The 144179-nt window shown below is 37.8% G+C and overlaps 7 protein-coding genes and 4 pseudogenes across 17 annotated transcripts; 6 read left to right on the forward strand and 5 right to left on the reverse strand.

Moving 5' to 3' along the window:
• The first annotated feature begins 15203 nt into the window (after positions 1-15203).
• Positions 15204-20578, forward strand: LOC137714365 (poly ADP-ribose polymerase 3). 2 transcript variants are annotated; one of them, XM_068453599.2, is made up of 18 exons: positions 15204-15379; positions 16195-16484; positions 16587-16782; positions 16879-16992; positions 17078-17135; positions 17224-17293; positions 17546-17720; positions 17820-17953; positions 18033-18270; positions 18340-18467; positions 18547-18623; positions 18700-18860; positions 18946-19155; positions 19255-19357; positions 19542-19624; positions 19721-19864; positions 19957-20139; positions 20216-20578. In XM_068453599.2, the coding sequence occupies exons 1-18, from the start codon at positions 15374-15376 to the stop codon at positions 20282-20284; spliced, it is 2439 nt and encodes an 812-aa protein (XP_068309700.2). In that variant the 5' UTR covers positions 15204-15373; the 3' UTR covers positions 20285-20578. The 2 variants fall into 2 exon arrangements, with proteins under 2 accessions (XP_068309700.2, XP_088547329.1); XM_088691203.1 differs by lacking the exon at positions 15204-15379 and having other exon boundaries at positions 16616-16782.
• Positions 20579-21232: 654 nt separating this feature from the next.
• Positions 21233-23650, reverse strand: LOC137716267 (beta-1,6-galactosyltransferase GALT29A pseudogene; annotated as a pseudogene). Its single transcript, XR_015960836.1, has 2 exons — positions 23532-23650; positions 21233-23271 (listed from the first exon to the last, which is right to left on the reverse strand). The product of XR_015960836.1 is annotated as a beta-1,6-galactosyltransferase GALT29A pseudogene (transcript).
• A 9390-nt stretch (positions 23651-33040) lies between these two features.
• LOC137715021 (zinc finger A20 and AN1 domain-containing stress-associated protein 3) lies at positions 33041-34055 on the reverse strand. The gene is made up of 2 exons (XM_068454225.2): positions 33862-34055; positions 33041-33732 (listed from the first exon to the last, which is right to left on the reverse strand). Exon 2 carries the CDS (start codon positions 33715-33717, stop codon positions 33211-33213), a length of 507 nt encoding a protein of 168 aa, XP_068310326.1. The 5' UTR covers positions 33718-33732; positions 33862-34055; the 3' UTR covers positions 33041-33210.
• A 751-nt stretch (positions 34056-34806) lies between these two features.
• Positions 34807-40302, reverse strand: LOC137715019 (PPR repeat protein). 6 transcript variants are annotated; one of them, XM_088691207.1, is made up of 5 exons: positions 40071-40249; positions 39733-39912; positions 36304-39551; positions 36013-36119; positions 34807-35479 (listed from the first exon to the last, which is right to left on the reverse strand). In XM_088691207.1, the coding sequence occupies exon 3, from the start codon at positions 39486-39488 to the stop codon at positions 36423-36425; it is 3066 nt and encodes a 1021-aa protein (XP_088547333.1). In that variant the 5' UTR covers positions 39489-39551; positions 39733-39912; positions 40071-40249; the 3' UTR covers positions 34807-35479; positions 36013-36119; positions 36304-36422. The 6 variants fall into 6 exon arrangements, with proteins under 6 accessions (XP_088547333.1, XP_068310323.1, XP_068310321.1 ...); XM_068454222.2 differs by lacking the exon at positions 39733-39912 and having other exon boundaries at positions 40071-40302; XM_068454220.2 differs by lacking the exon at positions 39733-39912 and having other exon boundaries at positions 34807-35484; positions 40071-40302.
• Positions 40303-41970: 1668 nt separating this feature from the next.
• LOC137715020 (S-adenosyl-L-methionine-dependent methyltransferases superfamily protein) lies at positions 41971-45781 on the reverse strand. 2 transcript variants are annotated; one of them, XM_088691208.1, is made up of 6 exons: positions 45334-45781; positions 44950-45056; positions 43898-44402; positions 42984-43102; positions 42675-42886; positions 41971-42093 (listed from the first exon to the last, which is right to left on the reverse strand). In XM_088691208.1, exons 1-5 carry the CDS (start codon positions 45580-45582, stop codon positions 42688-42690), a joined length of 1179 nt encoding a protein of 392 aa, XP_088547334.1. In that variant the 5' UTR covers positions 45583-45781; the 3' UTR covers positions 41971-42093; positions 42675-42687. The 2 variants fall into 2 exon arrangements, with proteins under 2 accessions (XP_088547334.1, XP_068310325.2); XM_068454224.2 differs by lacking the exon at positions 41971-42093 and adding an exon at positions 42262-42537.
• A 7320-nt stretch (positions 45782-53101) lies between these two features.
• LOC137715351 (protein SUPPRESSOR OF K(+) TRANSPORT GROWTH DEFECT 1) lies at positions 53102-57267 on the forward strand. Its single transcript, XM_068454644.2, has 8 exons — positions 53102-53966; positions 54556-54661; positions 55135-55333; positions 55500-55568; positions 55660-55734; positions 55908-56006; positions 56154-56309; positions 56883-57267. Exons 1-8 carry the CDS (start codon positions 53495-53497, stop codon positions 57006-57008), a joined length of 1302 nt encoding a protein of 433 aa, XP_068310745.1. The 5' UTR covers positions 53102-53494; the 3' UTR covers positions 57009-57267.
• A 1430-nt stretch (positions 57268-58697) lies between these two features.
• LOC137714363 (subtilisin-like serine-protease S) lies at positions 58698-63996 on the forward strand (annotated as a pseudogene).
• A 551-nt stretch (positions 63997-64547) lies between these two features.
• Positions 64548-66177, forward strand: LOC148698092 (GCN5-related N-acetyltransferase 8 pseudogene; annotated as a pseudogene).
• Positions 66178-86759: 20582 nt separating this feature from the next.
• On the forward strand, positions 86760-89695 carry LOC148698093 (uncharacterized; annotated as a pseudogene).
• A 6900-nt stretch (positions 89696-96595) lies between these two features.
• Positions 96596-110706, forward strand: LOC137716550 (fatty acyl-CoA reductase 3). Of its 2 annotated transcripts, none has more exons than XM_068456004.2 (10): positions 96596-96854; positions 96974-97077; positions 102069-102271; positions 102578-102678; positions 103558-103750; positions 108515-108676; positions 108784-108865; positions 109287-109553; positions 109926-110053; positions 110161-110706. In XM_068456004.2, the coding sequence occupies exons 1-10, from the start codon at positions 96776-96778 to the stop codon at positions 110312-110314; spliced, it is 1473 nt and encodes a 490-aa protein (XP_068312105.1). In that variant the 5' UTR covers positions 96596-96775; the 3' UTR covers positions 110315-110706. The 2 variants fall into 2 exon arrangements, with proteins under 2 accessions (XP_068312105.1, XP_088547336.1); XM_088691210.1 differs by having other exon boundaries at positions 96653-96751.
• Positions 110707-114163: 3457 nt separating this feature from the next.
• On the reverse strand, positions 114164-117704 carry LOC137714151 (alcohol-forming fatty acyl-CoA reductase). Of its 2 annotated transcripts, XM_068453431.2 has the most exons (10): positions 117508-117704; positions 117316-117419; positions 117011-117213; positions 116676-116776; positions 116229-116427; positions 115832-115993; positions 115581-115662; positions 115066-115332; positions 114503-114630; positions 114164-114415 (listed from the first exon to the last, which is right to left on the reverse strand). In XM_068453431.2, exons 1-10 carry the CDS (start codon positions 117584-117586, stop codon positions 114262-114264), a joined length of 1479 nt encoding a protein of 492 aa, XP_068309532.1. In that variant the 5' UTR covers positions 117587-117704; the 3' UTR covers positions 114164-114261. The 2 variants fall into 2 exon arrangements, with proteins under 2 accessions (XP_068309532.1, XP_088547335.1); XM_088691209.1 differs by lacking the exon at positions 115066-115332 and having other exon boundaries at positions 117508-117702.
• Between the last annotated feature and the right edge of the window lie 26475 nt (positions 117705-144179).

Consider the following 144179-nt stretch of genomic DNA (forward strand, 5'->3'; position numbering starts at 1 on the left):
GTCATTGCTCGAACGGAGAATTCTAATGAAATTCTGATGAAGATTTATTGGGAAAAGCTGTGTACTCAGTGAAAACGATGCTTATGATCTCTACATCAACTATGCTATGACAATTGGCTTTAGTGTTCATAAGGGATAAAAGAGATATAATAGAAAGAATCAACTACGAACAAGTTGGTTATCTTTATACAAAATAAGGTTTTAAGGCAGATGTTGACCCTTCAGAAACAAGCAATTTTCATAAGCTAGAGACAAGAACATGTTGCAAAGCTAGAATTCAATTTGCAGTACAAACGGATGGTACATTGAAGGTTTCTCAAATTTTTTCTCAACACAGTCATGAGCTTGCTAAACCAGAAGAGAGACAATTTTTGAGATTAAATAGAAAAGTTTCTTAAGCTCATTTAGGTGTGATTAAAACCATGGTAGCTACAAGAAAAAGGACTACAAATACATATTCTTATTTAGCATAAGCAGTGTTCTAAAAATCCCCGCCTAGGTGCCGCTAGGCCCAACCTAGGAGCTAGGCGGCTGGCCACAGCCCCGATTAATGCATAGGCGTTTGAAAATTAAGAAATGACCCATAGACATGCTGAAGCACCCGCCTAGGCACCTGCCTAAGTTGCAACTCACTTAGGCAGAAAATAGATAACTTTCATTTTGCATTTTTTTTTTCAATAAATTGTAAAAGACTTGTTGAATACTTAAATGAGCACACATTATATGTTTGTTCCCCATGTTTTCATTATATTCCAATACTTCATAATATATATGTCATTCTATTTTGTAGTTTATGATGAAATTATGTGTGTGTGTATATATATATATATATATATAAAGTATAAACATACACTTATTTACATGAAATATAATGGATAAAGTTAAATTCGCCTAGACCCCGCCTAGCCGCCTAGGGACTAGGCCCCAACTTGCCGCCCAACGAGCGCCTAGCGTCTTTTAGAACCTTCAGCAGAAGAAGCGTCTCTAAATGTAGGTTTTACACAAAGAATATTGGGAATAAGGAAAAAATGGTCGTGTTTGAAGCGAGGGATGCTCAAAGTTCGATCAACCTTTTCAAACACAAGCAACCAGAAGATCCTAGGTTCTTTTACACTGTACGAGTGGATCAAGAAAATCAAATGAAAAACTGTTTTTGGAGAGATGGAAGATCACGACTTGGCTATGAAAGCTTTGGTAATGTCGTAGCATTTGATACTACCTATCGTATCAAAAAGAAAAAAAACATATTGTTCGGTTATGCTTTTTTATTGGTTGAGAAAACAAAAACGTTTACTTGGTTATCTAATACTTTTTTAGAATCAATAAGAGGTCAGAAGCCAAAGACAATAATTACTGATTAGTGTCAAGAAATGGCAAAAGGCATTGAGATTTTTTTTTTCTGATATGGCACATATCTCAGAATTATGCAAAAAAAAAAAATGTCAAGTCTTATTTTAGATGTGTTCAATAAATGGCTTAAATATTGTGAAACAGAATTGGAATTCCAATCGACTTGGGATGAGGTAGTTGCAGAATTCAACGTTATGAGTTGCTCACGGATGAAAACATTGTGTGCCCTTCGTACCAAATGGTGTTCGGCATTTAGCCACGATAGTTTCACATATCGGATACAATCTTCACAAAGAAGTGAGAGTACAAATAACGTTTTCCAACAAATTTCTACCAAGACAATGAGACATTGAATTTGTGCATCATTATGATAAGCAAGCAGCAAAAATGCATACAAGTTAGTCAGAAAAGTCTTTTCCTTGCAATCAGGGTCTCCTTCTAGAGTTGCCCAAAGGAATAGACTTTTGAAGCATGTTGCTACGAGGAATCTGTAATAACCCGTCCCCAAATTTTAAGATTTTATAAATTACAAAGAGTGAATTTACGAAAATACCCTTCGAGGCAAAACGTTGACTTTTGTTGACCGCATTGTCGTGACATGTAAGATTCTTTTTCTTGGCCTATCCTTGAAGTACTCATCGTTCCAAACGTGTAGGCACAAACGGAATTGAATTTGGAGCTAAAACGAAGAATTTACAGGAATCGGAACAATAAGGCATTTTGGTAATTTCACAAGTTGAGATATTTTCCACCTTGGGCCACTCCTAGAGTGACACGTGGCAAATTTCCTCCCCATTTCTGGGGTGCCCATTTTCGCTTTCCTGTTACTTCTTTCTTTCTCTAGAACTCTTTCTCCCTCTCCTTTTCTCCCGTGACACACTCTCTTTCACCCCACAACTCTCATTTCTCCTCCCAACTACCTTTTCTTCTTTCTCTCCCCCATCTCTGCAACCTTTCTCTCCGAACACACTCACACACCACATTATTCTTTCGGCGAGCCACTCTATGGACCACCATCTTTACCAACATTTCCCCCAACAGATCGATGTCAGACTCTCAAAATACCAAGTCTGGATGATGTCTCTATCTCTTTACAGTGGCAGCATCACTGTTCAAAGGTTTCTCCAGCGAGTCCTTACCATCTCTAACGACGGTGAGCTTCGAAAACTCTCCCAAACTTCCTAGAATTTGTATTAGAGTATGTTTAGGATTTTTTTTTTTTTTTAAGTTGTTTAGGTGTTATTGGATTGCAACTATAACTCATGAGAAAATTTCTAAATTTTTCGGCAAGGTCCGGTGGTTTTCGAGCCTTTTTCCAACGATTTCCAACCACGGCGAGGGACCACGAAGGTATAATCTCAATCTTTATGGTTAAGTTTTAACCGTGATCAGAGCTCAAGAAGTTTTCTGGCCAAAATTCGATGTTCTCCTTCGTTGGGTCCAGCAACCCACGAGTTCAACCGGGTTAAAACCCGACCCGCGACTTAACCTGGCCTAATCCAACAATCCACTAGCCCTAGCCAGATACAACCCAAAACCCAGCCTAAAACCTTGGGCCTATGTAATCCTAGCCCGAACCCAAAACCCTAACCCATTGACTTAGAACCTAAGCCCAAACCTGGATCCGACCTGAATCCCAACCCAGCCTCTTAGGTCGGCGCGTGGCCTCTGTGTGGGTGCTCATCATGGCCGAGGCGTGGAGCACACGTTCCTCTGCCGGAGGTACTGTGCTCCGCGCTGGCGACTTTTCAGGCGAACTTTCCGATGACTCAACTCAGTGCGTAAGGGAACCCAAGGTCCTGAAGGAAAAATTTTGTCCTAGCTAAGAACATGCATGAACATTTGAATACATAGGCATACTAATAACACTTTAAAGTAGGCATGCATTAAAAAACAATTCATAAAACCCATGACTTTCAAAGCCTAGTATATGGTGAACCATAAGACTCTTTAACAATATTAAAGAGAATAAGAATTTAGAGATTCTTTACCCTTGAAGCTCATCCTTGATTGCACAAGGGATTCACCCAAGTGGAGGGCCTTCAAGTCACCTCCTTGCTCCTTGGATCTTCCTTGTGATTTGCTCCCTTTTAGTGCTCCTTTTTCTTCTTTGAGGATTTGAGGATTTGTTCTCCAAAACACCAAAAGTTTGGTGTCTCTAAGTCTCCACACCAAAGATGTTGTGTGAAGATGAAATGGATGACTTAGGGAAGAAGAAGATTGTTAGATGTTCCTCCCCTAAGTGGCCGGCCTCTATGTAGAAAATGAGAGAATATGTTTCACCCAAATTCCATTAGCAAACCCTTAATGTGAAACCAAGCTATAATGTTGATGTTACACTTCATTTCATGTGAGTGGCAAACTTGTAATTAATACAAGTTTGCTACCCCTCACCCTTATGGCCATATGTTGTTATTGGGCTTAATTGCCCATTTTGTTTTAGTTGTCATACAACTTAAACATAATGGGCCTTGTGGACCAAAACGTTTTTGTGCCCCGAAGCCCAAAACTAACTTAAACGCCCAATACGAACGTTTCGTATAATTAATTAACTATTTAATTAATCTTGACCATTCTTCAATTAAACCATTTAATTGCTTATCCATTTCATATAATTTCTTCACTTATATCCTTACTCGGTGTACGATCCATTAGGTTCCAATTAGCGAGGTAGTGGGCGATGTTACTCTTAACGATCGATTGTGAATTGAAACCACATTTCAATTCTCCCTTAAAATTAGTGTTTGCTAATCTTTAGGGCTTCCACAAACCATGGGTGACGCCTAGCAGCATGTCATGGTTACCCAAGCTAAGTAGAAGTGGTTGGAGAACCTATCCAGTTACAACTACAATGCAATACGGTCCTTCTCTAATACAATACTCTTAATTACATTGTTTAAGTGATAGTTTGTTTCATGTCTACTATCCAATGTGATATTTCTCTATATGATTCAATTGAATAAGATTTGGAACAACCTTCCTTAGTCATATTCATATGTTTTGGCCAAAGACTCTCGAATCATATCTTAGAGTATTCTCCTTCCACTATGGAAGGTTAGAGATCCCTTGTTGTGCATTCATATGCCTACATGACTAGATAGCTTGACCCCAACAATGCCGTGGACACTCCAATGGAATGCCGTTGACATAATCAAAGATCAAGGACCTAACCATTAGACATCAATGATGCCTCAGGTCAAAGGACTACTTTGCATATTGCAACTATTGAGTTCTCACATGACATGTATGTTCGAACTCTCGTTTGATCGTTGTTCAGTGTACTCGATTACTCTTTCGAGCACCTATGTGTTTGCCTTAGTGTCCAACACCAAATGACTTGAGACTAGTTCATACTCACGCTTGAGTCGACATAACACATACTAACCTTAGCGGATTGTCAATGCCCAATTTGCAATCCTATGGCTAGGAACGTTTTAGGAATGAACATAAGAGAAAGGTCTCGTTAATTTAACTAACTTAAATCACTTGTCTCTTAGATCAATTACATTCCTTGGATTCCCTTATTGCTTAAACACAAGATACTATAAATAGTGATTAACAATAAGCTTTGCCCTCTATTAAACATATAAAAGTTTAACACAATAAGTATTCCAAAAAGCTATTACATCAAATGAGTGGCTTTGTGGGCATACTTCCAACAATCTCCCACTTGCACTCAAAGCCATCTTCCCATGTATCTAATACCCATCTTTTCCATATGACGGTCAAGTTGGATTTGAGACATTGGCTTCGTTAGTGGATCTGCTACGTTATCGGCTGAAGCAACTTTGAGGATGTTAACTTTCCCCTCGGCAGCATATCTTCTAATGATATTAAAGCGCCTATCAAAATGCTTGTTCTTTTGATGTGCCCTGGGTTCCTTGGCTTGAGCTATCGCCCCACTATTATCACAGTACAAAGTTACTGGTGATGTAATGGTTGGAACCACTCCAAGTTCATTGATGAACTTCTTCATCCAGAACGCTTCTTTGCCGGCTTCAGCTGCAGCAACATATTCAGCCTCTGTCGTGGAATCAGCAATTACACTTTGTTTCTTGCTTTTCCAGCTGACAGCCCCACCATTCAGAGTGAATACATATCCGGAGTTGGAACTTCTATCATCGACGTCAGATTGGAAATCTGCGTCTGTATAGCCTTCCACTCGCAACTCTGTCGCTCCTCCATAAACGAGGAACATGTCCTTAGTTCTTCTTAAGTACTTAAGGACCGTCTTGACAGCTGCCCAGTGTTCTGATCCTGGGTTAGATTGATATCGACTAGTAATGCTCACAGCATATGCAATATCAGGCCTTGTGCATATCATGGCATACATAAGACTTCCTATGGCGGAAGCATAAGGAATCATATTCATATGTCGTATCTCTTCAGGAGTCTTAGGTCCCATGGACTTAGAAAGATGAATTCCATGTCCTACAGGAAGAATACCTTTCTTAGATTGCTCCATCTGGAACCTACTTAGCACCTTATCAATGTACATAGATTGGGATAATCCAATTAATTTTCTGGATCTATCACGATAGAGCTTTATCCCAAGTACATAAGATGCATCTCCTAAATCTTTCATGTGGAAGGTTTTGGACAACCACACTTTTACAGAAGAAAGTACTGCAGTGTCATTCCCGAATAGCAATATGTCGTCTACATATAACACTAGGAATACAACTGCTTCCCCAACGACTTTTTGATAAACACAATTGTCGTCTTCGTTTTGAGTAAAACCAAACGATTTGATTTCAGTATCAAAACGAATGTTCCAGCTCCTGGAGGCTTGCTTAAGTCCATAAATGGACCTTTGAAGCTTACATACCTTAGTCTTTTCAGACTTGGACACGAAACCTTCGGGTTGAGCCATATAAAGCTCTTCCTCTAGGTAGCCATTCAGAAAGGCTGTCTTCACGTCCATTTGCCAGATTTCATAATCATGGTACGCAGCTATAGCAAGCAAAATCCGAATGGACTTAATCATGGCTACAGGAGAGAAAGTTTCTTCATAGTCAATCCCTTCTCGTTGCCTGTAACCTTTGGCTACTAGTCTAACCTTATAAGTCTCCACGTTCCCATCAACGCCTATTTTCCTCTTGAAGATCCATTTGTTTCCAACATGTACTATACCTTCTGGAGGGTCTACAGAGTCCAGACTTGATTTTGATACATGGAATCCATCTCGGATTTCATGGCCTCTTGCCATCTCTTTGAGTCAATGTCGGACATTGCCTCAATGTAGTCTCTAGGGTCTTCCTTTGTGTCATTGTCACCTAGAAGGTACAATTCCCCAAAGTCTTTGTCTAAGCCATACCTTCTAGGTGGCTTATTAACCCGTTCAGATCTACGTGGAGCTAGGGGTTCAGGAACAGGGTTGTCAACTTGTCGAGTGCTTGTTTGTGGTTCATCATTAATCTCATTAATTTCCTTCAATTCTATCTTGCTAGTTCCTTTAAGAACTAATTCATCCTCTATGAATATAGCAGTTCTGGCGACAAAGACTTTCTGGTCGTCAGGGTGATAGAATTCGTATCCATAGGATTGTTTAGGATACCCCACAAAATAGCATTTAACGGATCTCGCTTCAAGCTTTCCAGCATCTTGTTTCTTAACGTATGCTGGACAACCCCAAATCTTAAGATGTTTAAGACTTGGCTTCTTTCCATACCATATCTCATATGGTGTTTGTGGAACAGATTTAGAAGGCACTGCATTCAACAAATAAGCTGCTGTGTGTAGTGCATATCCCCAGAATGATATTGGTAGATCAGCGGAACTCATCATAGAACGAACCATGTTCATCAAGGTTCGGTTTCTTCTCTCAGAAACTCCGTTATGTTGAGGAGTTCCTGGTGGAGTCCACTGTGATACAATTCCACACTCTTTGAGATAATCTAGGAACTCATTACTCAGATATTCACCCCCTCGATCCGATCTTAGGGTCTTTATCTGTTTCCCAGTTTGCTTCTCAACTTCATTCTTGAATTCTTTGAACCTTTCAAAGGATTCTGACTTGTACTTCATAAGATACAAATAGCCAAACCGAGAGTGATCGTCGGTGAATGTGATATAGTAGGAGAAGCCTCCTCTCGACGTAGTAGACATAGGTCCACATACGTCAGTGTGGATTAACCCTAGAATTTCAGTGGCACGCTCTCCTTTCCCAGTGAATGGAGATTTGGTCATCTTCCCCAGTAGACAAGGTTCACAAGTTCCCATGAGGTCATTACCTAATGGGCTAAGATATCCATCTTTCGACATTTTGCGAATCTTATCCTGGTTTACATGTCCAAGTTTAAGATGCCAAAGTCTAACTTGGTTAACTTCTTCTCTAGCCCTTTTGGGTTTTGAGGTATTCCCGCTTTCAATACAGTGCATCCCACTATTCGTCTCTAGGTGAAAAAGTCCCTCTATCATATTACCATGAGAGATAATACGACCGTTCAAGTATAAAGTGCAACTCATTTTGTCAAACAATACTGAGTGCCCATCTCGTAAAAGCTTAGAGATAGAAATCAAATTCTTTATACATGAAGGAAAATATAAACAATTTTTAAGTTCCAGGACTTCCCCAGAGGGTAGGTTAAGCATGTAGTGCCTATTGCTTTTGCAGAGATTTTAGCGCCGTTCCCAACTCGCACAACCATCTCCCCATTGCGTAGTGTCTTGCTCCCTACTAGTCCCTGCATCGTATTACAGATATGTTGACTAGCGCCTGAATCAAATATCCAGGAATTGGAGCTCACTGTAAAAGCACTTTCTATGACCGAAATAGTCTCTTCAAAAGTTCGTGTCATAAGGCTCGCAATGCGCACCCTGTATTTCTTCTTCCAACGTTCATCCTTTCCACAATGAAAGCATGTTCCTTTGGATTTCTTTGCCTTCTTCTTAAGTAACCTTTTCCTTGTTTTTGCATTCTCACTCCCACTGTCCTTTTTGAAACATTTTTCAAATTTACAGCACATGTCAATCATCTCGTTAAAAGTATGATCGAATCTATTCACTTTATAGTTTACAATAAACTTAGTGAAATCATCCGAGAGATATGCAAGGAAAAAGTCTTGGGCCATTTTGTCAAGTATAATGGTGGGTAGTATTTTAGGCATGTCGTTAACTAGATAACATAACAGAAATCGTATTAGATTGTTGATTAACTACTTGATTGGGTCTTGAATCAAATAGTACCACCCACTATTTTTGGCAAATTGCATATCCCTCAATAGAATCCGAGAGTTATGTTGAACTCTTAGCGGGGTATGGGAGACTCACCATTACCAAGCCCACCTCAGAATTATATCATGTTGGTTAGCAAAAATAATGATGAGAGAATAACACTTTAGTCATTTACAACTCTTGTAATTACCCATCTAGTTTGGCCTCTAGAGAATGAATGCCTCATAATTATATCATGTTGGCACCATTGCACTTAGTTAAGTTATTCCCACCATGCTTAGTTTATGTAGAGGTTCAAGCACAACCTCAGAATTATATCATGTTGGTCATACTCGTTGTCTACACTCACCTCATCATATGTTTATGGACTCCTCCTGGATGTAAGCCCATACTTTGTACTTCCCCATTATAGGGTGAAGCCGGTGCATGAGTCACAAACGATTGGAGCTCACCACGGTGGAAGGCCTACGAAGAAATGTTTAAAACATCTCTCGTTTATCAACTTAATATTCGTTTGTTGAGGGAGTAGTTTTGGGCTACATCAAAAACATTTTAATCATATTAAAAGAACATGGCCCTATCATAACTATTGGTCCAAGTTAATATGATTTAGTAGCATATAATACTCCCACTGTTTCGTTGAAACAAGCGAGACTATATGGAACTACTAACGAACGCATTGCATCCTCATATGGACTATATAGTCATATTAGGTTTTAGGATGATTATGAACCGTTTGATTTGATCCAACACGAGCCTTGTGTTGGACCTTGGGTTTAAGGTAGATAGTTGTTGATTTTAGTTACGCGTTTAATCCAATTAAACCATTATTTCCTATTGGGCGTTGGACCCAACTATTCCAATTTGCATACATATAAACAAAGAGGAATACATGAAATAATAAGAAGGGCTTATGCCCTTTTACAAAACAAATAATGGGCTTATGCCCTTTACAACAACTTGAATTAATCAAATTACATTCAAATCTACATTACTTAAAACCCAATCATTCATAATGTAAATCGGCCAATCACATAGCTCAATTATCGAGGCCTTTGGTTCATAATCACCCTTTTCTTAATTAACTAAATTAACTAAGAAAGCAACTTTAAACAATTGGTTTTTGGATCCATAGAATTGATTTAAATGGAACTAAATATAATGAAAATCCAATTCTCATTAAAGAGACAAAACAATTTTTTGTTCTCATTTTATTTGGGCCATTTTGCAAAAACACAAACTTTTGGGCCAAAATACAAATACACAAAAGTATCAAAACTTTATTTAATTGCACAAAAGCACCCCACTAGAGGGGTGGCCGGCCAAGGATAGTTGTTATAGAGATTTTTGATAAAAAGAATTTTGTAAGTGGATTTTGGTGGGTGAGATTAAAGATGGTGGGGATGGTTTGAAAAGAAAATATATCTTTGATATAATTAAAACCATTTAATCATTTCTTACCAACAATCATCATCCATCAACTAATATTCAAAAATATATCTTTGACATAATTAAAGCCATTTAACCATTTCTCACCAATAATCATCACCCATCAACTAATAATCAAAACTTTATGTAAAACATAAAACTTTTGAATCAAAACTTCAAAACTTTTTGTTCTTGACAAGAACTTCAAGAACATTGAAGAACACTCATGAAAACTCATAATAGCTCCATGAATGTTTTCACTTACCAAAACTCAATTTTTCACAACTCAAAAGAGGGTTAATATCCTAGGGTACTTAGGGGTTCCAAAAAGCACTTTAAAACCATTTTAACAAGCCTAACATGAACCCAAAAAATCACCCTTTGAATTTGGCCGAAAATCCCAAAACACTTGGCACCAACTTTTAGTTCCATTATTCATGCTTTAATGAAATACATCTACAACATTTGAGATGCTAAATTTTCAAGTAAAATTTATATTCAAAGCAAGAACAAAGCTTGTAACATTTACAACACTTAAATCACAAAATATGAAAAATCACAAAACCCAAAAGGATCCACCATAAACTAGGCCTAGGCTCTTGATACCACTTGAAGGAAAAATTTTGTCCTAGCTAAGAACATGCATGAACATTTGAATACATAGGCATACTAATAACACTTTAAAGTAGGCATGCATTCAAAAACAATTCATAAAACCCATGACTTTCAGAGCCTAGTATATGGTGAACCATAAGACTCTTTAACAATATTAAAGAGAATACGAATTTAGAGATTCTTTACCCTTGAAGCTCATCCTTGATTGCACAAGGGATTCACCCAAGTGGAGGGCCTTCAAGTCACCTCCTTGCTCCTTGGATCTTCCTTGTGATTTGCTCCCTTTTAGTGCTCCTTTTTCTTCTTTGAGGATTTGAGGATTTGTTCTCCAAAACACCAAAAGTTTGGTGTCTCTAAGTCTCCACACCAAAGATGTTGTGTGAAGATGAAATGGATGACTTAGGGAAGAAGAAGATTGTTAGATGTTCCTCCCCTAAGTGGCCGGCCTCTATGTAGAAAATGAGAGAATATGTTTCACCCAAATTCCATTAGCAAACCCTTAATGTGAAACCAAGCTATAATGTTGATTTTACACTTCATTTCATGTGAGTGGCAAACTTGTAATTAATACAAGTTTGCTACCCCTCACCCTTATGGCCATATGTTGTTATTGGGCTTAATTGCCCATTTTGTTTTAGTTGTCATACAACTTAAACATAATGGGCCTTGTGGACCAAAACGTTTTTGTGCCCCGAAGCCCAAAACTAACTTAAACGCCCAATACGAACGTTTCGTATAATTAATTAACTATTTAATTAATCTTGACCATTCTTCAATTAAACCATTTAATTGCTTATCCATTTCATATAATTTCTTCACTTATATCCTTACTCGGTGTACGATCCATTAGGTTCCAATTAGCGAGGTAGTGGGCGATGTTACTCTTAACGATCGATTGTGAATTGAAACCACATTTCAATTCTCCCTTAAAATTAGTGTTTGCTAATCTTTAGGGCTTCCACAAACCATGGGTGACGCCTAGCAGCATGTCATGGTTACCCAAGCTAAGTAGAAGTGGTTGGAGAACCTATCCAGTTACAACTACAATGCAATACGGTCTTTCTCTAATACAATACTCTTAATTACATTGTTTAAGTGATAGTTTGTTTCATGTCTACTATCCAATGTGATATTTCTCTATATGATTCAATTGAATAAGATTTGGAACAACCTTCCTTAGTCATATTCATATGCTTTGGCCAAAGACTCTCGAATCATATCTTAGAGTATTCTCCTTCCACTATGGAAGGTTAGAGATCCCTTGTTGTGCATTCATATGCCTACATGACTAGATAGCTTGACCCCAACAATGCCGTGGACACTCCAATGGAATGCCGTTGACATAATCAAAGATCAAGGACATAACCATTAGACATCAATGATGCCTCAGGTCAAAGGACTACTTTGCATATTGCAACTATTGAGTTCTCACATGACATGTATGTTCGAACTCTCGTTTGATCGTTGTTCAGTGTACTCGATTACTCTTTCGAACACCTATGTGTTTGCCTTAGTGTCCAACACCAAATGACTTGAGACTAGTTCATACTCACGCTTGAGTCGACATAACACATACTAACCTTAGCGGATTGTCAATGCCCAATTTGCAATCCTATGGCTAGGAACGTTTTAGGAATGAACATAAGAGAAAGGTCTCGTTAATTTAACTAACTTAAATCACTTGTCTCTTAGATCAATTACATTCCTTGGATTCCCTTATTGCTTAAACACAAGATACTATAAATAGTGATTAACAATAAGCTTTGCCCTCTATTAAACATATAAAAGTTTAACACAATAAGTATTCCAAAAAAGCTATTACATCAAATGAGTGGCTTTGTGGGCATACTTCCAACAGGTCCCTTCTAAGGTTTTTCGACGTGCCGAATCAAAATTCACTGTCCATTTTCTGAAATTCGATCATTTTAATAGAGTTTTACTAAATGGCCTCTATATGTGCTTAGGTGCATTGGTGGTGGTGGCAACATTCTCACTAGCTTAAACGGTTTCCGAGAAACAAAATATCTGTGAGTGAACCCCTTCTTAACTTATATGTTTTTATAAAATATTAGCCTAGCATGCATTTCATATTTCATGATTTAAGCATGTTTTATAATATGTTTTACAAGTAATTTATGATTTCTTTAAATTGCATTTACGGAATATTTATAATTTATTGAAATTACGTTTTTACAAAAGGTTACGAATTAGTGGATTTGCATATATAAATTTCTATGGATTTCGAATACGGTTTATATACGGATTTGTGAATATGATTTATTTTATGGATTCATGAACGTGATTTACCATGAATTTATGAGATGTGGCTTTGAGCTTTTGAGCTCCGGATTTGATATGAGATGTTTGAGGTATGTTTGCAGTACTTATCTAGTGGGTTATCATACAACACATCCACACAACACGGGTATGTAGATGTCTATGGTCATTGGACACAGTGTGATGTTATATATCTTATTCTCCAACATAACCTGGAGTCATACAGCTTCACCTTTGGGTGATGGACCCTGGTTTCTTCACTGACATAACCCAATGTCGTACAACTTCACCTTCGAGTGATGAACAAGTACTGCCTTTGGGCGATTATGATGATACCCCCAGCTTCCCTAGCCCGCAGCTAGTGTCGATGTGTGATGTTATATATCCTCTTCTCTAGCATAACCCAGAATCGTACAGCTTCACCTTCAGGTGATGGACCCTGGTTTTTTCACTGGCATAACCCAGTGTCGTACAGCTTCACCTTCGGGTGATGGACAGGTATTGCCTTCGGGCAACTATGATACCCCTAGTTAAGTACCTCATTGATGAGATTTCGGATATGCCTTCGGGCGACGATATTACCATTTATGAGCATTGGTTTTACATACATGTTTTACGAATGTTTTGCACGGCATGCTAGGATTTTTTTTATCAAGCCTACTATATAGTATTATATATGTTTTCAAAACAGGGGGTTAGTATGTTCAGAAAGAAAATGATTTTCGTATTATTCATATTAATATAAATTATGGTCCACTCACCTTTTTTGTTTTTGCGCTCCCTCGGGAGTTAGAATCGAGGCACACAGCGTCATAGCACTTCTGCATGGATATCTTCGAGTTTCCTCATTGTAGGACCCACCCCTTGGTTCATACCTTTCTATTATAATTCTTTCACTGTATTCTTGATTAGTTGTATGCTCTAAACACGATTATGTACTAGTGTATCTCTTTCTAATTATATCGTTTATTTGCATGCATGTTTAAAATGGCTTCGTCACCCTCGAGTGTCAGCCAGCACGTACCTACCCTGATATTTGGGAATATCGGGATTGGGGCGTGTCAAATCAGTTTTGCAGCAAAAATACCAAATTGCAGTCAGATTCAAGAAAAAAACTCCAATACATGTACCTTGAGATTTCTGGGTTTTGTAGTTTGGGGGTTTTAATTTTGGGATGAGCTTCGCCACTTAATACTACGATCTAGTGGTATTCCTCTACACTTATAAGTGAGAGGTCTTAGGTTCGATTCTCGCCAAAGGTGAATTTTAACCATAATATTATGGCAAGTCCATTACAACGCTTAGTCCTCTCTCAAATCCCCTCAATTTAGATACTATTGTTTGTTAAAAAAAAAAAAGGATAAAATTCAAGTAAACAGGGAGGCGACAAAAGTTTTTGGTTTGGGCGAAAAAGGAAAATGGGATATGAGGAATCAGTTTTGGGGAAAATGAGGGTGTAGACGAGGCGGGCATCAGTTTTGGTTTTGGTAGAGACCTAACTGCATTAGAATCATGTAAAACCTAGCCATCAATTTTCATTTATTAATTACTTTGCCACATGTCATGCATTTATTGATGGGTACTACTGGCTATCAGTGGCAAGTGGTAATACTATACCATCTAATAATTTCTCATGAAGGGCAGCATAATGATGCGGTTAGGGTGACACCAACAATTTGACATGTCGGGGAGAACAACGCACCATTAGCTCTCAAGAACAGGATGACCAGATCGAGAGAGGGGTGACGGCTGGAATAAGGTGGGTGGTGATTTATGCTGTCTTTTTTTCTATTTAAAAATTTTAATTTATGTGTATTTCAAAAAAAAATTTAAATAATTTTAAATGCCTTTTAAGGGAACTTCTACAGATTAAACTGAATTGATTAACTGTATTAAACACAAACACTGAATTAGTTAAATTAAAATTTCTGTTACTAAATTTATTAATAGAAAAGAACACAGAAGCCATTTTAACATTTAAGCAATCAAATAAAACATGATAACTTCCAACACCTTGACCTCGACAACTCCAAGCCTTGTTTGTGCTACATTTGGCCTCATCCCCACAAGTCCCGAGGAGGCCAAGCCATGTGTTATACAAAATCTCAGTAAGATAATTAAACAAAAAAGAAATTTAATCTTGTAACACTCAAAATATGCAGAAAAATAAAACATGGATTTTGCATGCAAGAGTAGGGCAAAGTCTCTCACATTCAACTGTTAGATTTCCACATGTCAAAAGGCCGAAGCGGCTTAAAACTTCCGAGATGGACACGTTTCATATCACAACACCTGTCGCACAAATGAAACGACAGAGAAACTGAAGGCCCTGCAGCAAAAGGAATGTACGTGTCCGTTTGGGGTGTCTTCATCTGCTTATATCCCCGAGCCATGCTCAACTATTTCGACATGTTGTTTTGCTGTTGTAAAAATACAATTCCACCAAAAGCGTAAGTTGAAGTAGACAGTGCAGAAAAAAATATCCAGTTCTTAAATCTGTTCCTGCAGAAGAACTTGTAGCTGAAATATGAAGGTACGTGTTTCAGTCCTTACTTTTTTGTCCAGTTGAAGCTCTTAGTGGTACTGTTATTGCGACACCAATTCTGGTTTATTTGTTTATGTAAATTTTGAACCTGAGTTTATTAAATTCTTGTGAGCCAAATTTTGAAAATATCTTTTGGGATAGACTATAATATATTTATACAATCACAACATCTTACAGTCACAATAATTCATCTGAATATATTACAATTATCATCTCACCGTCAAGATGGTGATTGTGTCAAATACATAGAAGTATTGTAATTAATATTTTAAGTTCTTTGTAACCAATATTTTACTTTGAACTTAAGTAAACAAAAATTAAGGGAAGGGTATTATGTCTTACAAATTTAGCTAGCTAGTGGGTTCTTCCAGAAGGTTAGGAGGATTTCTTCCCGGCCATAAAACACTAGGTTCTAGTTTTTCTTGAAACATTATTGAATTATTCGTAAGATCTTAATAAGAGAATATACAGCCAAAAATCGAAAGAGAAGGAAGAACAAAATAGTTATGATTACTTTCAGAAAAGTACCTAGGGTTTAAAATGATGGAATACTAGTTAAAACGTTTACCTTTTAATCCAATTACACCAGATGTTTCTTTGTTACTTGGTAAAATTCGGCACCCTACGTCTAAGTTTAGTTTGTTTTTATCTGCAAGAATATTAAGGGAAAAAAAAGGCAAAAAGTGTAGCTATATTGTTAAATTTTCTCCCCATTTCCTTCTTTTAAGAGTAGGGTTTAGGGTAGTAAAAGGCCGTTGGCAGCTTACTAACTATATGTTTTGTGTAAACTGAACGTTATCAAGGTCCATGAGACAAGGTCTCATTCTCATGGAAATGCTGAAGAGGACAAAGTGACGACGAGGAAGCAGAAAGCCGAGAACAAGGCTCATGAGGCAGAGCAGTCTCCAAAGAAGGCCAAATCTGAAGGTGACAACGGCAATACAAATGGAAAATCCTCGGAGGAAGTAGTTGCCAAGTATGAGAAGCTCTGCGCAGTGGTCAAGGACAACCTTTCAACCGAACAGATGCGTGAAATCTTGGAAGCTAATGGCCAGGACTCCTCCGGCTCTGATTCCACCATTCTACGGAAATGGTTAGTCCATTTTTGTTTGCAATTAATTTTATTTGCTAATGTAAAGGAGCATTGCATGATTATTTGCAACTGTTAATCACATTCGATTCGATGTTTGGACAGTCAAGACTTGCTGTTTTATGGTCCATTAGATAAATGTCCAGCATGCCATGGCGATTTGGAGTTCAGGGTTATACGCTATTTTTGCACTGGATCTTATAGTGAGTGGGCAACTTGTACATTTATTACAATGGATCCGCCAAGGAAACTAGAACCAATCAAGTTGCCAGATAGTGTCCTCAACTCTCCTGCATCCGATGTAATTCGCAGTTGCCTCTTCTATTCTTTTTAGTGCGTCTGCTATGTTATGGCCCCTAATATCTATGTCAACTTAACGAGCTCATCTGTGGTGTAGTTGCTAAAGGATTACGAGGACCCAGGTCGCCGTCCTCAGAAGCATTTAAGCATCCCAGTTAAGCCTTTTACTGGGATGTCGATGTCGCTTATGGGCCGTCTTAGTGCATCTCATGTATGTAACACACAGTCATGTTGTCGTTATCAATTGTGCATTTGCCAATTTGTGGTGCTTACTGATTGTGTATCAATATTTGCAGCAATACTGGAGAAAAGAAATAGAAAAACACGGAGGAAAAGTTGCCAACCATGTGATTGGTAATTTGTGCTTATGTTGTATACATATTTTCTGCAGATAAAAGTCTACTCTGTCTAGACTTGTAATTGTTATTACAAACACTTGTAGGTGTAACTTGCCTGATTGCATCCCCTGCGGAGCGAGACAGAGGTGGCACGGGTAAACTTGCTGAAGCAATGTGCGTAATTATTTCTTTCCCTTGGCCCTAAGCGTTGAACATTTCTCTTGAGTTATAGAATAGGTCTCTTCGAGTGTATTGCTGTACTGTTGCCTATAAGGAGGATAAGAAATTGTCTCCCAGCATTACCCTTAATTCCAACTTGAGAATAGAAGTGTTTTTGAGTTCCCCTATTAATTCCGCTGCGAAAATAGTAGTGTTCTGGAATTTTCATTTGAGAAGTATCACTTGAGAGTTCTGATCCTTCTGCAGGGAAAGAGGAATTCCTGTAATAAACGAAGCATGGCTGAAAGACAGCATCGAGAAACAAGAACCCCAGCCTCTCGAAGCGTATGATATTGTTAGTGATCTTGCTCCCGATGGCAGAGGAGTTCCATGGTACAAAATGGATCCAAGTGAAGAGGCACTTGAGTCCCTTTCGACAGAAGTACAGAATTTTCACCTCAAAGATATCTATAGCACTCCATTTGAAATTTCACGTGAATATTTGTATCTGTAATCACAACAATAACGTATATGACTGCAGCTGAAGATATATGGGAAGAGAAGTGTCCACAAGGATAGTAAATTGCGGGAGCGAGATGGGAAAATCTTTGAGAGAGATGGCATATTATACAACTGCGCCTTTTCTCGTTGTGATCTAGGCAGAAAACTGAACGAGTAAATTAGACCGTCTCCAGCTATTTGAGTTTATTTGTGATGATGTCAACTGGCCTTAATTTTCAAGTTTCTTCTGCAGTTATTGCATCATGCAACTTATTACAGTACCACAGAGCAACCTGCATTTGTACTACAAGAAAGGAAAAGTTGGCGATGACCCTAATGCTGAGGAAAGGCTTGAAGAGTGGGATAATGTGGACTACGCTGTCATGGACTTTGTGAGGCTCTTCAAGGAAGCAACCGGAAATGAGTTTGAACCATGGGAAAGAGAGAAGAAAATCCAGAAGAAGCCACTGAAGTTTTACCCTATAGACATGGTACTGTGTCTCATTTCCTTCTGTTTGCAATGTTATTCTGCCATGTGAAACGTTTGCTACTCTGAACAGGATGACGGAGTTGATGTGAGGCATGGAGGGCTTGGGCTTCACCAATTGGGAGTTGCTGCCACACATTGCAAACTTGAGCCGATGGTTGCAAATTTCATGAAGGTTTTATGCAGTCAAGAGATTTACAAGTATGATTCCGTTCCAGGCATTTGACTATCTACTGTCTTTTTACTCTGGAAGTCCTCAAACCAGCTGTTTCGAATGTAGATATGCTTTAATGGAAATGGGTTATGACGCGCCCGAACTTCCAATGGGGATGCTTTCCGTTGTCCACCTAAAACGATGTAAGGAACTTCCTCGAAGATCCTCCTGTATCCTCCTTGTCCACTCTTTTACAAAATGACAAAGGTGTGTATTCAGGTGAGGAGGTTCTTCAGAAATTCGTGGAGACATTGAAATCAATGAAGGATGCAGGGCCGAAGGCTGAGGCAGTTTGGTCAGATTTTAGTCAAAGATGGTTCACCCTTATGCACTCTACTAGACCTTTTATCTTCAGAGACTATCAGGAACTTGCAGATAATGTAAGCAGAAGCAAATCATATGTCACTTGTTTGATTCTGGATATGTCCACTACACCTTGAAATCATTTCCGGTCTAATCTTGCAGGCTGCAGCCGCACTTGAAACTATTCGAGACATAACCATGGCTTCCCATCTCATTGGAGACATGGGTGAATCTACCCTTGATGACCCCTTGTCCGAGCGATACAACAAATTGGGCTGCTCAATTTCTCCACTGGATAAGGAATCTGATGACTACAAGATGATCCTGAAGTACCTGGAGAAGACCTACGAACCTGTCAAAGTTGGAGATGTTGTAAGCATGCATGTTTAAGATCGATTTGGAATCATTAAAACCACCAACTACTATAGAGAATATGGATGTGTGTTGGTGGTAATCAAAAATGCTTTTCAGGAATATGGGGTGTCTGTTGATAACATATTTGTTATCGAATCAAGTGCTTGCCAATCTCTGGATGAAATAAAGAAGTTACCGAACAAAGTGCTCTTATGGTGTGGTAAGTTCTGTAGTCCTGTTCATTTACTTGAACAGATTATTATTTCTTTACACGAATAAGCACCTTCCAAGAACGAAGCTCGATTTGTATTAACTTCCTCCAGTAGGGTGAGTGACTGGTACAGTACTTTGCATGGTGGTGCCTAAACAAGGATTTTACTGTACTTTTGGTTTTCTGTCTGCAGGAACACGGAGCTCAAATATGTTGAGGCACCTGCATAAGGGTTTCTTGCCAGCAATATGCTCTCTGCCTGTTCCAGGCTATATGGTAATATAATTACAGCTACTACAAGTCCTGTCCCCGTATGATTTAATGTGCGTAAGCTCTCTAATTGAATACTAATATCTGGGTTTTGGATCACAGTTTGGAAGGGCTATTGTGTGCTCTGATGCTGCTGCAGAAGCTGCTTGGTACGGGTTTACTGCAGTGGACAGACCGGAAGGGTTCTTGGTTTTAGCTGTAGCCTCTCAAGGAGACCAGATCACTAAGGTTAAGACCGCACCGGAGGTAGAACCTGAGAAAATGGTTTTAATTCAAGTTCTGGGTAATGTTTCCATTAAGTTTTAACTCAAATGGGCTTGTGCAATTCAATGACGCAGGATACCAAATCTTTAGAGGAGAAGAAAGTAGGAGTTAAAGGCTTGGGGAGGAAGAAAACTGATGAATCGGAGCACTTTGTTTGGCAAGACGATATCAAAGTTCCTTGTGGCCGCCTGGTACCTTCAGATGATAAAGAAAGCATTCTCGAGTACAACGAGTATGCTATTTATGATCCGACACAGGTATCTGTACTTGATAGAGTTTGCAGTCCAGTTTTCGAATTGGTGCATGGCTTCTCAAGTATTTCTTTTGTTTCAGGTAAGCATCAGGTTTTTGGTAGCTGTGAAGTATGAAGAGAAGGATTCAGTGATGGAGCCGGAGGAGTGAAGGGGTCACCGGAAGGTAAGCCAGGGAAACGGAGGAGGAGTATAACGTTGCGCAGACCTTTTGACTTTTTCTTTTGCTGAAAGTATGGAATGGGGTAAGAGGCTGGATAGCCTTAGTAGTAGGTATGTCTTTGGGAAGGGTTTGTAGATGAACTTTTGTTGAACATAACGTCATCACGAATCTTCCAGTCGGTCTGTAGTAATGGTGTTTCTCGGCACCCTGAAATTGTAGAAGCATGTGAATCCGAAGACTCAAAGGTGATATACATGCTACTCAAGCACGATTTTATACTGATTTTATACTGTTTACATCTGTACACGTATGTGAAAAAATGAGTGATTTGAGCCTCGAGGGTCCGACGAGGTCGTAGGCCTCCAGCCTTCTTCGAGGAGTTAGGAAACATTGCTGTTAGGTCCTTAAAGCCTTCATGTAATTATCCACAAAACTGGGGCTTTAGCAACGGAAGCAGATGCGACTGCTTTTTTTTTTCTTATAAGAGCGCGACTGCTTTTTTTTTTTCTTCTTATAAGAGCGCGGCCACCGATCATCTCAAACGATCACCGGGAGGTGTATGATAACCATTTTAGACCTTTTGGATCATATTTGTACAAAGTTTTGGCCTTTTGCACAAAAAGTGACGGCTATGGCTACGAAATGGTTGTCAAACGAGCCTCGAACTTGTAGATTCAGTCTGCAATTCCATTTGTAACAATACTTCCGTATATGTGAATTAAGGTAGTGCCTCTAATATAGCGGAGCGTTACGATACAAAATGAAATACAAAAGTTGAAGACAGCATGGTAAAGGAAGAACTCTTCCTTGGCAACCAACTCAAAAGAAAAAGAAGCGTAATTTTCGACAATTGTAACATCACATCGAGGCCGGTTTCAGTTTCAAAACTTCTTATGGTCGATCATGCATATGATTTCCATGTCGAAATCCAACGAATTCAATCAAAAAACAGATGATAACCTGATTTGGATTCCAATTTTACAGTTGATATTTCCCAAAACTATCTTAGATAGTAGAGGCTCAAAGTGTTAAACATAAGTCTTCAACAACTGCTGTTGAAGACTACAATTACAACACTAACAGTGCAACAATTCATACCAACTGATTCCACAAAAGTAAATGATTCAACTCCCAAAATGTCATTGATATAGAACCACAGGAGGAATGTTGAACTTGTCCGAAAGGAACGGTATTACCTGCGGTCTCTCGGCTAAATCGTGATAGAACGCGTACTCCGCTGGATAATCGTGCAATCGAAGCTCGGCCTTCTGATTCGTGTGATAATGATGCTTCGCTGAATCCGACTTCCCAAATCCAAAAACACTAACTTTGTCACAAATTCCCAAAGCAAGCATAATAGCCTGCATACCGGAAGAGTAATGAAACATGGAACCATCATGAACTGCCCCCCACTCCTCAAACGACTTCCCCGTCTCCTCCACAAACCGCTTCAACGAATAATACTTCACAATCCTCGCGCACAACACATCAAACCGAGAATCAGTCACAAGCAACGGCGCTTTGTGGGACATGTTGCATATCGTGTAATCGAAGAGATGCACCGGTTGACAAATGTACATAATCATAGGCACATTCAGTCCATAAGGGTGGCAAAAACAACCATCTCTCCGAGCACAAAGATGCAAAATGTTACTATTTACAAACGAAATGCTGGTTTTCGAGCCAACTTTCTCCGAAAAACTCTGGATCCTCGCGTTGTTCAATCGAATGACAACCTCATGACTATCAATGAGAGCTCCATGATTACTCTTCAACAAAATCCCACTGTTTCCGACAACCGCACACGACGAATAGCGCCGTTGCTCCGAACCCACCAAGCCATTGTGCCTATCAATGGGATTCCTAACAAGTCTGACTAAATCCAACATAACATCAGCATGAAACCGTTTGTTTCTCGACCAATCACTCAAAACCCTCCTAAAATCCAACCAATAACGATAGAATCGGGGAGAGCGGAGCATTACCGGCAATCCAGTGGACGTCTTTGCTCTGATATCATGGTGATTAAATCGCCTCCACGAAGCGAAAGTCCGGTACTTTCCGAGACTGGCAAAGTTACCCTCCAACAGCTCCTCAATCTCCTTCTTGGCTTGAGCTTCACCTGCATCAACGGCGGCGAATCTGAGCAGAGTGGCATTGAACACCGGCCTCGACGGTTGGATTAGCACCTTATTCTCGAGCTCAAAGCTATGGCGGACGGCGTTCCGGCAGCTCAGCGTGGCGGCGAACACAATGAGGAGGAGAATGCTGAATAACGGGCGGACAGAGCGCTTCATGGGAAGAGTGAAGAGATCGTTGAAAGGGTTGATGGGTGTCGCTAAATGCGGCCAGAAATGGATGGGAGTGCAGATCTTGATGCTCTGCGTGTCGGCTTCATCCTGGTTTTCTACAGATTTTGGCATTAGGGAAGTGAGGATTTTCAGAGAGGGATTTGGGAAGTAGATGGGATTTGCATCTGGGATTCTGCTGAGGAGTGTTTCAGTGGGACTGAGAATGAGAAATTGGGATTTGGTTGAGAAATGGAAATTTCATGATGCTAAATGCTAAAGGGAGTGTGGGGTTTGGACCGGATTGGAGAAACCAGCAGGTGACAAACCCCATTGCAGGCGAAAAGCTTGAGACTTTGAAAGGCGATGGGATTTTTCTTTTTCTTTTTTTTTTTTTTCCCTGGGGAGTTGTGGGAGATGCAATGCAGTGGAAATACAGTAAAAAATTGACCACTTTATATATTAGGGTGTTTTGGTGGTGGGATGAAGGTTATTGATTGGGCAGTTGAAAGGTGTGATTTGCACTTGTTGAGGATTTCTGTAGTGGGAGAGGGAGAGTGTTGTGGAATAGTGGAGGCATGGTCTCCTCTCCTTCTCGCAGCTCAAAGCAATGATGGAGAGTGGGTGGGATTTGGGGTGGGGTCTACTTAGGGTTTTTTGCTATTTCGAAGAACCCACATCAATCTGCTGAAAAAGCAAAAAGCAAAAGAAAAACAAAGTGAGAATGAAAGGAAATTCTACCAACAAAAAATAGAAGAAAATTGGGTTACGAATTAATCCCGCGGATGCCTACAATTCTCAAGATTATGTGAGCGATTCATATACAGCACTTGTTTCTTTTATAAACGGTTCTACCAATATTTTTCCATAAATAATTAAAATTAAAAACAGATGATGAAACAAGTTTGAAGGGAGCATGAAAAGAACTAATAAGAGAGAATTCCAACCAGCAAAATCTGCACCTTCCAAAATGCTTGGATTTTGGAAACTTTCTCAATCGGAGCCTTCGAATCACCTTCCACTTGAATCTTGTCAAACCCTAATTTAAAATCCATTTTGATTCTTTGCAATTTTATAAAGTGAAAATTTCGGTTGCAAAGACCGTTACCCTAGATTCTTAACTCTCAACAAATAAAGCATATTGAGGCTGAATTTGTTAAGCTAACCAAGCCATCAAAATGAAGTTTCATTCTACCTATCTTTGTATGATGCCACCTAATATGAAATGATTTTTCAAACACGTATCTGTTCTTACAAATACAGTTAACCATTTCTAAAGTAATACTCTATAATGGAATAACCTCTTTACAATCATAAAAATTCTAGTCCCAACTTGAGACCAATTGTGTATTAGAGTAAACTCCATATATAATTTTTGTTGTCCCATCTTTTTTTTCTTTTTTTTTTTTTGACGAAAACTCGATATTTTATTGAAATCAAATGCACTGCATCAACTTCTGGCTGAGGAGGTCCTGAATGAGATCAGGAGGGTCTTCTAACCATACAAATTCATTGCCAATAGAAATGGCAAACTTAGCTAATCTATGGGCAACCCCATTACATGTTCTTGGCACGTGCACAAAATGGACCGGGGAAAGCAACTCCGCCACTTGCCTGACATCCTCCACTAGCAAACCAAACTCAAACAAATCCCAAGAGCAATTATTGATAGCAGCAATAGCGAGAGCAGAATCACTATCCACAATAACCCGTCTAACCTGCAACATCCCCGCCAACCGAAAGCCCTCCAAAACTGCCTCAAATTCCGCATGAAGAGCATACCCAATACCCTCATTCCTCCATGCTCCCGCTGCTAAAAACTTCCCCGTCCAATCCCTTAACACAGCTCCCACTCCCCCAGAAAAATGCTTCAGTCGTGTGGCCCCATCAATATTGATTTTAACCCACTCATCAGAGGGGGTCATCCATTTGAGTTAAAGAACTGGCTTTGGCACACTCTACACTTCATGGGCTGCCAAAAATGCATGATACCAACACACAAGCTTCTGCACTACCTTCATAGGTTGTCCACGATGCCTATCCCATACCAGAGAGTTATGTGCCTGCCACAAGCCCCAAAGAACCATGCAAACAAGATCAAACTTAGCTCTTTGATTCTCAACTACTTAAAGGAGCCACTCACACATCAACGTTCCTGGTTCTGACAAGATACTAGCCCCCAACGGAGACCCCAACCACACAGCCTTTGCAAACACACACTCTCGGAACACATGCCTATCCATTTCAAGATTCCCCAAACACGCCCTACACTATATATCAAGGTGCACCCCTTTCCTTGCAAGATTAAATTTAGTCGAAATATTGTCCTGACTAACTTTTCACGTAAAAATTTTCACCTTAAAGGGAATCTTAGCCCTCCATATTGACTTCCAAAAAGGTAAAAAAGCATTGCTCCCTTCCAACGTAAACACGCCAACCGAATTAGATTGCACCAACTCCTTAGCCACCAGATAGCCACTGTTAACAATATACTCACCCCCAGAATTATAATGCCAAACTAACCGATCTGGCAGTAAGTGAAAACTGATCGGCATAGTACTAACCAAACCCACCTCCTCCTTTGAAAACAAAGCATGTAACTCAACCAATTTCCACAAGCAAGACTCCATATCAATAAGCTCCTGGACACGCATATCCTCCTGATCAGCAACAGCAATAGAAAGAACTTTGAAAGAATGAGGTCTTGGTAACCATTTATCCTTCCATACCTTAATAGACCCCAACCATTCCCAACAACCCATCTGGAGCCATAGACTAACACCTCACGTGCCTTTAAAATACTAGACCAGCAATACGAACAACTCTTCGGAACGATTGCCTCCCAAAAGGATACAGTGGGAAAATAACAAGCCTTGAATAGTTGTGCGACCAAAGAATTAGGTTGCTAGAAAATACGCCTCCCCTGCTTAGCCAAAACCGCTAAGCTAAATGCAAATAATTCCTAAAAGCCCATACCCTTTGCAAAGCTTTTCCCAAGACCACCAATGTATTTTCCTCGCATTCGGATCATTGCCCTACCAGAACCGAGCCATCAACTTGTGAAGATCATCACAAAAAGTCCTAGGAAGTAAGAAACAATCCATAGCATAAGTTGGAAAGGCTTGAGCAACCACTTTAATAAGAAGCTCACGCCCCGCACTACTCAAACATTTTCCTTTCCACCTACATAGCTTATTCATAACCCATTCCTTGATGTAGGAGAATGTTTTTTTCCTTATTTTTCCCACAAAGGTAGGAAGCCCCAAGTAACGTTCATGTTGCTCCACCACTTGGACACCAAGAAACCCGACCATAGAAATTTGCTCCATTGAACCAACATTTGCACTAAAAAGCAACATTACTCTTTGAAAATTTACCGCTCGCCTCGATGCTTGAGAGTATACATCCAATATATGTTGAATAACCGCACACTCATCAAGACTAGCTTTTCCGAATAGAAAACTATCATCAGCAAAGAGTAAGTGATGAACATTGAGAGCACCATCACAAATATGAATACCACTAAGAGCCCCACACTGCTCCTTTTTGGCAATAAGTGCCGAAAGACCCTTCACACATAGTAGGAAAAGATACGGTGAGATCGGGTCCCTTTGTTGGAGTCCACGGGATGGCACAACATAGCCCTTAGGCTCCCCATTAATTAGGAAAGAATAGGCAACCGATGACACACAAGCCATAATCACTCTGATCCATTCCCTAGCAAACCCCAACCTAAACATCATAGCCTCCAAGAATTTCCATTCAACACGATCGTATGCTTTGCTATGGTCCAATTTCAAAGCTAAATACCCATCTCGACCACATCGTTTGTTATGGAGAAAATGCCCAATCTCCACAGCTACTAGCAAATTATCGGAGATCAATTTGCCAAGGACAAATGCACTATGATGTGGAGAGATAATAGTAGAAAAAATCCCTTTAAGACAATTCGCTAACACTTTAGCTCCAATCTTATACACTACATTGCATAAACTAATCGGCCTTAGTTGGGTCATATCCTGAGGTTCGTTAACTTTTGGAATAAGTACGACATGCGTAAAGCAAGCTTCACACAACAAACAGCTCGATGTCAAGAAAGATCGAACAGCTCCACCACATCCGCCCCCACAATATGCCAAAATTTATGATAAAAAAAACGGAAACATCCCGTCCAACCCCGGAGACTTGGAATGATGCATTTGAAACAGAGCCAACTTAATCTCCTCTTTCATATAAGGTTTCAATAACTCCACATTCCTCACCGGAGTGACTTTTGGAACCACCGCATCTATCACTTCACTCATGGCATTAGGCAAAACCCCTTGGGACTGAAAAATCTTCCTAAAATAATCCACCACTACATGCTCAATACCATCAGGAGACTCTTGCCAAATCTAAGCCTCATCCCACTCCTTCTCCGATTCGAAGCACGTTGGTGAAAGAATTTTGTATTCCGATCCCCCTTATTCAATCATTGTGTTCGAGATCGTTGCCACCAAAACGTCTCTTCTCTACTCAGTAGTGAATCCAAAGTACCTATTAATTCCCTCCATACACGCCTTCAACTCCATCATGTTTGAGCACCCAACTTCTCTCAGACCTTCGCAATTTCCAATCTCGTCAAACCAAACACATTGCGCTACCACTCCAACAACGCCACCCACGTGGCACGAATCTTCTCACAAACCTAGAATAATGGCACTCTCACACTCGGAAAGGCCCAACCACTCTAAATGACATTCTCACAACCTTCCTCTTGTAACCATATTTCCTCAAACCGAAACCTTCTTCCCTTCCTAGCCTGCACCACCAAAGAAATCTGAATCTCCACCAACACGGGTAAATGATCAGACTTGGACGGGTTCAAGTGACATACCCTAGACAAATGGAACCGAGCCAACCATGAATTAGTGGCCAACGCACGGTCCAATCTGCACCTCACCTCATCCTCCCTACTATTTGTCCAAGTAAAATCACATCCAACATAACCTATGTCAACCAACTGACTGTTTTGGATAGTAACGCGAAACCCATCTATCTGACTCTCTCTTCTCACATTGCCACCAAGTTGCTCCTCCATGCTAATAATTTCATTAAAATCCCCGAGACAAAGCCAAGGTAAAGACCACTACTGCCCAAGAGAAGACAACAAAGACTATGATAAATGTCGAATCACCGTCGCATGATGACCATAGAACCTAATCAACCGCCACCAATGCTCAATCCTGACCTCCCTGCACACTGTGTCTATGTGATTCAGCGACGACGACTGAACCTCCAACTCCACATCATCAGCCCATAACAAACATAAACCACCAGACCTTCCATTGCTCGGGACAACAAAACTATTAGTAAAACCTAATATCCTAATTTTTGCCTCCATAACCTTCGCACTACACTTGGTTTCACACAAAAAAACCAAGGGGGTACGTTGACATTGGATAATTTCCAACAAAGCTTGAACTGCACGAAAGTCCCCAACTCCTTGGCAATTCCAACTTAACCCATTCATTATGAACTGCGAAGGTGGTCGCCCGCACTCCTCACCAATGGACTGAGCATAGCTTCGCGTACTCAGATGAAGCCCCATCTCTAGCTTGGTGCTTCTCTGATTGTACTATTTTCTCCCCTACCTGCCCGTTGCAACTTAACTCTAAGTTGGCAGGCAAACTTAGGTTAGGAGACGATCGCCCAGTCCCCAAGGAGATTGCAACCCCATCAACCTGAGAGATCAAAGAACACAATCTTTTTCTATTATGTGTACACCGAAAGCTTTTCCTCACATCTCCCTGACATCTTTTTCTTTCTTCACCTGATCTCGAAACCTGTTCATGGAGTACACCACAGATAAATGGGTTTAGGCCAAAAAGATCAAACCCCAATGGAGACACTGGCCTGCAAACCAAATCAGGTGTCTCATCCCTAATAGGAAACAAACCACCCAATAATAACTGTGGCCCATCACCCAAGCCTAACGCCTCATCCCCACACAAAGTCCCCTACCAGTTACCCCACACGCCCCCATCACCACATCATGCGACTCCTCACCAAAATTACCAATTGAATTTGCACATAATAGAGTCACTCACGCCGAAGTTGTCCTTGTCTTCTAATTGCCTTCCCCAAGAAATACCAAGGAATCCTCCCCAATATCCTCCCTTATCAAAATTGGTGCAGAAAAGTCAACTCCCAAATCCAGCCCGCTAACCGTCCCCCCACCCACAACCTATGGCCCCCCACTGGTTCTTCCTCCTCCATCAACTTGAATTCCAGCACATGTACCCATCATTCACCACCCTCTTCTCTTCCTCCTACCTTGCCCTCTACCACCCACCCCTAACACATATTGCCCTGCCTTCAACCACCCCCCATACAGTGACAGAACTTCATCAATGTGACCACCCGAGTAGTGTGAGCAGTGCACTCCTCTGTGATCTAATCTACCACACAAGTAACAATACGCTAGAAAACGCTCGTACTGGAGAAGAACCCCAATCAACCCACTCCCTTCAGACTCTGGTAATCGAACTTGTATCTCCTCCGCAACAGCTGAAACACATTAATGGCCACCTTAATCTGCATAAACTCACCAAGGCATGTACCATCTTTATCTCAATCCACCGCCACTAACCTCTCCAAGGCAGCCACCAATTCTTCCCCCATACGCTTAGACATAATGGTCGAAGGCAACCCATGTACTCGCACCCAAAACACTTGCTCCCATAAGGGAACCCTCATCGGCATCTCCAGACCTTTCACCTCCACTAAAAGGAGCAAAGCCTTACCAAAAACCCTCAGACTACCACGCAGAACACATTGCACTTCAATTTCCGTATTAAAACAGAACAAAATTCGATTATCCCCAATTGTCATAGCCGCCACATTAGCCTTGAGTTGCCATAGATCCTTGAACATCCCCATCACCACATTGGCCCAAGGTGTTTTCCTTGACAATACTTTGCCAACCAAAAAGAACTTGGAGCAATGTTAACGCTTCGTCACCGTATCGCTAATCTCTACTTCCACCCCCTCTTGATCATTTAGATGGAACTTTGACTGAAACAACCATAGGAAATTCTCCATGATGTGGAAGAGTAGACCCAGTAGCCATCAAAGCACACCCAAACCCTAACTTGCGCTCCTTCTCACGAAGACTTTTTTTTTTTCCTCGACATAGTTATAATTATCAATGAGGACACAAATATGCAAGAAATACAATATTTGGCACCCAAGGAATACTATTTAGGAAATACAACATTCACTAAGAATAAATAAGTCATAAATAATAACCTTCCTAAAGTTACAAAATTAGTTTGGTCCCAACTGTATGATTTTAGAGAAGTATTACTATATAATGGAAAAAGCATCTTGGAAAGGTATTGAGCCCTTACATGACAGCGTAGATTCAAATTCCGTGGGTGGCTAATCTAACAAAATCAATCATTTGACAAAAAAAAAATCTTGTAAATTCCTTCAATATTGTCAAATGCAACTCAATAAGAAAAACATACCAAAATAGAGAAATAAATTTAATTATTTATTTTCCTGAGAAAAAGCGACTCTTAAAAGTGCCTAGTGAACTGTGATAATTTGTTAGGTTTAAGGTTGAAAGTTGTTATTAGTACTCAAACAATTTAATTGTGCACTCCAAATTTTTTATATTTAGAAAGAAAAATACACTTATGAAGAGTGCATAATTAAATTTTTGGAACGCCAATAATAGTTTCCTAAGATTTATGCTAAAGAAAAGGTCCCTTAACAGATATTTTTTTTTCAATATTTTGACGAAGAATGTAAACATTACATTAGAGTATAATAAAGTCTAATTCTTTTGACAAAAATTGATTATAATAGACATTGAAGAGATTGTACTCAATAGTGTTTTTTTTGGTAAGGAAGCTTTTTATTAAACACCGAAAAGCAATACATACAATAACAACCCACGGGCCCAAAACTAACTTATAAGCAAACATAAAGGGCCAAAACAAACAGATTACAAAAGGGCCAAACAACAAATTTGCCCCAAAAGGCAAAGCACAACAATAGCAACTAGAAAGTTCCACTACTTCCGCCGCCATAGAGATTTCTGATGTGCTCCAATCCTCACCCACAACCAAGCAGCACCTCATCAAACACATCATCCAATTCTGATCTGCTCCTCGAGCACATCCACGTAGTAAGGATAGCCAACAACTAATAGAAGCCAACTATCAAGATGAAATCAGTGAAAACCCACGAGCAACACTGCTGGAAAAGGCAAATAGCAACAAGAAAGTGGTGGTGTTGGAAACACCGGAGCCGGTGGAAACACCAGAGCTCTACACACAATCTCAACAGGATGCATGGCTGAAAATCGAACCAAGGATGAACTAGAACGAGGCGTACTAGCAGGGTAAGAGACACAAAACAAATCGGGAAATAAAACATGAGGAAAAAGTAGTAGAAGCAAAGACAAGAGAAGAGAAGGAAAGAAAAGGGGAAACGGCAACCAACCCCGGCCAAAGCTAGGTGCTACTGGATTTGCTCAACTTTGAAAACCTCACACAAAAAGGTGAGAAAAACTCTCTACAAGAAAGAAAGACTCTCACAATGTAAGCAACTCACTTTTCGTTCATGTATAAAATAAATTCATGGGTTTTGTTGATAAACAATTAAATTTGTAGGTGTTTGCAGTGAAGATCTTTAATGCATAAGAAAAATATTTTTACAGTCTTTTTAAGCTTTTAAGTTACATAACATCCGAAGGTTCTTATTGATTCATTTAATGACATGGATGTTTAAGTGAATTAAAACTAATATTAAAAATAAAAACATAAAACGGAAGAAGATTACAAAATTAGACAAAGAATAAAAATATAAAAACTAAAAGGGGAGGAAACCGTGTAAGCAATGGCCTCCGTTGTTTTTGCGCAAAGTACCTTCACGTGTTGAGTATTCGTTCTCCTCATCTTCGGGTAAAAAAAACTTCTTCCTGACCCTATTTCAAATCCCTAGTGCGGTACAATTATATGAATAACAAGAAAGAGATCGACTGCATGCCCAAGAAAAAGTTTGAGAGGGGAGGTGAGAGTTGTTGATTTAGGGTTTTGTTTTGTTTATCTAACGAAAAATTTAATAGATTAACTGTGTTAGTAAAAATATGTTATCTTCGATCTTAGCGAATTTGTACATATAAAATAAATAAGCACATTTGACCAAAAACCAAAGCCATGGGCCCGAGGAGTGGGGGGTGGGTTTGGCCAATGGACATGCCTAAGTCAGCTTTCTGAAGAGAGAGAGTTTTAGGGATTAATTGTGTGGCAAAAGCTTACCAAAATTTGTGAAAACATGAGGCATTTATAGAGCATAGGGCCAACCATGGAGAAGAGGGATCTCACACCATGTGTCGCCATCCGGTTGGCTAAGGTGTGTAACCCGTAAGATGAAGTATGAAAGAATTATACCGGAGATCATTGAATAAATAATATCTTAGAATTATTTTGTGAAACCATAATTGAATTTGATTCTGATTCCTTACTTGATTGAGTTAATCTTCAATTAGCCTAATAAAATTATAACCGAATTCTCCAACACTAACAGCCACCGTAGCTGACATTAGGTCCAACCTCTTTTGTGAAATAGATATATGTTGTTTGCCCCACAAAAAAAAAAAAAAAAAAAAAAAAAAAAAAAAAAATCTTTTTCATATAGCAATTAGGGAGCTGACGGCATGGCAATTAGAATAATAAAAAATTGGAAGTTTTAACGAAACACTTCCAGTACTGTTCATTTTTAACAAAAAACCACATTTTTACCTTTTTCTGGTACTATTTACTACACTTTTATTTGTCATTTTTCATTAAAACTAAAGCTTTTTTGGATTTTTCGTTATTTTTCTTTAGAAAATTAAATTTTAATCCTTAAATAAGATGAAGTTTAGAAAAATGTCTTATACAAGATTAAAATTTGATTTTAGTCCCTAAACTCTATCTAATGCCAGTTTATGTATTTAATGTCTTTATTTTTTATTTATAATTTTATGGTGTTCATAAATAAATTTTTAAAATTATATTGTAAATTTTAATTCTCATTATAGTAAGTATCTTATATAAGAAGATATTTTCGTAGAGATTTTTTGGTACACATATATTTTTACATATTGTCTTATGTGCCACTAATTCATTGTAATTTAGGTACGAATATTTCGGTACACTAGTTTAGTATAATATGTTTAGGTACGAACATTTCGGTACACTAGTTTAGTATCATATATTTAGGTATGGAATTTTTGTTACACTTATTTTTTTGCATATTTTCTTATGTGCCACTAATTCACTACAATGTATTTAAGTACTATAATATATTTAGGTACAGACATTTCGTTAGTAGGAAACCTTCATATCACATGATTCACACGTACAATTGTTGATTGAATTATGGACAAATTGTTTTCTTTTTCTTTTGAAAAAAGGGGAAAGAAAGAAAGCGGAAACCATTAAATTATGATTAAATTTTTACAAAGACCAAGCAATAGCATTATCCCACCCACACCATCAGCCAACCATCCCCTACCCAAATTTCCCACACCACGAAAAGTAAAATGACCACGGCAACCCTGGAAATAATGATATTAACGGCCGCCTCCTCTCAAATCTTATGCAGCTTCTCCGCCTTCACAACCGGGTTGGCCTTGGCGATCCGCTCCTTCCCCATCCCTCTGAAATCGAACCCGCACGCGTGCTGCTCCGGGTACCTGTGGGTCCCACAGAACGTCATCCCGCACCTGCACTTATACCCCGTCAACCCCACGCGCCGTCGGCACGTCGTGCACCTGTTCGCCTGCGCCCCCGCCGACGGCGCGGCCTCCTTCGCCTCTTCCTCCTTCGCTTCGACCACGCGCTCCACCCGTGCCTTGTGCGCGGGTGAGACGGAGTTCAGCGGGGACGAAAACGGACGAGAGGGAGAGAAGGACGAGGAAGGAGAAGCGAAAGAGGAAGAGGAGATGAGAGTTTGGTTGAGAGCGATCGCCTGTTGTTCCTTGAGCTGCAAGTCACGGTAGCATTTGGAACACAAGTTCTGCGTCGTCGGGCTTCCGAAGAAACCGCAGTTGTTGACGCATAGCTGCTGTGCCTGGCAACGATGCTCTTCCGCCATTACGATCTCAATTTTCTGCAATTCCAAAACAAATTATTCGAAAATTTCCGCAACCAAATATCCGAATCCGATCAAAATCTCGACAAATCAGAAAAATTTTCCCCCCAAACCAAACAGATTCAAATGACAACACAACCAAAATACCTGTTTGGAAATCGAATTAAGAAGGTGATCGCAGAATCACAATTTCTGGGAAGAACAAACCGAAAGGAAGGAAAAAAGAAAAACCAGGCGGTCCCTTGGCGATTGGGATTCCTGGTCCTCAGAGGAAACAAAATTCCCTCCTTTCTCTCTCTCTTTTTTTTTTTTTTTTTTTTTTTTTCCTCTTATTAAAATGCGCGTAACTTAGACAGAAGAGGATTTTATTGAGGCCGTTCAAATTTTGAAATAATTAAATTGGTCATCTTCTCGAAGTCGTTTCGGCCACGGCAGGGATTTTGGTCATTTAATTCGCCACGCCAATTTGGACCGGCTCGGTTTGCCGATCCGGGGCCGCTCGTATCGTTTTCATGTGGGCCTTCCCTTCGTGCGGGTGTTGGAGTGGGTCCCCGGTTTTAATTTTTATAAATCCGGCTGCTGCTGGCCATTGAAAGGTACATGCCTACAACTGGTTGCAAACGCCAACACGTGTTGTTATTGATTATTATTGGAGTAGTTGCTATCAGCCCATCTTTTCTTACCTCTCACAAGTTTTTTTTTTAATTTTTAATCGTTAGATTAAATAAATTAAATAAGATCAAAGATTAATAGCATTTTCTGTTATTTAATCATTAATTGTTATTTATTACATACTAGCTTTTTCTTGCGCACAAAATCATTAGTTGTCATTTGTTAGATACTAGTCCCTTTATCTTCCTTGGGCTAGACTGGACTAATTCTTGATGTAATTTCGTGTTTGTTTCACGCAGAGACTACATTTAATGAGACTCACCTAGACTAAGTCCTACTAAAAACTTCTCCAAATGATTCAGAAGTTACCGGGAACAAAAAAAAAAAAATATATATATCAACACTTCATAACGAATCCTACACTCAATATTCTTTCACGATATAGAAGACATTAAAACTGTAATAAAAAAATAAAAAAAATAAGAAAAAACCCCATTTTTGCAAGTAGACATACTTTAATCAGTTACAAGATGATCTTCTCTGCATCACAGAGGCGCGACCACATAAACTTAGGTCCCTAAATAATCTTCACAAACTAAAAGGCAATAAACCAAAACTATTCTGCTTTTTAGACACCAACATTGGGATTCCGATGAAGTTTTTCACCGGAAAATTGGCAAATCTCCTTTGAAGCCTTAGCTTGCAATCCGAGGATGTACCGCCATACAAATCCATAAAAAATAACCCACCTTTCTTTGACAAGGCATCAAGAGCATGCTTGAAATACAGAACCAGTTCAGCACATTGATGGAGACAACTCCTCTAGTTAAAAGCACACACAATGCTCTAGCAGGTAACAGATGGTTCCTCAAGCACTTCTCATCTTGTGAGGAAGAAGAGTCCACTTGAAGAGTAGATTCTTATCCACCACTCTCCAAACCATCTCCGTTCTCTCTGAGTGAAATGTTTCTCCTCAACTTCTCGGATAAAACTTTATTATTTTGGCGTCGTTAGGTTGCAAGACATTCCCATGAAAAAGGGACATTCTGCAGTATCCACCAGCCCCAACTTTATTTATGTTGTTCTCCATGCACCAATTTAGCATTTCAGGGTCCAAATCCAACCTTACAGCTTCGGTCATTCAAGAGCCATCCTGTACTGTCATACACAGAGGTAGTGTTAGGTCTTTAGACACAGTGCTGGGAACAGTGACAGAGAACTTGATTTTGTACATATGAAACTGGCCAGTTTGCATCTCCACATAGTGCTGATAGATAACTTTATCATAACAGAAAATAAATCTAGCCACAAGACACCCCTCTTAGTTATTTATCATAGTTAGAAGAATGAACATGTACATATATATGACCCCTGAAAACATAAAGAAGGCCAACAAGGTTGTAGAATCACCATCTCTTCTTTCAACTAATCTGCAATAACTCATTAGCACTAAATCTCCACATATGGCAACTGGGGAGCTGTGAATTGAATCACCAACACCTACAGCTTCCGATATGGCAACTAATGTTTTAGTAAACAAACAGTTTTAATGAAAATTTAGTGGCAGCAAGTCGTCAACAAAAGGCACCAAAATGGCAACAATATTGCTTGCAGTTAGAATCCAAATATCGGATAACTAGTTTTAAACCTCTGTTCAGATATGTCAAAAAAAGGATAGTAATATACCTAAGAAGGGCAGTGCCGCAGAAATATTCTTGGGGATGTATATATAACCTCGCACCCACATACATTGAAAAGAACTTCCGCAAATAGTTTATGTCTCCTTTCGGCAACTGCATATAATATAAACTTCAAAACTCCTCTTGAAGAACCACATTAAATCATTCATTTGGATTTACTTCTAAAATAAGATCAGAAACAAAAACAGAATACCACAACTTCAGTACTTAATTTAACTTCTACAAATTTTCAACGAAAACAAATAGCTATACTAAGTATGGAATGAGGAATGCATACCATATATCAAGCCTTTCAGGACTTGGTTTCCAATTTAAGAATTAATCCAGCCTCAGTATGGAATGAAAGGCAATCTATGTGCCATAATGGGTATTTCCTATATTCTTCATTCCCATCTATCATGTGTTCTTTTTGTTATAGAGTTCCTTCAATAGCCTCTGAGCATCGGCCTTCTTTCCTGGTCGAGCAAAGGTAGAACTGATGCATAGAACGGTACTTTCACATGGAACATACCCTTTTTCTTTCATATCAGTTAATAATCTTTTTGCCTCAGCCCGATATGACTTTTTCAAATTTCTCTCCAGCTCTGGCTGCCTTGATAGCCTACACCAGCCACAGATTAGTATGTTGTAAGTTGAAGAGTTAGGAGAGGTCCCTCTTGTCTGCATCTCATTCATAAGCTCCCTAGCTTGGCTCATCTTTCCCGCCTTAGCAAAATCACTAATAAGGATATTATAGGTGCTAGTTTTGGGAACAAAACCCTTGCTTACCATTTCACAATAAAGTCTTATAGCTTCCTTTTTATTTCCCTTCTTACCATGACCAGAAACCAAAGTGTCATATGTAGAAGCATTAGGAACAAAGCCTTTGTTCTTCATTTGACCAAAGAACTCCTCTGCATTTGTCATCAGACCAGCACCTGAAAGTCCCCCTAAAAGAAGATTGTACGTTTCAATATTTGGAGAAACTCCCTCAGCCAACATTTGCGAGTAAGTAGCAAAAGCCCTTTTCATATGGCTGCTTCTGCAATATCCACATATAAAGGCATTGTAGGTATCAATATCAGCTAAAAATCCTCCTCCAGTCATCTCTTTCAATACTGAAGTAGCTTTCATGGTCATACCTAGCCTACACAAGACAGTAATGAGATTATTATAAACATCCCGATTGAGGTTAAGCCCCATACATACAAGCTTATGATGCATCTGCAAAATTGAATCAGCTCTTCTACTCTTTGAAGAAGCATCAAGCAGAATTCTGTGAATAAATGATGTAGGAAGAGAACCATCAGCCACCATTCCATTTAAGACATCTATTGCTTTTCCTATCTCATCAGTATCACAAAGTCTTCGTATCAGAATGTTGCAAGTGTTTGAGTTTGGAATTAACTCTTGACACTTCATCTCATGCCAGAGTTTAAAAGCATTTTCAGTGTCACCCTCTCTGCAGAATCCATTAATCATGGTATTGTATGTGGCACAGTCAGGAGCCAAACCCAACTCTTTCATTCCAGTACAAACAGATTTTGCTTCGTACTTCCCAAGCCTCAGTAAACCATTCATCAAGACATTGTATGCAACAACATCAAACCCTATATTTTTCTCCATCATCTCTTGGGCCAAGTTAAGAGCAATTGACTCCTTTCGCGCTTTAAAGTAACCATCCATTAGAGATGTGTAGTTAACACGGTCAAGAAACAAACCCCCAGAAGTCATATCCATAACTAATCCTTCAGCTCCCTCCATCCTTCTGCACCTTTTCATGTTGTTCACAAAAGCATCAAGTATGAAACTATTTTCCTCCAATCCTCTGATTTTCATTTCATTGTAAAGATCAAGAGCAAACTCTTGTTTGCCTGCCTTAAAACACCCATCAATTAGTGTTGCATACACAAAAGCATTTGGCAGGATATTCTTTTGCACCATCTCCCTTAATAAATTCATGGCCTCATCAAGCTTTCCTTCCTTCATGAAGCCATTTATCATTGAAGAATAAGTAAAAATATTTGGTAGAACGTGGCGCTTCTCCATTTGTTTAAGTATAGATTCTGCATCATTCATGTCTCCTAAATTGCAAAGCCCGTGTATCAATGCAGAGTAGGCGATAGAGTTTGGATCTAGGCCAAGCTTTGAAATTGTTTGAAACAGGTCTTTAGCCTCATCAGCTTTCCCAACCTTAAAGAGTCCAACAATTAAAGCAGTACAGATTACCAAATCAAAAACCAGGCCACGAACAACCATTTGGCTTTGAAGGGCAAGAGCTTCCATGGAAGAGCCTGCTTTAAACAAGGAATCCACAAGGGTAGTGTAGGAGACATGATTAGGATCCACATCCATTTCCTCCATCTCCCTTAGAAGCACTTTGGCTTCTGATAACCTCCCATACTTGCAAAGGCCATTTATAATGGAGCTATAAGTAACTACATCGGGATAAATGCCATTCATAACCATTTCTTCACACAAAGACAGAGCTTCTTCAAGTCCTTGCTGCTTACTGTAAGAACTAATGAGTGTGGTGTGTGTTATAAGGTTTGGTTTCAAGTTCTCACCTTTAGTCTGATTCTGGCCATCATCTCTTTCATCTTGAGGGCCTTCTTTGTTTCTCCGTGATCTCAACATTGTATCTATAAGACTCTTGGCCCTTACAAAATCACCCATGTTGCAAAACCCATGTATGAGAGTATTATAAGTAACAATATCAGGCGACAGACTGTCCCTACCCATTCTCTCCATCAATTCAAGTGCCTGACTAACTTGACCAGCTTTGCAATGTCCAGCAATCAAGGTGTTAAAACCTACAACATCCTGTGGAATTCCACCATCCACCAAATTATCCATAACCCATTCTGCATACTCTACCAAACCAATTTGACAAAACCCGTTCACTAGTGTATTACAAGTATACGAATCGATTGATATATCCCTCTTCACCATTTGAGACAAAAACCCAAAAGCCTGATAAGCCAATCCTTGTTTACAGAAACCCCATATGACAGTATTATATGAAACAGTATCAATTTCACCAGTTCTCAGGAAATCTAGTGCAAGACTCAAGTTTCCCACTTTGCAAAAAGAATGAATCAATATGTTGCGGGTGAAAATATTGGGCATAACCCCACAAGAGAGCATCTCAGCGTAAAGAAAAGATACATGAGAGACAAAACCTGAGGCATTGAATTGGTAAAGAAGTTGATTCCAGAGCGGCAAATCAGGAACAAGGCCGTGATTTCGCATAGAATAGAGGGCACCAGAAGCATTGGAAAATCTGCCACATGTCAAGTACAGGTGTACGAGGGTGCAGAAGAACGATGCGTAGAGGTGGGTCTTGGATGGCGGGATGGCAGAACTGTAGCTTTGAACATGGGAAGGAGCAGAGATGGGTGGGTTTTTAATGGCCATGGGAATTGATCGACGAAGTTTGGCTGATGACAAGAAGCTCAATGTTTCAAACTTACTGAAGAACATCACCACCCAAACAAAAAGGAACTAACACCAAACTTTTCTAGCTTATTGGGACTTCACATGATCCTACAAAACAATAGAACAAAACTAGTTCACATGATCATATAGTTTATAATAATCAATTCTACAAGTTCTACGAAGCACTGTGACATGGTTTTCCAAACATCATGCTAGCAAGTTAACGAGAATTCGGTATAACCATTTTGCACAGGAAACGCAAGCAACTGATCCAAAAACCAAACTCTACCTTTTTTATCACTGCTTTCATCAATGTAGCCATTTGCAACTCAATACCTCAAATAATTCCACTACTTCTTGTCCGCCATTTCACCTATACAGTTTAAATTGAAAGCTGCCAACCTCATAATTTAGTCCTAACTTAACCAAATCGTCCCACTTACGCTATCGCTCTACTAAAGAACTGAACCTAATCGAAATCAGAAAGCAATGTCTGATTAGTTCCGTTTTCTAAGCAACCAATCAAAGCAAAAACGCAACCAGCCAAACAGAAACTAACAAACATACGTGTGTGTGTGTGTGTGTGCGCATATCTTTACAGAGGACAAAAAGGGAAAAATAATTTACCTACTGGTACTGGTTAGGCTCCAGTCGTGGTGGCTGGTGGTAAAACAGGGGCAGTGCTAAGGCTGCAGTCGTGGAGGCTGGGGGAGAAGGGATAATATTCAGGAGGTTGATCACGGCTGTTGACGCGTCGCCGTCGTCGAACGGGAATCCGGTCTCGCTGCTTCAATTTGGGTCGTAATGGAGAAAACCTTTACTCTCCCGGTTCAATACCTTATCGACACACTTTATGTTTACTTTATTTTCTGTTGAAAAGGATCCAGAGGAGAGGAGGATCTAGGATCATTTTCTTAGAGATTTTATAATCGTGTCTGTTCATCGTATATCGTGTAATTAATTTTAATTAAATACTATTTAAATTTTAACTTTTAAATAATTTTTTACCGTACGATATACGATAAATAAACACGATTACAGGATCTCTTGAATTTCTAGAAAAAGAATCCGTGGAGGATCCGTTACCATTTTCTTTTGCTTTATTTAATCCAAGGTGGAAAGGAACGGTTCTGGTTTTACTAGTGTTTGGCTCGTTCAAGCTCAGTTCGCATATTAAACTAATTGAGCTTCGACAAAATATTAGGCTCGTTTGAAAAATGAGTCGAGCTTGAGCTTTTGATATGTTGGGTCAATAATTGTTGTGAGGAGCTGGTATCTTTTTACGTTGGATTGCAATTATTTTAAAGCATTAACTTATTATTTAGGGCAGATACTTTTGCATAATTCAAATCAATGGCTTGTTATTATGTTTATTTTGTTAGGTTTTTATGAAATTAAATCGAACTAAAAATAAGTAGGGGTGGGTTCAAAAAACTGAAAATTGAAAAATATCGGACCAAACACCAAAAACCCAAACTGAATCCCTTTACACTTATGAATGTATGTCCATTATGTTTCTTTTGTGAAACTTTGTTGCCAAGTTTGAAACTAAGTCTAGCGCTTTTTCAATGAGCATACTTGATTCAATTAAGGAGGATATTCCATTGGTTATAGTCTTATAGAAGAAAGTATTGGAAAGCTTTGGAACTTGAAAGAGCTTCTCTATTTATTTTCTTTTGGAATGGATACGGTGATCATCTTTCTCTGCAATTGAGGTTGTTGATAGAATATGATTGGTTTATATGATCTTGTATATGTACAACTACATTCCCACTTTCCTCATTTTCTTATTATTAGTCTACCAATACAAGCTTCTTTTCTAAATTCCATATTAAGAAAATATCAAGTTTTATAAAATAAAATTAAAAAAAAAAACCGAAACCAAACCGAACAAAACCAAACTGAAAAAAAGGAAACCAAAATAAAATCAAACCGAACCAAAAGAAAATCAAGTTTCGGTTCAGTTTCAGTTTTGGCAAAAAACGAACCAAATGAAACCGAACCCACCCATAAACATAAGTTCGAGCTTGTTTGAAGAATGAGTTGAGCGTCAATCAAAAGCTCATGTTTTGTTTACAAACGAGCTTGAAAAAATCATCCTAGTTGAGCTCGAGTTTGCAATTACGAGCTTTTTCCGAACTTGTGCTGAGCTTGAACACAAATAGTATCATCTAAGCCAAAAGCTTAAGCAACTTGGTATTTGTCTCAGATCAGCTCATTTACACCCGTATTCAAGAGGACAAAACGAGTGTGAAAATCATTTTCAATTTTTATTGCAAATAGTCTCTAAATTTGATCTAACTTCTCATTTTGATCCTTGAGTTTCAGGGTCCTCGACTTTCACTGTCGTACATCAATATCTGTTAAGATTTCATCAATACCTCTGTTATTATGCTGATATGGCATACATAGAGTCCACAAGTCCAATAATGTACTATTGTACTGTCACAAATTTTATAAAAATAATATCTTTTATCTGATAAAATTCATAAAAACAAATAAAGAAATTAAAAACCAAATACATAATCCTGGATCCCCTCTCTCTCCGGTCGCCCCCATCTTCCAAAATTCCTAATCCAGGAGATGCACATCGTTCAAAATCGAAGGGCGATTTGGGAGCTCGGCAGAGATTCTCCGGTGACGGAAACTCCTGCGGTTTGTGCCATGCCGGAACGTAGTAACATTGTAAATGTAAATTTGTAATAACTTATTCTGATTTGTAGTTTTTGGGCACAGGTTGGAATCCAAAATACACCTCCAACCCATCACAGATATATTTCTCATGTTCTTTCGACTTTGATCAGGAATCACAGAAAAGTATATACAACAGGTTTTCATAATTTGATGCAAGGTGTCCACAACGATAAATTACATAACGACGTTAACCGTGAACTTTTTTGGGTAATCAACGTTAACTGTGAAATTAAGTTAACAGTAACAAGTAACAAAATGGACATGTTCGTACATGGAGTAAAACAAAATGTCAATTCTGGTATTCTTCCCTAACTTGTAAAAGACTGCCAGACCTAAGCTATTTTTGGTCTACCCTGAGTCAGCAATGATCGACTATAGCGGTGAGAGCACAGAGTGAATACTGCAAGCAAACATTTGAAGCATACAAATGGAAAATAGGTTCATAACTTTCAAAAACAGCTTAAAACCTACTTAGTCGAAAACTATGGTTCTTTTGGTCAGGGTAGATATTCAATCCAAGCTTGATGCGAAACTTACCTTATGCATGGAGCTATGCAACACCTACGATGTATGCATTCCATGAATCATGTTGCTGAAAATGTTTCACCTCTTCATATTTTATGTCTCGCCCAACACCAAAACCCTCTGTTCTTCGGATTTCTCCGCTGTCTTGCATCTTCCTCAGCCAAAAATGGACAGACTTAAAGCCTGCCTCTTCTAAGCAGTCCTTGATCTCCGGCAGCGACCACCTGAGGCAAATGAGCAGTTGTCTCTCAATAATTCAGAATTTACCAGAATTACAAAAAATTATCAATAAGTTATAACTGGAAAAACATAACGACTTACAGCCTCCAGCTGTATGAAAACGCATGTCGAATTTTCTTCTGCTGTTTTTTGAGATGGAAATGGAGGCTAATTCTCGTCTTGCGTTCAATGATATCAAATTCAGCTTGCTCCCAAACATACTGCAAAAGCCAATAGAACTTCAAATAAATACGAGAGACATCTTTGGAAGTTATTTCATAAGATTCGATCTGCTCTGCGTCATAGAGGTGAGACCATCACATAAACTTAGGTCCCTAGATATTCTTCAGCAGATAAAAGGCCATATTCTAAAACCTATATTCAGCTTCCTATGAAATATTTTAAAAAAGCTTGTTGCCTTCTACAGATGACCCACCCTCCATTAAATGGGAGGACGAAAAAAGGAGGACCGACCTTGGGCTCCAGGGATGGGTTTCTTGTGAAGCACAACGGGGTTGGAGAACGAGAAGTGATTTAATGATCCCAAGTCGGGTTAGGAGGACTAGTAGCACAACTCTCAGAAGCTGAACATGAATACACTTAATGAACATAACACTGTAAAATTTTCTCAAGACGAAAAATATACATATACATATATACATGCGTTGTTCATCTCTCTGAGGACGTCAGGACACAGCTGTAGTCAATCAGCCAGTTTCACCAATTGATTGAGTTGTCCAAAATTTGTGTACTTTTGGTTTTTTGGCTTTTTCTTCCTTGCCTATCAATTGGTACCTATTGGTTGGTAAATCAGTGGTGCATCTGAAGCGTAAGAAAGTTGGGATGTCTAGCACAGAGGATTCCACTAATATATGTCGTATTTATATGGCTTATTGGCCTCTGTTTCATATTGTTTTCTTTTGCTTTCATCTTACACCACACACAAACACTGCGATTCTGATTAAGTGCAAATAATGCAACAATAAGCAAGAAGTATTTGAAATGAAGTTTTGTACCGTAAAATTGGCAAATCTCCTTTGAAGCCTTAGCTTGCACTCTGAGGATGTACCGCCATACAAATCCATTACAAATATTCCACCTTTCTTTGACAAGACAGCAAGAGCATGCTTGAGATACAGAACCAGTTCAGCACGTTGATGGAGACAACAACAGCTGTAGTTAAAAGCACACACAATGTCTCTAGCAGGCAACGGATGATTGCTCAAGTACTTCTCATCATGTGAGGAAGAAGAGCTCTCTTGAAGAGTAGATTGCAATCCATCACTCTCCAAACCATCTCCGTTCTCACTGAGTGAAATGTTTCTCATCTGCTCCTCAGCCTCAGACTTAATTAGTTTGGCCTCAAGAGGTTGTAGGACATTCCCGTGAAAGAGGGATATTCTGGAATATCCATCAGACCCAACTTTATTTATGTTGTTCTCCATGCACCAGTTTAGCGCTTCAGGGTCCAAATCCAACCCTACAGCAGTCCTTCTCGGGTCAGTCCGGAGCCATTCTGCACTGTCAACCACATAGTTTGCATTAGGTCCTTATACTGTGCTTGAAACTGTGACTGAGAACTTAATTGCCTTTTACTTATGTAATCGCCTATTTGCATCTCTAGTGTCAATAGATACCTAAAATATAATACAAAATAAGTCTATAGCCTATCCGCTGAAATAGTTACTTTATCATAGCTAGAAGAAGCTCGAACATGTACAATTGTGCATATTTATAACCCTGACAACATAACGAAGGCCAATTAGGTTGTAGAACCACGACCTCTTCTTTTAACTAAATCTCTGTATTTCATTCAATATGACAACTGGAGCTGTGAATCAAATCTCAACTGCTACAGCTTCCGTTATGGAAACTAACCGCACATACTGGAACTGGCGATTGATGTTTTAATAAAAATAAACAAACAATCTTTCCGAGAAACCTATGGCAGCAAGTCCTCAACAAAAGGCATCAAAAAGAAACAGTAAAGCTTCCAGTTAGAATATAAATATCCAAAAACTAGTTTCAAACCTCTGTTCAGATATGTATAAAAAGGATAGCAATGTACCTAAGCAGCGCAGTGCCACAGAAATCTTCTTGGAGATGGAGAGGTAACCTCCCACCCACGTACATCAAAAAGAACTTCTGCAAATAGCTTATGTCTCCTTTCGGCGACTGCACATAATATAAACTTCAAATTAATCACATATCAAACCTCCTCTTGAAAAACCACATAAAACCATTCATTTGGGTTTACTTGTAAGTAAAGATCAGAAACAAAAACAACAACAAATATTTTATACAACAGATATACCAGGTTCACATGAATAGGGTTTACTTCAAAGTTTCTTCCAGTTTCCCATCAAAATGTATGGCATTTTTTTTAAGATTTTCCCATATTTTCTCAGCTACCAAACATGGGGTTAGTAAAACGACTGTGAATGGGCCGAACCTGTACAGATTGTTGATAAAGAAGAAACTTTGAGGGCATATCAGTTGATGGGTATTCATCAGCAACCTCCTCCTCCGCCGCCGCCTCCTCCTCCTCCTCCTCCTCCTCCTCCTCCTCCTCTTCTTCTTCGGAAACAGTGAGCTTGGAAGCGGAGTGACCTTCATAATCACCGTCGCCATCGTCTTCCTCAGTGTAGTGGAAGGCAGCTCTCCTTTGCCGGTGTCTCGGTTTCTTATCGCGCTTTCCCATCTCTTTCAGTTTTTCTACCACCGGCGCTCGACAACACCTTGACCTTGAGAGGTAGGGTTATTTTGAAAAATATTTTTTTATAAAAAGAAATTTGATAAATCAGTTTAAAATCAAATCATAATGGTTGAACCCACAAAACTAAATATTGATTACACATCATCCATCAAATATCGATGATATTCTATTAAATATTAATGACATGTTCATCACACATGGACGATATAGTAAACTAATTGTTTTAATAATTGAGACATGAAAAGTAATTATTTTGGCATATTTTCCTTTTTAGTTTGACATAAAATTACTATTTTGGTCACTACGAATTCCTTTTTAGTTTGACAGACAAATTGTACACATATTCACAGCTAATAGTTTTGGTTACTTTCCGTTCAACATTGATCTACAATGTCATCTTTGTCATTGTGGAGGGATTTTACAAGTTTGGAGAAGAGTTCACCAAGTGAATCAAGGCGTTGAGTGGTGTAGTCTATCATAAAATGATGACTAGGTTTGTCAGGTATTTTTAGTTAGTACATGAATTTACAAGTAGCAAGGGGTGCCTTCAAGCCGCTCGCCCAGTAATAAAGGACGGATTACGAGGCTTTCTTAAAACTAAAAACTAGAGGTCTCGGATTTAAAACCCACTGTTGGTGAGGAAGCCAGACTTGTGGCCACGGGAAGGCTGAAATGCCACTGTGAGTCTTCCTGGCCCCCCGGAATGAATGAATAACAGTGGCTTGCCACCAATTGTCCTCTTTTTAAAAAAATTAAAATTAAAAAAAAAAAGGTGTAATTATGCTTGAATCAAATGACAGCTTTTTAATCACATTTCTTAGTATCCATTAAGAGTCACCTCTCATGTAGTTTACAGCACGTTATAAGTACGAAAGTTTGTTTTTTTTATACAGGGCTAAAAGTTCTATTTGGATAAATTTTCAACCCTAGTTCCTTTTGCATTAATTTTGCAAAGTCCTTTCTTAATATCTAAATTATAAAAGCAAACAGTGTACCGTCTTATGTTCCACTTACACTGAAAAATGTTGCCTTCTAGCACATGCAGTTATGGGGGAAGCGAAAGTGCAATTGTGCAATTCCCCAAATTTGAAGGGTCCCCAAAAAATTTTGTCATCTAAACCTATATGTAATAATCTATATATTAAAAAAATTCCTTTTATTAACACTTTAAAATCTCATTGTACACCGTGCGAAATAAAATATTTGAAGTGTCAATAACAACATTCCAAAAACGTTTGTTTTTTTTTTCCTTCAATTTTATTATATAATAATATTTTATATTCAAGTGACACTTTAAAATTAGAGTTTTTAAGATTTAATTTTTTTTTTGTTTGGTTGTCTAAGATTGAATTGTTTTTTATTATTTAATGAAGATTATGTAATTCTTTTTACTTATTATTTAATGACGTTTGTAAAATTACAATTAGTGAATCATAAAATTGATTTTCATTTAAGTTATTGTTTTCTAGTATCAATAGATTGTTCTACTTTGTTTTAGAAAACTATCTTAAGGAGGGACCTTTTAGAATTTCGCACCGAGCTCCCAAAATCTCAAAGACAGCCCTCTTAGGTATGTAAAGTTGTAGTTTCTGTCTAGTTTTGGGCTTTAGGGCCTCTTAGGTGAAAATTCAGGAGTTCAAGCTTTTGATTCAAAGAGCAAGAAAAATTGCTTAAGTACTCTGTATTGAAATAACAATATTAATTCAAAGGGAGAGATTCATACTAATACAACAAATTACAACAAGAGGAATAAGCATAAAGAGGAAGCTGTGATGAATTGAAAGAGGTTGGAAAGATGTCTTCTTCTTTTTTTCGGAGTAATTAAAAAACGCTAGCTATTACGAGGCTTTGTTTCTTGCTAATTTGAGAAAGAAATGAGGGAGTTGTTTGAATGGTTGTTTGAGTGCCTTCATCTCTTCACCTCTCCTTCTCTTATATAGGGAATCAGCTGCACCCATCACTCCAAATTTAAGAATGAGATAATATTAACCAATGTATTATATCATAGTTTTAGCCTAATTTCCACTGTTCTTATACAAAGCCATAATTTAACTTTAGATCCAAGTAGTCTTCCTGGCCTTCTAGAATGGTAGACTGCCGTGACAAAGTCACTAGTTGGTCCCTTTTTAAAAATAAAAAATGTAAGTGAAATTTGGACAAATTTAAGCTTAAACATATGAGAGGTGAAATGTCTAAGAAGAATCTCCCCACATCAGGTTTCTCACAATTCAGAAAGTTTTCAAGCTTTTATATCTTAGTTTTTTTAATCGAAACGTTAAGCTTGAAAACATTTTGGTTCTTTTTTACTATTACCAATTTACTTGAAAATCATGATGAAACAGAATTAATTACAATTTGAAAGCAAACATCTATATGGTCTCGTCGGATTATCTGTTTTGCTTGCTGGTGGTGGATTGATCTCACTTTCATCAAGTGGAGAACCAGCTTGTGTTATGAAGAATTGTTTGTTTTTAATATTCACATCCAAAACAAAAAAATTAAATAACATCTCTCACCAGTTATTTAAAATAATAATAATAATGTTAGGGAGATCAAAATTTTAAATTAGTGCAAATCAATGAGTGACATCAATAGAAATTATGTCACATCCTGGCCCGGGCGGGACCACTTCCTGAGCCCGACTCCACTGTATCACGATATTGTCCGCTTTAAGCCCTCAGCACACCCTCACGGTTGGTTTTGTTTCTGAAAACTCACACGAGAACTTTTCATCCTGGGAATGCTCTCGCGCGCTACTCGCTTAACTTTGGAGTTCCGATGGAACCTCAAGCCAGTGAGCTCCCAAAAGGCCTCGTGCTAGGTAGAGATGAGAATATACATATAAGAATCACTCCCCTGAGCGATGTGGGATGTTACAAATTAAGCATGTTAATCAACACTAAAATAATCATCAACATATACATCATTGGTTTACAAAATTTGGTTTAGAAATTTAGTCTTTCTATCGTTACGCTTAAAAAAATTAGAGCAAAACAGCAAACATGCATCTCGATTGTGATTTAATTAAGTGGTACAAGTTAGGGAATAGAATAACTGCAACGTGTTCAAAATCCTCAGTATGAGGTCTTTACTTTATTCATGATCATGAACTAATACATACCATGTTGACCAAAAATAAAAAAAATAAATAAATAATTTAATACATACCATAAGTCCCTTGCAAAAATTATGATCTTCGTTGATCATGTTGAGAATTCGTGTAAAGAGGATAAGATGATTTAATGGACCTTCATAAAAACTGACCGGAATTTTAACCTGGACGAAAAATAAAAGAGTCCAGACCACAAATACATATTTGTAATCCTCCAGCAAGAGGTCTACAATTAAGTTGGGAGGCTTCTCAAACTGACCCAGATCTTGCATTGTTTAACCATATTATATTGTACCAACTTATGTGCCATTCCACTTGCAATTCTATTAACATGATTATGCTTCACCTTGAACTATTTTTTTTTTTTTTTTTTTACCAAAAAGCAAAATCATTTTGAACTTCAGTATCTCATTTTCTCATCCCCTTTCCTCTCATCATCTCACATATTATTTTTTATTTTATTATCTCTATAAAGAAATTAATATAAGATGTTGACTTGATTAAACCGTAACCGTTCAAATAAGATAGGAAGAAAGGAAAGAGAATCCTCCTCCCTAGTACTAGGCTTTTACGCCATTACTCACGTGAACTGGATACGAATTTTACAAAAGTAATTTACTTATTATTAATTTGCTGGTAATGAAGGAATGAAATAAGTTTTAAATTATCTTCAATTAGTAGTGGGCATGCCGATATTCAATTGTATTTTTCACAAGCATGCATTTCCTATAAATATTTCTCTTTTTACAAATGACTATAAATAACAATGGAAGAAAGCAGAGAAAGAACCCAACTCATATAAATCAAACATGCAATTCGTTTGTGATATTCAGATCAAATCTAAATATGGAAGACTCATTAAACTTTATGAAAACTCTTTGAAAAACTATGCAACCCTTAAGACGTGATATTAATGACACATCCCGACCGAAATCAAAGTGTGTTGGCCGTCACGTGAGAGTGACGTAGCCACGTGCACAGTGCGGAAGTATAAATAATAATAGAAAAGCAAATAAATAAAAACCAAACTACTAGATAAACTAGTTAAAGTAATACGCTAGTGTAAGACTAAGTGTGATAAACATAATTAGAGCACAAAAAGCCTAAGTGCAGTCCAGTAGGACGAATACTAATTACACAACACCCAAAGGTGATCCTACATTTGTGTTGTTCTGTCAAAACCACCGTCAAAGTCCTTGTAAGCCACCAAAGCGCTTCTACCTAAAACCTAGAGGGGCACAAAACAGAAAGTGTAAGTGGACAAAAACAAAGCTTTTCAAAATCATTTCATTCTCAAAAGTTCTAACCCCTCTCCGTAAAACCTGTATAATTTCCCAGAAAATAAAATATATGAATATATCGAAATCATGCTCAGAATAACAACATTCACAAATATGCCATGATGAATTTCTCAGCATAAAGTATAAGTAAACCAGGTGATATCAATCAATGCAAATGATATGTTAGTCGGAGTCACCTAACGTGACCTGTACGGCTGAATCTAACGCTTGAATCCACATCTCAACAACTATACTTGAACACGAGTCGGAACCACCTAAAGTGGTTTGTACGATAGGACTGAGTGTAAATAAATACGCTCGAGTGCTACGATCACGTGAAGACTGTGCGAATAATCGCGGACCACTTACGACTCGAAACCACCTATAGTGGTCTGTACGACAGGACTGTGCACCTAACTTGGATCCAAGATGAGCATGTGGTGCGGGAGGTGAACATCACATGAAAGACTGTGCCCTAACTCTGGGCGGGAGCACTAACACCAGGGTGTAGGTTTATGAGCTCTCAATGCATCTCGCATAACCACTAATTCACAACCATAAACTATAAACTTAGCTGGCACTTACCTGTCGTCCGCAACACCAAACATTCATATGTGCAACTACTAATGCATAAATAAATAGGGAGACACTTTGCATGGCATTTTAAAACATATAAACATTCAATTTCATTTTTTGGGAAAACTCTCAAGTATATAGGTATATACGGAAAACCAAAAGCCCATTCACTGGTATGTGGAAGGGTCGTAGCCCCCAAGCCTTGAGTGACTGCGCTCGTCCTCAGGATAGGTCTCACCTATATACCAAAACTATGTAATAACTTCTCATACAATGTTCAAATGAGGTGTTTGAATATACCAACGTGATTTATTCAACCTCACGAACATCCCCATATTTTAAAAATAATTTTCTGAACACCCACCCACGCACTGGCCAAGGCACGCCCAGACGCGCCGGCCATGTGAGGCCAAACCCTAACTAGCCTTAACGGCTATTAGGAATATTCCATTAAAACCTTAACAGAAGTTAACGGTCGTTACCTATCGCCGTTAGAATATTCCGTCAACTCTAACAGAATATTCGTCTCCTTCTCTGGCAAGCCTCGCCAGTTGCCGCCGTCTGAGCCTCGTTGGTTGCCGTGGTCTGCAACTTGAATTTTCGCCAGAAACTAGAAAATATTCAAATCTTCATATCTTCATATCTTCTTCATTTCTCAACCAAATTTCATGAAATTTGTACCAAAACGAATCTTACAACGAGTAGAACAAAACCTTACCACCTCCAAGCCTTGAAATCCATGGGATCTCACTGGAAAATCCTTCAATATACCGGCCAAACCTGCAACTCACTGAAATCGAGCTTCCCGACGTCCAAAACACCTCAAAATTCTTCCCTGAGCTTCGTGAAGACGTTCTAAAGCTTCCTATGACCTTAAAAACTCCTAAAAGCCTCACAATAATTAGTGCAAGAATAATGCATGAAAAGTGGGGTTAGGGTTCTCGAGGTTTCCGAAGGTTTCAAGTCTCACAAATGGTATATATGAACTCAGAAACTTGCAAGGAGTTCAAATCTTACCTTCTAGACGTTGATCCATGCGTGTATGGTTGGTTTTGAAGTTCGTCTGTACAATATTAAAGGAATGGAAGAAATCCGAGAGGGAGGAGGGAGAGAGAGTCACAAAAGAGTGGTATGGGTGTGTGTGTGTGTCCTTTTGAGTCAACAACCAAAAACAACTAAACGACACCCCACAACACCAACTAACGTCCAAGGGCAATTTAATCTTTTCACACCTACGGTACAAATAATTCGAGACAGGCTGTCACAATTAATCCCAAGTGAAATTACAATTATTAGCCACAAGAAGCCTTGACTAATTTCAGGAAAAACCCTCCGACCAAAATTGCATCAAATTACTTTTATAAATATACTAATATAGCTATGCATTAAGATAACTAGACATATTCAAACATGGTGATTAATAATTCAAAACTTGCATGCAGAATATCATAAGCAAACTGAAAAGCTAAGGCTTATAGCCTTACCCTAGCAAAATGATTAGTTACGTAGAACCATAATTAAAAAGTACAATATTATTAAAAATATAGATAAAAAACACCTTATAAATAAACTTAAATCGTCAAAAGCTCTCTAAACTGAATTCCCCAAAGTAGTGCGTTTTTAACCCTAATAGCTAAATATACTACTACAAAATAAAATCCTTACCATAAAAGTTCTTCTAAAACTAGGAAATATAATAAGTTTAGAGAAACTAAGAAACATAATCCTAATGAATAATGGGAAATCTGTCAGCAAATTGATCAGCCGCTTTATGGGCTCAAAACAGTTCCAAAATGGACTAAAGATAACTATTTTTAAAGTTTAAGATGTCCTGAACGTATATCTAGAAGGGTCCATTGTCAAAAAACATCTTCCTGGACGCCAACAAGTCCAATTAAACTCAAAATGTCACTTTAACAGTAGTGTGCACTGCTCATTTATTTCATCAACATAAATTATCAGCTTGATAGAAAATTTTGAAACTTTGATACGAATAAGTTGAGAGACTCACAAACATCTTCCAATTGAAAGTACCCCAAAATTCATCTGTTTGATCATATTTTGCTCAAGAGGAGGTCGCATGTCTTACATTTAGAATATAAACCAAAGTATCAAAATTCTCACATAATAACTAATAAATAATACTAAGATTAGGGTAAAATATATAGCATAATATTGACTCATCAATACTCTAATTGCCTTCCATATTAACCCATCAAAATTCTATGGCCCCACTCACTTTCTCTTCATCGCAACTCCCCTTCGTCCTCTTCATGAAATTAGGAAGAGTGATGACAAGGTTGTGGACGTCATGAGTTCTCTTCACTGTTTGCAGGTATATTATAATTATGGGAAATGATCATCTTCATATCTCTTCTTTCTAATCCATCAAGTTTAGAGATTCAGGCCGTTAAAATTTAATAATCATACTAATTTATATTCTGATTCTACTGAATGAGTGAACAATTTTAAATAAATATTTTTTTATATCGATTTTAGAACATTTTAATAAACAATTTTTAATGAAAATCCAATTTCTTCAATTTAATTAGGCATAATAAAGAAGGAACCTTCCCTTGAATTGAAATCCTTCGTGATCAAATACTTTTCAAATTTCCAAACGCGTCCTCGTGACAAAAGCAATGTTACACGGAAGGACAACCCTTCTCCCTCCTCTCCCTTTCCTCTTCATCCATCCGATCCGAAGCTCTTCGATTTTTAATTTTCCCGATAACCAAACAGGTCTTAACAAATCAGAAAATAAAATCTAGGGCTTCAGCACCTGCAAATCAGGCTCCAATCCCCCCTTTTATTTTTCACCCCATCGATATGAAATTATTCGAACTCTAGGGTTTCTTTTCCCCTTTTCGATTCCGGTTTCGGAGTTCCAAGTTCTGTATGTGTGATCGGTCAGGCGAGATTAAAAGAGATGTATAGCAATTTCAAGGAGCAAGCGATAGAGTACGTGAAGCAAGCCGTGCAAGAAGATAATGCGGGAAATTACGCCAAGGCGTTCCCTTTGTACATGAACGCATTGGAGTACTTCAAGACCCACTTGAAGTACGAGAAGAACCCTAAGATCAAGGAAGCAATTACCCAGAAGTTCACCGAGTACTTGCGCCGCGCCGAGGAGATTCGGGCGGTATTGGATGACGGAGGGCCGGGCCCGGCGTCTAACGGGGATGCGGCGGTGGCCACCAGGCCCAAGACCAAGCCCAAGGATGGGGAAGGCGGCGATGGGGAAGATCCGGAGCAGGCGAAGCTCCGGGCAGGGCTGAATTCGGCCATTATAAGGGAGAAGCCCAATGTGCAATGGAATGATGTTGCTGGTTTGGAGAGTGCCAAGCAGGCCTTGCAAGAGGCGGTTATATTGCCGGTCAAATTCCCGCAGTTCTTCACTGGTAATAGATGGGTTTTCCCTTTTGTTTTGACAGTGATAATAGTTTGCTTCAATTTTGATATATTGACTTTAGCTAGAAAGTTGAGATTTTTGATTTAGAATTTGTAATGGGTAGTTGTTAAACTTAGGGTAAATATTGGATTTTTACGGTTTCAACACGGAGTGTGAATTATATACTGTTGATGGCTAAAGCAATATGGGGTTGTAATTGGTTTTTAGTTCTAAGTGTTGCTGGTGCTGCATTATTGCCTTGAGTAATGTTGGGGTATTAGGCATTATATTTTCCGATATGTGGGGAACTTTGTCTTCGATAGTTTATATGTCTCTACCTTAGTTGGGTTTGCAATTTATTATCCGACATATAAATAATTGATACTTCCGGAACAAAAGTTCATATGTTATCAATGTTGATAGCATTACCTTATTATTATGATATATTTTTCCTCATATCATTTTCATGGTCAATTTGGAAGCACTCTTTTTGTTCATTTATCATTATTATCTTAACCGCTTGATATCTGTTACGAAGTGAAGCTTTCCTTTTGATTCATCCTATAAAAGCTAATTTGTACCCACTTACATACTTTTAGGCAAGAGACGGCCATGGAGGGCTTTTCTATTGTATGGGCCTCCTGGAACTGGAAAGTCTTACTTGGCCAAGGCTGTTGCAACTGAGGCGGACTCGACATTTTTCAGGTAATATATCCATCATTTATGTGATGAATTAAAATCTAACTAATTAAAAGTTGGTTGATACTCTCTAATAGAAAGCACGTGATCGTATAAAGCAAGGTTGGCTCAAGGGGTTAGATGGTACAATATTGCCTTAAGCAATCCATTCCTTATTGAGTACCCACACATATTCGGGCTATAAGCAAGAAATTTAACCCGAGCGCAAAGAAATTTAACCCAAGCCATCAAGGTCCCGTATTACCTACTTGAGCTCCTGTCTTTGAGGTCCCAGTGCCTTTATTTTGAGACCTGGACTCAATTTAAGCTCCCCCGGTGCTTATAGTTGAGAACAGAAAAACTTTTGTTCCAAGTATACTTGACTTAGATATATTGTGCTTGTGCTTATGCTTCCTTTACTTTTGTTCCATTTTATTTCCAGATGTCTCTTCCTGATGATTTATAAATTGCTTCTTTAATGTTCCATTTTCTTCTGCTAGTATTTCTTCTTCAGACCTGGTTTCAAAGTGGATGGGTGAGAGTGAAAAGCTAGTTTCAAACCTTTTCCAAATGGCTCGTGATAGTGCACCATCCATTATATTCATCGATGAGATAGATTCCTTGTGTGGGACTCGGGGAGAAGGCAATGAGAGTGAAGCTTCTAGACGAATTAAGACGGAACTTCTTGTGCAGATGCAGGTATGTTTGTTTTGTGGGAATTAGTGTAGTAAGGCGCCTTCACTATATTTTTGAGGCCCTCAAACTTTTAGTTTTGGATTATTATTGCTATTCCGAGACTCTTTTATTTATTTTTGGTTTGAAGTCATTCATGTTTTCAGTTGATCTTATCTGTGATGTATATTAGGGTGTGGGAACCAATGATCAGAAAGTTCTTGTTCTCGCAGCAACAAATACTCCATATGCACTAGATCAGGTAAGTAGATATATGTGAAATTTTCTTTTATGGTTTCTTCCCTAGTTAATGGAGGCATTACACGAAGGTGGCTAACTGGTAGTACTTACAGGCCATTCGGCGCCGTTTCGACAAGCGTATATACATTCCCCTCCCAGATTTAAAGGCTCGTCAGCATATGTTCAAAGTACTTTACATTTTCCTTTAATTTTGTATCCATTTTCTTTTTATGAAACAGGCAATAAAATAAAATTTACGGGTTCCAGTGATTGATAATTGTTATGGCTTTTATACATATACTAACCCTTTGTGATTTTTTATTTATTTATTTATTTATTTTTTTGTGGATATTCTGAACAGGTTCATCTAGGAGATACTCCTCACAACTTAACAGAAAGTGATTATGAAAGCTTAGCTCGCAAAACTGATGGTTTTTCGGGTTCCGATATTGCTGTTTGTGTAAGCACAAGTCATTCACATTTCTGTGTGCATCTCTGTCTTTTGACTACCTGCAGTGTTCCTTGCATTAAAGGGTTAATTGAGAATAGCTCACAACATCGCCTGTTTGTTTGGTATTTTTGGTTTGCTCTTTTCTAAAATTGGCAGGTTAAAGATGTTCTCTTTGAACCTGTTCGTAAAACGCAAGATGCCATGTTCTTTATCAAGGATCCTAGGGATATGTGGATACCATGTGGACCAAAGCAACCAGGTGCTGTCCAAATCACCATGCAGGAGCTGGCGGCAAAAGGACTCGCTTCACAGGTATCTGTACATGTTTGAATGCTGGAGTTCATAAACTTGTGTACCTGTTTTGGCTCAATATTCTTGTATTTGCTGATCTGTTGAATTCTGGACATACAGTGTAAATACCAGATTATGAAGTAATGGATAATTTTTATTGAGTTTTTCATTTACAAGCCCTTCATAAGCAGCTAAACTTACACTTTAGACAAGAACATTTAAAACCGAATGCAGAAAACACTGTTCTGATTTTGCAACTATGAATAACAAGTGAATAGTTTATTGAGTTCTTGAAGTGTTTTTCTATTTATAGACGGTTTTTTTTTTGTTTTTTTTTTTTTCAAATTTCCTGACTTAATAGTTCATGTTATCATTTTGAGAGATAAATTTCACTTGGAATGAAATCATCTCTAAAAGGATTGCCAAATTTTCATTGTTTTAAGAAATTACTATTCTACGAATCATGCATGCAAATGAAAAAGGAACTCCATTAAATGGTCAGGTGAACAAATTTGAAGTTTTTCCTTTTAAAAATTATGTTCAATGTTTAAAACTCACCAATGTAATTCTTCTTGCTTATTAAATGCCTTGCAGATCCTTCCGCCTCCTATCACAAAAGTAGATTTTGATAAGGTGCTTGCTAAACAGAGGCCTACAGTGAGCAAAAGTGACCTTGACGTCCATGAGAGGTTCACAAGAGAGTTTGGAGAGGAAGGGTGATGAAGTCTGTGTATTTATATATGACATCAATCTGCACTTGTCGTCATCGCCATGATTTGTACTTTACAAAGTGCTGGTTTTAATGAATTACATACTCTGAATTAGTTTCTTCAACGAGGAAGGTGACTTGACTTCCCTTTTCTGTATTGAGATGGAAACACTGGTGTTTGATACATCTTGAATCGCTTGTTTTGAAATTGTGTAAATGACAGTTGAAAAAGTATTGCTTCAGTCGATATGTCAATAATGTTTGTCCCCCTGTTTGTCGAGTCTTACAGATATCTTCGGACAATTACTTTGATTCCTGTCATATTTTATCTAGTGAGCAGTTGTCACTGTAATGTGTTCGTTCTGGTTTCGTCTAAGATTTTGTACGTTGTCAAATTTTTAGTATCTTGTGAATGATTTAACTTGAAGACTTGGGCATCAGTTTAAGTTGAAAGTCGAGTTAGTTGCTTCACCGGCATTCCTCTGATCCTCTGCAATTTGTTTCTCGGTTAATCTCGTGTGCTTGTAATGGATATGTTTGTTTCAGGAGTGGATGCGCCGTCGGAGGAATTGGGTCCAGACTCCGGCCGAGTTCCATGATCTGGGATTCAATTACCCTCTCCAAATCCTTACTATTTGAAGTCCGTTCTAGTATCTCTTACTGTTTGATTTATTTCATTATAATTTTTTTTTTTTTTTTTTTTTTTTTTTTTTTTTTTTTTTTTTTTATAAGTATCTCGTTATGTTTTAACACGTAGGAAATTTGATATCTATTTGTAAGACACGTTTGGTACCTAGGATTGGATTGGATACCAGATAAAGGTCGGATTTTGTCAAGATGAATCCCATGATGGAGATTTATCCCTTGCAAAAATTCAGTAAAACGAAGGAAAATTATCCCATTCCACCGTATAACCATTCTATGTTCCAATAGCTTGGATAAAATTTGAAAGTTGACGTTCCTTTTTTACTTTAGCATTCCAAATTAATTTTAGCATTTCTTGAATTTGGTGAATTATTTACTCCAATCTACCAAAAACTATACTTGTGTCTTATATTTGGTTGAATTAGTCTTGGAGTCTAATGTGTGAATTGTGAGGAAGCTACATTTGGAAATCTTCGATTCTTTGTATGCATTAGTACTATGGTCCCGTGATATTTTTCTTCAATTGTAAGTGAAAGGTCTAGGTTCGAATGTTAAAAGCAAATTTGAACCACATTATGAATAGCCCACTCCCTATTCCTTTAGTGTAAATAATACTTTTTGTTAAAAAAACCAAGATATTATATTATTTATTAAAATAAAAAAAAATGAAACAGTAGTGTATGTCCACCACCAGGACTAAATTTCTTTTCAAATATTTGATGCTAATATTAGCAATGGCTCGGCCACTTAGTAGTACGGTGTAGTGGTATTCTTCTTCACTTGTAAGTGAGAGGTCTTAGGTTTGCTTCTCGCCAAAGGCGAATTTGAACCACATTATTGCTAGCCCCATTGTAAAGATAAGCCCACCCCCTCCCTTTATTGTAGATAATATTGTTTGTTTAAAAAAAAAAAAAAATATTAGCAGTGGCTCCATGGGCAAAGAAATGAGCAAGAGAACAGTGACAACACTAGTAAGTTTCAAAAATATAAGAGGAAACTAGGATGATAAAATGTTGGAACAGCTGCGAGTTTAACAAGGCCCCGGACAGCAAAGAATGCAAGGTAGTTTTTCTTTTCAAATATTTGATGCTAATTTCACAGGGGAGTTTAACAAGGCCCCGGGGCCCGGACAAAACTTTAACTTCCCTTGAAACTTGTAGGGAAGTTTTCCTTACGACCAAGGTCTAAACCTCCCAAAACATCCCAACCCGAACCCCAAAACACGGAAGCCAAAAAACGAAAGAAAAGTCACCTAAATACCTCCTTAGCTGTTAAAGAATGTTAAAGAACGTTTATAGGTAACTTGACAGTTTCTTAAGTCCCTATTGGTAAGATTCTAACGTTAACAGCTATAACGATATTGGACACCCGAGATGATTTCTTTGCAGCTGCTATTGATGTTGAGGCAGATAAAAAACCTATGAGCTGGGATAATTTGCTCACGGTCAGATATGTTCTGTTTGTTTCCTATCAGCTTTTGCTCGTGGTATGCACCTTTGAGACCTTCACTGATAACCGGAAGGGAAGAAGCGTAGTTGTGAACGAAGGTGGTGGTGTGGGAATGATTCTTGTTGATCCATTTCTTGAAGATGTCGGCTTTCAGTTTGTCATCCCAGGCACTCTAATTGGTCAAGAAGAAGCACAGGAGCTTAAAGCATACATGATGACAGAAAAGTGAGTTGTTCAGCCCTTGCTTGCTCAAATGTCAAATGTCTGTCAATCGAAGAAACAACAGTTAATTAGAAAAGAAAATACGTAACTGAGAGTTATAGTTATCAAACAAGTCAGTGTTACTAAGCTTACGGTGAAGTTCTACATCGATTAGAAATTTTGTAGTATTGTTATTACAGGAATCCGTTGCTAGAATCTCCCCGACGATAACAGTTCAGCAAACTAAACCTGCACCAGAAATGGCAGTGTTCTCATCCATGGGGCCAAATATCACAACCCCAGACATTATCACAAAGTAAGTTCTATGAAACGTTATTTTCTCTTCTCAAATACCCAAAACTACTTACAAGAATTTTGGGGGGGGGGGGGGGGGGGGTGGGTTTAAAAGGCAATCATCAGTGCATCTTGTGTAGGAGTAAATGAACAAATGACTTCGAACAAATAATTAACCGTGCAAATTCCTATTGCAGCCAGGCAGCCAGATATTACAGGACCAGGGGTGACTGTTTTAGCAGCATGGTCTCTGGTGGTAACTGCTGTCATTTATAACAAAATTTCCGGCACCTCGATATCTTGCTCGCATGTATCTACACTTGCAGCAATTTTTATATCATACCAACCGTCCTGGAGTCCAGCAGCCATAAGAGCAGCTCCAGCGTGGGAGTTTGCTCGGGGGACAGGCCAGGACAAAACGGCTCGAGAGCCCGGCCTGCACACTCCAGGGTGGGGAGTCCGAGGGACAGTGGAGGCCCGAGCACTAAGCCTGTGAGGAATTGCTAGCCCGTGAGCTCGAAGTGGATCTGACGCAGGGCTGACGTCATCCAGGCGTTAGCCCAATTTTTTATTTATTTTTGTCAGGCGCGTGCACCTCACCCTCGCGTGGGGGTACGTCACTCGACACGGTTTCAGCGCCTGGGGCCTGCGGTGCAGTTTCAAAAAGTTATCGTTGGGAAGCCACGTGGCTTCCCATGGTCCCTTGGATCTCAACGGCTATATAATGTGGACCGTTTGATTTGCAACGGTAAAAAAAATAAAAAAAATCTTATTTAATATCAACCGTTGGATTTGAGATCAACAATTGATATTATTCTCCTTTATAAATAATAAAAAAAAAAGAAAAATAGTTTCTAAATTCAGAAATGTTACTGTTGTGCCACGTGGCACAATTTGGAGTGTTGGAATTTAATTTTTTTTTTAAATCCAACTGCATAGATTAATTAGTTGAATAAAAAAAATATAAAAAATTGTAAAAAATGAATAAAAAATCTGAAAAAAAATTGTTTTTACTTTTCTATAAATACATTCTCAGTATCATCTACCTTACACCACAATTTCATATTTTCTCAACTACTTTCAACCACATTTCTATCTTTCTCTCAAAGTTTCAATCTAATTTTTTCAACAAAATGACTACTGATGCAGGTACGAATTGGACGTTTCTTGAAGATGTTGCATTGTGTACTAGCTGGGTTGAAGTTACTCATAGTTCGCTTATGGGTAATGAGATGCAGTTGCAATAAATGTGGAGTCTTATTCATACCAATTATCTTGAGAAAATGGGTGGGAAAAGAACCAAAGAATTGATGTCCAGTCATTGGAAATTACTTAGTCAATCGTTTAGTACGTGGAGAGACGTCTTGGCACAAGCTAGTACTAATCTTCGAAGTGGGGAAAACTACGCGGATTAGGTAACAATATATTATTTATTTGTTTGTACTATACCCAAATTTACATTATAATTATTTGTTTGTATTATTTATTTGTTACCTACTTTCATTATAATTATTTCTTATCCCGCATTGTGTAGCAACTTCAAGCACAAGCTTGGTAAGATGCCAAAACCCTTTGCAAATCCATGTTAGTAGGTTTCCGGAGGTACTCTGTGGTGTAGATAGATTCGATTGCTCCGCAAAACCTCATCAGGGACTCAAGAATGGTTGATTTCCCCATCCTTGTTATCTCATCTACTTGGTCTGCAGATGCTCCATATGCAAGCATCTGCAAGGCAGCGTTAAATTTTTGCTGAAGAAGGAGACCCTTAACACCAAAAGCATCATTCTTTTGCACAAAGTAAGAATCATGGTTGCAAACAGCAATCATGATTTTGTTAAGCAAGTGTCGTTCCATTCTAAAATGACGTCTAAAGCACGTATAAGGGAATGCACTATTACGGACAAAATAATCGTCCAAGAGTTCCGTACCTCGTTGTTGTCTGCTTCTATCAAGGTTTCTAAAACGGCTGGGCCTGCAGATCTGACCCATAACTTGAATGACTTGACGGGAATGTGAGGCTTTACCCATTCTTGCTTCATCATCTCTCCTTCTACACTCCTCATCATCTTCCCTTTCATTTTGGGTCATCTGGAGATTGAACATTCCTTCTGATTGGTTAAACAATTCTTCCTCTTGCTGATCGATTTTCCACAACATCCTTGAAGAAGAAGACATTGTAAAAATGAAGCAGAAACTATGATTAATGATAGAGATTTTGGTGAAGAAGGAAGTAGAAACTACGAATAATGATAGAGATCTTGAGAAAATTGGTGTGAGATTTGTGAGGATGGATGAGGGATTATATGGAGGATTCAGAAAGGATTAGGTTGTAGATAATGCCACGTGGCATGCCGTCATTTGTTAAAAATTTGATGGAAATCTATCCTCAAAGATTGTAAACAGATTATGACACGTGACGCGACGTGATTGATTAATAATCTTATCGGAAATCCATCACCAATAATTGTACTTTCGGATAATGACACTTGGTGCAACGAGTACGATTAAAAATCTTATCGAAAATCCATCACCAATAATTGTCTTTTCGGATTTTATGATACATGGCGCAACGAGAACGATTAAAAATCTTATTCAAAATTACAAATAAAATTAGTTTGTATTATTTTATAACTTTTCGGATAATGACACATGGCGCAATAAGAACGATTAAAAATCTTATCCGGAATTACAAATAAAATTATTTTGTATTATTTTATAAATAAGAAAAATACTAATATTTTATTGTCTATTGCCAGGGCTATTGAAGTGCAACGGTGGAGATGCAAGAGACGGTTACTGTTCATTAAGGCAGTTACTGTTCACTGGGTAGATAGCATAATGTAGTGTCTGGGGGGGGGGGTTCCCACGTTGGAACTGCTCAATGTCTGCAATAATTGACAACAGGTTACTACAGTTAAAATTTGTTTCCATTGTAAGACCAACTCCAACCCAAGTACTAAAACCTATTTTTCCCTTTCTATTCCCCCCAGCCTATTCCAACCTAGCTTAAAAATTGAACCTAAAACCTAAAACCTAAAAAAGGCCAGATTTAGGCCAGAATTAGTGGTCGAGCCCCCAACCACATGGGCGTGTCTCCCACTTGTCTGGTTGATCAACGGCTCACATTCAAATGGGCTGTTGGTTATCCAACGGTTCACATTTAATTTAGTTAATATTTATAAATTTATTGAATCCAACAGCTGAAACCGAATATGGTCAAATCTAACGATAAAAAAAAAAGATATAAATGCCCAAATTTAAATTCAATGGTTAAAATAATTATAAATAATTATTTAACTCAAAATTCACCAAAAAAACTCTATAAATACCTATATATTTGTTGAAACATCCACACAAAACTCACTTTTCTCCTACAATTCTTCCAATTTTTCTTTCTACCATCTTCCAAAACCATGTGTTTGCTCATGTGTCTTATGTTTATACATCTGTATCATGTGTTTCATATTCTTCTATAGTGTTTCATGAGTTTCATGTGTCGGTTTAGTGATTTTTAAATGTTTATTGGAATTTAAATATTTTTAAGTTAAATGTTCATAAAATTAATTTAGGATAGTCTACATAATTTTTTTTAAAGTTAAATTTAAAAAAAAAAAGCCTAAATTCATTCTTTAATAATCTGGGGCTAAAAAATATATTTATAAAATAATAAGAGCAGAAAAGTTGTTTCTGGGTTAAAACCTAATTTTATGAACTAAAACTTTTAGGTTTTAGGCTAAGTATTGAAGATAGTCTAAAAGTAGCCTAGCAAATTTTAATTTCTGGTCACTGAAGTATTGATTTTCTTTGTCACATCAACCGTCATAGATAATAACAAGTGTCATTGGAAGAGATACAAATGGAACCCCTACCATTCCTTTCAATTATGGATCTGGACACATTAACCCAGCTGCAGCAATTAATCCTCGATTAGCATATGCCCTTGATTCCCATGATGTTATCAAATTTCTCTGCAGCACAGAGGCTGCCTCTTTGCAAATGAAAATCTTCACAGGAAGTTTAGTTTACTGCCCGAAGACTACTACCCCCTCTTACAATTCTAACTACCTTCGATCGGTGTGTCAAAATTGAGTGGAAGGCTTTCTGTTCATCTAACTGTTACTTATTATGGTAGAGGTTCAACAGTCTTTGTTGAAAATGTGGATTATCCAGCAGGTGTAAATGTTACAATTACCAAGCGAACTCAAGTTTACAAGCTACGGGGAAAATATGTGGTTCGGGGTAGATTTCACTCCTATCAAGAATAGTAATGGAAGCTTTGTGTTTGGAGCTTTGATGTGGAGTAACGGAATTCAAAAGGTCAGGAGTCCGATCGGTCTCAATGTGATTTCATTGTAGGAACAAGAGTTCCGCATCATTTCAGATATTAAATCACAGACGAAGTTTTCAACTTTTGAGTGTCCCATCCAATGATACAAGAGTAAATTATCAAACTTTTTGTTGCTCTAACTTGCATATCTATGGTTACGGATGCGGAGTACATACCTTCATATATCTATGGTAGGCATGCCCAACTCATAATAATATCGCCTTATTTTCGTAACTGGTATTCTGAAATCGCTGATAACCAACACTGCAAGAGCAAGAAAGTTAAGCATCCCATTAGCATCATAAATTAATAATTGAGAAGATCACTTATTATTGTTCTTCATTCCTGGTATTTTCATCTTCTAGGTAGGGTGGGCGAAGGACACAATCCTTAAAAAGTTCTAAAAATTAAAGATTTCGTCTATGACACACTCATAAGAAAATCTTAACTATAATTAATTCCAACAATAATAAGAATGCAAGATCCAAAACCTAACGATGTATACTCAGTTTATCATAATATTAGGGGTCATGAAATTTCCGTTGAAATCGTTATGTACGTGTAGCTTATAAAACTGTTCAATAATTGAATTGAGAGCGTTCTCATTTTAAGTTCACGAAGAAATACACTGTCAATGAAGACGCACTGCATTGGTACAACATGGATAATCAACAAAGTATCTCAACTTTCTAACAAGTAAAGAAGTGGATCAGATGACCAAATACAATAGAAAATAACTGTGTCAACTCCAATATGAGAATGGCAACTAGGTTGGGGAAACAAAGTTCAAAATAGCAAGAAGAAGTTGGGCAATTCACTAGTGTTCACAATTATTCGGAACCATGCATGCTTCTTGAACGAGACAGTCTTGTATAGAGCAAGCGCATGCGACATCCCTACCCAAGAATCACTCCCGAGTGGGGGCAATGAAAGTTTCTTGATGTACATAAAAAAATAAAAGAAAAATAAAGTTTTCTGACTTGATGGATGAACCACTACCACAAGCAAAGATAAAGTATCGCCAACGAGTTCAAGTCGTCTGTAAATTTTTCTCCTTTCAAAAGAAACATAACCTTTCTTTTGGACAAGAACATAACTTTATTAAATCAGAAGCTTCTGTCAACAAAAGTGGACAGAGTGAAGTATCACAATTACACACACTAAGAATACCAAGTGACTCCAAAATTAATAGGAAAAAAGAAAAAAAAGCAACTTTAGAGCATCTTCAAAGGAGATGTTAAATTTTTAAACATAAAATTTGAATTTGACAGCCTATGTGGCATTTTGACATATTTTAAAATTTTACTCTCGGTATGTCAAATTAAATATTATTTTATTACACTATTTTCTTTTCTTTTTATTTTATTAAACTATTATTTTATGCCTCTTCTTTCTAAACTTCTCCTATCATCTTCGTTGCCATCGAGTCCTTCCTCTCATCCACCCTCTTCACCTTCCCTCCCTTCTAGCCATTCACCATCTTCGTCCTCGAAGTCTCTGAGACGCCTTTCGTTGAACACCTTCAGTGCAGCAACTCGGCCCACCCACCCACCATCAAAACCCTCAATTTGGACCTCCTGATCGACGACCCATAACGCGATTTGTTCAGATCCAACGGCGGGGACGCTGTCGTTGCTAGGTTTGTGCTGTTTTTCCCAAATTACTCCACCTTTTTGGGGAAGCCAGGGTTTTACATCAACACCCTGCATATTGCTACTTAAAACTACTGTCCATCCACCACTTGTAACTAAATACCCAAATGGCAAAAACCCAGTAACTACCAAATATCTCACTTTTTTTACCTTTCCGTTGAATTTACGAGTAATGAATTTTCCCAACCTACCCCACTTCTCCGAATTTCCTCCTCCCCCACTTTCCCATCAATTCAATGCTTCACATGGCCGTGGCACGTGGAACCCATCTGGGATTCACATGATCATCGACTTCTCGCTTTCTCTGATGAGATCGTTCCAGATTTGTGTGAATGCTCGGATGATAACATCGTGATGGGATGCAGAGTTGAGCTCCACAAAGCAGCTGAGCAGCTCCTGCAGATGGTCATTCGAGTAAATTGCTATAAAGGAAGGGGCTGGGGACAATGTTGCTCTTAGCGGTGGCGAAGCAGGCGGTGAAGATGGGGTATGGCAGAGTAGACAAGCTGCGCTTCTCAGGTTCGAGTGTGAGAGGAGAGTTGCATATCTGATAAAAAAAATTAATAAAAAAAAATATTTGACGCTACTGTTAAATTTGACAGTGACAGCAAATGAGAGAGTTGGTATTTCATGTCGTGTCATATTACATTTGGCTTATTGGTAGGAAAACATTACAATTGTTTATTTTTTATTTTTTATTTTTTTAATTATTATTGCTGATTTGGAAATTTTGACATCTTTTTTGGAGATGCTCTTAACAAAAACAACACACTATAATTACCCTGATTGTAATCATCAACAAAGAGCTACTCCTCATTGCAACAACACACTATAATTACCCTGATTGTAATCATCAACAAAGAGCTACTCCTCATTCCAAATAATTGGCAAGAAATTAAGGACATCTGTTTCAACTCTCCACTCCACACCTTCACTTTTCTCAAGTATCACCCTATTTCCGTCCTTCTAAATAACTGTTGCGGAACCAAAGTGAAGGCTTTCCTAAATCAATGGGTGCTTTAGTCTTTTAATCTCTCGGGTTTTAGTATTTAAATATTTAGATTTTGTTTTTTGCAGAAGAAATATTTAGATTTTTAGTCGTTTGATTTCCTATTTACATGAGGATTAAGATTATTTCCAGTTTGATTAGGATTAGATTTAGTTTCCTATCCTATTTTGGATTCGGATTTCTTTCCTAAAATAAGTGTGCTTTCCTGCGCTCATTAGGTTGAAGGCTTTATAAATATCCCTTGTTATGGGTTGTGTGGAGTCGGATAGTCAATGACGTGAAAGGTCACCAGGTAGTTGTACGGCCCAACTGGACTGATAGCTTTACTATATCAAGCGATATGACTGGGATTCCGTTGAAATATGGAGGATAGTTTTGCTTTAGTTGATGTTGTCTAGGATTCCCATCCTCTCAGCTACATCTTTGAAGAAGATGTTGACCCTATTCCCGTTGTCTACCAACACACGGTTGACTAAGGCATTAGAGATTTGTTTATGACCAACGCATCGTCGTTAGGGGAGTAGACACCTTCCACATCCCAATCTGAGAACATTAGGATGTTAGAATTGATGGGAAAGGTTTGTTAATGGTCGCCATCATCTTGAGCTTCTTGCCTGCAGCTTTTCTTTATTTCCTAGTTTTTCCCATGCGTTCCTTCTCCTGTAGATCCAGTTAACATTGAGTATAGGACTTTCCACCGAACCTTGGTTCTCAAAAGATTTTGGTGTCTTTGTGGACTTCTTGCGTGATGCTTTTGGAGCGGGGCGGCAACACTGTGCACCAAAGTCCAGAACATCGGTTCTTGCTTGGGTCTGAACATGATATCTTCCACAACTTGCACCCGTCTCTCAAGGTCAGTGATCCTTCCTCATTCTTTGGTTATTGATGTCATGCGAAGCATGTCGACTGAAGCATATACTTGCGACAAACTTTTCCAAATTTTTTCTATGGCGAGAATGTCCCCGTCTTCAAAGAAGGTGTCACGTCCAGTGGTGGCGCAGGTGTAGCATGTCTGTCAAAGCCTTAAGCAGTGGACAAGAGAATAGATATGCAATATAAGACTCAAGTAGTAGGTAAGAGAATATGTATGCTATTGTGTTACATGAGATGAATCCTAAAAGGTTGTATTTATACCAGTTGAAGACAGGATGTTTTAGGACAGTAGAATCCTTACTAAATCGAGAGAATACTAGAGGATATATAGGAATAGATACTGTGTCTAATTACTTGTGACGCATGCCAATCCTTAGATTGTAAGAACTCCAAGATTATCGGAAACATGTTGATTCCTTGCTGAATTAGGTTTTCATATCTTACGGAACAAGCATGGTCAATCTTAGCAAAGTCATTGGACTTCGCCCACAGATTCTAGAATAGGATGATGGTGGCTTCGCTGCTCCGTTTATTGCACTACGCAGCGGAGGCTGTTGAGTTCATGAACGAACTTTACACTATCCATGTCCCGTTTCAAAACTCCCCATCTCTTAAATTATTATAATAGTTTCAAATTCTTCCCTCTCCCTAATAATAGTAATTTTTTTTAAAAGGCTAAAGCCACATGCCCGTGGAAGGGGATTGTGGGGCGAGGTGGTTTTACTAATGAACTCCGATGCCTAAGTTAATTTTCCTGAAAAGATAGTGAGATTTGGGGTTGAGTTATAAAGAGTTAACTTCAACTTATATGACAAGTGTACAATGAGGGGTATTTATAGGAGCATGGCCAACCACATAGGAGGAGAATTCCACACCACATGTCGACCTCCAATTGTCCAAGTTGTGTCATCCGATGGGTGGAGTTGTACTTGTGCAATGACAGTACAAGGATAATCCTTGAGGATATTATTAAAGTTAATTAATAATATCCCAAGACTTATCTTAGAAATTTCTTGATTGGATGTGATCGGGCTTCCTTGAGTAAAGTAATATTTCTTCAATTGAGAAAGCTTAAAAGGTAGGAAAAGTTCTTAATTCTATCTTTAATTCACTTGCCTTGTCTCTTTGCCATGGGTAGGCAGACATTGGAGAAGTTGTACTTAGCGACTCAGGTTTTCTTGGTGATTGAATTGCACGTGAAACGAATGTGGACATCGCCAATTAAAGATGGCATTCTCGTTAATTGTGGATAAAAGTTCACGTGTCGGCTCCAAAATTTTTTGAATTATTTTTTATTCTACACAATGACACGAGTACTGACTCATTATCAAAATGGCCAACCCTAATGTCGTCCCAAGTCTCTGAAGTTATAGAAGTATGATTTTTTCACACGAAGTCAGCATACACAAAATTGTTCCTCAAGTTAACCCATCTCGTGCAATTGTTATTTTCTTCTCAATTGACCTGATCTTTCTGTCCATTTCGCAAGGACTAATTTGCATGTACAGAGTTGAAGCTCTTAGAAATGCAAGCCTAAGTGACATTTCATTATATTCTTTTAAATAGTCCCCACCCACCCCCCCAAAAAAAAAAAAAAAAAAAAAATTTTGTGGTCAATTATCAAATAGTTGGTTGTGCTAAACTGAAGTACACATCACTTGCATTATCACAGACTTAAGTACACTCAAAACGGTGCAAAAAAACTGAAGCTGAATGTTTACCAAACACAAAAACAGATCCCAACTTTTTTCAGAATCACCTCAGTACCAAACCAGGCCTAAAAGCAACAAACCATTCTTTTGTTTCGTGTTCAACTAAATCACATTTTGCCGCAGCTGCCACACATCCAACTAACGAACCATTCTTTTGCAATGTCGCACAACAGATATCACTACAAGAAACTCTTGCATTATTTGCTACTGGGGATATGGCAAGTTTTGGTCATTGAAAACGAGTATTTGTAATCGAGCCTACATAGTTTTTAGGACACATCTACTTACATGGTACATGAATGAGAAAGAACGAGGATAAAACGAAATGAGAAATGAATGAGAATGAGATAAACAACCATTCTTTAAGTTAATGGGATATCTTCAACTTACTCAAATCCTATGCGACCCACCCACTTTTTCATTTATTTGGTTGTTAGTAAACACGTGAGCGGAATGATACCCATTCCTTGCTAGTTAACATGCTCTTAAACTGTTGCTAAAAATAGGTTTTAAGGATGAAGCTTTTAGGCATGCCCGAGTATGCATGGTTCTCTTAAAGGTTTTCTTTTCTTTTCGTTATAGTGGTTTTCGTCATTCGTGACTAATTTGCGAGCTGTATCCTTCCGGGAAATGGAAAAAAAAAACAGAGAAAAAGTGAGAGTGAATTTGCATGCTGCTGTTAGGAAAATAATAGCTTTATGTGCAAGTAATTAATTGGTTTGGTGGCTGTTTTCTTCTTCAAATTATTGCGTTCTGGGTTCAAACTTTACTTATCTTCTTAGTGTAAATTAGAAAAACTTTACATAGTTGTATTCGTCATTCGTCCTTCTATATATTGTTAGGAATGTAGATCAATTTTGTCGTTGTAATATGGCGTTTGTATAGTTGGGTTTAATCTCTCACGTTGTTAATATGGCGTTGATATTCAATTGCAATATCATGTTTATGTCGTTCGAGTCGCTCTATGTATTAATGAAATTGGGATATTCGCAACCCATGCCATGTGTACAACACATATGCACATGAGAGAAAAGCTCCTGGGTGCAATCCAGAATGGGCTGAAAGCTGTGGACCCTCATTATTGATAATTCTAATAAATTCATAAATGTTGTAAACTTTCCTAATTTAAGTGTGATTACGTATGGACTTGTTCCTAGGGGATGAAGGATTTCTTCTCTCCCTTATTACTATCAATAAAGGCACTACGTAGGGAGGAATAACACACACATTCCCCTACATTCTACAAACACATCTCTCTCTACAATCTTTCCTTGCCGCCGGCCCTTTTCCCCTAGTCAAGTAAAATAGGCTACAACATCTTATCAGCATGCTCTTTTCGCTGCGCTTAGGAATCTGACGTGGAAGCTTTCTGCATCAAACCAGTTCATCCATATCATCACAAAATCAGGTTCTTCCTAAACAACGGTTTTTATCTCGATATTTTTGCAGCCTTGATAGCATGAACATTCACCATAATGCATGACCAAACTTTATGTTTTTCGAATTTTAGATTCTACATAAATTGTGTATGCATTATATTCATAATTGTTGAATTATGTGAATTTGATATTACCATGAATTTCATCAAATATATGTTCATTCATTCAAATTATATATGCATTGAATTGAATTGAAAAAAAAAAGAAAAACAAAAGAAATCAAAAAACGCTAGGGTTCTTCGAATGCATGACCTCGAGCCGCTCGTTCAGCATGCAGCCTGTGTGGCTGAGTCATGCCGAGCTGCGAGACCCCAAGCCGGAGCTGAGGGCTCCAAGTTTGAAAACTCAGAAATCTCGTCGCCTTCCATGGCATCTCCACTGTTGCAAGTTGGCCTGCAACCAATCCTCACCCATATGTCAACATTTTTGATGACCTGCAGTTCGTCCCCGGCAACTATTGATCGAGATTCACTCGAATCTCATCGAAATTTTTGAAAATTCAATTCAAATTTTTTCTAGGGTTTGGTTGTTAGAACATTGAGATTTCTCTATCTCCGTTCATATTCGTGGTCCCCATTGACCCACGAACTTGCCTTTAGCATTGTTGTCCCAAAACATGACTGCCTGAAGTGGTGGCGCATGTCTTTTTCCCCGGCGAGTGCACTCAGCTACGGCTGGGGTGTTTTTGGTCCCAACCCATGCCCAATTTGGGCTTTGATATCTCGGTCTACATTTTTTTTTCTTTCTTTGGGCTTGCCTGTAGCGGTCCAAACCATTAGTTCGGCCCGTACAAAAAAAAAGGATTTTCTTCACTGGGCTTGCCTGAACCGACCTGGTCCAAAATATGACACCAACCTAGGATTTATGGTGTCCCCGATGCATCGGATATGTGCCCTGTAATGGGCTCTCCCTTGCCTTTTTTTTTTCTCTCTTACCTTGGGCCTGCAACCCACCCGAGACAATTCTAGCCCAATATGGGCCTGGACTTCACATCAGAGATTTACTTAGCCCACCCTTGGCTTTAAATTTGGTCCAAAGTTCAAATAATTAATTCAATTATAATTATAGACCTGAAGTTCTATTTGCATATTTCCTTGTTGCATATTTTTGTATATATATTTGCTTTATCTACAGGAACATATGAACCTGAAGTTTATAATTATTTCAAAACTTGAAGTTTTCCTTAAAATCATCACCCATGAAAACCCGAAGTTTTTCATGCAAATTTTAACCAATACATGTCTATTAGAACCTGAATGTTCTAATCCTATATGAATGGATTGATAGTTTTTCTCCATTGCACTAATCACATCTTATCCATCTATTTTGTGATAGGAACATGTCGAATTTGAACAAACTCGACTTCACTGCTTTGGAGGTCTCTGGAATGAACTACCTTAAGTGGGTCCAAGATGTGAAGCTCCACCTCACTGCAAAGAATTTGTGTCCTGCCATTGAAGATGAGACGGACAATTCGGTTGGCAAAGTTGAAAAAGCCACTGCCATGATCTTTATCTGAAGACTTATTCATGATGCCCTGCAAACTAAGTACCTTGCTGAGGAGGATCCATGAGCACTATGGGTCACTTTGGCTGATCGTTTTGATCACAAAAAAGGACATATTCTTGCCTGAAGCAGGACATGACTAGCAGCATTTGCATTTCCAAGACTTTAAGTATGTGAATGAATCTGTGAATGAATATAATTATGAAGTTTGTCGAATTTGATCATTTCTCAAGTTTTGTAATGAAACTTTGACCAAAAAAGATCTTCTCGAGAAAACCTATTCGACCTTCTCTGCTACTAATATTGCCCTGCATCAATAATATAAAGCTCAGAAGTTCACTAAGTTTTCATATTTGATCTTTGTTTTACTTCTCGCTGAAAAGGAGAATCAGCTATTGATGAAGAATCATCAAACTTGACCTATTGGGGCGAATGCTGTGCTTGAAGCACACTATAGCACAAACCAACACCTAAAATTCCAAAAGAGGCATGGTAGGGGCCACCAGAAGCCACCTCGTCAAGGTCAATAGAGCCAAGGCCCATCTAAAGGAGGAAATCGAGCCCAGAAGCACCTTAACATCGCTCCTAAGGCCCTAAACTTCAAGAATAAGGGCAAAGCACTTGAAACCATGGATGTGGATATGTGCTATCGTTGTGGTTCAAAGGACCATTGGTCCTGTGTTTGCTGAGCTCCTCACAAGGTTGTAGCTGAATATCATTCTTGTCGTAAGAAGTTTCAATGAAACTTTATGCAAGTGGACGAACCAGATAATACCAAGATGGAGGTTTCTGACTTTTAAAAGGCTGTTACCCTTATGGAAGATTAGAATCTTAGACATAAACTATTTTTTTTAGCTGAATTAGACATTGGGGCCGAATTCCATAGTAAGGGCCGAACCCCCATTTATTTTTTGGTTAATTTTTGAACAATTTTCCTTTATGTTTGGATTATTTGTTGGTGATTTGTTTTTGGATATTAAGTTTTTAATTAATTTCCGTCCTTGAATACTTAAAATTATTTTGAATGGATATTTGTTTTTTAGAACTTTTATGCATGTGACCGATTCAAATTAATTTTTCATTCTAGGTATGACTAGTGGGGAAGTTAGTTGTCTGGCAGACATTGCAACCATGCACACCGTTTTGCATGAACGCATCTATTTCACTAACTTCATACCTGAGAATGCACATCTGACAACCCTTTTAGGCCCATCGAACTTGATCGAAGGATGCGGTAAGGCACGTATAATATTGTCCAATGGTACAATTTTGACCATGGATGAGGCACTTTATTCTCTGCGTTCTGGAAGACGTTGTTGAGTTTTAAGGATATTAGAGATAACAATTACCATGTTGAAACCCATGTACAAAATAGAGTTGAATTTATGTGCATAATTTCCTACGAATATGGCCAGAAGCGTATTCTAGAGAAGATGAAGCGTATTTCGTTGTCTGTATACTACGACCATATGCCTTATAGAAAGCCATTATTTGGCCGGCCTTACCTCTAGGACCGCACACAAAATTACACTTTGGCATGATCGTTTGGGACATCCTAGACGAATAGTGATGCGTCGTATCCTCAAATCATCACACGTGCATCCAGTAACTCGAAGTTTATGTTCGATTTAAGGAATCACATTTCAAACATGTTTTATTAGAAAACTTATTACTAAGCCTTCTTATGACAAGATTCGATCGAATCCTCCCATTTTTCTACAACGGATTCAGGGGAAATTTGTGGACTGATTCACCCTCTATGCGGACCATTTAGATATTTCATGGTTTTGGTTGAAGCTTCCACATGTTGGTCACACGTGTGCTTGTTGTCCACAAGGAACACTGCATTCTTGAAACTATTGGCTCAGGTTATCAAGCTTAGGGCTCACCATCCTGATTATCCGATTAAATCTATTCGGTTGAATAATGCTGGAGAATGCACATCTAAAACTTTGATGACTATTGCATGTTGGTTAGGGTTAAAGTTGAACATCTTGCACCCCATGTTTATACCCGTAACGACCTGACAGAGGCATTCATTGAGCACTTACAAATGATTGCTTGATCGTTGGTCATACATACTAAGCTCCTGATCGTTGCTTGGGGCCATGCAATATTGCACGCAGCCATATTGATCCGCCTGAGGCTTGTTGCGACCTAACCATATAGCACATTTCAGTTGGTTATCGGATACAAACCTAACATATTGCATCTACGCATTTTTGGTTGTGCAGTCTATGTGCCGATTTTGCCAACCTTACGTACAAAAATAAGGCCTCAGCGAAGGATAGGAATCTATGTCAGATATGATTCTCCTTCGATCATTCGTTACTTAGAACCTTTGACAAGCGATCTATTTACTGCTTGTTTTGCGGATTATTATTTCTATAAGACAATATTTCTATCGTTAAGGGGAGATAAGAACGTCAATGTTCTTGATGAACGACGTAATTATCATGGATGACTCCCACTTTGTCTCATTTAGATCCCCGCACCACTTAGTCTTAAACTGAAGTGCAACACATATTAGATCTTCAGAGCATAGCTCAGAGCATGCCAGATGCTTTCATCGATCTAGCATGAATGCCAAGATCACATATTCCAGTTGTGAATGTGCCTGGAAAGATGGACGTACCAAATGTACGACAGACTTCCCTCATATGGTCGTTCGATCGCTAGACGCGAAACAAGATCCTTTCTGTTCGAAGGAAGATGATGCAGAGATTTTGGAGCCTGAAGTTCCTTATCTAAGTGCGATAGGTGCTTTATTGTACTTAGCTCAATGCTCTAGACCCGACATCTCAGTTGCTTAAGATATGGTAATGCACCAACACGAGACACTGAACTGGCATTAAAGACATCTTCTGCTACCTTAAGGGTGATACAGATTTGGGCTTGTTCTATCCCTATGGATCCTTGAGTGATGCCGCACCCTTTTATCTCGAGTTGATTCTCGCTTTGTTGGTTATGCTGACGCATAATACTTATTTGATCCGCACAAGACACGTTCTCAAACAGGTTATGCCTTTATTGTTGGAGGCACTGCAATCTCTTGGAGATCAACTAAACAGACCTTAGTTGCCATTTCATCTAACCATGCTGAAATTCTCGTCTTACATGAAGCAACTCAGGAATGCTTTTGGTTGATAGCAGTTGTGGGCCATGTTCGAAGCTCATATGATCTTTACCCAGTAGTGGATGTCCCGACGACGATCTATGAAGACAACACAGCATGCATCAAATAGCTCAAGAAGGGTTACATCAAAGGAGATAACACCAAGCACATTGCGCTGAAGTTCTTCTTCTCATATCAACAACAAGAGCGTCAGGAGATTGAAGTCACGCAAATTCATTCACAAGACATTCTAGCCGACCTCTTCACCAAATCACTACCAAAGACGATGTTTCAGAAGCTTGTTCAAGGAATTGGTATGCGTAAACTCTATGAGTTGTGACATTGCTAGTTCTATTTGGAATTGTGTCAAACTCAAGGGGAGTATCCTGAAGTATACTTGCTTGATCTTAATGTACTCTTTTTCCCTACGATTAGGAGCATTTTTCCTGTTGGGTTTTTGCTACCTAACTAGGTTTTAATGAGGCACCCACCTTGGGTTGATGATATCCCGTAGACGTTTCTTTTGACTTTGCATTACTCACACATTTTTCCTTAGACTATGGATTTTGTCCCTACTTGGGTTTTTTCCATAGCCTTAAGGTTTTTTAGTGAGACTTATTTCCTTATGCAAGTTCCTACCTCATTAAGAATAGCATTGTTCCCAGAATCAGTTCCGATGAGTCGACTTCCTCAACTTCTACATGATGCCGAATCTACCTTGAGTATTTACACACTCAATGGGGAATGTTGTAGACTTTCCTAGTTTAAGTGTGATTGTGTAAATTCTAGATTAGATTTGATTCTAATTATTCTTTCCTATATGGACATGTATTCTTTGGGGATGAAGGATTTCATCTCTCCCTTATTACAATAAATAAAGGCACTACGTAGGGAGGAATAACACACACAATCCCCTACATTCTACAAAAACCTCTCTCTACAATCTCTCTTTGCCGCTGACCCTCTTCCCTTAGTCAGATAAAATAGGCTACAACAATGAATTCGTATATTTTCTTTAATTTTTTTTTTCATATTATCGCACCGACATCTTATAGTATTTTTTGGTTGTTAGGTTATCTCCAATCTAATAGTTAAAAGTTAATAATCAATTTCGAAATCAAATTTGGCTCTAAATGTAATATAGTTTTCAATACACATCAAGTAAAAGTCAAATATATAAGTCTTTGAGTCAAATGGAAAATCAAATATGACTTTGTAATTGATTCTATAATCATATATAACTTTAACTTTATGATGCATTGGAGAGAAAACGAGTCAAATTTGAAATCTAAAGTTATATTTGACTTTTAGTTTTTAAGTGCATTAGAGATAACTTTATAGGGTTTTCTTTATAATTTTTGTTCTTATAAAAAGTTAACATCTTACAAGTTTATAGAAAAATAAAACTCAATTTGAACACTCATCAGTGCCTTTTGTTTTCATTTTTTGTTCGTATATGTGTTTATGGGTAATTAATTGCATTTAGCTAAGTCCCGTTTTGTGTAGAAAATTGGACATTGGAATGGATAATCTTCTAAGTTGTACACAATATATTCATTTCCTCTGTCAACATACTTATAATGCATATATTCACTTAAACACAATCCTCTGTGCTAAACAACCACCACAAGTGGTCCAGTGAAAACGCAATAGAGTTCCAAGTCAGGTATGCTCCTTAGTCTTGGATTCGAGGCACAAAATTGGAAAACACATAGATGATTCCTTGGTTGAAAATTTTGGGAAGACATGTGTCATTTGACTGTATAAGGGTGGGCTAAAATGCCTTTAGCCTTTCTAGGCTTGTGCTAGAGATTAGTCCTACCCTTTGGGAAGTGGGATACCTTAGGCTTTGGCAAAAGAAAAATCTTCGGCCTAATTGGATTATTAGTCCTTGTGGTGATAAGGTAATTGGAAGATAGCCTTTCTGGTAAAAAAAAAAAAAAAAAAAAAAAGCCCTTGTGGTGAAGTCTGTTAGGATTTTGGTCTAAATTTGAAAATTTCGTCAACTCTCTGTTAATTATTAGCGCTTGAGTCACACATAATAGGCTAAAATGGAACTCTTTGTTAATTGTTAGCAGAGAGCCTTTATCTTTTTAGTCTCACATGTGAGATTTTATGTGCTAACAATTAATGGAGAGTTGACGAAATTTTCAATTTTTGGCCTAAATCCTAACGGACTTCACCACAAGGATTTAAATCCTAATTTTTTTTTTTTACCACATTGGTTATCTTCCAACTACTCTATCGCCACGGGGACTAATAATCCAATCAAGCCAAAATCATCCATATTAAACGACACTCTTATAATTTTTCTTAGTCTTATCTTAAGAAAACATGTGTTCGGATCAATATAATTGTCAATGGGTACAAAAATATGCAAAAAATAAAATACTTGACGTCCAAGGAAACCTATTTAGGAAATACAACATTATTGAGGATAAGTAAGTTGATAAATAATATTTTTACCTACACCTCTATTAACTAATAATTTTCTTAAAGTTATATATTTCTTAAAATTATAAAATTAGTTTGATCCCAACTATATAACCTTGGAGAGATTTTACTGTATTTTAGGGACGATAATGGGGTCTATGATATATCATGTTCATGGAGTTTATGTATTCTTCCCGCCAGCAAGAAATTAAATGTCCTACCAAAGGAAAAAAAAGAAAGAAATTAAATGAAAAACTAAGAACTTGATCGTGCTTTTATTAATAATAAATGATATAGTGTTGTAGGCATAATTTACTAAACAATTATGTCATAGAGAGAGGTGCGGCATAGAGAGAGAAAGAGAGAGAGATGTGTAATTGTGAGGTGTGTTCTATTTCACCCCATTGTGCCATTATTTATAGTAGTAGGGAAGGTTAATTCCTTACCCTTTTAGGATTACAACTCTAATAGGATATTAACTACTAAAGGGAATAGTCAAAGATATCCCTAGATACATTGGTTTTTACACAATAATATTCCTAATCTAATAGGACTGCAACACTCTCCCTTAAGTGTGTAAATACTCAACTAAATGGTGCATCAAGTCTTCAACGATGAAGTAAGTACAGTTGATGAAATCGTTGGCACAATGAACGAATGCGAGTCTCAAATCAACGGAAGAATGCATACAAAGGTAAAACTCACAAAACCTCGCTATGGTTAAACCCAAGGTGGGAGAAAACCCATAAACTAAGGAGAGTGAGAAGTTGCATTAAGTCAAAACTATGCATCTTCTGGATGCAAGTAGAAGAGCTCATAAGGGTATGATCAGCCTAGGATAGGTGCCTCGTCAAAACCTAGTTAGGTAGCAAAAATTTAGTGGGAAAAGTACTCCTAATCGTAGGGAAAAAGAGTTCATTAAGATCAAGTGAGTATATTTCTGGATACTCCTATTGAGTTTGACATAACTTTTAAATGAGAACTACAGGCATTGCGTATGAATAGTTAGGAATACCAATTCCTCGGACAAGCTTTTGGAAGGTTAACTTTGCGTATGTAGAGGTTGGCAAGGTTGTCTGGGATTGGCTTGCATGACTTCAATCTCCTGATGCTTTGCTAATGTAGATGTAGATGCAATATGTCTTGGCGTTGACTTAGTTGATGTATCATGTATTGGTCAGGTTAATACATGCGGCATAGTCTTCATGGATCATCGTTGGGAGTCCTAACGATGGATGAAAACAGCAAGTACTTCGAATATGCTCAACAAGAACTTCTAACCATGTCTCACGTGTGGCGTAGTGAAGTAAGGTGAGTTTTGGAATGATTCGAAGATTTCACAACTAAGGTCATATCGTGGACCTCCAAGATATTGTGATATCCTAAATGGTAAAGACATAACCATTTGAGGATTTTTCCTTGTGTGGGTTTGATAAGTAACCAGCGTCAGTATAACAAACAAGGCAAACATCATTTCGAGGATCAAGGGGGTTGAATCGGCTCGAGATGCATTGGGATTTGTTTAAATTCGTAGTACCTTCAAGGTACGTCTTTAATACCAATTCAATGGTTGCATGTAGGCATGGTGCTGCATCTTTACCAATAGATCAACAACGAAAGAGATGTCCTGTCTAATACACAATGAGCTAAGTATAACGAAACGCAAAGTTGAACTTAGATATGGAATTTCAGATTCCATACCTCTTAAAGGGTTTCATTTGCATATAACGTATGGACGTTCACAGGTATACTCAAAAGTAACAACTTCAGGGTGTAGTTCGACTGATAGACCAAAGTACTGTCAGAACCACGCTTGAACTTCAGGTCAAGGTATAAACGAGTTTTCCCAAGATTTTTCATTTCAAATTCCATCTTTAGGTTCGAGGCAGTTTTCTTAAGCTCTTTTGGAGTCTTAGTGAGATTCATATTAACGACATAAATTGTAACTTTAGCAATTCAGAATAAGACTTCATAGTTTAACACGTTAGGACATTCATTCAATCCCTGATTGATCAAATAATTACTTATGTGGGTATACCACATCCGTCAGATTGCTTCAATCCATAAGTGAACGCCTCAAACAAGTTAAGCGAGTGTTCTATGGTTTGGAACTATTTGAACCAGTCCATGTAATTCTTTAGGAACTTACATGTAAATCTCTGTTTCTAAATCCCCATGGAGAAACATTAACCATATTTCATAATGCTGTTATCAATCACATGACGTTTTCAGAGAAACCTTGCACTATAAGGCGTGCATCATATCACACTACCTGATTCATCTTATAACATTTCCTTTCCCACTTGTAACACAACGAGGTTACCTTAGGCAGTGTAGGAATGATAGGACCAAAACACAATTTGGTAAGGAATTTAACCTGGATTGTAATTTCGGTTGTCCAATCAGTTCTATGTTGTCACTTAATCAACGGAACACGGTTCGATATCATCGCTTTTCATTAATGTAGGTAACTACTATATAAGTGAAAACATCATCGATGGTAATCTCATTTCAATTCCATTTTCTCATCCAAACTAGTATACTGAACCAAGAACTTCAAGTCTGGGGAGTAATCTGGATTAATCTCATGGGATGAAAATGATTTGAGACATCGATCAAGTATAAATTCATTGTTGTGTAGTCTCTTCCTCTTCTAAGGAAGTGAATCCTATGAACCGAGTGATCTGTTGTGCTTCAGGCCAAGATAGATTGATTAGTTATCCACCGGTGTACCAGACCGTCTAAGAGAGGCATCCAAACCATCCAATAAGGGCGGCCCACCTTTTGGGAATGTTAACTCGACCTCCGTATAGTACGTCTGTCCTTGCAGGCATGTTTGCAGCTGGTATATGATCTCGTCACTTTAGCTAGATCAAATGAATACGTCTGGAGCAACATTCTGAAAGCTAGAATTCATCGCACTTGCTTATCATACTTGTGTGGTATGGGGATCGAGATGAGACATAGTGGGTAACGTCTATGCAAATTGGTGCTGTTCTAGGAACGTTGACGTTCTTATCTCCTTCTAACGGCATGAAGACTGTCTCATTGAAGTGACTACCCACAAATGAGCGGAAAAAAGATTGCATGCAAGGGTTCTAAGAGAGCGAAGGTGAAGGAGAATCATAATCGACAAAGATTCATAGCCTTTTTTTGAGGACCCATATTGGTACATTGCGGCGGCGCAACTTGGCACATGGAATGCACACCCAAAACGCATAAATAAGAAGCGTCATGTTCATACTCAGTAACCAACTGTAATGTCGTATAGGTTGGGTGGCAATGGGCCTTAAGGTAGACCAACATAGCTGCGTACAAGCTTGCATAGCCCTTGGCAGAAACCGAAAACTTGGTACGTTCACCAAGGTCTAGGTGATCATTTAAATTGTGCTTTATGATTGCTAGGCGAGGCTATTTGGGGTGAACATGGGAATTCGATGTTCAATTATAAACCCAAGAGATCATGCTTCGGGCGTGATGCCACACCTTGGCAGGCCTTAATTTTACCATATATTGTAACAACAAACTCGAAATTGGATTGTGAGAGAGATAGACCCCGAGTTGGATTCGGTATCCAGCCAAAGCTGAAGGGGTCTATTCGATAGGTATTTGCTGAAGTAGAGTAGTACAGTTTGGTGCACCTTTGCCGAAGCAAAACATGCCTTTCGATGCATCTCTGCCAAAGCAAGGCATCACTGTGCGGTAGGCTCTGACCGAACTGGGTTAAGCTATTCTGTAGACTCCAACTGACTATACCGTTTGGTAGACTCCAACCCAACCTAGGTCTATACCTTTTTCTCATGTTTGTGGTAGTAATCAGATCTAACAATTTGGTAAACTTCCGCTTTCTACACTACTGCTCAAGAGTGAGTTAGAAACTTGGAAAGTCGAGAAAAGTATTCTCCAGTCAAAATTCGATCGGATTTATAAACTTTAGAATTGTACTCATTCATGGACGTAATCATGGTGTGCTTCAGGCAATATCTCGCATGATCAGACGGTCCGTAGGAGCGAGCCAAAGAGCCAAGGAATCCTCGTTCGAGAGGTACTTCCGTGGGTAGCTTCAGGCATAAGTCTTCGAATAAAGTTCGTGGCGGAGGCTTATTCAGCTCTTTCATGCCATTATTGGCTACAATGGTTTCTCAACTTATTGATAGTTAAGTGGAGATTCATGTCTTGTACCCCACATAAAGTGGTTTGTATTAGAAACTTCCAAATCATGAAAATCGAACTTGTGACGGTTCGACAATCCATTGAATTGGAGGGAACAAGATTGTGTTTGGTGCTATGAGAATGAATCATCCATAAGCATCAAAGTTAGAACATTCGAGTTCTAAGACATGGTTTTCATGAAAAAACGTCGGGTTTCCATGGGTGTATTTGTTTTATGAAAACTTCGGGTTCAAAGGCACTAAATTTGAAACTACATGTTCAATTTAGTTTAAGAACAAAGAGAGGTTCCTGCAAGAACATAGAGTTGATTTAAGTGTAGTGGATTTGAGTTGCTTTAAGAACTCAGGTGTGAGCGCTTCGGGACTACAAAAGGATGTCAACGGTTCAAGGAAGAGAAATAAATTATTGAATCGTTAATGTCCAAAAGTGGGCTCCAGGCCAATAATTTTGGATGTCTTGTCAGATTAATGGATTGGTGGTCACTTTTAATTAATTCAATAGATCGAGACCAAACGGGGTCGATCATAGAAGCAAAATAATAAAAAGTTTTAGACCATATTTTGGGCTAGATGGTTGCGGGCCATTTGAGAGAAAAGCCCCAAAAAATTGGTTAAGGCCATGAAATTGGGGCAAAAAATATGGGTGTGGGCTGAAAAAAAAAACAAGCCAAAAATGGCTTTGGGCCGAGAAACAAAGGTAGCCTAGCATTGGATTTCTGGCTGTTGTCAAATCTGCAAAGCCCAGCAGCTGCAGGCAGCCTAACATCTTGCAAAAAAAAAAAACTTGTAGAAATGGCCAAGATCTAAGTAAACCTTTGCACGACGAAACTTTTTAAAATTCGTCGGGCAAGATTTGAGTGGCTTCACCTCATTTTTCGCCGTTTGCCAAATGTTTGCCTGTCCAAATTACTCCGTCGCACAAAGCCTTCGAAAGAACAAAAACGTTGACCACGTTTGGCCTATCAAGAGTTAATTTTCGTAGGACAAAGTGAATTTAACTGACGAAATACCTTATGTCGGGCTAACCTTAGTTGGACAAATAGTAATTTATGGTAATACCAACATGGTTTCCAAGCAAAATTTTATTGAGACGTCGATCATTGACTAATATGAAGATCTAAAGGAGTGTTATAAATATTATTATTATTATATACGTAGTCGTATACTTGGACTATTATGTAGCATATTATTATCATTAACTGGAAAGAGTCTAATGGGAAAGAAAATCCACTCTTGCCTTCCAATACATATTTGGTGTTCTCTCTAGTTTATCTATTGCGTATTTCATTCCCAACTTTCGGATATTGTCCATACTCCGTATATAATGTATAAAGGGACCATAATGTACCGTTTAATTTGGAATCGTATTTGATGAATCGATCAATCTTCTCTCCACCTTTCATCATGCCTATGAAAGTCTATGCAAAATTAAGAAAATCAGTGGGACGGTTGGAAACAAAAAAATGTGCTGCATGATATATGTAGAAGTGCATATATGCCTCCAGGATATATACTAAATAGTTTGGAAGGTAAACCCTTACACCAACAAGGGGCAACAACCCTATCTATTATACGTATAAATGCATGTAAACAATTATATTAGAGACCAAAAATACAAAACAAATTATTTACAATTCCCAAACAATATTAGATGTCTCTATAGGACAGTTGGGTTGGTGTATGGTACTGTAACCAGTTCAAAGCTTCAAAGCCATGGCCTCGTGATTTTTAGGGGGTGTATTCAATTGGGATTCTAAGGGATTTTAATTCTTTTAATGAATCTAAGGGTATTCAATTAGGATTTTAAGTGATTATCTGAAATTCAAAGTGTATTCGATTAGAATTTTAAGATAGTTTATTAAAATCTTTAGAAATCCGGGTGTATTTAATTAGGATTTTAAAGTATAAATCCATGAATTTTTGTGGAGTTTAATTGATTTGTAGAGAGATTCCATATAAAATTTTGATCTAATTCCCTCGAAATCTCAATGGGAGATGTGAGATTTGTGGATGCTTAAAATACACTACGAAATCTCTTCAATTCCCTCTAATTCCTCAACTTCCTCAAATTCTTTAAAATCAATTTCTAATTGAATATACCTAGACAGAGCTACCGCACGGTTTTGTTTCAGCTCCAACTATATTGTCCGCTTTGGCATTCCCTGCCCGAAGACAGAGCTACCGCACGGTTTTGTTTCTGTGGACCGGTACTCAGCCATAGCCAGCGCCTGCTCTCCCCTCAGGGAGTCCACAAAAGGCCTAGTTGAAACTTAAGGTTGGCAATGGATATATAAGGCCCAAAGACCACGCCCTCACGGGCGATGTGGGATACTACATAGAATGTTATAAACTTCTTTAAAATCCTAATTGAATACACTCGAATTTCTGAAGATTTTAATAAACTATCTTAAAATTCTAATTGAATACACTTTGAATTTCAGATAATCACTTAAAATCCTGATTGAATACCCTTAGATTCATTAAAAGAATTAAAATACCTTAGAATCCCAATTGAATATGTGACAGCCCGTCTCGAAATATTTGTATCGATGACGTGAAATTACTAAAGTACCCTTGAACGGTTGTGGCGTTGTGTGGTTTAAGTTTTGGAAGTCCCTATCATTTTGGACCCAATTAGAACTTAGCTTTTTGTGGTTTTTGGTTGGTGATCAAGCTGGACCACATACACACACACTCCCACGTACCATACACACAAACACTAAGACCTCTCTCTTCTTTCTCTCATATTTTCTTCCATTTCCGTACAACCGTAAGGACAAACCGTCAACCAAGCATTTCAGGCATGGATCGAGGTTTTAAAGTTAACATTCAAACTCCTTGCAAGCTTATGAGTTGATCTATACCTTTGTTTGGACTTAAAACTTTCGAAAACCTTTGTTTCTCGCGAGCTCCGATTTGGGTACTATTTATGCAAACATGATCATGAAGTTTTTAGAAGTTTTTAAGCTTCTAGGGAGCTTTAGAACATCTTCACGAAGCTCGAAGAAGAAAAACGAACTGTTTTGGATGTTGGGAAGTTGAGTTTGGCGAGTTTCAAGTTTGGCTGGATTATCGTGGGTTTCCGTTGTATTTAAGTCCCAAAAGTGGTAAGGTTTTATTCTACTCGTTGTCATCTTCATTTGGGTACAAATTTCATGGGTTTTGGTTAAGAAATGAGAAAGATATGAAGTTTGTAAGTTTTTCCAGAAACCTGCGAAAATTCAAATTGCAGACGGCAGCGCTGACGGCGGCGGACGACGGCGACCGGCGAGGCTCGTCGGAGAATAAGACGAATATTCCGTTAAGGTTGACGGAATATTCTAACGGCGTCAGGTAACGCCGTGAACTTCTATTAAGGTTTTAACGGAATATTCCATAGAATATTCCCAAAGGCAGTTAACTATTCCGTTAGGGTTGGTCGAGTGTGGGGGTGTGTCTGGCTGTGCCTTGGCCGGTGTATGGGTAGTCAGAAAATTTTTCTAAAAATATGAGGATGTTTGTGGTGTTGAGTAGATCATGCTAGTATATTCAAACACCCCATTTGAGCAATGTTTGTAAAGTTATTACCTAGTTTTCGTTTGTGCTTTAAATTAACGTTTATGTAGTTGTTTCGCATATAGGTGAAACCTATCCTCAAGACAAGCGCAGTCAATCAAGGCATGGGGGCTACGACCCTTCCACATACCAGTGAGTGGGCTTTTGGTTTTCAGTATATACCTATATACTTGGTATTTTTCCCAGAAAATGAATTTGAATGATTATATGTCTTGAAATGCCATGCAAAGTATCTGCCTATTTTACTCATGCCTTAGTAGTTGCATATATTTATGATTGGTGTTGCGGACGCACCGGTAAGTGCCAGGTAAATTTATAGATTATGGTTGTGAGATTGATGATTACGTGAGATGTATTGAGAGCTCATAAACCTGCACCCCGGTGTTAATGCTCCTGCCCAGAGTTAGGGTGCAGTTCTTCACGTGATGTTCACCTCCCACACCATACGCTCACTTTGGATCCAAGTTAAGTGCACAGTCTTGTCGTACAAAACACTTTAGGTGGTTCCGACTGGTAGGTGACCTGCAATTATTTGCATAGTCTTCACGTGATCGTAGCACTTGAGCGTTCTAGTTTACACCCAATCTTGTCGTACAGACCAATTTAGGTGGTTCCGACTTATGTGCAGGTATATTTGTTGAGATGTGGATTTGAGTCGTACAGGTCACGTTAGGTGACTCTGGCTAGATGGATGAGCTCTAGATTCAGCTGTACAGGTCCCGTTAGGTGACTCCGGCTGATATATCATTTGCATTGATTTATATCACCTGGCTTACATATATTTTTATGCTGAGATATTTAACTTGGCATATATGTGGATTTTGCTAATTCGGGTATGGTTTCGATATAAGTATATATTCTATTTTCTGGGAAATTATACAGGTTTTACACTGAAGAGTTAGAACTTTTGAGAAATGAAATGATTTTTAAAAGCTTTGTTTTTGCCCACTCACACTTTCTGTTTTGCGTGCCTTCAGGTTCTAGTTAAGAGTTCTTTTGGTGGCTTGCGAGGAATTCACGACAGCTCTGACAGATTATCACCATTGTCGGATTACCATTGGTGTTGTATAATTTGTTATCGTCCTGCTGGAATGCATTTAGGCTACTTATGCTCTGTTGTGAATTTACACTTATTTTTGTCTTGCACCGTATCTTAGTTAGTGCTCTAGTTAGTTTGGTTTTGATATTTCTTATATTATCATTACTTTAGCACTGTGCATATGGCTACGTCACCTTCATGTGACGGCCAACACACCTTGATTTAGAGAGCCATGTCGTTCAGCTGAGCCTAGTTTCCCGGATATAGCTCAGTTAGGGGAAGCTATTGCTACTACTATTCAGTCTGCGCTCTGCCTTTCTCAAAGGACACCCTTGGAGACTATGTATAATTTAAAGTTAGATAAGTTTGAGGGTAATGAACGTCATGAAGGGGTAGAGCGGTGGCTAGACCATCTTGAAAAGACTTTCCGAGTGTTGCAAAGTCAAGAGAATCTTCATTCTGAAAGATGGGTCGAGAAGACTACATGGTTCTTAGGTAAAGAACCGACATCCTGGTGGGAACATGAGGTTTATCATTTGACCCCAGAGGAAATTGCTGACTGGGAAGTGTTTAAACAGTTGTTTCAGAAAAGGTTTATTCCCCCTGAGTATATTGATCGCAAGAAGAAAGAATTTACTCAATTGAGACAGGGGAAGATGACGGTGAATGAGTATTACAGAAGATTCACTGACTTGTTTCGTTATCATCCGGATGTTGTTGCTAATACGGTTGAGATGCTTCGTCGTTTCAGATTGGGTACTAAAAAGAAGTGGCGTTCTATGATGACCACTACCCCTTGTGCTTCTTACCAGGAGTTCTATGAGATTTTGTTGAGGTTTAATGATTCAAAGAATATGCCTAGTGAGAGTGAGGAAGAAGAAAATGATGGCAATCAGAAGAAAGATGACAAGGATAAAGGTCAAGCATCTCAAGGACCTCGCAAGACTCAGAGCTTTAAGCCAAGTGAAGCTAGTTCTAGTTCTTCCAGCGGGGGTTTTAGTGCCACTGGTCAGGGAAGAAGTGGTAGATTTTCTGGGGGTCCTAGATTCCAGAGACAGGGGGATGCTAGTAGAGGAAAGACTCCGTTGTGCCACAGATGTAACAATAGGCATTTTGGAGAGTGTCGGCGAGGCAGCAGTGGATGTTTTACTTGTGGACAGATGTAACATAGAGCTGTAAGTTGTTCTCAGAATCAGCAGAGGCCCTAGCAGCCTTCCTTGCCACCACCAGTGCCGATCCAGCAAGTTCCAGGGTCTGGTAGTTATGGTCAGATCGATCGTGGTGGTGCTTACCATTATCAGGGTGACGTAGTTCCTTATGCTTCAGGGCAATATCAATATTCCCAGGATCCTTATTACCAGAGTGGTTATCCTCAATATTCTGGAGGTTATGCGCCGTATCCTTCCATTCCAGCTGGTGGATCTTTGTGGTATCAGGGAGGATAGCCCCACAAAGGAGATATTGCTTCTAGTAGTGCAGGATCTTCGAGGCAGTCTGGTCAACCAAGTCAGGGGCGTAATATGCAGGGTCGAGGTGGTCAGACTAATAGAGGTCGTGGTGGACGACAGCAGACCAAGGGGCGGATCCACAACATCACGCTGCAGGATGCTCAGAATAATCCTGACTTAATCATGGGTACATTAAATATTCTTGGTCACTTTACTAGAGTGTTAATTGGTTGTGGTGCTACACATTCTATCATTTCTCATACATTTGCTTAAGTGACGCAACCTCATCCTACACCTCTAGGGTATGATTTAGAGTTTGCTATGCCTAGAGGAAAGAGATGTTATGTTGATTGTGTTTATCCAGGATGTCCAGTGATGGTGGAGGATGTAGTTATGCGAGCTAACCTTATCCCGTTAGATATTGTTGATTTTGATATGATTTTGGGCACATATTGGTTGCATTATAATCGTGCCAATATAGATTGCTACGGGAAAACAGTTACTTTCCATCATCCTGGAATACCTGTGGTTGCTTTTGTGGGTGAGCAGAGTGGGGTGAGGCATGGCGTTATTTCCGCTATAAGAGCAAAAAAGTTATTATCAAAAGGTTGCCAGGGATACTTAGCTCATGTGGTGTTGAATGATGTTGCTCATAGTAGTATGGAGGACGTGAAAGTAGTCAGGCATTTTCCTGATGTATTCCCTGATGATTTACCTGGATTGCCGCCAGACCAAGATGTGGAGTTTACTATTGATTTGCTTCCAAGTACGGATCCTATGTGAGGCATGGCGTTATTTCCGCTATGAGAGAAAAAAGGTTATTATCAAAAGGTTGCCAGGGATACTTAGCTCATGTGGTGTTGAATGACGTTGCTCATAGTAGTGTGGAGGATGTGAAAGTAGTCAGGCATTTTCCTGATGTATTCCCTGATGATTTACCTGGATTGTCGCCAGACCGAGATGTGGAGTTTACTATTGATTTGCTTCCAGGTACGGATCCTATATCTTTGACTCCTTATCGAATGGCTTCTGTTGAATTAAGGGAATTGAAAATTCAGTTGCAGGAATTAGTTGATAAAGGTTTTATTTGGCTTAGTATTTCACCCTAGGGAGCTCCAGTGTTATTTGTGAGGAAGAAAGACGGGACTTTGAGGCTATGCATTGATTATAGGCAATTGAATCGGGTAACAATTAAAAACCGTTATCCATTGCCGCGTATAGATGATTTGTTCAATCAGCTTCGAGGTGGCTGTGTATTTTCTAAGATTGATTTGAGGTCTGGTTATTACCAGTTGAAGATCAGCAATGAGGATGTCCCTAAGACAGCTTTCAGGACTCGTTATGGTCATTATGAGTTTTTGGTGATGCCATTCAGATTAACGAATGCACCAACAACTTTTATGGATTTGATGAATCAAGTATTCCAACCATATTTAGACAGGTTTGTCATTGTCTTTATTGACGATATTCTGGTGTACTTTAAGTCTAAATCAGAGCATGTTCGACATTTCACTTTGGTGTTGAAGAGATTGAGGGAACGCCAATTGTATGCTAAGTTTAGCAGATGCCAATTTTGGTTGGATCAAGTGGCATTTTTGGGACACGTCATATCTACTCAAGGTATTCAGGTGGATCCTCAAAAGGTAGCAGTAGTGAAGAATTGGGAGCAACCTCGAACCGTCACTGAGGTACGGAGTTTTCTTGGCTTAGCATGATATTAAAGACGGTTTGTTAAAGATTTTTCAATCGTTGCTTTGCCATTGACGAGATTGACTAGAAAAAAGATTAAATTTGAGTGGGATGATAATTGTGAGCAGAGTTTCCAGTAGTTTAAGTATTATCTCACTCATGCACCTGTTTTAGCACTCCCAGATGATAGTGGTAATTTTGAGGTCTACAGTGATGCTTCCTTGAATGGTTTGGGATGTGTGTTGATGCAACATGGTATGGTGATTGCTTATGCTTCACGATAATTAAAACCTCATGAGATGAATTACCTTACTCATGATCTGGAATTAGCAGCCATTATCTTTGCTTTAAAGATTTGGAGACATTATCTTTATGGTGAGAAATGTAAGATTTATACGGATCATAAAAGTCTTCAATACCTTTTTACTCAGAGGGATCTTAATCATCGGCAGCTGAGGTGGATTGAGTTGCTAAGTGATTATGATTGCACGATTGACTATCACCCTGGTCGTGCAAATGTGGTGGTTGATGCACTTATAGGAAGACACCAGTTAGACTTAATGCTTTATATGCTTGTCATATTCCTCTTCTTGCTAATTTGAGGTCCACTGGAGTGAAGTTAGGGGTGGAAGCTCGAGAAGAAGCTTTACTTGCTAATTTCCAAGTTAGACCAATTTTAATTGATCATGTGCTCGAGGCTCAGATGAATGATGAAGACATCTAGGAGTTAATTGAAGCAAGAAGTCAGGGGAAAAGGAAAGATCTCAGAGTTCAGGAGACTGATGGTATGCTTATGCAAGAAAACAGAATATACGTGCCAAATAAGGTGGAATTAAAGAAAGAAATTTTGGATGAAGCGCACTGTTTGGCTTATGCAATGCATCCTGGAGGTACTAAAATGTATCATACCATTCGACTATTTTATTATTGGCCAGGTATGAAAAGAGAAATTGCTGAGTATGTGAGTAGGTGTGCCATTTGTCAGTAGGTTAAAGCTGAAAGGAAGAAGCCTTTTGGGTTGATGCAGTTGCTTCCCATTCCACAGTGGACATTGGAAAACATTACTATAGATTTTGTGTACAAGCTTCCTCGTACACATAATGGTTATGACGGCATTTGGGTAATAGTTGATTGGATTATTAAGTCAGCACATTTTATTCCAGTGAGGGAGAAGTATTCTTTAAGCCGATTAGCTGAATTATTCATATCAAAGATTGTGAAGTACCATAGTATTATCTCGGACCGTGATCCCAGGTTTACTTCTAAGTTCTGGGTGGCATTTCAGGAGGCTCTAGGATTGAGTTACTTTATAATATAGCATAACATCCTCAGACAGATGGACAATCAGAGAGGACCATTCAGACGTTGGAGGATATGTTGAGATCTTTGGTATTGCAGTTTGGTGACGCTTGGCACAAGCGGTTAGATTTGATGGAATTTGCCTACAACAATAGTTTTCATTCAAGTATTGGTATGGCACCATTTGGGGCACTTTATGGCAGGTCTTGTCTTACACCTTTGTGTTGGTCTAAGGTTAGTGAAAAAGTTTTGGAGGGCCCTGAGATAGTGGAGGAGACTACTCAGAATATTTAGGTGATTAAGTCTAACCTGAAAACGATCGAGGATCGATAGAAGAACTTAGCAGATAAACATGCCGCTGATTGGGTGTGTAAAGTGGGTGATTGGGTGTTTCTGAAGTTATCACCGTGAAGAGGTGTTGTACGGTTTGGGAAGAAAGGTAAGTTAAGTCCTAGATATATCAGACCATATATGATCACTGAGAGAGTCGGTGAAGTTGCTTACATGCTTCAGTTGCCTCCAGAGTTGTCTAAAATGCATGATGTATTTCATGTCTTGATGCTTCGTCATTATGTTTCAGATTCGTCGCACTTGATACCTCCTCAACCTTTGGAAATTAATCTAGATTTGACTTATGATGAGAAGCCAGTGACGATATTGTATTGGAAAGATAAGGTGCTAAGGAACAAGACCGTGCGCTTAGTGAAAATTTTGTGGATAAATCACTCAGTTGAGGAGGCTAATTGGGCGACAGAGGACTGGATGAGAGAAAGGTATCCATGCCTATTTTATGATTACTAGTGGCTATTTGTTGTTGTTGTGTAATTTTGGGGATGAAATTTTCTTAAGGGGGGGTATGAAAATCTATGCAAAATTAAGAAAATCAGTGGGACAGTTGGAAACAAAGAAATGTGTTGCATGATATATGTAGAAGTGCATCCATGCCTCTAAGATATATAATAAATAGTTTGGAAGGTAAACCCTAACACCAACAAAGGGCAACAACCCTATCTACTATACGTATAAATGCATGTAAACAATTATATTAGAGACCAAAAATACAAAACAAATTATTTAAAATTCCCAGACAATATTAGACGTCTCTATAGGACAGTTGGGTTGGTGTATGGTACTGTAACTAGTTCAAAGCTTCAAAGCCATGGCCTCGTGATTTTTAGGGGGGGTGTATTCAATTGGGATTCTAAGGGATTTTAATTCTTTTAATGAATCTAAGGGTATTCAATCAAGATTTTAAGTGATTATCTGAAATTCAAGGTGTATTCAATTAAAATTTTAAGATAGTTTATTAAAATCTTTAGAAATCTGGGTGTATTCAATTAGGATTTTAAAGAAGTTTATAACATTCTAGGTGTATTCAATTAGAAATTGATTTTAAAGAATTTGAGAAAGTTGAGGAATTAGAGGGAATTGAAGAGATTTTGTAGTGTATTTTAGGGGGGGGTGTATTCAATTGAGAATTTGAGAGATTTTAATGGATTTATAAATCCATGAATTTTTGTGGAGTTTAATTGATTTGTAGAGAGATTCCATATAAAATTTTGATCCAATTCCCTAAAAATCTCATGGGGAGAGAGATTTGTGGATGCTTAAAATACACTACGAAATCTCTTCAATTCCCTCTAATTCCTCAACTTTCTCAAATTCTTTAAAATCAATTTCTAATTGAATACACCTAGAATGTTATAAATTTCTTTAAAATCCTAATTGAATACATCCGGATTTCTAAAGATTTTAATAAACTATCTTAAAATTCTAATTGAATACACATTGAATTTCAGAGAATCACTTAAAATCCTGATTGAATACCCTTAGATTCATTAAAACAATTAAAATCCCTTATAATCCCAATTGAATATGTGACAGCCCGTCCCGAAATATTTGTATCGATGTCGTGAAATTACTAAAGTACCCTTGAACGATTGTGGCGTTGTGTGGTTTAAGTTTTGGATGTGGACAATATGTTAAGTCCCTATCATTTTGGACCCAATTAGAACTTAACTTTTTATGGTTTTTGGTTGGTGATCAAGCTGGACCACACACACACACACACACTCCCACGTACCATACACACAAACACTCAAACCTCTCTTTTTTCTCTCTCAGATTTTCTTCCATTTCCGTACAATCGTACGGACAAACCATCAACCAACCATTTCAGGCACGGATCGAGGTTTTAAAGTTAATATTCAAACTCCTTGAAAGCCTATGAGTTGATCTATACTTTTTGTTTGGACTTAAAACTTTCGAAAACCCTTGTTTCTCGCAAGCTCCGATTTGGGTATTGTTCATGCAAACGTGATCGTGAAGTTTTTAGAAGTTTTTAAGCTTCTAAGAAGCTTTAGAACGTCTTCATGAAGCTCGGAGAAGAAAAACGAAGTGTTTTGGAATTCGGGAAGTTAAGTTTGGCGAGTTTCAAGTTTGGCCGGCTTATCGTGGGTTTCCATTGTATTTAAGTCCTAAAAGTGGTGAGGTTTTGTTCTACTCGTTGTCAACTTTAGTTTGGTACAAATTTCATGGTTTTTGGTTAAGAAATGAGAAAGATATGAAGTTTGTAAATTTTTCCAGAAACCGACAAAAATTCAAGTTGCAGACGGCGGCAACCGATGAGGCTTGTCGGAGAAGGAGACAAATATTCCGTCAGGGTTGACGGAATATTCTATTGGTGTCAGATAACGCCGTTAACTTCTGTTAAGGTTTTAACGGAATATTCCTAACGGCAGTTAACTATTCCATTAAGGTTTTGCCGCACATGGGGACATGTCTGGCCATGCCTTGGCTGGCCTGTGGCAGCGCGTGGATGGTTAGAAAATTTTTCTAAAAATGTGGGGATGTTTGTGGTGTTGAGTAGATCATATTGGTATATTCAAACACCCCATTTGAGCAATGTTTGAGAAGTTATTACCTAGTTTTGGTTTGTGCTTTAAATTAACGTTTATATAGTTATTTCGCATATATGTGAGACCTATCCTCGGGACGAGCACAGTCAATGGAGGCTTGGGGGCTATGACCCTTCCACATACCAATGAGTGGGCTTTTAGTTTTCAGTATATACCTATATACTTGGTATTTTTCCCAGAAAATGAATTTGAATGATTATACGTCTTGAAATGCCATGCAAAGTATTTGCCTATTTTACTCATGCCTTAATAGTTGCATATATTTATGATTGGTGTTGCGGACGCACAGGTAAGTGTCAGGTAAGTTTATAGATTATGGTTGTGAGATTGATGATTATGTGAGATGTGTTGAGAGCTCATAAACCTGTAGCCCGGTGTTAGTGCTCTCGCCTAGAGTTAAGGCACAGTCCTTCACGTAATGTTCACCTCCCGCACCATACGCTTACCTTGGATCCAAGTTAGGTGCACAGTCTTGTCATATAGACCACTTTAGGTGATTCCGATTGGTAGGTGACCCGCGATTATTCGCACAGTCTTCACGTGATTGTAGCACTTGAGCGTACTTGTTTACACCTAGTCATGTCGTATAGACCACTTTAGGTGGTTCCTACTCGTGTGCAGGTATATTTGTTGAGATGTGGATTTGAGCCGTACAGATCACGTTAGGTGACTCCGGCTAGATGGATGAGCTCTAGATTCAGTCGTACAGGTCACGTTAGGTGACTCCGGCTGATTTATCATTTGCATTGATTTATATCACTTGGCTTACATATATTTTTTATGCTGAGATATTTAACATGGCATATATGTGGATTTTGCTAATTCGAGCATGGTTTCAATATATTTATATATTCTATTTTTTGGGAAATTATACAAGTTTTACGGCGAGGGGTTAGAACTTTTGAGAAATGAAATGATTTTGAAAAGCTTTGTTTTTGCCCACTCACACTTTCTATTTTGCGCCCCTCCAGGTTCTAGTTAGGAGTGCTTTTTGGTGGCTTGCAAGGAATCCACGGCAGCTCTGACAGATTATCACCATTGTAGGATTACCGTTGATGTTGTATAATTTGTTATTGTCCTGCCGGACTGCACTTTGGCTACTTATGCTCTGGTTGTGAATTCACACTTATTTTCGTCTTGCACCTTATCTTAGTTAGTGCTCTAGTTAGTTTGGTTTTGATATATTCGCATTTCTTATATTATCATTACTTCCGCGCTGTACACATGGCTACGTCACCATCACATGACGGCCAGCACTCCTTGATTTCGGTCGGGGTGTGTCAGAATACACCCCCCTTAAGCATCCACAAATCTCACATTTCCGATTAGATTTCGAGGGAATTGAATCAAAATTTTATATGAAATCTCTACAAATCAATTAAACTCCACAAAAATTCATGGATTATAAATCCATTAAAATCTCTTAAATTCTCAATTGAATATACCCCCCTTAATTAGGGATAACAAAGAAAGTCATATAAAAATAGAGAGCTAGTACACCCACCCCATTGTCTTATTTTTCCATTCACGTTAATTGAAGTCACAATTAAGCAAATTCAATTGCAAAACACAAAGGTATCTAAATTCTAAAGGAAAACTTCGATGACATATATACAATGCAGCAAATGCAAAAGATCCACATATAAAATTATTCCTTTACCTCTTCAATAGAAACATAATCTTCTACATTTTCCATAGAAGCGTCATCTTCTACTTCTTCAACGAAAAAGTCATCTTCTAAATCCCTTTTCTTTTTCTTTTTTTTTTCTTTGTTTTTTTTTTTTTTTTTTTTTTGCTTTCTCTAGATGAAAAGATGAGTTAGGGTTTAAAATAGATTGAACGTGCAACCCAACCTTTTTGTTTTAACGCAAAAGAGAATAATTAATATCCTTATCAGTTATTTTACAAATGAACTAATTTATAATTAAAAAAAAATTCATTAAAGATGAATGAAAAAAAATAAGACAATGAGATGAAAATAACTTCACTCTAAAAATATTAGCCGTGTGTCATTTGCCGAGGAAAATGCACTGGAGCTTTAATATTTGCAGGGAGGGTAGGTTGAAGTATTGGCCATACCCAACTAGAATACCAAAAGAGTGTACAAGTGGTTCTCCAAGAAAAAAAAAAGCGTACAAGTGTTGGTAATCCCAATATGTGATCCACAATTTTTATCATATATATATATAAGCTTTAATATTTGCTGGGAGGGTAGGTTGAAGTATTGGTCATACCCAAACTAGAATGCCAAAAGAGTGTACAAGTGTTGCTAATCCCAAGATGTGATCCACAATTTTTATTTTATATATATATATATTTTTTTTTTTTGACTTGTTCATTGGGTAAGTAGTGTGGGTTACCTTCTCCATACAATATCCGAAGTATTAAAAAAAATAATGTTAAAAAGATTAAATTTGTAAATAAAGTTTTGAAAGCTAAAGAACATAAAAGTTGATTGGTTTATTATTTACACGTTGATAAACGTGCTTATTTTTATTGGTGACATATAATTTAGTTTACAAATTTAATCTCTGAATTTAGTCTCTGTAACATTATTCTATCCAAAATAAACCAAATCAAGGGCAAGTATACGTATGTATATATTAATTACTTATGTATATATTAGCTGCAAAAGAAGAAAATGAAATAGAAAGGTGATGTGGGATTTTCTTTGGTTTCTAAAAATATAATTATTTAAATGCAAATGTGAATTAAGTTAGCGTGTTTTTTTTTTTTTTTTGTTGATCGTTTTTATGTAAGTTTTATTATGATAATGAAGGATGAGTCCACCTACTTCCGTCACTCCACCTCATAATTCACTCCACCTCATAATTGCCCATTTCTATTAAAATCATAAAATGGCTGTACTACAATATAACTCCACACCACTCCCTCACTTTGGTTCACATTTGAAGCATACAAGTCACTCTATAATTTGATCTCTCTTTAGTCTTTCTTCCTCTCCCACCTCACTTTCTGGTAAATACCTTCAACTTTCCTCCAATGGAGTTGGAAAGTATCCTTTATTTCATTGAGAGCAAGAACATTTTAGTCACTGGTGCCACTGGCTTTCTAGCAAAGAGTACTATTCGATTCTACCCTCCCCCCCCCCCCCCCCTCTCTCTCTCTCCCCTCCCTCTCTCTTTGTGTTTATGTTTTTTTTTAGTTAGAGAGCATCTAAATATGCTTGAATGGATGCAGTTTTTGTAGAGAAGATACTGAGGGTGCAACCAAATGTTAAGAAGCTCTATCTTCTTTTAAGAGCTCCAGATACAAAATCAGCTACTCAGCGTTTGAATAATGAGGTATGTATATATGCAACTGGTCGATTGCCCTTTGATTTTCTTCTTCAATCCATTGCGTCTAGGGTTCAAAGTAAAATAAGGTATATATATATATATATATATATATGTACAGCTATCTATATATAACTTTTAGTTTAGTGCAGGAGAAATGTGTGCTTCAAATGTATTTACCTTTTGTTTCTACATATCTTCTTTTTGCGCATACAAAATAGGCAAGAATGGCAAAAAATATAAGCATTTGTGTCTTGGACTACCTCAATCAGTCTATATAAAGAAGAAGTTTGGTGCACTACAGTAAATACAGGGAAAAAGAATGTGATAACTTTATTTAATGAAAAAAAATTAAATATTAATGAAAAATCTTTAAATTTTAATAAACAGGAAAAAAGAACTTAAATTTTAATGAAAATGAAAAAATTAAAAAAAAAAAAAAAAAACCTGACGTGCGGGACTTGTGCATTCATCACAGACACTGTTTATGAAACTGAACACTATTTATGAAAATAAACACTATTTATGAAACTAAATGGTACTACACTATTTATGAAACTGAACGGTACTACACTGTTTATTGGTCCAATTTCATAAATAGTGCCTAGTCTTTTGTCCACTTTCATCAATAGCGTATAGTTGTTGGTCATGTTTCATAAATAATGTCTAGTTATTGAGTCCAGTTTCATAAATAATGTATAGAAATTGGTACAGTTCATAAATAGTGTCTCTTTCTTGGTCCAATTTCATAAATAGTGCCTAGATATTGGTCTACTTTCATAAATAGTGCCTAGTTATTGGTCTACTTTCATAAATAGTGCCTAGTTCTTGGTCATGTTTCATAAATATTGTCTAATTCTTACTCCAGTTTTATAAATAGTGTATAGTCCAGTTTCATAAATAGCTTCCACCTATTGGTTTAGTTTTGGAAATAATGCCTAATTCTTGTTTTTGTTTCATAAATAGTGTCTACTTATTGGTCTAGTTTCATAAATAGTTTACTTATTTGCCTAGTTTCATGAATAGTGTTTACTTATTGGTCAAGTTTTATAAATAGTGTTTAATTCTTGGTTCAATTTCATAAGGTTTGAAACTTGGACCCTTTTTGGTCCTGTAAAAACACCCATTGCACCGAAAACGATGAACCTAGAAGTGACCCTTTGGATCAAAACTTAAGAAGATTATGTTCTTAGTAATTATATTTAAAAAGCTATTTTCAATGACCAAATTAAAATTTCCTCAAATTTTTTACATACCTACAATAATAAATTTAGCTCTCCATTAGACCTGGCATTCGTGTCGTGTTTTTCGTGTTCGTGTCGTTTTCGTGTCATACCTGATAGCTTAACGGGTCATATCGTGTAATACCCGTTAAAGTAAACGGGTAATATGACCCGACCCGAAATCAACCCGTTAATATTTTCAGGTAATATGACCCGACCCGTTAGCCGTTAAGAAAAATATATTTTAAATCAATAAAAATGAAAATGAAAAACATAATTTGACCCAAAAAAATGTAAAACATAATACTAAATTAGTATATGCATACTAAATTTCGGAGTTGACCCCTTAATGAAAGTTGTAAAGCTTTTCATTACGAGTGATTACATTTTTCACACTTCTACAATAATTATTATTAATTTTATTAATTTTTCACTCAAATAAATAACATTGTTCATGAGATTTGGAGGGTTTTAAAAATCTAAACGACCATGTAACCTTGCTAATGGAACTGAAAGCTTACATGTTATTCCTTTTACAAAATCCTCAATTTTCATAGATCATCATGACATGAGATTTTTGTGGTATATATCCACTTCTGTAAATATTTTAAATTGACGATCAAATTAGTTCATTGTATTCATATAGGATCAAGGAGTGTAGCTGTAAAAAATCATCAAAATCGGAGTTAAAATAACCGTTAAATCGTGATTTTTCGTTTATAACCGTCGAAACGTTTTGTCTCGTTACTTGATCTCTGAATGTTTGTTTTTTGCAATTTTTGGCATATGCGATCTCGAAGCATATATAAACATGTTTGATGGTTGGATCATTGAAATTAGTTCATATGATGCGTATCCCATCAAAACGATACATTAACTAACACTTGGAGTTTATTTATACTTTCATTAAGTATAACATAAGATTTTGTGGTATCCACTAATGTAAATATTTTAAATTGAAGATTGAATTCATTCATTGTATTCATATAGGGTCAAGGAGTGTAGCTGTAAAAAATCATCAAAATCAGAGTTAAAATAACCGTTAAATCGTGATTTTTCGTTTATAGCCGTTGAAAAGTTTTGTCTCGTTACTTGATCTCTAAATGTTTGTTTTTTGAAAATTTTGGCGTATGCGATCTCGAAGCATATATAAATAAGTTTGACAGTTGGATCGTTGAAATTAGTTTTGTAGGATGCGTATCCCATCAAAACGATAGATTCACTAACACTTAAGAGTTTATTTATACTTTCATCAAGTATAACATAAGATTTTGTGGTATCCACTAGTGTAAATATTTTAAAATGAATATCGAATTCATTCATTGTATTCATATAGGGTCAAGGAGTGTAGTTGTAAAAAATCATCAAAATCGGAGTTAAAATAACCGTTAAATCGTGATTTTTCGTTTATAACCATCGAAACGTTTTGTCTCGTTACTTGATCTCTGAATGTTTGTTTTTTGCAATTTTTGGCATATGCGATCTCGAAGCATATATAAACACGTTTGATGGTTGGATCATTGAAATTGTTTCATATGATGCGTATCCCATCAAAACGATACATTAACTAACACTTAGAGTTTATTTATATTTTCATTAAGTATAACATAAGATTTTGTGGTATCCACTAATGTAAATATTTTAAATTGAAGATTGAATTCATTCATTGTATTCATATAGGATCAAGGAGTGTAGCTGTAAATAATCATCAAAATCGGAGTTAAAATAACCGTTAAATCGTGATTTTTCGTTTATAACCATCGAAACGTTTTGTCTCGTTACTTGATCTCTGAATGTTTGTTTTTTGCAATTTTTGGCATATGCGATCTCGAAGCATATATAAACACGTTTGATGGTTGGATCATTGAAATTGTTTCATATGATGCGTATCCCATCAAAACGATACATTAACTAACACTTAGAGTTTATTTATATTTTCATTAAGTATAACATAAGATTTTGTGGTATCCACTAATGTAAATATTTTAAATTGAAGATTGAATTCATTAATTGTATTCATATAGGATCAAGGAGTGTAGCTGTAAAAAATCATCAAAATCAGAGTTAAAATAACCGTTAAATCGTGATTTTTCATTTATAGCCGTTGAAAAGTTTTGTCTCGTTACTTGATCTCTAAATGTTTGTTTTTTGCAATTTTTGGCGTATGCGATCTCGAAACATATATAAATAAGTTTGACGGTTGGATCGTTGAAATTAGTTTTGTAGGATGTGTATCCCATCAAAATGATAGATTCACTAACACTTGAGAGTTTATTTATACTTTTATCAGATATAAACATAAGATTTTGTGGTATCCACCAATGTAAATATTTTAAATTGAAGATCGAATTCATTCATTATATTCATATAGGGTCAAGGAGTATAGCTGTAAAAAATCATCAAAATCAGAGTTAAAACAACTGTTAAATCGTGATTTTTCGTTTATAACCGTTGAAAAGTTTTGTCTCGTTTCTTGATCTCTGAATGTTTTTGTTTTGCAAATTTTGGCGTATGTGATCTCGAAGCATATATAAACAAGTTTGACGGTTGGATCATTGAAATTTGTTTCATAGGATGCGTATCCCATCAAAACGATACATTAACTAACACTTAAAGTTTCTTTGGGTTAAATATTAGGCGGGAAATGGATGGATATAGGCTGCAAAATTTCCCAAATATTAGGCGGGAAATGGATGAAACTCTTGAAATATTAGGCGGGAAATTAATTATTATAATTTTTTTATGTGTTTGGTATTTTTATATTACTTGATATTTTTATTTTTAATGTGTTTTATGATTTTTAATCTCAATCTTTGCCTATAATATACTATAAAGATAAATAAATAAATAAAACTTAAAATTTAAAGTTTATATAGAATAATAATTAATAAACAATATAAACATATTCATTATATCTATTGCATTTTATAGTAAGTTTTTTTTAGTAGTTTAAAAAATTAAAATCATCAAAATAGCATTTTTCTTATTGTGTCGAAACAGGTTACCCGCGTGTCACTCTTGTGTAAACCTGTTAATGACCCGTTATTAACGGGTTATTATTGTCTGACCCGATAATGACCCGATTAGTTATCGTGTTGACCCGAAACCCGTTATTTTCGTGTCGTGTTAACGGGTCGTGTAAGAAATTGCCAGGTCTACTCTCCATCCAATTCTTGAGCTTGAGTGTCATCTTGGAGAAAATTTTCATTGTGCCCGTAACACAAATGGTATACCACGACGTGTTATTATGTAAGTAGTTGGAATTTTTATTTTTTATGTAATTAATTTTTTAACACAAGAATCTCACAACTTGCATAGAGACACGTGGTGTACCACCCCTTGTTCCGGGGGCACATTGAAAAATCTCTCATCATCACGACTACTATTGGGAAACAACACCACAAAATTAAAACTAGGGAATGTAATTCAATTTGAAGTCTTTTTCTTATTCTAAGCTAAAAAAAAAAAAAAAAAAAAAAAAGAAAAAGAAAAAAGGAAATCTATTAATGTAGCTGACAATGGGAGAAAAAAGTGGTGTTTTTTTTTTCTTTTTTTTTTTTTGTTGTTGTTCTTTTGTCTTTATCATTAAATTAAGTTAGTGGATGGTTTTTAATTAAAATGTAAAGATTTGAAACCATTTTCATTAGTTTCCTATAAATATATGAAATGTGGGGAAACAAATATTTTTGTTTCTGAATTTGAAATGGGATGGAAATCTGAATTTTGTCATTGCAAGTATTTTTTTTTTAAAACTTTTTTGGCCACTTCTATATGTAGATAATTGGGAAGGATCTTTTTAGAGTGGTGAAGGAAAAATGGGGAGCAGGTATGAACTCAATCATCTCGGAAAAGCTGACTGTGGTGCCTGGAGACATTTCTCTTGAGGATTTGGGCTTGAATGATTCAAACTTGAGGGAAGAGGTGTTGAGTCAGATAGATATCATTGTGAACTTAGCTGCAACAACCAACTTTGACGAAAGGTAATGATGTTTAAGGAAGTGACTTCCACATGCTTCGACTTTATAAATTTAAAAAGATCATGCAACAAAATAAATAGAAGTATGCCGAAGAATAAAAGTAGTGTGCAGATATTGTTGAATCCCAATTTACTTAGAATTATAGTTTGTTTTTGTATTCTTGTCAGACTGTGAACTTATAAACGCAGTCAATTATTTTGACGCATAATTGAGATTTATGGTTTGATTGTTTAGTATGTCTGGAAAAATATCACCAATATAATATAGGAATATAGCAAACTAGATTAAAATATATGATGTGGTGTGCAGATATGATATTGCACTTGCTCTCAATACTTTGGGAGCCAAGCATGTGTTGAACTTTGCTAAGCAATGTGTTAAACTAAAGGTGCTGGTCCACGTATCCACAGGTTAGTATCTGATATCTGTCATCCCTTCCAATGTTTCTGGATCTTTTGATTTTAATTAATTAAGATGATATTATCATTAAACGTTGTTCTCAATTGCTTTTAATTAGCATGACCTTTTATTCCTTTTGTTCTGAACTAATTATAAGATTATAATGCCCAGCTTGAAATAATACGACCAATATATAAAATGGATGTGTGTGTGTGTATGTTTTTTAAGAGAAAAATAGCGAATTTATTCAATTTACAAAGTCATGTGATCATTCCAGAGAACATCATGAATAACGTTCGGAGGTTCCTCAAACTAATAAGAAACCAAATTATATACAATATTTAACAAATTTACTTAAAAACACAGTAAAATAGCAGAATTGTTTTAAAAAAAACAAGTTTTTAAGGTCATTAAAGTTGTGTAACAAATGCAAAAGCTGTATTATTTGTTTGAGGATGTGAAGGTAAAAGAATCCAATATTTGTGAAAGGAGAAAACTTACAATGACTTATAAGAGTTTGGACCATATAGCCAATTAGTTTTACGGTGGAACTCCAACATTCTTTATAGTATCAGAGCAGGTTGCCCCACATGTAAAGCCTAATGGCCACACATGCTTCATCTCACCAAATTCGTGTTGTCCATGTGTTTGGCTTGAAAAATTGCCACACGTGAGGGGGCACACGAGGATGTGAAGGAAGAGTCTCATATTGGTGAAAGAAGAAACATTGCAAGGGTTTATAAGAGATTGGACTATTCTCCATATAGCCAATTAGTTACTGAACTTTTTATGTTGTGCGAATTTTTAACATTTTTTTAGCTAAAATTGAACCTTTCAACATATCATAATCCTTATTCATTATCCCACTCACTGCTGTTTTATGATTTCAGCTTATGTTTGCGGCGAAAAGGAGGGACTTCTATTGGAAAACCCATACCACATGGGTGAGACACTCAATGGGACCACAGGTCTGGATATAGACAATGAAATCAGGCTGGTCCACGAAAAACTGAAAGAACTCCAAGCGGAGGAAGCATCAGAACGAGCAATTACTCTCGCCCTCAAAGACTTTGGACTCAAAAGGTTTGTCAGAAAAAAAATCTCCCGAGCTCCTTCTTCTTTCACTTGTTTGTTCGCTTAAACACTTCGAATTCTTTAGAGCGAGAGCAATTTTTTGACAAGCATGCTACGATGACAATGTATGTGCTGTGATGGAAGTCCTCCGATCAGTTTATTGTTTGTTTAGACCTGGTCTAAAGCTTAACCTAAGCTATACCGTTGGACTAGGACAACTAGACTTATACCTGTGAGCCTTAAACGTTAACTGTTCATGGTAGCTTTAATTTAAGGTGTTTAAGGTTGACCATCTTTGATTAGTAACCAGATTGAGTGATTGTTTTTGGTGCTATACAGTATCCTGTCGTTCAAAGGCACAAAGGCAGCCATCAATTCACGAGTAAAACTAAGTCAAAATTAAAAGAAAGAATAATAAGATATTAATCATATTATACATGGCATATGGTTTCAGTAGGCAACATATGTGCAAATTTTTGCCGATGCTTTTGCCCGCCAGAGCCTTCTTATTAGGGATCATTGTACTTTCTCCTTTGTTTTTGATGCTCTTTGCTTTGATTATATAGGGAATGGTTGTATTTGGGGTTTCTCTCTTCAATAAATTACTTCTTTGTTTCAAAAGTAAAAATAAAAATAAAAATATGAGAATGACAAAGAATACCACTTGAGATGTACCCATATCATATAAGTTGTTGCCCTTATATTCTTGGCTTGGGTTTACTGTCCAAAAGATATTTATTGTTATCAACTGCTAGCTTTCATTCAATTAATTCAAATATCAACATTTACATCTTCCATGAACATTAAATAAAAATTCAAGAAATAAAATTCCGTGAAGAATTATTGATATGATTCATTATAATAAATGAAAATATGACTTTTGCCCCTACAAACTTAATTTTCTTTACCAAAAACTTGACATAATTTTTTTGACCTGTTTAAAACCCAAATGATTAGAATCCATATAAACAAATTCCTGAAGCTTGAATTCAATTAATTTATATGTTCCGAATGCCGAAATACCCCTATTAATATCAATTGGATTTAATTATTTTTTATTTACCGTCAATTATTGTAAATTGACTAATTAGTCATTAGTTGTGTTAAGTGTGCGCATTACATTCTGCCATTTCTTTTCCTATTCCAAATTTCTCAATTATTCTTGCTTCCTATATTTTTGTTTGAAATTAATTTATTATATGCATCTAGGTAATTATTGTGCTTGTAAATATAGGTAAATTAGTGGACATTAAAAATAGTAATTAGCGTGCATGTAAATATTAGCTAGGTACATTAAGTTAAAAGCCGACTAAGGAAAAAATTGTCTTATGTTATTCTGGAAAAAGTATTATGTGATGTCCTAAAATAATGTGTCTATTATTCCCTCGTCTTTTAGTTGTAATATATTGTTGTATGAAAAGAGTGTACTTATAATTTCTTTAAGGCGCAAGACTAGTTGTAAGTTACATTCATCGACATGATCGGAGAATAGTATCACATGTTTTAAATAATTTGTAATGGGAAGTGTTATTGGCATTTCAAAAATTTTATTCTACACTCCTCACAAGAGTATTTTAATTTCTAAATAGAAAGTTTGGAGTGTAGAATGAGGAATTTGGAGTGCCAATAACAATTGTCCTTGTAATAATAGGTCAACTATTTCCCTAGCTTGTAACTTATATTAAATTTTGGGTTTTATTTAGAAGCTAAAAAATCGGAAGTTTATGTTTAAGAAATATGAGTTGCAAGAGCTTATCTTTGAAAAACAAAATCCTATAATAACGAAAGAAAGAATGGTGAAACAGATATGGTGAGGGCAATGATACCGCAGAGTCAAAAAGGGTTTTTTTTTTTTTTTTTTTTTTTTTTTTTTTTTTGTTTTTGTTTTTTGGGGTTTTTATTACTAATGGTTCCTGAGATTGACCAAACTTATCATTTTGGTTCCTCACTTTCAAAATCAATTAATGTCGTCCTTGACATTCACTACCTCACATCAATTTGGTCATTCCGTTTAGATTCCGTCAATTATTTTGTTAATTTGTATTAGCATTTGCCTACACACTTTGTGTATATGAACACATTTTAAAAAAAAAAATATAGGAAGGAGAGAGGCAGAGAGGGAACGTGGAGGGGGGGGGGAGAGTGAGAGGTTTTTCTTTTTGTCTTTTATTTTCTTTTAATTTTAAATATTGAAGATATTTTAATATCATCTGTAGGTGAAACTTCAATAAAAAAACAGTAAATATTGAAGATATTTTTACATTATTGCCCATCAATTTTTTTTTTGTGATAGAAGACTAATGTAGTTTTAGATGTGGGACCCACCAATCCAATAAGATGGTGACATGTAGATTATACAAAAAAAGGGTTTTTTTTATCACAAATGGTCCGTAACATTGATCAAACTCTTCATTTTGGTCCTTGAGTTTCAAAAATCAATAAATTTGGTCCCTGACTTTTACTACCACACATCAATTTATTCATTATGTTAAAATTTCATCAATATTTTTTGTTAGTGCGATAATATGGTACCACTAATCTAATCATATGGTGTCACATAGATTAACTATAAAAATATATATATATATTTTTTTTTAAGATTTAAAACTAAAAGTAAAACAAGAAATTAAAAACTAAAACTAAAAGGAAAAAAACAGACATCATCGTCTTCATCTAGGTATGCTAGAAAAGAAAAAGAAGGCACCATGACACCACTAAAGCTCTTGACCTCCCAACCTCACTCCTCATTCTATCCAGTTGATTATAATCCTATCAAATTTGAATTGAATTTGGATTGCATTTTTTTTTTTTCCAAATGGAATAGTGGGATGCGAGAGAAATGCCAACGCGGAATACTCGTCAGTTGGTTCATTCTAAAAAAATAGTTTCATATAATTAATAAGATTGGATTAGTGGGACCATATCAGCACACTAACAGAAAATATTTACGAAATTTTAATGGGAGGACTCAATTGATGTGTGATATTGAAAGTCAGGGACCAAATTTATTGACTTTTGAAACTCATGGACCAAAATGAGGAGTTTGATCAATGACAGAGACCATTTGCAATAAAAACCCTTCTTTTGTGTAATCCACGTGTCACTATGTTATTGGATTTGTGAGTTCCACATACAAACTAACAGAATAATTGACAGCATCTAAATGAAAGGACCAAATTGATGTGTGGTAGTGAATGTCAGAAACGACATTGATTGATTTTGAAAATGAGAGAGCATTTGGGATAAAAACCCTTCCTTTTATGGTAAGATGATAAATTAAAGGTGGACCTGTGATTTGCCATCAAACTTGCAGTATGCATTGATTGAGATATAAATCTAGCACATCAGTTATTAATATTGTTTTCCGAATGTTACACTTATTATATATTTTTAGGATAATGCTACATAGAGCAAAGTTTTAAACCAAATTTCCAAATCAAATGATGTGTCACCAATAAGAAATAAACACATTAATCAATACTTATTAATAATCCAATCATCAACAACCATATCATTTGGTTTATAAAATTTGATCTCTCTAATATTATCCTATTTTTATATTATATTTGTATCACACCTCTAATAGAAGTTGGCCCTTGTGTATTGATTGAGACATAAGCCAAACACATCAGATATTAATATCTTTCTAGGAATGATACACTTATCATATTTTTTATATCATATTTATACTACCTCTCTAATAAAAGTAGAGCTCAACCACATATGTAGGTCTCATCTCCATTTGAGTGATGGTACAAGTGTCATATGAAAAATACTATGCAAATCATATTTTTGTACCACATTGATATACCATCTCATGTGACAAATGATGTATAGTTGACACATCAATGAATAAATTTATTTAATTGAACATTGGTTTTATTCATCACCTATTGCATAGTATTGTATAAAAATGTGGCATTCCTAGCATCACTCCTTTCTATTTTTAATTTTTTTTTTTTCAAACAGATCATTTATCACTTGCATGTTAGTTTTTACTTTTTGAAGAAAGAAGAAGTTTACATAATTAAATATCAACGTACTGATTCAGTAACTACGACATACTAAAAACCTAATCATTTAGCAATTAAAATTAAATTTGTTTTTTCTCCTATGTATTTGCAACAAACATTGTAAGTTCCATCTGGATTAATTGCGCCCTTGAAACCAATCTGACGAAGAAACGGTTCATACAATAAAGAACACATACCGCTCAATGTCTTAGTAGTCTTATCAAAAGCATGAACTCTTTGTCGAACTTCTTTTTTAACAAACGATATCTACACTAAGGGGTGGGGAAGTGAGTTAAGTCTCATAGTGAGTTAACAATAATGTGGTTTCAAACTCTTTGTCAACCTTTTATCTAATAATTTATACTTTGAAACAAATTAGGATAAATAGATATAATGAATTATAACAAGGAAGGATTTCCATACACCTTATTTGTCCTCCTACGCATTCATGTTTATCTTGACAATTTTGTTTGAACAAATAAGAAAAAATCAATGTGAATATAAATAAATAAGAGAGTGTAGAACGAGAGAATGGTGGCTGAAAATCATTATCTCATGACGAATCTACTGAACTATACCTAGTGTGCATTGTAAAGTTATGAAATCTGCTGAATATTATATATCTAAATTTGTTTATTAACTTTTCTTGTCCTCTTTCTTATTAACTATAGTAGGATAAATTAATTGTAGTTATGTAAAATATTGAAATCCAAACGATGCAAATTCTAAATCGCACTTTTTGGGTAAATTACTTTCTTAGAGCAATTCAGTATGGATGGCCCAACACGTATGTGTTTACCAAGGCAATGGGAGAAATGCTAATAGGAGATCTAAAAGAAAATCTGCCTGTGGTCATTATTCGCCCTACCATCATCACCAGTACTTACAAAGAACCCTTTCCTGGTTGGGTTGAAGGAATGAGGTGTGTCGATATGAATAAACCTTTCTTATAATTTTTAAACATATAACGAGTTTTTGGTGTCATATAAATATTTACTTTTTTTATCTGTTCACTTGTGTCACATGCAGAACCATTGATAGCATTGCAGTTGGCTATGCTAAAGGAAAATTAACATTCTTTCTCTGCGACATTAATGCAATTGTTGATGTGGTGAGTTAACAAAATACTTCATTTTGTTACTATTCGTACCCTCTTATCTCCAAGGTTTGAGTACATTAAAATCAAATACAAAATTACATAGCTATCTATACGTGAAAATCCATTTCTACTCGTAAAAAAAATGTAATTTGACATATGTACATACTTTTCTACAAATATATATTCATATAAATTTCAAACTATGATCTTCAAATAAGGAAGAATGACGCTCTATATATAAACAACCGAACAATGTTCATTAAAGAAGTTGTATTATACCTGTTACAAATATTAGGTTGGTCAGGCAACAAGTTCATTTGCCCAATAAAGAAAAGAAAAAGAAATTCTATTTAATTAGTGCTTATCTTTCATTTATATTCTTAAGCATTTACAAAACATTTGATGATATATTACTTATATAAACATCGTGCAGATACCAGCTGACATGGTTGTGAATGCAATACTTGCTGCAATGGCAGCCCATGCAAACCAACCTGGTGAAGTAATTTATCAAGTAGGATCCTCTAGGAGAAATCCTGTAAGATATGGTAATCTTCACGATTATGGAGTCCATTTCTTCACCAAGAAACCATGGATTAATAAAGATGGGACGCCAGTTAAGGTTGGCAAGGTTCCAATTATGGGCAGCATGGCTAGCTTTCACAGATACATGACTGTCCGTTATTTACTTTTCCTCAAGGTAATTGGTTCTACATATTCTTCTGCATCCATAATAATATTTTTCAATCATAGCTTGTCGACGAACGTAACCAAGAAAACTGTGAGGTCAAGTGCTGGCGTGGTATTGCGAGTAAATATAAATTGTAACACTTGCAATGAAATTAAGGTTGACCGCTTGTGGTTTAAAGTTAGATGTTAAATGCACATGCTATAGTATTTTAGCGCGACTCGTAGCACGACGTGAGAACATGTCTGGTTCCATCATCTAGAAGTTCCCCATCGAATCTTATTTTACCTTTTACTGTCTCTAAAAGTATGTAAAAATAGCCCCTTGAGTTCTCTGTGTCTATTTTGATATTGTATTCTCTGTCTAATATTTCCAACACAATAGGGATTGGAAGTGGTTAATGCAGCATTTTGCCAATACTTCAAGGGCACGTACGTGGATCTCAGTAGAAAGATCAAATTTGTGATGAGACTGGTGGAGCTTTACAGGCCATACTTGTTCTTCAAAGGAGTGTATGTATATGTGATTTTCCTTATGTTCTTCATGCCAATGGTCTTGACAGATTATTTTGATCCATATTGTGAGACCTAACTAACTATGAACTAATTATTGCATACAGCTTCGATGATATGAACACAGAGAAGCTGCAAATGGCAGTAAGAGGAAACACCACAGAGGCAGACATATTTTACTTTGATCCAAAATGCATAAATTGGGAAGACTACTTTCTGAATGTCCATCTTGCTGGGGTCGTTAAGTACGTTTTTAAATGATTACCCAAATTGGTGGAAGTAATTGGGAGGACTCTACCCAATGTATTTTACTCGAGGCTGTATGCTGTGGCTCCGAATAGCATATTATAGTATACTTCAATCATGTGTACGAATTATGATAGAATGTTATTGGTATTTGTTTTCATAATCATTGATGGTGAAAAATTGTTGTCGCCAATGTAATATGATATATGAAAGTGTTTATTTTAATTGGTTAACTAAATTTTGTGTTTTCATTATTTACTTTTTTTGGTCCAAGTATAATTCTAGGTGCCGTTTAGTACTACGGTCAAGTGGTATTCCTCTTCACTTATAAATGAGAGGTATTCTGTACAACTTGTATGTATTGATGAAAAGATATTTGGTTGTATGAGAAATTGCTATTGTATTTACTTACATTGTAAAGCATAGGTGTTGATGTAGGGGCAGGTTGTGTGCAAATGCAACTGCACCATGTAGTACATGGATGGTCCTGCTTTGTATATCCATGATGGGGGATCATACATATTTTAGGAGTGATCATGTTTGGTATATCCGCGATGGGTGATCACTGCCTACACGATTAGATTATGCATTTGGTTCTGCTTGGTATATCCGCGATGGGTGTCCATATGCATTATAAGAGTGAGCATGCTTAGTGTATCTGCAATGAGTGATCACTACCTAGTGCTATAGGATATAGTCCTACTTGGTATATCCACGATGGGGGACCAACATATTACATGGGTGATCATGCTTGGTATTCCTGCGATGGGTGATCATAGCATGCACCGTTAAGTTATGCATATGGTTCTTCTTGGTATATCCACGATAGGGGACCATACGCATTCTAGGAGTGATCATGCTTGGTATATCCGCAATGGATGATCATTACTTGCACCATTAGATTATGCATACGGTTTTTCTTGGAATATCCACGATGAGGGACCATACGCATTCTAGGAGTGATCATGCTTGGTATATCTGCAATGGGTGATCACTACTTGCACCATTAGATTATGCATATGGTTTTTCTTGGAATATCCACGATGAGGGACCATACGCATTCTAGGAGTAATCATGCTTGGTATATTAGCGACGGGTGATCACTACCTAGAGCTATAAAAACGATCATACTTGGTATATTCGCGATGAGGGACCTTATGGATTTTAGGGGTGATCATGCTTGGTATATCTGCAATAGGTGATCACTGCCTGCATCATTAGACTAGGCTTATGGTTATGCTTGGCAATCCATGATGGCGACGACTTTCTAGTTGGATTTTGTTTAATTGGTTTAGAATTCCATTTCATTTTTTTTTCCATTGAGTTAGTTTCAATTTGAGATTTTTGTGCATAGAAGTTACTCCGGTTTATGATTGTGGTTGTAACGTAAGGTTACAATGTTGGATGTTTGGATTTCAATAGTGAAATTACGGTGGTTGGCTCCATTAATCTTAGTGAAGTGATATTTGATCTTAATGGAATGGATCAATTATTTTCTTGTGATTATTGACTGGTCGTTGGAAATTAGTGTGATGTACGTGATGGATAAAATGAAATTCTTGGTTATTATATATGGTTTCAGTAAGTAGACTAGAATCTAGTGAATTATGCTCTGTGAGTTCCATGGAGTGATTCTAGAACTTTAAGTTATTTTCTTGCTAAGAGATGTCATGAGAATTGTCGGGGTTAATAATGATGAACTACGAATGGCTTGATCTCGTCTTAAGGTACATAGGCAGTCTAACACAGAGGTTAGATGCAGCTATGATACAAAAGAAAGCTACTACACTATTCAACTTTTGATTTGTATTTTGGTCATGTCTCACATAGATGGTCAGGTATGTGGTGACGTTACGTATTGATCTTGGATGTATATCGGGATTGGGGTGTGACAATTTGATTCATTAAGAATCAAGATTGGATTCGGTAGAGTCCTAAAGTGAATGGAATTGTTAAGGATTAGAATGAACAATGATAAGATTCGTAATATCCCAAGAATCATTCTTCACAGCTGATCAAGATCTAGAGTGAATAAAACATGAAAGAAGGATAGGTTCATAGTCCTAAGTCTAGTAGAAGTGGTCGAGCTTTACTCAAAGATCATGATGGTTTGGTGCTGAGGAATACAACCCAAATAGGACTCTACTTCGACATGGGATAATCAACATGAAATCACTCCTTTATATAGAAGAGGTTTTGCAACATTTGAGGGACCTTTAATACAACACAAAAATTTGCCTTATGCAATATCTTGTTCTACGTGAAACCCTCTCATCTTTGAGAAAAATACTGATATTCCCAACTTTGTCAAGCACACCTTTCAGTTTGTATAAAGGGCTCTATGGTTGACAACTTGTGCCATCTTATAGTTTGTAGAAACAACACTCCAACTTATAAAAACAACACTACTCCAAGTTTGGTTTACTATCCATCCAAGTCTCTCTAGGCAGGGAATCTCTGAGTCCTTGTTAGAAGAGGTCGTCTCATTAGCTTCTCGGCAAGTGTGGTGTTACCAGGTTAGATCGTTCGACACATTGAAAGTCGAACCCATTTATGATTGGATATTCACAAGTGCATTTCAGAGTTTGGCACTTTGACGACTAAACCACTTTTATGGTCAAGACACCTATCTCCTTTGAGTATATGTGTCCATATAGTCTGATACCGATTCGACGCACTTATATTTTTACAAATATAATTGGAGCAGCCAAGCCCGGTGTAGATGATTCTTGAACTTCGTAGTGACTAGCAGCCATGTCTTTCAGGTTCTAAACCCAAACGTTGAGACGAGTTCCTTCCTTGGCCGCGATTGATTGGATAAGAAGTTAGCAGTGCGTTCGACACCACCACCACCACATTCATTTACTCACCAACCGAGCTCGGTCGATGAGTTGGCACACATTGCATTCAGCTGAATGATATAATTAGTTCATTAGCTATTCAGCCTACGTGCCACGTAGGCTTGATAGTTTTTAGAGTTAACAATATGTTCTAAATTATTTTTTCTTTCAAAATCTTAGTTTTTATCCCCCACTCACTTAGTTTTCCTATGTATTCGAGGTCGGTCGCACCGCGTCGAGGATTGTCCGTCATTGTTTTCTCAAGTTTGTGTCCGAGTGTACATCCATGTATTTGTATTTCTCATTAACCTGTATGTCGTAAGCCTTAGTAAGCTTTGGTATAATTTTTGGGTAGTTTCCTTATGACTAGTGTTGTTGATAGAGTCGGCGATCCTAGATTGTGTAGTGTGTATTTGAACGAATGGTGGATTGAGAATTGATTGAGCACGATTTGTAGTGTGTTCAACGGGTTAATGGGTGGGCCAAACATCGGATGGGTGTCGAATTCCTCTAGATTTTCCTCGGTTCTTGGGGCAACCTGCGGCAACTCTTGACAATTTATGAAAATTTGCCAGCTAACTTCTCCAAGTGGTGAAGCGCGTCGATTTCATTCATAATTTAATTCATTTGTGTGATTTTTTTCTACAACAGTTTGTCCTATATATTATGTCCACTGAAAGATAAAGCTCCCGACACTCAGACTCTTTACACCGGTTTCAAAACTGTTGTCTAGTAAGGTTAGAAAATACGGTATAATATTGGGACGACAACTATTGTTAGAAGTTGTCATGCGGTTGCTTTTGGAATGCGAAAATCCTCGTTTCCTACATGTAGAAATGACAGAAACAACATTTTTTTATGAGACAACGGTTTTAACTAAAATTGTCGTTAATTTGAGACTTATTCAGACGAGACGACAATGTTTTGCAGTCGTCTCATCTGCTTCAAGAGACGAGGCCCACTTAAACAAAGATTTTTTTTTAGCAAACATGAGACTTTGATATAATTACTTAACACTATTGACGATCTTCATCACAATCGATAAGGTAGGAAATGATACAAGGATATGCACTTCACACATGCATAAGGGTACATTTGTTATTACAATTCTTTAAGTTATAATTAGACCATAACATGCTTTCGGAGGCCAGGTATGTGAGTATTCATAATATAGTCTTCCCAATCAATGCATTTCGGATCAAAGTTAAATTCCTTCGCGTCTATGTAGCACTCACTTGTCAACTTTTGCAGCTCCCTTGAGTTACTGTCATCAAATCTGCAATTAAAACATGTTTATTTTTTTCCACTCCCTTGAATAATGAAAATGATAAAACTTGTAATTACAAAAGTATAACATACGTACATGCCCTTGAATAACATGTAGGGTTTGTATAGCTCTACTAAGCGCATCACCAATGTGAGTTTCCGACTATAGTTAACATATATGTCCTCAAAATATTGGCCTGAAGCTTTATTTACGAACTTTAATCCCTTCAAAAAATGCAAATAAGAACATATGAAAGGAATGAAATTAACTAACTGAGAAAGACTAACATGTGTGATATCAATATCAAAAAAAAAAAAAAAAAAAAAAAAAAAAGGGAAAAACAATTATTAAGCAGACATTAATTAATTCAATCTCACTGATCACACAATCCATGAAATGGAAAAGAATATACGGTATGCCCAGAATACAAGATGATACACCAAGTGTTATAATATAAGTGGAAGATAGTGTTGAAACGTTTCACTTTGTACAATTTACACGCCTTTGATTTCATAACATGTGGTGTATCACTTTATATTCTAGGTTCGCTAAAAAATCTCTCCACGAGATGAGATGACCCACATTTGCAATCCCTAATAATTGTGGATTTTTATATTTTATTATATAGCATTACCGTCAAGAAAATAGATAGAACAAACCTGCAAAGGTATCCTGAAGCAAATTTGCATGTAAATTAGGAAAGAAGACATAGTCCTATACATTGTACACTTGCCAACTTTAGTAGCGTTTCCATCCTTGTTAACCCACGGATTTTTGGTGAAGTGTCGGTACACAAAATTGTGAATATCACAAAATTGTATAGGGTTTCCAAATGAGGATCCCACATGGTAAATGACAATAGAAGGTTGATTTGCATTCACAACCATAGCATTAATAATTGAGTTTACCACCATGTCAACAGGAATCTGCCCAATTTACAAAATTAATCACTCGTTAGTTACATATTAATTTCTTTTTTAAACCATCGCTTTAATAATTAAATAATTTAACAAAAAAAAAAATACCATAGAAGAGAAACACAGACGACAATGAAGTCTAAATTCCATAAACTTATCCTTTCTATATGTATATACACATGCATGTACATGATATATATATATATTATGTAAATAGTGTTTGGAGGCATCAACATATTCATTGACTTTGAACTCACCATATCAAAAACTGACATAGGATCAGCAAGGAGGCATGTCAGCTTTCCTTTGCAATAACCAGCAATAACGCTATCAATGGTTCTGTAATATGAACAAATATATGATTTTAGTTTTATGGGATCACCATACACTCTATTTTTCTTTCATCTTTTAAAGGCTATCGATATTGACACTTGTAACTTTCAATTATTGAGTAACAAAGATATTTTTACAACTTAGAATTTTAAGGCGCATGATGCAAAATAATTACCTGAAACCTTGAATCCAACCTGGAAATGGCTCCTTATAAGTACTAGTAACCACAGTTGGACGGATGATGACTAGAGGTAGATTACCCTTTGAGTTCTCAAGAAATATTTCTCCCATTGCCTTTGTAAATACATAGGTGTTTGGCCATCCATAAAGTTTAGCCCTGATAATTATTAATTATATTAAAGAAAAGCAAAAGATAAATAGCATAAGTACATATATAACACTCAGAAATGGCACAATCTACGTGAAATTGTTGAGAATTTCAAACTTCTACCACCACTAGCTAGCATTTCTTTTACTTTTGATTTCATCAAAAGATGGGAAAAAAATAAGCAAAAGTATAAAATTTGTAAGTGTGTTAATAAAGGCACAATTAGATATTGATGCTTTACAACCTTTCAATGCCAAAATCCTTCATGGTGCTTCTGATATTTTCTTCTGAAGCACCTTCTGCCTTTAGGTCATTCAATTTCTCCTCTACAACCTTCTTTTCCTGTACTTGGAAATTAAATTTGGTGGTGCCTTTAACTTTCTCGTCCATAAATGATGATAAGTCCTCTGGTATGAGTCCTTCCATTTCACCACACACGTAAGCTAGAAAAAAAAAAAAAAGGAATTTTTTGATCACCATCAGTTGAGAAAAATCTATCCAAGGGCACAAAGGCCAAAAGAAAAAGGTTTCCTTACCCATATATCTTTATATTCAATTAGACAAAAGATAATATATCAGAAATATGATAATTGAAGATGAATTAAACAAGAAAAAAGAGGATAAGTACAGTATGCGACAAACAAAAAATAACAGAAAACCGAAAGGCCATACTAAATGATCGAAAACTGACCAGTTGATATGTGGAGAAGCATCTCTAGTTTTAAACATTTCTTTGCAAAGCTCAACAAATGAAGAACTCCAAATGTATTCACGTCTAGCGCAATATCATATCTGCAAACGATATATGTATACACGTAATAAAAAAAGGATATAGGTGTACTCGTACATGATTTATTTATCACTTTTATCAGAAGATTGTATATACTACATAGTGTCTATGTTGTACTTTATTCACTTTAATAAAAAATGTAGTTCGTGTTTGAATTTTATGTGTGTATATACCAGCAGTAATTGGGGAGGGTGGAAATCAACACATGACCTCGATTGCAGGGTGAATGCTCATACCTTTCATCAAAATTTGTTGTCGCTGCAGAGTTAAGTATGATTTGTACTCCATTGAACATTTCTTCCCTCAATTTGATTTCTTTCACCCCGAGGTTTTCAAAAGTTACATCTCCTGGGACAGCCACAACTTTTTTTGATATAAAGTTATCAAAATCTGCACCTAGTTTCTCCCTTAGAACCTTGAACAACGCCTTTCCTATGATCTTAATTTACAAATATATATGAAAAAAATTAAAATAAAGTGAATGCCATTAATTATAGATTGAAGTACATGTAAATGCAAAGTGTTGTGTATTTATGCAAACCTCATTATGCATGCGATCCTTGGCTGAGTTGGTATCCGGAGCTCTTACAAGAAGATAGACCTTTTCCACATTTGGTTGAACCCTTAATATTTTCTCCAAAAATACTGCATATATGCCATATATTAGCAAGTTAGGTTACTCTGTGTGTGTAAGAGAGAGAGAGAGAGAGAGAGAGAGAGAGAGATGGTATACCCATTGCAAGGAAGCCTGTGGCTCCAGTAACCAAAATGATCTTGTCTTTGAGATATCCCAGAATGGTCTTTAACTCCATTGGTGAAGTTTAGAATTAAATCGAGAGACACAGAGAAAGTGAGCGGTATTTTGTTTTGAGTTATGTTCTGACGGTCCCTTGGATTCGGAGCGTTGGAGGGAATTAAGTTGTTGATATATATCAGTGTACTTACACGAAAATTTAGAATGCTTTCATGTGCTACGTATTCAAAGTGATATAGTTGCAACTTGGAAGACGTGGTTTACTAAAACTTAGATGCTTCTCATTAATAAATTTAGAAGTTTGATTAAAATCAAATAAAATATTGCACACATATATTTTTGAAATTAGGGTTCAACCAATGAGGCATTGTGTGCGTTAGAAAATAGGTCAAGAAATTAGGGTTCCAATGAGGCATTGTGTGCGTTAGAAAATAGGTCAAGAAATTAGGGTTCAACCAATAAGGCATTGTGTGTGTATTAAATAGGTCAACGAGTACTAAAGTTGTTGTATTTGGCTAAGTGTCAAGTGCATTATTGACCTAAATTGATAATAGAATATTTATACTTATGTCGAAAATAAAACATTCATGAATTAAACCCTAATATATCAAAAATATATTTAGTCCCTAATTATATATATATATATATATATATATATTTTAATAATATGCTTTAGTATCCGAATTTTTTGGTACACAGGAAATTTGTGATTTAATTGTTTGTTGGGGGGGTTGGGAGTGGAATGATGATTTTTCTTTTGTTTTATAAGCAGAATAAAATTATATATATATATATATATATATATTTTAATAATATGCTTTAGTATCCGAATTTTTTGGTACACAGGAAATTTGTGATTTAATTGTTTGTTGGGGGGTTGGGAGTGGAATGATGATTTTTCTTTTGTTTTATAAGCAGAATAAAAAATTTTATTAGAAAAGTATTAATACCACATTGGTTACCACGTCGATGGTGAAATCCTAAAGATCTCAAACCCTCGGAGAACTTAGGACAGCTAACTACACCCATAAATAATTAAAACATGTTAATTTATAGAAACTTAATTGTTTTTTGTGCTTCTAGGTATACCATCCTTGAATTAGAGCCACACGTAGAGTGCTGTTGTCATGAACAGTATGTGTTGTTATGAAATGACTACTCTCTGCATGCATCGACATAAGGGTTTTGTGCTACGTACGTCCAGTATTATATACATGTAATGTTGTTTTTAATTAGCTGACTACTATTGCTGTATCATGTATATATATAGTTATTTTCCTACAGAATAATACTCTTGACTCGATAGGTCGGCTTTGAGTTGGTTTGATTTTTATTCTTATTATTATCATTACTATTTCTGGTTGTGCGTTAGTTCAGCTGCATATTAGAAGGAGAAGACTGGAATGAGTTCTTGGAGCGTTCTAGACGCGATCAAATATTTGAAGAGAAGCGAAAGCGATAATTCATTGATACGAAATAATACGATTACACGATTACAAGGGTGTCAACCAAGTACATATTTTTAGTGACCAAATTCGTAATTTGAATGAATAAGCGCACAACAAGCAAACTTAATTACTATATGGCAGCCAGAATCAGTGACAGAGCCAAAAACCGCTCTCAGGTCAGGCCTTTAAGACATAAAAAAAACTTGGGTGAACTGCCAATTTAGCCCTTGAATTATCCTATGAATGAAAATTAGGTCTCTAAACTATTTTTTTTTTCAGAAAAAGCAGTCATTGAATTATAAAAATCTGCCAATTACATCCTTAATATTAAATTCGCTGCTACTATATTTATTTTTCCGTCAATTTAAGTCACGTTACTTGCATAGAATATGAAATGTCAAGAGAAAGCGAGAAAATGACAAAATTACATTCTAAAGTGTGTCAAGTGACCAAGTTGATGAAAAATTGGATAAAATAGCTTTAAATGTAATGGTAGGGATGAAATTAGCAATTTTTAATGAATTTAGGGACTTATTTTACTGACAAAATAATACGGGAACCTAATTTTCACTGAGTTGATATTTCAGGACTAAATTAGCACTTCACCCAGAAAAATTAGACCAAGTATAGCAATATAATTAAAAAACTAAAGGTTTTTTTTGCATTACTAGCATGGAAAATTTATCAAACACGAGTGATGGGGATTTAAAATTTCCATTGATTATATGATAAGAACATAACTTGTTTACGAGCTTTAATAAAAAGGAAGATTCAAATAAAAATTTAAGGTCATGACTCAAAACTATTACCATGAGATTTTCTTTTAACATAATTGTATAGACCTTGTTTTATATGAACAGATTTTTTAAAAAGAATTAGTTTTTATACGGTAAAATAGAAGGTTGTTCGCATAAACAAATTTCAAACCCATGCTATGATGGAATGACAAACTCTACTCACCAATGCTTTATGTTAAAAGCTAGCAGACAATTAACATATATTCATAAAATGTCAAGGTGGGCTTAGGCCTAACCTAACCTTCATTTGGCTCCGCCATTAACCACAACAAACAAAGAAACACACAAGAACCATTGGTATAGGTTCCCACAATAGATCAGCAATGGCAAATCCAAAACCTCGAAGCACAGCTATCACTAAGAAGTGAGGCCGTAGACTGCTAGGCAGCACAATGATAGGAGCATATTTAGGCGACTTACTTAGCTTGTTTTCGTGCATTTATGTTGTTGTTTCTTAGTTCTTTAAGTGTTTTAAGTCATTTTCGTATGATTTCAGGTTCTAAGGGCTAAAGAAGCAAAGAAGTGCATTTTGGAGCCTTTTGGAGCATTTTTGGGCCAAGAATGGATAGCTTATGCTTGGAGCCAAAGTGTTGGACAAAATTGAAGCTTTGTGTGCACTTTAGAACATAAAACAAAGGGCCTAGCCCAAGCAAACAAAGCCTTAGAACCAGAAATTCCCATGCCAACACATAAACAAAGCCCTTTGCCATGCAACACATGCACTCCCATTTCACATCCACTTCACCCTTTGCCGTGACTTCACATTGCATTTCCAGCATGCATTCACATGCATTTTCAGCTACATATTCACCCACATACACTTTAATCATTCAACACATGCATTCACACACCAACAACCATTTTGTGCCGTGCATTTCATCACCTTTCCAGCTTTCCCTTTCAATTCCAGCATGCATTCACATACAAAAACAGCACCATCCAATTTGTGCCGTGCATTTCATCACCTTTCCAGCTTTCCCTTTCAATTCCAGCATGCATTCACACACCAACAACCATTCTATGCCGTGCATTTCATCACCTTTCCAGTTTCCCTTTCAATTCCAGCATGCATTCACATACAAAAACAGCACCATCCATTTTGTGCCGTGCATTTCATCACCTTTCCAGCTTTCCCTTTCAATTCCAGCATGCATTCACATACAAACACCTTAAACAAACAGCCATATACATCTCCACTCCTCCTATAAATACCCTTGCATTCCATTCACCAAATCATCTTTCCATTCATAACACAACAACAAACACAAAAACAGCAACCTTGTTGTCGTGGGTTCTTTTCATTTCCAGCATCATTCCCTTCTATTTCCACCACTTCCCAACCCTCCAAACCACTCCTCATCCATTTCCATAATCCCCCAAACCTCACCTTAGACCTTGTGCTACAACAACGAGGAAGATAAGAGGGCCTAAACGTTCATACAATTCAAGTTTGAGTTGTTGGAATGTTTAGGTGTTTCTTTGATTTCAAAGTTTAAATTCAATTCTCTTTGTTTTGTACGTATGAGGAATGGAAGAAAAGAGTGCCTAAACGTTCATACAATTCAAGTTTGAGTTGTTGGAATGTTTAGGTGTTTCTTTGATTTCAAAGTTATGAGGAAATAAACCCCCCTTTAGCTAGGGGGTGATTCAAAACTATGTTTATATTTGCAATATGAATTGATTAACTTTCGTTGGAATTTCATAAGTTGTTGATTCAATTTGTTTAACCGTTTGATTGATAACTTATTTATGTATGTTTATTAAGAATGCGCGCTTAATTTTCATGCATGAATATGACGCTAGAATATAAGTGAGTTTCACCTAATCGTTATGAACTTATATTCACAAGTAGTGGAGGTTGCTTATAAACAATCGCGTTAAATGAATTCTTGGCACGAGTTTCATGCTCATCATAGTAACGAATGCCTCGTCAACACTTATAGTTTTCATAATGCTTAATGATCTTTGATTGTATCTTTATTGTGCTGTTCACGTAAAGGACTTTTGGAGAATGTTGTGAATTGCGTTGCGCAAACCCATCCAATTCATTAACTTAAGGAAAACTTGACGGTTAATTTAAGCGGACCTAATTAACCCGGAGTGTTGAGTTTCATAATTTATCGAAAGACCAACTGAGAATCAATCTTGTATGCAAGTGTAACATGTGTGGAGAAGAACTCCTTAGCTATTCCATCATCCATATTTTCATCACATTCATATTTACGTTTTGCCTTTAATTACAATTTGTCCATTTAGTTTAATTTCGTCCAAACACAATCCCCCCTTTACTTTATTGTTCAATTTAATCAATTTAGTTTTTGTTTTTAAAGTGTTTGAGTCTTTTGATTTGTTTTAGTGTTTTAAAGTTTAGTTTTGCATTCTTTGAGTCTAGTATAGTGTTTTAAACTTTATTTTACGTTTTTGAGTCAGTTTCCAAGTGATTTGCAATCCCTCCTAATCCCCGGTTAAGAACGATCCCTACTTACATACTTACTACAATTGATAAAAAGAGGGTTTAATTTGTGCGCGTATAGTTCTCGCATCAAATTTTGGCGCCGTTGCCGGGGATTTAGCAAATTTGCTAAATCCCTTGTCTTTATTTTTATATTTTGTTTTTCGTGCATTCTTATTTCAGATTCTTAGTTTGTTTGTTTCCTTATTTTTTTAGGTACTGTGTATGACTCGTAGCTCTCGGCCTATTGTAGAGAACATCTCCGACTTTGACGGTGATTTTGAACGCACTTTGAGGAGAACGAGGAGTCAACAAGAGCCACCACAACCTGGGCTTGAAGAAGACGAAGTAGGTGTAGAAGAAAAGCCCACGGATCAGATTTTTGAAGAAGAACAAGCCATGGCAGCAGATAATAGAACCATCAAGGAGCTTTCGGCCTCGGGTTTGGATAATGCATTGCCTCTTTGTATCCAATACCCCACGGCTGCCCAAGGCAAGACCGATGAATTTGAACTCAAATCCAGTTTGTTACACCATATTCCGAAGTTCCATGGCTTGTCTATGGAAGACCCCAACAAACACTTGAAGGAGTTCGAGGTGGTTTGTTCGAGCATGACCCCCGTCAATGTGGATGGGAGTATATTGAAGATGAAGGCCTTTCCATTTTCACTTATGGACAAGGCCAAAGATTGGCTCTACGAACTAGCCCCGGGAACTGTGACTTCGTGGGAGAGTATGAAGCGTGCTTTCTTGGAGAAATTCTTCCCTACTTCGAGAGTGATTCTCCTACGGAAGAAAATTAGTGGTATTCAACAGAATCATGGTGAGACATTCCCGGCTTATTATGAGCGCTTCAAGGGCCTTGTAGCTTCATGTCCTCAACATCAAATGAAGGAGGAACTTCTCCTTCAATATTTCTATGAGGGCCTCCTTCCTATCGAACGTCAAATGCTTGATGCATCAGCGGGAGGAGCATTGGTGGACAAAACACCAAGGGATGCCAAGATTCTCATAGCCAACCGAGCGCTCAACGCTCAACAATATGAAGGAGTGGGCCAAAGGGAAGCCCCACGGCAACAAAGTGTAAATGAGGTGAGTGCTATTTCTGAAATTCAATCACAACTTGCTAATCTTACTTCTCTTGTTTCTCAGGTTGTGATTGGTCCAAAAGCACAAGAACACCAAGTTTGTGGCGTGTGCTCAATCCAAGGGCATCCATCCGACAAGTGCCCTCAACTAATCGAGAATGGTGGGTGGGAATCTGCCAATGTAATTGGTTTCCAAGGACAAAATCAAAACAACCCATACTCGAACACTTACAATGTCGGATGCAGGGACCATCCAAACTTCAAATGGAGGGAGCCACAACAAACTGCCCAACAAGGAGGATTTAGGCCAAACCCCCCTGGTTTTTATTCCAAGCTGTATGCACCCTAACAACCCCAACAACCTTCGACATCATCTCATTCAGGTACGTCATTGGAAAGTGATCAAGCTATGCAATTACTAACCTCTATTTCGCAAGGGTTGCAAAATCAAAACAACCGGATAGCAAATAACGAGAAGGAGATGATGGATATGAAGAAACAAATAGGGCAGATTTCTGAGTTCCTTGGACAGATTAGAGAGCAAGGAAAGCTTCCTAGTTCAACCACAGTCAATCCAAAGGGAGGATTCGAATCCGCCAAGGCCATCACCCTAAGGGGTGGAAAAGAAGTTGGGACCGAGCCAAACAATCCCAAATCTGCCCAGAAAGTAGATGAAGAGATGACACAACCTGAGGCAGTGTCTAGTTCACCCACGGCAAGGGTGAAAAACCCAATGCCGCAGGCCCCCAATCACCCTAACTCGGCCAAATCAGGTAATTTAAGTTCAAATTCATGTACTTCACGTCCTAATCTGCCCAATATACCTTTTCCTAGCAGGTTCATGCAAGAAAAAAAGGAAGAAAGCGAGAAGGACATTCTTGAAACGTACCGGAAGGTGCAAGTGAACATACCGCTTCTCGATGCAATCAAACAGGTTCCAAAGTATGCTAAATTCCTCAAGGACCTATGCAATACAAAGAGAAGAAGGGCAAACAAAGAGGTAGTGAAGGTAAGCGAGAATGTGTCCGCTGTTTTGCAACGTAAACTGCCTACCAAGTGCAAAGACCCCGGTAGTTTCACGATTCCTTGTGTGATTAGACATAATCGTTTTGAACATGCCATGCTTGATTTAGGTGCATCCATAAATGTCATGCCTTATTCTATTTATGCATCTATGAATTTGGGTGAATTAAAACAAGATGGTGTAATTATACAATTGGCCGATCGTTCTAACGCGTATCCAAAAGGAGTTTTGGAAGATGTGCTTGTGCAGGTGAACCATTTAATTTTTCCGGCTGATTTCTACGTCCTAGACATGGAGGATTCAGCCCATTCTACATCTTTGCCGATTCTCCTTGGTAGGCCATTCATGAAGACGGCCCGAACGAAGATTGATGTGTTTAAAGGCACTTTAACAATGGAATTCGATGGGGAAGTGATTGATTTTAATATTTCTGAAACTATGAAATTTCCGAATGATGATCACTCATGTTTCTCTATTGATATTCTTGATTCTTTGGCGCAGGCACACATTGATCAAATACATGGCGAAACGGTCATTACAAATGGCAAAGAAATGAAGGATCATGTTATGGAGGAGATTCCATTGCATGCCGTGGGCTTTAAGTGAGAAATGAAGGTTTCGTCCGGCTGCAAGACGTAAAAGAAAGCGCTATTTGGGAGGCAACCCAATACACAGAATAAAATAAAGTTGTCCATTGATCTCCGTTTTGATTTAAAAAAAAAAAAAAAAAAAAAAAAAAAAAAAAAAGAGATACTAAACATGGAGAAAGATGGAGCTTCACAAAGGTTGTTTACGTGAAGCCCCACTACGAGGCGTCGGAGCGGAAGGCATAGGAGCGGAAGGCATTGGAGCGGAAGGCATCGGAGCGGGAGGCATCGGAGCTAGAGCATTCCAGGCCTCAAGACTTGGCCAAGCGCTAGATGAGCCGGGAAAAAGGTGCCTCTGGAGGAAAGACGAAAACCTTTGACGGTCATTGTGAATCCGACCTTCAGACTCTTGCAGCTCATCAAGCTTCCTCTTCATGCCCGTCGAATAGTTGTTGGCAAGCACGTGCAAACTTCTATTCTCGTACTTAAGCTGCTGAATCTCTTGCTTAAGACTTTCCACCTCTGCCATCAATGATTCCACCTGACGGGAGCGGGCAAGCAGGCGTTGGCCCATGTTGGACACAGAACTCGCACACTGAACACTAAGTGCGAGGGACTCTTGAACGACCAACTCATCGGACCGTCCTGACAGCAGCCTACTATCTTTTGGAGTGAGGAGGTTCCTAGCTACTATTGTAGCTGTTGTGGCGTCCTGCATCACAGAGTCTTCACCTGAAAGAGGACCGTTAAAAGATAAAAAAGAAGGGCGCCATACATTACCTTGACGGGTCGTAACCGGATCGCTGCTGAGACTCAAATCTAAGCTAAGGTTCGATGAGTTTGCCATTTTTTTTCAAAAGTGTTCAAAGAGAAGGGGTGGATGGAGTTAAATTTCGAAGGGTCGGAGACAATTTTCAAGAATGGGAGATCTTCAGAGTGTGTATGTTGGCGGTGATCGATCGCTCTATAAAAAGCCAAGGCAACGCGTCCACCGATTCAAAGAGCCGGATTTTCCGGCGTAAGTTAGGCGACGCTCCCTCGGCTTTTCATCGCAACTACACATCTTTAGCCGACAAGCGCAAAGTTCGGCGACGCTTTCTCTGCTTTTCAGAAGACGCGTGCAGCTTTGTTAAAAGGAGCCGCATCTGCACTACCACGTGTCGCTCAGAAATCGAAGGGGCGCCTGCTCAGAAATCGAAGAGGCGTCTTCAAAGATCGAAGAGGCGCCACTATTTCAAAAAGCCGGATTTGCGGGATCAAAACGTTTGTCGACAAGGGTAAAAGAACAATACCATCACTTGATATTATCTCTATATATGTCGACCTTCGTCTTTTATGGTAAGGCAAACCTGAAGAAAATGCCCAACTCTTCCTCACCTCTGAGGGCGCACTCCCAGCAAAGCCTCTTGAAATACTCAATTTTTTCTCCCCCAAAGATGATACCAGATGCCTGGAGTACAGATGACCCAGGAGGAAACGGCCCAACAAATACATGTGCTGATTCATTCACCGCTTATTCAAAAGCAAAGGTATCTCATATCATCAAGGTCGAAAGCAAAAGTATCTCATATCATGCTCTTTCCCTGTCTTTTTCTTTGTCCTTGTTCTTACTTGCATGGCAAAGTAAAAGAAGCAATCAGCCGGCACTTGGAGTCAGTCTTCCGATCTGGAGCCAACTGCCTGGAATCTATCCCTGATTGCTTACCTGGCGTTGCTCTCGAGTAGTCATCTTCAACGGTTGATACACTTCCAGAGAAGGGACCACTCCTGCAAAGATTGAACAAAGAAACAGATAAAAGGGATAAGCTCAGACCTTCGGGGGAAACCAAAAGAACCATCCTGCTGCCCAGTTCAAGAAGTAGCACAAAGGAAAATCAACGATGGGCAGAAACCAGTTCAAGAGTAAGCCTGTGGAATCACAAAGATCAAAGCCTCAATGCAATTACCAAGGAGAAGATGGAATTTACACTCTATAACCAGATTTGCGTCTCTAAACTCTTCTCTTTGTTAATTACATTTTGCCATGTTTAGTATGTTTAGTTGCTTTTTGTGTGTTTACTTATGTTTTGTGTGATTCTATGCTTAAAACATTGAGGACAATGTTTGATTTAAGTGTGGGGGGGGGGGGGGTAACTAAGTATATTTAATACAAATTCGTGGGATTTTATCACCCATTACTTCAAAAGTTGTTCCTTGCTGTTTTAAGGTGTTTTTAAATTATTTTAGAATGTTTTAGTGTGTGTTGTTTTATAACTCCGAAAAACACATAAAAATTTAAAAAAGAAAAAAAAAAAAAACAAAAAAAAAATGTTTTGAAAAGCCTAAAAAGAGTGTTTTGAGTCGTTTTTGTGTCGTAGGTCACCTTCCAACACAATGATAAGGATTTGGTTTCTAATTGCATGACTGTTAAAAAGAGTTATAAACATAGAGAAAAGTTTGATTTACTCTTGGTATATGCTTGGTTATGGTTATAATGTATGACTTCACATGCAATCATAAAAGAAAAAAAAAAAAATTTCGTTTTTGTAACATGCTTGAAGGAAGGAACTCAAACAAACGCTACAACCCTGAGAGACTTGAGCCTATAACGTTCTTTGGAGAGTATAATCTGTGATTTCTTGTTTTCTAAAGTCGTTGCATGATCTCATTATTCTTTGCTTGGTTACTACTTAGAAGGCGTTTCATCATATAGTTCCAAATGCTAGAACTCATGCCCATTTCATTCAAAGCATGTTATTGATTTGCATAACATATATCAAGATGAAGTTGTGAAGTTGCCACCATAGCCAAATAGCCTCACTTCCCATATTTCGTATTTGTTGTAAGTTTTAACCCCGTTGATCCTTGTTTAGCATCTATTCTTTGTTTACCCATATTTTCCTCACCTAGCCTAGTTTAGGACAATCCACACCCTTGTTATTAAAAGATAGTGAGCATGACTTAAATGAATTCCTTTTGAGTTACATTATGCAAGAAAATGAGTGTGGGGGAAAGAATGCTTGTTCTTAAGTATGTTTTGAAATTCAAAAGAAAAGAAAAATAGAAAAGAAAAGAAAGAAAGAAAGAAAAAATAGAAAAAAATGAAAGAAGAAAGGGTTCAAAACACCAATTCTGGCCCTAAATTGTCTAAATTCTCCCTTTTTGTTCAAAAGTTGATGTTTTCATTCAAAAGAGAATTCTAAGTTGATTCATTTGCCTTGCTCACTATTTCTTTAAGAACCTTTGTTTTGCATATCCCTTCATTGTTATCCACACGCTCCGAACCCCATTACAACCCTTGACTTCAATCTTGAGTGTTATGTGTTTCAATTTGTGGAGTTTGAACTTGGTATGAGCATATGGTGTCACTGGTTCTCGCGTCTAAGTAGTAGCATTCCATTCATGAGATCATATCTAAACATGCTTATTAACTCCAGAAATTGCATTCTTTGTGATACATATATGTGAGTGTTCGTTTTCATGTTTACATCAATCTTCTCACATATACTTAGCGTAGGGTGTGTAGTCAGAAAATCTGAGTGAAATTGAGTGCATATCTTGTGAGGAATTGAGCAAATTCTCTAAGGCATGTTACTACATTCCAAAATATGGTTTTAAATGCTTAATTGTGAAATAGTATGTGGTGATGATGATTAAGAATGTACTTAAGTGCGAAGATGACTAAAATCTGTGGGAATGATGATTTTTAACATGTCATGTGCATTGGAAATCCCTAAGAAAATTGTTGGAAGGTTTAGGTTGTGTTTTACTTGTTTAGTGTCGTTTGTTTGTATGTTATCGTTTTGTTTTGCTCGAGGACTAGCAAAAGCTAAGTGTGGGGGAATCTGATAGGAGCATATTTAGGCGACTTACTTAGCTTGTTTTCGTGCATTTATGTTGTTGTTTCTTAGTTCTTTAAGTGTTTTAAGTCATTTTCGTATGATTTCAGGTTCTAAGGGCTAAAGAAGCAAAGAAGTGCATTTTGGAGCCTTTTGGAGCATTTTTGGGCCAAGAATGGATAGCTTATGCTTGGAGCCAAAGTGTTGGACAAAATTGAAGCTTTGTGTGCACTTTAGAACATAAAACAAAGGGCCTAGCCCAAGCAAACAAAGCCTTAGAACCAGAAATTCCCATGCCAACACATAAACAAAGCCCTTTGCCATGCAACACATGCACTCCCATTTCACATCTACTTCACCCTTTGCCGTGACTTCACATTGCATTTCCAGCATGCATTCACATGCATTTTCAGCTACATATTCACCCACATACACTTTAATCATTCAACACATGCATTCACACACCAACAACCATTTTGTGCCGTGCATTTCATCACCTTTCCAGCTTTCCCTTTCAATTCCAGCATGCATTCACATACAAAAACAACACCATCCAATTTGTGCCGTGCATTTCATCACCTTTCCAGCTTTCCCTTTCAATTCCAGCATGCATTCACACACCAACAACCATTCTATGCCGTGCATTTCATCACCTTTCCAGCTTTCCCTTTCAATTCCAGCATGCATTCACATACAAAAACAGCACCATCCATTTTGTGCCGTGCATTTCATCACCTTTCCAGCTTTCCCTTTCAATTCCAGCATGCATTCACATACAAACACCTTAAACAAACAGCCATATACATCTCCACTCCTCCTATAAATACCCTTGCATTCCATTCACCAAATCATCTTTCCATTCATAACACAACAACAAACACAAAAACAGCAATCTTGTTGCCGTGGGTTCTCTTCATTTCCAGCATCATTCCCTTCTATTTCCACCACTTCCCAACCCTCCAAACCACTCCTCATCCATTTCCATAATCCCCCAAACCTCACCTTAGACCTTGTGCTACAACAACGAGGAAGATAAGAGGGCCTAAACGTTCATACAATTCAAGTTTGAGTTGTTGGAATGTTTAGGTGTTTCTTTGATTTCAAAGTTTAAATTCAATTCTCTTTGTTTTGTACGTATGAGGAATGGAAGAAAAGAGTGCCTAAACGTTCATACAATTCAAGTTTGAGTTGTTGGAATGTTTAGGTGTTTCTTTGATTTCAAAGTTATGAGGAAATAAACCCCCCTTTAGCTAGGGGGTGATTCAAAACTATGTTTATATTTGCAATATGAATTGATTAACTTTCGTTGGAATTTCATAAGTTGTTGATTCAATTTGTTTAACCGTTTGATTGATAACTTATTTATGTATGTTTATTAAGAATGCGCTCTTAATTTTCATGCATGAATATGACGCTAGAATATAAGTGAGTTTCACCTAATCGTTATGAACTTATATTCACAAGTAGTGGAGGTTGCTTATAAACAATCGCGTTAAATGAATTCTTGGCACGAGTTTCATGCTCATCATAGTAACGAATGCCTCGTCAACACTTATAGTTTTCATAATGCTTAATGATCTTTGATTGTATCTTTATTGTGTTGTTCACGTAAAGGACTTTTGGAGAATGTTGTGAATTGCGTTGCGCAAACCCATCCAATTCATTAACTTAAGGAAAACTTGACGGTTAATTTAAGCGGACCTAATTAACCCGGAGTGTTGAGTTTCATAATTTATCGAAAGACCAACTGAGAATCAATCTTGTATGCAAGTGTAACATGTGTGGAGAAGAACTCCTTAGCTATTCCATCATCCATATTTTCATCACATTCATATTTACGTTTTGCCTTTAATTACAATTTGTCCATTTAGTTTAATTTCGTCCAAACACAATTCCCCCTTTACTTTATTGTTCAATTTAATCAATTTAGTTTTTGTTTTTAAAGTGTTTGAGTCTTTTGATTTGTTTTAGTGTTTTAAAGTTTAGTTTTGCATTCTTTGAGTCTAGTATAGTGTTTTAAACTTTATTTTACGTTTTTGAGTCAGTTTCCAAGTGATTTGCAATCCCTCCTAATCCCCGGTTAAGAACGATCCCTACTTACATACTTACTACAATTGATAAAAAGAGGGTTTAATTTGTGCGCGTATAGTTCTCGCATCACACAAACATAAACATAACATAACTAAACCAAGAAGGAAACCATTATTGGGTCATTTCCACAACGAGAGCAGGGCATGCTAGTCCAAACCATCTGTGACATCACCGGATAATATAACATGGCAGCAACCACGCTTCGTCTTCCCCAGGTGCTTCAAGTCGGCGGAAGGGAAGACCATTCGGGTAATGACTCGATCTGCACATAGCTCAAAGCTGGCCATGAGGCAATTTAGCCACATATCTCGTCATGGGTCCGCTGCCATCACCGAAACAAGAAAGATAGCTGCCATCATCATGAATCAAGCATGGCAGATCTTGCACAAATTGCTGCCATCATCATGAATCAAGCATGGCAGATCTTGCACAAATTTAGGCTTGAGAAACGGCTCAGCCATCAAAATGTCAATATAGACAGAGGAAGAACAAATGAAAGAATAGGGATTCAAGAACTAGAGAGAGAGAAAGGTTTAGAGAGAGAGAAGCTGCAAGGATTTGTTGTATTTATCTTTTCTTAACCTGTAAGTCATTACAATGATCTATTTATATAAGAGACTACCTTTCTAACTTGACTAACTAAACATTCAGTTTCTTGTTAACACATGGCATAATCCTAGCCACTATCTATATCCTTACATGCCCCCTCAAACTCATGCCGTGGAGGAACCAAGCATGAGGTTGAAGCAATGAGATCGAAAGAGAGGAGCACTGAGGCCTTTAGTGAGTATATCGGCAAATTGTTCCCGAGAAGAAACAAACTGAACCAGGAGTGTCTTCTTAGCAACACGTTCCCGGACAAAATGGACATCAATCTCAATATGCTTGGTCCATTGATGTTGAACAGGATTGAACGACAATGCAATGGCAGAAAGATTATCACAGAAAAGCACAAGAGCAGCACAGAGTTTAATATGCAGGAATTGTAACAGTTGCTGAATCCAGTCAAGCTCAGCAGTTGTAGTGGAGAGAGCCCTGTACTCAGCCTCGGTAGAGTACCTGGAAACCGTGTGTTGCTTCTTGGAGGACCAGGAAATAGGATTATTGCCCAGAAAGACAACCATGCCAGTAGTCGACCGGCGATCATTAGGGTCCCCGGCCCAGTCTGCATCACTAAAAGTCTTTAATGACAAATCACCCCGAGTATAAGAGAGACCAACCGACAAAGTACCCTTGAGATAGCGCAGAATACGTTTCACTGCTGTGAAGTGGGACATCATTGGAGACTGCATAAATTGGCAGACTTGATGAACGGAGAAAGTAATGTCAGGCCGAGTGAAAGTGAGATACTGTAACGCGCCAACAATGCTCCTATATGCTGTTGGATTATTGTATGGAAGACCATCATCCTTTAATAGTCGAGTAGAAGGAAGACAGGGAGTGTCACAGGCTTTGCAATCCAGCATGTCAACCTTTGCCAATAAATCTTGGATATACTTTGATTGGGACAGGAATAAGCCTTGAGCAGTTGTGGTAACCTGAATCCCCAGAAAGTAATGCAACTCTCCCAAGTCCTTGATATCAAATTCAGTGGTCAAGAAGTGAATAACCTACTGAATAGCAAAAGAAGAACTCCCAGAGATAATAATATCATCCACATAAAGTAAGAGGATGACAATAGCACTTCCAACAAACTTAACAAACAAGGAAGAATCAGAATATGTAGACTGAAATCCCAAAGATGGAAGAAACCCCGTGAACCTCTCATTCCAGGCTCGAGGAGCCTGTTTTAATCCATATAAGGACTTATGAAGTCTGCACACGAGCTCAGGACGAGAGTGATCTTCAAAACCAGGAGGTTAAGCCATGTAGACCTCTTCATTCAACACGCCATGGAGGAAGGCATTCTTCACGTCCAACTGCCGTAGGGACCAATTAAATTGGGCTGCCAAAGCTAGAATAAGACGCACGGTGGTTGGCTTGACCACGGGACTGAAAGTTTCCCCATAATCTAAGCCAGGTTCCTGATTAAACCCCTTGGCAACCAAGCGGGCCTTATGGCGAGCAATAGACCCATCGGAGTTCGTTTTGAGCTTAAACACCCATTTGCAACCCACCAGGTTTTTGTGAGGTGGCAAAGGAACGAGACTCCATGTGTTTTGATTGTGAAGGGCAGCCAACTCTTCTGTCATGGCATTCAACCAAACTGGGGTTTTCAAAGCAGACTTATACGTAGCAGGTTCCACTTGAGCTAAATCAACCGGACTAGAACCATGGAGCTGACTGAGCAACACTTTCTTTTTTATTATACCAGCCTTACTTCTTGTTTGCATAGGATGTAGATTAAGCGGTGCTATAGGCAAGACCACTTGAAGGTCATCAGAATTGAACATAGGATCCACATGGGGTAATGGAGAAGAACAAGCAGGTGCAGTAATGGACGGAGAAGCAACATTCTCTGGGGAAGCAACATTCTCTGGGGATGACAGTGTGCTATGAGATGGCACGGATACAGAAGGAAAAGTATTGGGGGAAGAAGACATGGGAATGGAGGATGAAGAGACAACATCATTCAAGGACAGAGATGGTGAGGGTGAGAGTGGAGGCTGAACTAAGGTGTTAGTCAGATCAAGAACAGGAAGTACAGGGAAAGGTTGAGGGTGAGGTACTCGGACAGAGGTAGATAGAGGTTTCATAGGCAAATGAGAATATGGGAATCTAGACTCATTGAAGACAACATGACGAGAGATATAAACTCTACCTGTTAAGACATCATAACATATAAAACCCTTGTACTTTGAGGCATACCCAAGAAAGACACATTCTTTGGTTTTAGGTTGTAACTTGGTGGTATTGTAATGTCTCAATAGGGGAAAGCAAGAACAACCAAAAACACGAAGATGAGTTAAGATAGGAGGTGTGCCAAAGAGAGCCTCAAAAGGAGAACAATTCTTCAAGATAGGAGTAGGCATACGATTTATAAGATACACAGCAACATGACAGGCAAAGGACCAGAAATGAGAAGGCAATTGTGCAGATTGGAGGAGTGTGACAGTGGTCTCAATAATGTGCCTGTGTTTCCTCTCAGCCAAACCGTTTTGTTCCGGAGTGTAGGGACACGACTTATGGTGTGTAATACCTTTCCTATGAAGGAAAGATTGAAGTTTAACACTGGAATATTCCCCACCACCATCAGTTTGTAATGTTTTGATAGATGCTGAGAATTGTGTTTGTACAAAAGAGTAAAACCCAACAAATGTGTCAAAAAAATTAGACTTGTAGACAAGGGGAAACAACCAACAATAACGAGTGCACTCATCAATAAGAGTCACATAGTATTTATAGCCATCAATGGAAGTACATGGAAAATGACCCCAAAGGTCACTGTGTACAGTTTCAAAAGGAATGACAGACTTATGATCACTAGACTGAAAAGGCAGTTTAGTAAACTTGCCTTCTAAGCAACCATGACACATCAATGGGACAGCATCCTTTGTACAAGAAATGGAAGACTTATGAAGCATTATTCTGGCTATGTTATTAGTAGGGTGACCTAACCTACTATGCCAGAGGTGAGAACTGACAATCTGACCAAGAAAAGCAGAAGCTGGAGAAGGACTTGGACGATGAAATGTGGGAAGACGGAGAGGTGAAAAGATGGGATAGAGTCCGTTAGTGCATGGGCCTTTGTATAATATCCTCCCTGTGACCTTGTCCTGAATCCAGAAATAATAAGCATCAAATATTAACCAACAGTTGTTATCAAGACAGATTTTGTGAACGGATAACAAGTTGCTGGAAAGTCTAGGTACATAGAGAACAGAATTGAGTTTTAGGGGATGCATAGGTGTTCGAATAATTGAGCTACCAATATGAGATATGGGCAAACCTTCACCATTTGCAGTTTGTACAGTCTCATGTGTGGGATAAGGAGAAGCCAATGACAAGTTACTGAGGTCAGCGGTCATATGATTTGTAGCACCGGAATCAGTGATCCACATCTGTGGTTGATGAGAGGCTGTGGAAGCTGGAGACGATGTATAAGTAACTGTGTGCATAGCTTGCATAGGAGACTGAGATGAGAATGGTGGAGCACCAAAGTTAGGAGCAGAAGAATGATGCGCAGTCATAGGTGCTATATAATGATGAGGACCACCGAAGTTAGGACCTTTGTCATTGAAGAAGCAATACCAGGTAGTGTGATTTGCTTTACCACAGATGTTACAACCTTGCCTATCTGTTGGTTTGGAGTTACAGAACGGAGCCGTGTGACCAAATGTATTACACAGTTGACAAGGAACCTGTGGTGGGGTATGAGAACCAAAATACTGTGGTGAAGGGCCAAGAACACCAGGATGCGAATTAGGAAAAGTAGTGTGAAACTGCTGTCGAGAATTAGAATGAGGATACCTATTCCCTTGATAAAATTTTCCTTTGCCCTTCTTGTTGGTAAAAGATCGATAGCCGCCTGAAGAACCAGAATAACCACTATTAAATCCAGTATTGTGACCGGAGAAACCAAGACCTGAACCCCCAGATCGAGGAGGAGTGGTAGAGGACTTAGAACCAGAATTATTAGCCATCATAGTAGTGAGAATTGATGAGTTCACATTGCTGTTAACAATCAGCTCCTCAGCAAGCAATTGTACTCTAAACTCCTTCAGAGAAATAACATGCTCACGACCCCGAATAACACTGCGAAAGGTATTATACTCAGGAGGTAAGCCATTCAGAGCAAGTATAACAATATCCTCATCGGCAAAAGTAACCCCAGCGGCTGACAAATAATCCCGAGCTTCCTTAATACGCTGCAGATATTGAGACACCGAATCTAAGCCCTTTTGAATAGTCTGAAGATTCGACTTAAGTTGAAATATACTAGTACGAGAAACCATCGAAAAATGTTCCTTCAACCGAGTCCACAAATCACAAGCACTGGTACTCCCAATAGCACATGACATCGCTACAGGAGACAAAGTAGCAGTGATCAACTGCATAAGAGCACGATCGTGCATCTTCCAAACAATATAGTGTTCATTCTCGATTAGAGCAGAGCTATCACCAGAACCATCAGAATTAGCAGAATCAAGAACATATCGAGGGGGACACACATGTGAACCATCAACAAAAGCCAAGATGCCATGACCTTCAAGCAACAATTGCATTTGAAATTGCCAATTCAAGTAATTCAAATCATCAAGCTTCACATTTACAGACGTAGAGATCGTAGAGATAAGAGCAGTGATCGGAGACTGTAAAATTTGTAATTGTGATGCAGTCACCATAGTTGTAAGAGTAAAAGAACACAATTTCTAATAGAGGAAAAATGACAAACACCTAGTGTACCCAAGAAATCCAACAGGAACATAAACCCTAGAATTTGCAGACAAAGAATACCAGAGTTGCAGACGAAGAATACCAGAATTACAGACAAAGAAGATGAGCGGAAGCCAAAAAAATATACCAGATTTGAGGACGAAGAAGATGAGCGAAAGCAGCCAGAGGATCGAAGATTACAGCGCGAGCATCATTGGCTCTTGATACCATGTCAATATAGACAGAGGAAGAACAAATGAAAGAATAGGGATTCAAGAACTAGAGAGAGAGAAAGGTTTAGAGAGAGAGAAGCTGCAAGGATTTGTTGTATTTATCTTTTCTTAACCTGTAAGTCATTACAATGATCTATTTATATAAGAGACTACCTTTCTAACTTGACTAACTAAACATTCAGTTTCTTGTTTTAACACATGGCATAATCCTAGCCACTATCTATATCCTTACACAAAACACCAAGGAACACAACCACCATGGAAATCAAGCAATAAAAGGGCGATTTTTCCGACCTTGTTCCACAGAATCCTATCTCGAAATGAGAGTGTAGAGATGAGTTTGGGTTGGATTTTGACGTATTTTCAAAGTAGGACTCGACGAGTTCGATTGGACACATTTTAAATCCATTAGTTTTGAGGAAAACTATCACGCTTAACCTATTTTATCAACGCATTTTGTGCTACGGCCCCATTTGGTATTGTTTTTCATCAAAACCTGTTTCACTTTTAAAGTTAAGCAATAAAATGTATTTGGCAAATATAAAAAATCGTGCTTATTTTAAAAACAATGATATTTAGATAGCAACTTTTAAAAGCATTCTCCAGGTTGAACCTTGCACGAAATATGTTTTGCAAATTAAAATATTTTTGTTCCACAATAATTACGATTATTGGATTGGTTATTTGCAAGCCACTAAATGGGTTTTAATTTACTTTATTTTCAAATTTCTTTGGTTACTATATCAATCTTATTGTTGTTGCCTTTATATGCTTTTACTCTTGAATTATGATAAGTAATTTATCCTTCCGTTTTGTTTTGAAAAATTAAAGTTACCTAATTTCTAATATATATTAATAGCTATATATAATTATAATATTTATTATTACGAAAACATGCTACAAAGGAAAGATATATATAACAAGAGTGCGGGCATTTCATGGTATAGCGTTGTTTTTCAATTTTCATATGACCTTTTCTTATTCCTTAAAAGGGAAAAATCGAGTTGTTCACCCGATCCAAGTATTGCGAGTGTACGCTTACAAGAATGATAAGTTGTTGTATCCTAGAGGATAGGGCACCATAACATACTACATCGAGACATTGTCTCCGATGGGCGAAATCTACTCTTAAAGATAGTGAACTTACACTCCTCAACCTAAAATCTTATTCTAATCAAGGATCGAAGAAGAGCGTTCTTTACCTACCAAAGATAAGTCTTTTACCTTGTTTTGTTTATTTTATGTAACTAATTGTGGAAATAAAAATTATCATATACTAATAATTCTTTTATGTGATTTGTTATAGGAGAAGTAGCATCCGAATCCCCAATATTTCCAACAATCTTAAGAGTAGATTTTGTGAATGTTGTAGATGCAAATTTCCGTATTCTTCTCCTTTGATGAAAATGCACCTACAATCAACACCTAAGATCAAGGCCAAGAGCCTCACGCGCCCACGATGAATGAGGGGGGGGTGCTTTGGCCGAAGAATCTCCGATGCCAAAGTTAGAATTTGAGAGAAAGTGTTTAGAGAATTTTTGGGAGACAATTGGACTTAGGTTTTTAGATAAATGAGGGGTTATATAGGGGTGTGGCTAGCCCTATTTGGGAAAATAGGGACCGGCCACTTATGGTGGAAATTTGGCTCTAATTGCAAGATATTATTTTGAATAATATCTTGCAATCAATCAGGTAATTAATCAATTAATTTGGTAATTAATCCCAATTTGAAAAGAATAATTAGGATTTACCTTGTGGGTGAAGATTTGATGAGGAGTGATGAGAAGGTTTTAAAAGAATACCATTTTGATCACATTTGACCTCGATTGAGCCGTTCTTGTCTGTTGTATGCGTTTCAGAATCTTAATATACCTCAGGGGTAATTTTGTCTTGTTTACCCCAAAAGTCCATGTGTCACCTCCATAATTTTCTCGATTATTTTTTGCTCCACAAATGCTCCCACACTTGCTAGCAAGAAAATGTAGCAAGCGTAGAGATTTTCATGTTTTAGGAAACATATGATTGTTTCCTATTTTGATGTCGGTTCTCTCTTTAATTGGAAATTAGATCCTTCTAGGAAAGGGAAATAATCCTCCTTTATTCTACCCTACAAAAGAGAGAAAGGTAGATGATATTTATTTCCCCTCCCCTAGCAATCTTCTACACTTGCCCATGCAAAGGACCGTCTTTCTTTACTTTCTTCGTCTTCACAGCGCATCAAGGTAAGAAAAAATTAATTTTTCCTTATCTTCATAATTTTTCAGAGCCTCAGGGCTTGAAACTTGGCTCAATGGGATTGAGAATGTGTGAAAAGGTGGCTGGAAAGCCATGACATAGCCGTTGTCGTCGGTTTGCTTCACTGGCTTGGGGCGGCGGCTGCTCCGCTCGGAGTGAAGGCTGGTGGTACGAGCCTTGGGCTCCACGCGTGGCTGGCTTGGGCTAGGGTGCTATGGTATGGGCCATTATGCCTGGGCCTGAGTTGGAGAGAGGAAGGGAGGCTTGGGCCTCATTCCTTGGCTGGTTGCAAATGGTTAGGCTTGAGCCTATGCGGAAAAGACGCGGGCCTTTTTGTTTTTTGTTTTTTCTTTTTTTGCTGGGCTCGTGTCCATGATGGTAAGGGAGGAGAGAAAGGCCTTTGGGCCATTTAGCTTAGCTCGTTCGCATGTGAGACCATGGGAGGTGCGGGGTGCCTGCCCCCTTCTTTGTTATTTTGGGTCGTGGGGCCTCTTGGGTTGAAAGGGCGATGAACTAGGTCGTGGGGCTTGGTATGGCTGCTGGGCTCTTGGGGTCTTGGAGGTGGCCTGTTTTTAGGGTCGTGGGGTCCTAATGCATTCCCTTTCTTTTTTGTGCGATCGTCTAATGAATTTTCCTCATGCCTTTATAGAATTTCTTTGAGCATGTCTTCTTCAAGCCACATGAAGGATGATGGTGTACCGCTGTTGTATCGCCTAGGTGGGTCTTTGAGTAAGGTGGGGGCTACTTCAAGGCTGCTCACTTCAAAATTAGCTCCAATGACTCGTTTAGAGACTTCCTTGAGGTATCTAGGCACGTTGTTTCGTCGGGGGTGTGTGTGAAACTTGTCATGGAAAGTAACAGCCATGAACCATGCAATGAGGCTCGGAGAGCCATAAACTTCCACCCTGATTACTTCGTGTTGGGATTTACTTTCCCCATGCCACGTTTTTTCCAAGAAACGCTTTGCTCCATGAAGTGTGCCCCTGCTCAATGTTCTCTAAATGCGGTTCGTGTGATGATGGGGTTCCTCAATCTAAGCCAATTCTTCGACTTTGATTTGATTGTCAACGAGTTTGGGTACTTCTTTGACATAGGCCACATCGAAGGAGTCGGGCAGCTACAATCTCACCATAGGCTCTTCGATCATTCGAGCAAGGGAGACCACGACTAGGCCAATGAGACCTTGGAGATAAGTAGAGAGTGGGAGTCTGATTATTCTCCTTAATTACTCGTTCCAACGACTTTCATCACCAGTAAGTAGACTGCTTAGTCCCGAGGCTGCTTTGTACCTTTGCTGAGCCGCTATCTGATTTATTGATTACCCTCTTCTGCTTATGTAGAATCGGAATTCAGCTCAACTCCCAAGACTTCTCCAGACATGAAGAAGGTGCATGTCACACTAGGTATCCCTTCTGAGTACTATGAATGTCGTTAGCTGTTTAGTCTTTTTTGTCGAGAAAAATGTAGGATGCCCCCAAGAGAGGAGATAAATCGGATCAAGGCAGAGGCACTAGCTCATCCTATCGCTATTGTGCAGCTTGCTGCAAACGAAGGTGGGAAAAAGAGATCTTCTCCGCCTTCTTAAGAGATGTCAGCTGAGAAAAAGCCAAAGACTTATTCCGCTGCTTGCGAGGGTTCACCGGCTGCCCCCAGGTATATGATTGACTTGACTTCTTCCAAAGGGGAGAAAGATGAGGCTGCTAGATCTCAGCCTGACGCCTTCCGTTCCAAAGGTGGCTAGTACCATTGTTGATAGGATTGCTCAGTGTAGACGTTCCGTCGTGCCCTCAGTGCCAAAATTTGTACTAAAGCATCTGTTAGGGGTTAAGTCTGGTTCACCTTTGGAGAGACTTGTTACTATGAAGGGCGATAAGATGGACTTTGCTGCTATAGTGGCGCCAAAAATCACTCCCTTCGCTGCTAAGACTGATTCACCTATTGAGAAAGAAGAGATTGTTCACGTGGGTAGTTGCGAGAAATCCACCAAGCATGTTCCCGGGGTGGCTACTAAGATTTGTGCTCTCTTGAAACCAGATATACTTGAAGACATGGACATATGTGCCAAGTTTATTGATGGCATTAAAAGGGTTGTCTGCCCAAGTTCCTTTACGAAGTATACAATCGAATAGAGGAGGATTGCTTTGCTTACTATGATGCAGAAAACGACGATTCTGGTAGCCAAGTCTATGCTCCTTGATCAAGAGGATACCAAGGCTACCAAGGAGGTGGCCAATGAGTCTATGCACTTCGTCCGAGAAGGTCAAAAAGGTGGAATCTGAGCTCGTCGCTTTGAAAAGGTTTAACATCTCTGCCTCCACTTCTCTATAGCTTGTGACAGCTTGCCAAGAGATCATTGATTTGAAGACTAGGCTTATTGCGATCCAAGGTAATTATGAGAGTGCCGAGAATGAGATTGGATGTTATATACCTCATATTCAAGATCTTGAGCATGTCGTATCTAAGCTTCGTTTCGCTGCTTATGCAGAGGATAATGAACTGATTGCTGCTTATAATAAAGTGGTCCACTTCAAAAAAGTCATTGATAGGCTTGAACCCTAAGTGTTGGAACTCCAAGGTGAACTGAAGATTAACAAAAGTCTGAATAAGGAAGTGGATGAGCTGCAATATGTCCATCTTGGTCTGCTCTAGGAAAATAAGCAGTTGAAGGGTGAGAAGGCTAGGCTTGAGACTTCACTTGTTCAGAGTCAGGTCGATTTCTACAAGCTGGGTTATGTAGACCATTTCTTTGGGAAACCGTCTGACTTTGAGTTTGCTGGGAAAGACTTGGAGACCTTCTTTATTTCTCCAGAAGACTTGCTCGCCTTTATTTCCGAGGCTTCCATTGGTGAAGTAGTCGGATAAGCTGGTGTCTAGGCTAGAGCAGCTGGGGATTAAGCGTCGGATGGTGCCACTGTTGAGATAGTCGCGGCTGCTGTAGGTATGACGATCGAGTAGTCATAGGATGTCCAAGCTGTTGAAAAGTAGTCTTCTAGGTAGTCTTTAGGATTTTGTTTGTTTTCCTTATTGCTTTTTGCTTTGCTTGAACTCCTTCGGCCTTTGCTAGTTGTTTATCAATTTTGCTAGAAAATTTAATAAACTTGCTTCCTTTGTTTTCTTCCATCTTCACTTCTTTTAATCACGCCTAACCTTTAACTTTTAGACCAGCGGCAGATGTGCTACTTTTTTATAAGCAAACAGGCCCACGTAGCCTATGCAGTCGTGAGTGTTGGTGTAGAACTTTGCAAAGTCATTAGCCATAGGGTCGGCAATCGAACACCTTACTTACAGAAGCAGACGAGTCCATGTGACCACTTGGCTGTTAACCTTGGCTCTCTTTAATCTTTTGAGCTGTGTGGCCTACATCACAACGTACTAAAGATTTTTGGGTTATGAAATTCGCTAACCTTTCGTATCAAAAGTACGCGGTTGTATGGAATTTCGTAAGAAAAGGTTTGAGAGAACTCCTTTCTTTTATGTAACCAATTTCGTGGGTTGCGTAGCAAGTATCACAACATTTTAGGAATTAGTGTAGATCGTTTATGATCATTTCACACTTTGGCAGAGGTGAAGCTTAATGGCTACATAACATGTCGACAGTGGATAAAGCTTCATATATGCACGTTAACTTATTAACCTTTCATAGAAACGTGCAGTTGTATAAGTTTAGCATAGCTCACTGCTCAAAGGGTAAGCTGTAGATAGTCCTCTGGAAACTGTAGGCTACCTTAGTGCACTTAGTAGTAACTTTAGGGTTCCAGGGTACCCGTCCATTGGGCGTACTGCGTTATCTGCCTCCTCCATCTCTGAGGCTCGGTTCCCCATGGATTAGGCCAAGATACCCAAAATCCTTCAGTTAGCTAAGCCTTGAAAAAGACCATTATGGCTACTTTTAGGAATCCCGGTGCAAGCCATTGTTCACTTAGTTATACTAGGGCATCTCGACTCATCCACGTCTAGATATTCAGAGTGTAAAGTTTATTCTCTTGCATTGGAGAGTCGACCCATGTGGGTGTCAGGGAATTAGTTTACCCTCTCGCACTGAAGAGCATGGTTGGTCCCCAAGGGGTGCAGTCCTTGCGATGAGTCCCTAAGAAAGGCGTGGTCTTCTTTTGAAATGCATGAGTGATCAATTGTTGTAAGCATACAGTTAAGCCAAGTTGTAAATTACTTTTGAATTCCTCATTGAAAAATGAGTGAAACAAACAAAAACTTAACTGTAAAGTAGAAACTACATAACAACTGGATAGTCCTTGGCTAGCAAGGTGGTGCTCGTCGAGTTGCTTGAGTCTTCAAGCTTTGATGTAACGGGAGGTCATGCATGGTACTTCCTCATAGTGGCAAGGGTTTAACTACCTTTGCTGCCTACTATGCTAATCTTGTATGGACGTTCCCAGATGGGATTTATCTTTTTGGAGACTTCTATCTGGGCAGTGATGAAGGCTTTTTTTAGGACTAGATCTCCAAGCTAGAATTGTCGGATCTTGGCCCTTTTGTTGTAGCTAGAGAGGAGCTGATATTGGTAGGCTGCGATGCAGGTGATGACTTTCTCGCGCTTCTCTTATGCAACGTCTAGATTTGTGGCCATCTCCTTTCCATTTTGCTTGATGCTTGGCAGTAGAGTGCTAATACTTAGCATGATGACATTGGGAGGAATGATTGCTTATGAACCAAATACCAAAGAGAAATGAGCCTCACCGATTGCTCGTAGTTTGGTGGTGCGATATGCCTATAGACAACCGAGAAGTTCATCTAGCCATTTTCCTTTCTTGTCGAAGAGAGACTTCTTTAGGTAGGGCCTAGGCAAGCGCCTAGGTGGCTAGGCGGATTTATGTAAATTTATTTTATATCTTGTAAATAAGTGCTTATTTACACTTAAAAAAAAAAGATAACTATAATGAGGAGTAATCATAGTAAGCATATAATCATAATGAGGAGTGTTCTTGGATGATAGACTAAATTCTTCTTGTTCATGATCCTTGCATTGGATTGGACATAGACTAAATTATTTAACAGTGTTGTATCTAGTTTTTATTTTATTTTTGTATTTTTGTATGCATCCCCTCAAAAGTTCTCCAATTCATTTCATAATTGGATGAACTTGTAGTCAATCCATCCTTTGCAAATTAGGTACACCATTTCCATAAGTATACCACCATAAAACTAAAAAAATAAAAAAGCACACAATTAATTAAAAAAAATAATCAAATCCGCCTAGGTGCTGCCTAGGACCCCTAGACCACCGCCTAGGATTGCCTAGGCAGCCGCTTAACTCCAGACCAATTTTTCGAAACAATTTTCCCTAAATAGCGGTAGGTCTTCATCACATAGTGCCTATGCACCGCCTAGGCCAATTTTTAGAACATTGAGTTTTACTAATGGGTCCCAATATTATGCTTAGGTGCAATTACTATCGAAAACTCCGGCTTCCTAGATTGAACGGATATAACATCACAAGTAACTGTGAGTGAGTCTTTTCTTTTATGTAGTGTGTGTGTGTGTGTGTGTGTGTGTGTGTGTATATATATATATATTTTGTTAGTATCCATTTATATATTTCATAAA

Source organism: Pyrus communis, chromosome 3 (genome assembly GCF_041283825.1).
Source record: "Pyrus communis isolate YQ-2024b chromosome 3, ASM4128382v1, whole genome shotgun sequence".
NCBI classification, from domain to species: Eukaryota; Viridiplantae; Streptophyta; class Magnoliopsida; order Rosales; family Rosaceae; genus Pyrus; species Pyrus communis.

Bases quoted from the DNA above. Each gene is read 5' to 3' on its own strand.
- LOC137715020 (XM_088691208.1), bottom strand. From the start codon at position 45,582: ATGGGAAAGCGCGATAAGAAACCGAGACACCGGCAAAGGAGAGCTGCC. The intron at 45,057-45,333 runs GTTCGGCCCATT...TATTATGTGCAG, and splicing joins TTTATCAACAATCTGTACAG to TCGCCGAAAGGAGACATAAG. The intron at 43,103-43,897 runs GTACAAAACTTC...TGGCTTTTGCAG, and splicing joins GGAGATTTGCCAATTTTACG to TATGTTTGGGAGCAAGCTGA.
- LOC137714151 (XM_068453431.2), bottom strand. From the start codon at position 117,586: ATGGAGTTAAAGACCATTCTGGGATATCTCAAAGACAAGATCATTTTG. The intron at 117,214-117,315 runs GTTTGCATAAAT...TTGTAAATTAAG, and splicing joins AGGATCGCATGCATAATGAG to ATCATAGGAAAGGCGTTGTT. The intron at 115,663-115,831 runs GTAATTATTTTG...TTCATATTACAG, and splicing joins GGTTGGATTCAAGGTTTCAG to AACCATTGATAGCGTTATTG.
- LOC137716550 (XM_068456004.2), top strand. From the start codon at position 96,776: ATGGAGTTGGAAAGTATCCTTTATTTCATTGAGAGCAAGAACATTTTA. The intron at 108,677-108,783 runs GTGTGTCGATAT...TGTCACATGCAG, and splicing joins GGTTGGGTTGAAGGAATGAG to AACCATTGATAGCATTGCAG. The intron at 109,554-109,925 runs GTAATTGGTTCT...CCAACACAATAG, and splicing joins GTTATTTACTTTTCCTCAAG to GGATTGGAAGTGGTTAATGC.
- LOC137715351 (XM_068454644.2), top strand. From the start codon at position 53,495: ATGTATAGCAATTTCAAGGAGCAAGCGATAGAGTACGTGAAGCAAGCC. The intron at 53,967-54,555 runs GTAATAGATGGG...ACATACTTTTAG, and splicing joins ATTCCCGCAGTTCTTCACTG to GCAAGAGACGGCCATGGAGG. The intron at 55,569-55,659 runs GTAAGTAGATAT...TAGTACTTACAG, and splicing joins CTCCATATGCACTAGATCAG to GCCATTCGGCGCCGTTTCGA.
- LOC137715021 (XM_068454225.2), bottom strand. From the start codon at position 33,717: ATGGCGGAAGAGCATCGTTGCCAGGCACAGCAGCTATGCGTCAACAAC.
- LOC137715019 (XM_068454222.2), bottom strand. From the start codon at position 39,488: ATGTTCTTCAGTAAGTTTGAAACATTGAGCTTCTTGTCATCAGCCAAA.
- LOC137714365 (XM_068453599.2), top strand. The intron at 17,136-17,223 runs GTAATTTGTGCT...AAACACTTGTAG, and splicing joins AGTTGCCAACCATGTGATTG to GTGTAACTTGCCTGATTGCA. The intron at 17,721-17,819 runs GTACAGAATTTT...ATATGACTGCAG, and splicing joins TTGAGTCCCTTTCGACAGAA to CTGAAGATATATGGGAAGAG.